Below are 144,179 nucleotides of genomic sequence, written 5' to 3'. Positions count from 1 at the left end.
ATTACACTTATCTGGATAGCTGGAACAAAATATTATATCAAATAAATTATCTAATATTTTTATAACCACAGTTAATTGAACATCCTGTACATCAAAACGTCTATTAAAGTTGAAACAGATTAAAAACGCGGTGTTTTCGGCATAAAATAATTATGAACAGAGGGCCCATTCACATAATAATACCTACTGGAAGAATATTTGCCACAATTCTGATTAAGGAGTAGGTAGAGTTAGTAAAGATAATAATTAATGGCGTGTAGAGTTAGGAGCTTGGCTCTATATGAGATCTGTTTTTTTGACACAGTGCGAGCCACATAGGTCTCGTCTTTTTAAACATACCTATGACATGAAAATGTATTTAGTGTAATTAAAATTTCTTACCCCAGATATTATCTTTAGGATTCTTAATTATACAGAATGAACCTTCTGACTCACAAAAAATTACCTTGATGGCTTTTAATGAATCCACGTGTTACTGAAATATCGCTTGTTTTTTGATCAGCGGGATTAATTAACTTTAACTCGGATCAAATGTTTATCCTGGTTCTGCAATGTTACCGTTTTAAATTTAAATATGGACCCATAGAATAAACAGAGGGTAGTCAGTAAAGGTAAATCGTTTTTGTCGTTATGCATTTGACGAAATTTTTTACAATACAAACTAAGCGTGCTTAAGTAAAGCACAAAATCGAACGCACAGCGTTGAATAAAGCTCTGGTATTGGTTCGTGTGTCACCCTGTGCGTCCACGCGCACTGTGAGACCTCATAATAATGTTTGTGAATACGGGCGTTGAGTTTAATAAAGTACAGTCGACTGCACATCATCATCTACATTTTTATTGCAAAGTCACATTTATAGCAATAATTTAAGATGCCACTGTATTTAATTTGATGTGACGTCGTCTTGCTTTAAAATGTTGATCCGAATCAATCCTGTTTTGTTTTATTATCACTAGCGGCCGCCCGCGACATCTCATGGACCCCGTTTTACCCCCATAGTGGTTGAATTTTGTGAAATCCCGTCTTAGTGAGCACTTCGTTCTAAAAGGAACCCCCAAGCAAAATTTCAGACTCCTAGCATTATGTAGTTACTGAGATTTCGTGATGAGTGAGTCAGTCAGTGACCTTTCGATTTTATAAATGTAGATATCCTCTTTACTCGTCTCTGAACCACCTTCTAAATTTGGCACACATTTTTACACCCTGTATAAGCCACCCATACGAAGCGCCTACACCATTTGGTTCACGGGGAAAAAAGCAATTACTTTTATCTGGATCTACCATTTGAAAGTGACTAATTTAACCTCTAGATATATTGGATTTTCTGACTGACTGATCAATCAACACACAGCTCAAACCATTGAACTGATTGGTCTGAGATTAGGCACGTAGGCATCTGCTAAGAAAGGATTTTCGAATATTCACCCCTGAAGCGTGGAACGGGGACCAAAGTTTAACGCGAGCGAAGCCGTCGGTAAAACTACTTCCACATAAAGTAGCCAAAAACAATGCAGCTGCCGTTGGATACGTTTAAACGCGGAATTATTCAACATTGTGAGTTAAAATATACAAATACATAAATGTATTATTGTTATTGGTCACATAATTATTTCTTTTTGTTCACATTTTGCACATTTAGCTTTCCAGCGAGAATATCGACTATACGTTTACTGCAGTAAATACTAACAAAAAAATGGTTCCGGTACACTTGCGCGAAAGACACTAGCGCGAAAGACATTTAGGCGAAGACACTAGCGCGAAAAGCCGTTTGCGCGCATGGACACTAGCGCGAAAAGACGTTAGCGCGTCTTTCGCGCTCATGACTTTTCGCGCCAACGTCCATTCGCGCTAATCTCTTTTCGCGCTAGTGCCTTCGCGCAAATATCTTTCGCGCTAGTGTCTTTCGTGCAAGTGTCCCGATACGCAAACATAATGGATCAAATCGTCGTAGTAAGTTTCGTAGCAAACTCCGTAGCAAGCTACGATCGAAGCTCTGTAGCAAGGTACCCGCATCTGTCTGTTTGATGTAACGAATCATTTCGCTTCGCAAATACCGTATTTGGTTCTTATGTTTAAGATACTGTTAGAACTTTTCATGCAGTGACAAGCTTTGTATCAGGAATGTTAAGGATATGAGGTTTCGGTTATGGATACGGTTACGGATATTAGAATAATATTATACCGGTTTCGGTTACGGTTACGGATATGAAATCATTTCGGATTATCCGAAAGTTTCGGATAATTTCGGTAACGGATATTAGAATCTTAAAAATGTTAAATTCAAAATGCAAGATGCTGCGCGACCCACATAGCCACTTTATGTCTTATGACGACATCTATGATAAAGGTAAAATTATATTATGGTGCCGGGGAATGCCAGACAAGTAAGAAATATTTAAAAATATTAAGATTTAGACTTCGCTTTATCCGAAATTATCCGAAACTTTTGAATCGGTTTCGGTTACGGATATTTTTCATTTTGGATATCCGATAGTTTCGGATACGGTTACGGATATCCATAACATCCCTGCTTTGTATCAACCTTTAGAAGTAGGAATAGATATTTCTTTGATTTGGTATGTGACACATAACTAGGTAATAGTATTCATCATGACATGTGCCGTACCTACTTTACCTGTCTTTTAATTTTGGTGACATCTTTTATACAGGGTGGAAACGATAAGTGATCTCACTCGATTATTTCTAAACTATACAAGATATCGAAAAACTGGTTACTGATCCTGAAAGTGCTTCACGAGCTCTTTCAAACGGTGTCAGTAATATGTTACATAATAACCTGGATCTATCCGAAAATTCAATGTTTTCAGCCTCCATACTAAATGTATGCCAGCCACACAATATCAGAAGTGTTAATTTTTTTAATTTAATAATAAGCACTTAAAATGAACTCGTAAATTGCATTCTTATTTAAAATTATTCATGGAAAACATTGGTTTTAGGCTTTACTTGCTATAAATTATCAAGACATGAGTGCCATGACTGTGGCAGTACTAAATGTATGGCAGCTGGAAACTTTGAATTTTCGGATAGTTCCAGTTTATTTTGTAACTTATTATTGGTACCGTTGGATAGACCTCGTAAAGCACTTTCAGGATCAGTAACCAGTTTTTGGATATCTTGTATAGTTTTTAATATTATGTGGTTTTACTAAATGTATGGAAGCTGGAAACATTAAATTTTTTGATAGATCCAGTTCATTTTGTAACCTATTATTGGTACCGTTGGATAGAGCTCGTGAAGGACTATCAGGATCAGTAACCAGTTTTTGGATATCTTGTATAGTTTAGAAATAATCGAGTGAGATCACTTATCGTTTCCACCCTGTATGTATCTATAAATGCGAAAGGTCGCTGAATCAAACTCATCACGAAATCTCGGAAACTACAAGTGTTAGGAGTCTCAAATTTTGCATGGAGGTTCCTTTTACAACGTAGGTGCTTACTAAGAGGGGATTTTAAGAAAATTCACCCCTAAGGGGTAAAACAGGATCCACGCGTACGAAGTCGCGGGCGGCCGCTAGTGTATAATAAAACGATTTTTGTGTACGATTGACAATAAAGTTACGTTTTATTGCTTTTCAAGCAGTTTATAAAGTTGTAATAAGCTAATAATTAAACTTTTCTTGGTAGCTCGTTTCATCAACATCTGATAAGCCTATTCCAAAACTCCAATGATTAAACAGCTGGAATGAAATACCTGTAAAAATGGACCCTGTAATAAAACGAAGTATCTTCTTAGCTTACAAATGTGGCTTAAATCTTTTGTCTCAACTTAGAGACCAGTTTAACTCGTCTCTTTAATTTCTTGTACACAGCTCAATAAAATAAGCCAACTAAATTCATAAATTCGTCATAAATAAATAATAAATAAATAAATATCCTTGGACATTTTACACTGCGCCTCTAGTCCCAAACTAAGCAAAGCTTGTACTGTGGGTACTAGACGACGGGATAAACATACTTATATACTTTTTTTTTTTTTTGTAAATACATACATATTATANAAGTTTAATGCGAGCGAAGCCGTCGGAAAAAAGTACTTCCACGTAAAGTAGTCAGAAACAATGCAGCTGCCGTTGGATACGTTTAAACACGGAGTTATTCAACATTGTGAGTTAAAATATACAAATCCTACTAATATTATAAATGCGAAAGTTTGGATGTCATGATGTCTGGATGTTTGGATGTCTGGATGTCTGGATGTTTGTTACTCTTTCACGCAAAAACTACTGAACGGATTTTGTTGAAACTTTACAGTATTACTGTTTATAACCCAGATTAACATATAGGCTATAATTTATGGCGATCTGTGACATACTAAATTTCACGCGGGTGAAACCGCGGGCAAAAGCTAGTAAGTACATAAATGTATTGTTTTTGTTATTGGTCACATAATTCGCGCTCATGACTTTTCACGCAAACGCGACGTCCAATCGTGCTAATGTCTTTTTACGCTAGTGTCCATGCGCGCAAACAGCTTTTCGTGCTAGTGCCTTCACGCAAATATCTTTCGCGCTAGTGTCTTTCGTGCTAGTGTCCCGATACGCAAACAAATGGATCAAATCGTCGTAGTAAGTTTCGTAGCAAACTCCATAGCAAGCTACGATCGAAGCTCTGTAGCAAGATACCCGCATCTGTCTGTTTGATGTAACGAATCATTTCGCTTCGCAAATACCGTATCTAGTTCTTACGTTTAAGATACTGTTAGAACTTTTCATGCAGTGACAAGCTTTGTATCAGGGATGTTAAGGATATGAAGTTTCGGTCATGGATACGGTTACGGATATTAGAATAATATTATACCGGTTTCGGTTACAATTACGGATATGAAATCATTTCGGATTATCCGAAAGTTTCGGATAATTTCGGTTACGGATATTAGAATCTTAAAAATGTTAAATTCAAAATGCAAGATGCTGCGCGACCCACATAGCCACTTTATGTCCTATGACGACATCTATGATATAGGTAAAATTATATTATGGTGCCAGGGATTGCCAGACAAGTAACAAATATTTAAAAATATTAAGATTTAGACTCCGCTTTATCCGAAATTATCCGAAACTTTTGAATCGGTTTCGGTTACGGATATTTTTTTATTTTGGATATCCGATAGTTTCGGATACGGTTACGGATATCCATAACATCCCTGCAACGACCTTTAGAAGTAGGAATAGATATTTTCTTTGATTTGGTATGTGACACATACCTACCTAATAGTTATTTATCATGACATGTGCCGTACCTACTTTACCTGTCTTTTCATTTTGGTGACATCTTTTATATCAAAAGCGCATTGAAGTAGTACGTAGTACATTATAACTCAATGTAAAAGCGAAAGGTCGCTGACTCAAACTCATCACGAAATCTCGGAAACTACAAGTGTTAGGAGTCTCAAATTTTGTATGGGGATTCCTTTTAGAACCCTAGGTGCTCACTAAGACGGGATTTTACGAAACTCCATCCCTAAGGGGGTAAAACGACACGCGTACGAAGTCGCGGGCGGCCGCTAGTGTATAATAAAACGATATTTAGTTACGTTTTATTGCTTTTCAGGCAGTATAGAAAGCTGTAATCAGCAAATAATGAAACTTTCCTTAGCTCATTTTATCAACATCTGATAAACCTATTCCAAAACTCCAATGATTAAACTGCTGGAATGAAATACCTGTAAAAATGGACCCTGTAATAAAACGAAGTATCCAGTTAGCTTACAAATGTGGCTTAAATCTTTTGTCTCAACTTAGAGACCAGTTTAACTCGTCTCTTCTACTTCTTGTACATAGTTCAATAAAATAAGCCAACTAAATTCATAAATTCGTCATAAGCGTTAGTTGGTTGCGATAAAATTTATAAAGTGGGCGACAAAACATGCCTTTCTCTGTGAAAAATTACCTTTCAGTCTCGGATAATGAATTATTATAATCATAATCATTATCATCATTAAAATTTAGGCGCGCTGTGCTGAGGTCCCTTACAGCGGCAGCAAATACCTAATTAGTCACTGTGTTTCTATTTGTTAGTTTTTAAATTTGCAGCTGTCCACATTGCATGCCGTGGCAGCCTTTAATTAAGACAACACTTAGTTCTAAGCACTTTTAGTTATAGTAATTCCATGTATGCGTGTTTGTCTTGTTGGTTGTCCTAATAAATAAAATAAAAATTACTTCAGAATGTAGGCGTAATTTGTTTCTCAAAACAAGCGCAAGCATAGTATTCAAAATATTTTTTAGTTTGAAATAGTATTTTTTATGTTGTTTAATTAAAAAAATTAACACAGCCGTGCTAGTTCTGATTAGAATATAGGTCCACGAGAGTTCGGTAGTAAAATTTATACAGCTTTTATTATTTGTACCGGCCGTTATTTTTTTGCTGTATTCCAGTCAAATGACTATCAAACGTAAACAAAAGGAATTCTCCCGAATGCTTTTAATTAATTAAATATTAGTTGGAACTAAAATCAGAATAACAATTAAGCCAATTTCAAAGTTTTGATTATGGCGGGTCGGTTATAGATGTTTGTTACTCTTTTAATTAAACAGTACTGAACGGATTTTCATAAAACTTTACAGGCTTTATTGACAGCAGTATAACACAGGCCATAATTTACAACGATGCTATAAATCCAGCCGAATGAAGCGGCAAGCAAAAGCTAGTGTTTATAAAAAGTTGTCTTTTACTTTTTCCACCTAAGTTTGCTTTAGCTTTCATTTTGTAGGTACAAATTAAAGCAAAAAAAAACCAACACGTTTTAGTATTCATTACACAAGTTCTCTCAAAGTACCCTCCACACTGGAATAAAACAAAATAAGTCCGTGTTTTCTTCACGTAAACTGATGTTAATACTTTAATTAAGAAACATTGTAGATTAGTGATGTGACATGTTAATGTGTCGATATTTTTGTAGTAAGTACATAAAATATACATACATATTATACCTGCTTTGGTAATATAAATATTTTCCCATCATCAACTCATTTATTCTTCACTATAGGAGCACGACCCACTCTAATTTGATTATCATAATCATTCATCATTTCAGCCACAGGTCATTCACTGTCTTCTCTAATAACAGACTGGCCGATTGGAAGCGGCCTGCATCCAGCGCCTTCCTTCAACCTTCATAAGACCATCTGTCCACCTCGTTCTCTCTATAATTTACCAGAGGCAAAAATTTAGACCTACACTCCTCACACTGATCTAGATTGGGGATTTTTGTATTTCTTGTCACTCAATCATCTTTAACGGCAAAAGTGGAAGTATTCTTAATCTACTCAACAAATATACATTATTTTATTATACAAAAATATCCTTGCCTACGAGTACTACACTGGTTTAAAGCTGCTACTACGAGTAAGCATACAAAGTAAAGAGTTTTTAACCGTGTTTCTACCGCACTTTCAAAGGACTGTGTCGTCTGTTATTTAGTTTTATCGTCAAAGTTAGCATTCATGTAATTTATGTACGTGCTAAAAGTCGAAGACAGAACAATTTAGTAACTTATGATAGTTGTAATAAACACGATTTTGACTTGAGTCAAGCGTCAACCACACCAACGCGTGCAGATTGCCATCGCCGGCGCGATCATAGGACAATGACAGGTCGCGCCAATTGTCATGGGTCATTATACAACCGTTCGCTTCTTCCTCCCCTTGGTGGTGGCCAGCAGGTTGGAGGCGCGGGGGCGTCTCCTCCTGTAGTGCACAGGCTACCACCGCCGTCGGACGGGATTGGCCTCGTGGTCCTGGCTAATTCTGTCGGCCCCCCATTAAGTGGGGGCGTGTTGGGTCCCGCCGTGTAGGGCGGGACGTCCGCGGAAGGTCGTTTCTAGTACCCAAGGCGCCGGCCACTATGCGGCAGAGGGAACACCCCAGGTTTTTAGTGGGTTCGAGTCCCACATAACCTACCGTCCCCCGGCGGTAGGTATGGATAGGCCATTTTCCTGGGTAAAAAAAAATTGTCATGGGTCGCGCGACCTGTCATTATCATATGATTGCGCCGGCGATGGCGATCTGTACGCGTAGACGTAGTTGAAGCATCACGGTCATAAGCTTTCGTTCGTTTTAGGCAAATGACGTCCACTGCTGGACAAAGACCTTCTTCAAGGATTTCCACAACAACCGGTCCTGAATTTCTCGCGTGCAGGTACTTTCGGCGACCTTCGCCAGAATACTTTGAATCTTAGCTAAGTAGAAATACTGTTTATATTTGCAGACCCAAATAAAGCATGGATGTACGATTACCTGGTCCCAGGGCCCAGGGCAAAGGGCACCACGTTCCAAGCTGCTATGAAGCTCACTATCATCATTGGGCAGGTGTTTGGTCTGCTACCTGTTGTAGGAGTGTCTGAGAAAGATTCTTCTAAGATAAGGTCAGTTGATACATCTATAAAAATGTAAATACGAAAGTAACTTTGTCTGTCCTTACTAACTTTCATGACTTACGCCCGTACTCACAAGAATTACTATGAGGTCTCACAATGTGCGTGGACGCACAGGGTCACACACGGACCAATCACAGAGCTCTATTCAACGCTGTGCAGCAAAGCAAGCATCATTTGTGGATACAAGTGTTACAATTATAACCCAACTGTGGACTGACTCGTGATCCGAGAAACGCGAGTTTAGTACTCCATTCCTGCTGGACTTATGGTGAACCCACTCGCAGCAGCAAATCGCACTCACAGTGTTGAATAGAGCTCTGTGATTGGTTCGTGTGTGCCCCTGCGCGTCCACGCGCACTGTGAGACTTCATAGTAATGTTTTTGAATACGGGCGTAATAGTTTAAAACAAATCCCAAGCACGAGTAGGACTATAGGACACACGGATCGACGTACCTAATAACGTTTATTTACTAAACTTTTTTGTATTTCAAGACATAATTTTTAATTAATATAACCAAAAGCAATTCATTGCTCTTACCTGCTGTGTTTAACAATCTTAAATTGATATTACCTAGATCTAAGACGGTCTCATTAAATGGGTATCTTTGAGGTCGTTTATAAATTTGAAGGTCTTGGAGATTATGTTTTGGCTTTAATCTCTTAAAAATTATTTTACTACATATTTTTATAAGAAATCAGTTTGAAATAAATACGAAATTATATTTACCTCTCGTGTTGTGTTGTGACGTAAGAACGGAATCGGCTTCATACATTTACGCCCGTATTCACAAACGATGCTTGCTTAAGTGAAGTAGCAAATCGAACGCACAGCGTTAAATAGAGCTCTGTGATTGGTTCGTGTGTCACCCTGTACGTACGCGCACTGTGAGACCTCATAGTAATGTTTGTGAATACTGGCATTAGTATCAGATTATTCATGTTGAAAAAGAGCACCTATTTCAACTTACATAAGTTTCCACATTCTGCATGATATGCCATCGATCGTACAGTCAGGGTCAATTAGTTCGTGGCATCAAAGTTGCCAAAAAGTTCGCAACGCGTCTTTATTACAATTGGGATAAGTTTTTGTTGTGAACTTTTTAACTTTGGGTGTCACGAACTTTTTGACGCTGACTGTACCGTGTATTTTTTTTTAGATTCACCATCTTCTCATGGCGATGCCTATACAGCTGCCTGACTATTATGGGCCAAAGCACGTTCATGGTGTTCTGTATCTTGAGCTTAGTCAAGAATACCGAAGAATCGTTGTCTTCAAACAGTAAGTTTATCAGCAGTGATTAGTCCATAGAGCTATTTTTATAGACATAATAAAGCTTGACAGACACGGTCACATCTGGACACAAGTAAGAAGGCTCTGGATGCAGGCCGCTACTAACTGGTCAATCTGGAAGTCGTTGGGGGAGACCTACTAACAACGCGGTCGATTAAACCAGAGTAAATACAAATGAGTAGGTCATCTTCATAGAAACGCACGGAGCGCGGTTTGTATGTGAGCGCGTGCCAATACGTATGCGGCTCGCACGCACACACTGACAAAATTCAGCGCACCTCACCGTTAATCCACGCTAAATTAATTTTGTCAGTGTGTGCGTGCGCGCCGCATACGTATTGGCGCGCTCACATACAAACCGCGCTCGGGCGTTTCTATGAAGATGACCTACCTACTCATTTGTATTTACTCTAATTAAACTGCGCACCTGGCGACTGTAACATCACATCGCCGCTCTTGTACGAACGTGGCGAACGCGAGGAGATGTGCAAGTAATTGGGAGGAAGAGTCGCATTTCAGTGAGATGCGCAGTTACCTCGATCGGGTTGTATGTTCTGTAGTGGACATTCTGTGTCCAAAATGATGATGATTCGAGCCCTTACAACGTAACTAGCATGTGAAAATTGTTGGTGTATCTTTTATTAATGAATAAATAAATGTTCTTCCAGCATCAATAGTTTTCTACAGCACCAACTGCTTGATAACGGTACTGTTTTTTCGGATCGCCACAAGATGGCCGCGTCTATGTCGGCAGATAGCAAAGGTAGAGGCTATTGACCCCAACCCTGATAACACGCTTGTAAGGAAGTGCAATGCTGCGTGCATCATCACACTGAGCCTTGCTGCTGGTAAGTATAAGGTTCATTTTCCTAATCAATATAAAGACAATAGGACATCAACCTAATTGGTGTCATTTTGCTTTAAAAAAGTACATTTAAAAGTAGAAACATATTATTATTAATTACTTAATTTATTTAGGACAATGATACCATGTTGATATTGCAGGATTCGATGACTGCCCGCAATGTGCCATGGTTGCAAACCGTTCTTTACACCTTATTTTTCTGAAGTCGGGTAAAATGTTATGAATGTTAGGGATGATGGAAGGATTTTTGTAACTACTTCACACACAAACTACTGGACATCAGAAAAAAGCTAGTTGCCTAATGTAGGTCTAAATAAATGAAAAGAAAAATCTATTAACTTTCAGTGGAACACGTGTTTGCTGACATATCAGGCTTATCAGGAGCACTGGACTGTCCAACAGGAAAGCACCTCTATGAGGCATTCATCACCACCAGCTTTCCGTGGATATACTCCTTCATTACGTACAATGACCTCCTTGGACTGATAACTCAAGTAAGATTTGATTGTTTTTACCGTTTTTTATAGTCAATCATTTATTTTGAGACTAGCCCAAAATAATCATTAACAGCGCCTGAAAAAAAAACGTTGTGTGCGTGGGACCTCTAGTAAGAACTTATCCTTTTAGAGAAACAACATGGCTCCAGTATAAGTTGCACGTAGCTTAGCTACCCCCAGGGTCAGTCTACCTTTGGGAAACTGGGTATAAGTGCTTGTTCTCATCAAGTTTTACATTTGTCTCTGACGGGTTACGAACCTCTAACCGTAGCAGACGTTGTCATCTAGCACGGATCCACAGGATCCACCGACCCTGGCGACGGTAAACGTGACTTTTGAGATATCATCATCATCATCATCATCATCATCATCTCAGCCATAGGACGTCCACTGCTGAACATAGGCCTCCCCCAATGCTTTCCATGTTCCATGTTTCCATGTTGCATGTCGCCTTTGAGATATACCTACTTTCATTTTTCCTTCGCTATACACCGCCACATTATACTTACTGGAATATTTATTACTTTTTTAGATTATCAACCTACAATGCACTTTCAATTGGAACTTCTCAGATGTGTTCGTCATCTGCGTCAGTTTCTTCCTAACTTCAAGGCTAGAGCAAGTCAATAAACGGATTGTAGCTGTCAAAGGAAAGGTGAGGTTTCAAATAGGCCTTTATTTTCACTAAGGAAGTCTTTAAGCCTGCGAGCGAGAAGATACGTTATGACTCTCAAAAACAGCTTATACTCGTAGACATGACTCAGAAGTAAGATTGGTATAATTGTTGTAAAAGTGTTTTATCACCTTTTTTGAAAAAAAATATCAGCACACTTCTGTGCCATGCCGTAGCTTGACCTTATCATCTCGTTAAGATAGAACCATAATTATTATTTTCCACTAAACTTTTAATATTTCGGCAGATTTTCATGTGTCAATAAGCCACCGTTAATTTGTTGCGTCGCATGAAATTAATATCAAAGTGATATTAAACAGTGTCGCTTGATGCCATTAACTGGTAAAATCTCCTTTACGCGCGTTCTAAAGGTCTATTACGTATTTGATGGAGACTGATCGTCATCACTCCACAGTCTCTATAAATGTGAGTGAATCTCTATGAGTTTGATAGCAATTACGACGGGCTAGACTCCATGATAAGTTTTAATAATGGCCAGTAATCGCCCACCTAGTTTTATGATGTAATTAAGGATTAGAAATTCGTAGCGCTTCTTACATAGTGCTATTAACTAGGTAACTATGAAAATATAATGTTTTAGAAGAGTTGGTTGTTGCGAAAATAGTTATTTAATGGGTGGCCTTTTCCAGCAATGGTGTCCTTATGCCCGTTGCCCGTTGCCCGTTTTTACTACACAGATTTCGTTATAAAATAGTTACATTTTATCTTTTCCGATATTTAAAAGAACCAACGACAACATGATAGACCGGTGATCTCATAAAGGTAATTCATTGGGCTACCCCAATGATTCCTATGTTCAGCAGTGGACGTTTTGTTGCTGATGATGATGAATTAACGACAGTTTTACTAAATGTCTCTGATAACAAAACAAATAGTTTTCCTTTTATTTTCCAGTACGTGCCATCAACTTTCTGGCGTTCGATCAGAGAAGACTATTGCAGGGCCGCGTCATTGGTGCGGAAGGTTGATGACGTCATCGGAGGGATCATCTTCATATCCTTCGCAAACAACCTCTTCTTCATTTGCCTGCAGATGCTGCATACTTTCGTGTATTTTTTATGCTGTATTTTTTTATCCACAACGAGGAAGCTCTTACTTACTTTTGCAGATTCTCCATTATTATGTCCTTTTAAAATTATTTAAAAATAATACCCATACGAGAGCTAGTTTGTGATAAGCTGATTGAATCATTGGATTCGCATTATGAATTTAATTGATTATGTACCTCTTCTCTGCTAATCTATTAGAAAAATAATTTTGCAATTACTAAAAAACGTTCAAATATCAGTACATTACATTAAATCAATGGTTTTTACTTCAAGGGAAGGGGTGTCAGCAAAGCCTTCATGTAAATACGATGCTCCTGATGAACGGTAAGATTATGTTTTACAGTAGACATTATAATTAGTGTTTCGACTACAGAAGTAACGACCGTCTTTAATATTTACCAGTGACAAAAGGGCGGATTTGGCCTACATTCGCTCCCATGCTGGTTAGACGGATTGGGGGGGCCTGATCTTTGCATATATCTCTCCCATCTTTTCTTTAGTCGCATCTTATAACACCGACGGGAAAAGTGGAGGGGTTCTATTCTACTCTGCCCGATCGTACGTGGGTGACTCAATTTGATTTAATAATCAAACAATCCCTTCCAGAGTTGGATGTCCACACATAAGGTAGACAGACGACGATAGATTGCAGAAAGGCCTTTACCAACCAGCTAATCTGGAAATTGTTGGAACTTATATTTAGCAGTGGTCGTCCTATGGCTGAAATGATAATGATGAAATAGAGGATTTGTCTCCACGCCGGCCAGACTGGGGAAGCCTTATTTTCGCATAATGTCATAATATCTCTCTCTTAGTCGCCTTTTACGACATCCAAAGAAAAATTAAGGATGGCCATCCTAATTTAATTTAATTTACTAGCAATAAAATTCTTTCCAGACTCTTCCGCGGGTACGAACAAGCAATATACTTCGTGTACTCCTGTGTGTTCCTGGTGGCGAGGTCTCTGGCGGTGTCTCTGATCGCTGCCCAAGTGCACACTGCGAGTACGAAGCCAGCCCAGGCTTTGTACCGGGTGTCCTCGTCTGCTTACTGCGTGGAAGTAAGTCCTCAATAACCAGAGTTCTCCATATGTCAGCCGACAGCACATCAAATCAAAATCAAAATTATCTTTATTTGTGTAGACTATTTAAAATAGTACTTACAAATCGTCAAAATGCTCTTAAGGAGCCTATACATGTCTCATTATTTTTTTGCTTCGAGACAAACATTTGGCTAGTGCTGAGAAGAAGCGCCGCAACAAACTCAGCAACAACATCAAGCTATATAAGAAGCACTGTGACATCTTATATGTAGTTGTAAAAAGGGCGATTTTGCATCAATAATGAGTAGTCTAATGTGCTGTCGTCTGTACTATACCCTGAGATGGATAGATGGATGTTTGTTACTCTTACACGCAAAAACTACTGTATCGATTTAAATAAGATTTGGTTTAAAGATAGAGACCCAGAGAAACACAAAGGTTTTTTTCTGATTTTTGGAAGGGTCACACGGTTTAGTTAATAGATTTTAACCTGATGATTTTTTCAGATACAACGGTTGTTAGATCAAATCCATATGGACACGGTTGCACTAAGTGGGATTCAGTTTTTCAACGTCACACGTGGCTTAGTTTTAACGGTAAGTGAATCATCAACATCATCATCATCATCATCATCATCATCATCATCATCATCATCATCCTCATGATCAGGTTATTAACTCACCACTGCCGTAGAATGACTCTCTCTAATTTACCAGAGGCAAATGAAAGATTTGGTCCATTCCCATCCTCACGCTGCCGTCTGTCCAACTGGTTAGGGAGGCCTAATGTTCGCATAGTGATTCCTTAGTCACCTCTTACGACATCCAAAGGAAGAATAGGCCCTATTATACCCTACTAGAAGCACACGACTACATGGGTAAATAAATACATACATTAAACATCAGAATACAGGCCTCTCTATCTATATTCTTGACGTCCAACGCCAATGTATTTCGCAGGGATAGAAACGTTGTTTTCCTGGTGAAGATTGAAAGGTCCTAAAATGAAAAGGTGTAATGACTATTACTGACTTAATAGTTTTCTGAAATTTCATTTCGTACTTAACTGCTACAAAATGATGGCAAAGGAATTAAAGCGTTGGGCCTTGAAGAGAAGGACGCTAGAGTGAGCAGCGGACCGCTTAATGCAACAATATTAACTCATTAAAGGTTCGGCCAAACCAACGCGATCACTACGCGATCAACTGGCGTGCAGCGATGGCGATCAATGCATTTAGTTCTGGTCGCCATCGCTGCACGCCGGCTGATCGCGTGTGATCGCGTTGGTTTGGCCGAACCTTAAGGCGACAATATTTTCCGCTTAAAATCTTTCTGTATTTAGTTAACAAGCCTTTTGACCCTTTTCGAGATATTTTATTCGATGTCAATCAAATCAAAGTAATTACTTAAATCTACGATTGAGTTCCTTTAGATTTGAAACTAAAACGAGTGTTAACGAAAATCTCTAGATTCTAGAGGCCGAGCTCCAAAATATTAAAATCTTTTTCTACAAAGGTTTAGGTACTCATATTATGTCTTTTAAGCGCCATAGCTTATAAACTATAAGCACTTGCTATATTTTATGTTTGTCTCGAAGCGCTGGTAGGGCCCATAAGATAAGGAGACATGTAAAGTGGTCCATAAGGGCTACCTTTTTTTTATCTATACTAATATTATGAATGCGAAAGTAACTCTGTCTGTCTATCTGTCTCTCTTTCACGCCTAAACCACTGAACCGATTTTGATGAAATTTGGCATAGAGACAGTTTGAGTCCCGGGAAAGGACATAGGATAGTTTTTATCCCGGTTTTTGAAACCGGTTTTAGAAAAAGTTTTTCTTTGACAGACAAAATTCCACGCGGGCGAAACCGCGGGTGGAAAGCTAGTTTACTATAATATTTTGACGTTCATAAGTTCCACTTGTGGTCTAAACTTTATAAAATATTTTTGATTTTGATCTTGATTTTTTTTTACAGGTAGCTGGAACTATAGTCACATACGAATTGGTTCTAATGCAGTTCACTGGAGTCTCACCTACGTCTGCATCACCTACTGTTCCATCGCCGACATAAGTGCTTGTTTCATCTGAAAATGCTTAGCTTTGAAAAAAAAATATGATAATGGAAATGAAAACAATTTTTTGGAACTTTTTGTAAAAAATATTATTCAGGAAGCTTCATAAACAAAATTAGTAATGGAAACGATGTCATGATTTATAAATGATACCAAAAGAAGTTTCAAAGTACCTACTTCAATTAGTATCTATAATATACATTTTAAAGCTTCTTTTAAAGATTTCGGTGTCCTATCGGATAAAAACAATTTATAGTTTGTGAAAATTACTGATACTTAGTAGCAGAAAACAATTTGTTTTATTTCCCTTCATTCCTCCACGTAAAACATAAATGATTTGCCACAGAATGAGTTACATCGTAAATATTGTAAGTACGAAAAGGTGAATGTGATTTCCTTTTGATTCCTAATAAGATGAGTTACCTAGTCAATATTATCATTGTGCTCCCACGAAAAGGAAATCATAGAAAATCATAGGTAATGTAATGTTCTGATCAAAGACCCCATTAAGGTGTGTAGAATAGAAATGCTATATTATGAAAACCTAAGGACTGAGGCAATCATATTAGTAGGTACCCTGAGCCTACCGATTTGTACAGGTATTATTAATAATCTTAGTAGCTTCTTAGAAGTTATCACGACTATAATAATATTATTCTTGTTGTATGATTAAGGATTGGTACTTTTATTTGTACGCGTGAAAATAAGCAGGTTGGGAGTTTGAATATTTCTTCCCGCTTTCGCAACATTTTTCATTGATTTTTTGCTTCCATTGGTAATCCTAGACAGATAGTAGCTTCCACAATAAATGGGATAACTTTTCAACACAAAATAATAGCAAGATTAGACGTCTTGTGTAGTAGGTATAATTTGCAACAATTTTTACAACAATAATTTATAAATAGGAGTAAATAAAAAAGAAAGTGGCAATAAATGCTTTTTAATCATACTTGAAACTTTCTTCATATCAAACATAATTCGCCGAAATAAGATCTGAATTACAAAGTAAATAATGTCATAAAGAAAACCCTTCAAAAATAACTTTTCTGATCATATACAAATAGTATGCCTGTCGTGTTTTATGCTTCTAAAACATACAGGACTCTATATTTTCGTTCTTGAACGACCAAAGATTCTTGAGACAACGTGCAGCGTTTTCAGCCAAATATGTGACATACAACCTTGGAAAAATTGGAAATAAACAATCTAGTTCTTAGCAACGTTTTGTTTTGTCTTTTTGAAACATTTTATTTCTTTCTTTCAACGTAAACTACACAGTAAAATGGCACAGCGATACAAAGTGTGCCTCAAATAATATGAATCTGCACTCCGGTTTATTCTGAGTTACACTAGTTATCGACTTGAAGACAGTCTTTCTTACAACTTATACATTGCTTGCAAATTTTTATCTCGTTACAAAAAAAAACAGTAAAATTACTATAACAAGCAAAAACAATGAAATTACGAACAATATTCATAAATATTTACCTTAAAATTTTGACAAGCATGCGGCTACTCGGACGACTCGTTGTCGAAAGAAAGCTTCTGCTGTTTAGAGTACCATCTGTTCTTACTCTGACATACTACATTGGACAGCGTATTGCTCAGAGAAAGTATTTGTGTCTCTTTTCCACTATTAATAACGTACATATGCTTGTTTATTTTTATTTTAGCCAAGGTGGCCAATAGCTATGTACAGGCCAATTACTATAGCAATCACCCTAGTAGTTAAGTACTTATAGGTTTCGGTGTCTTACTCGATAAAAACAATTTATAAGTTTGTGAGAAATTAATGACAGTTGCAGAAAACAATTTGTTTAATTTACCTCCATTTTGTATTGTATTTTATCTTACTTTCAAAATGAATGGTATGCAAATAAAATTAAAAGCGTTTGAAAATAAAACTATTTATGTCACTGAGTTAGGATACCACAGTTATACCTAAAAAATATTACTATATGTATGTGTATAAAAGAGTATACGAAAAGGTGTACGTGGTTCCCTTTTGATTCCTAATAGGATGAGTTACCTAGTCAATGTTATCATCGTGCTCCCATGAAAAGGAAAGCATAGAAAATCATACATAATGTAATATTCTGATCAAAGACCTTATTAAGGTGAGTAGAAATGTTATATTATGAAAACATAAGGACTGAGCCAATCATATTAGCAGGTACCTTAGTGAGCCTACCGATTTGTACTGGTATTATTAATAATCTTAGTACGAGTAGTACGAGTAGCTTCTTACAAGTTATCGTTATTGTTGTATGATTAAGGATTGATATTCTTATTTGTAACTAGCGGTGCCCGCGACTTTGTGCGCGTGAAAATAAGTAGTTTGAATATTTCTTCCCGCTTTCGCAACATTTTTCATTGATTCTCTGGTTCCATTATTCGTTCCAAGCTAGATAGACAGTAACTTCCTTGATAAATAGGCTATGCTATCTTACACAAAAATAATAGCAAGATTAGACGACGTGTGAAGTATTCAACAATAATAATATAAATAGCAGTAAATAAAAAAGAAAGTGGCAATAAAAGCTTTTTAATCATACTTGAAACTTTCTTCATATCAAACATAATTCGCCGAAATAAGATCTGAATTACAAAGTAAATAATGTCATAAAGAAAACCCTTCAAAAATAACTTTTCTGATCATATACAAATAGTATGCCTGTTGATGCCTGTCGTGTTTTATGCTTCTAAAACATACAGGACTCTATTTCGTTCTTGAACGACCGCAGATTCTTGACAACGTGCAGCGTTTTCAGCCAAATATGAGACATACCTACAACCTTGGAAATAAACAATCTAGTTCTTAGCAACGTTTTGTTTTGTCTTTTTGAAACATTTTATTTTTTTCTTTCAACGTAAACTACATAGTAAAATGGCACAGCGATACAAAGTGTGCCTCAAATAATATGAATCTGCACTCCGGTCTATTCTGAGTGATCTTTCACTAGTTATCGACTTGAAGACAGTCTTTCTTACAACTAAAATAAATAAAATAAACTTAAATACATTGCTTGCAAATTATACATTGTATAATTTTGGTATCAGAAAACGCATCTTATAAAAATACTTCGGCTTATTTAGGAATACATTTGTATTTAGGTACATCAAAAGATATACGAATAACATCCGTAGTAGGTTTTAATAAATCATTCATTTTCTAACGACACGTTTATTAATTTAACATTAAAGATGTGTCCGTTTGGTGCGATTTTATCCACCTATGTTAACATCGTTCGTTGAAATCATTTGTCATACTGAATGAGCACCAGTTCATATTTTATTATGTTGCCAGCCACCTGTAAGAAAATAAACATTTCTATCAGTCGCATGCGATGGATAATAAAATAGATATAGGTGCCAATATAGCCTTAGAAGGATATTTTTCTTTCTAAGAGCAAAGACACAATCTTTTTTTCATTATAATATGTTTGAAAGACATGTTACATAGATCTAAATTTAAGCTGTATGGCACATGTCTTTGCCTTTTCTTGCAAAATGAAAGAAAAGAACAAATAAGCGTGACCTTGTTCACGATTTCTATGTTTTCTGTATTTGAAATTATTGAGACTTAAGTCTGTAATTTAGACTTTATTAACAAACACTAAAGTGTTAATAATGTCTTAATAATATTCAATAAATTGTACATCTAAAGACAAGAAAAAGAAAGAATTTAATTTAAGGACCAAGCACGTACCGCGTTTAGCCCTTAGCAATGTGATTAAAGTACTTTTATAATGATGCTTGACTGTAATAATTTAAAAATCCTGGTCTATACATAATACCTACCTCTAGTAATGTCTGTCTACTCAACCAAAAGAATCCCATCCCACTTAATGCCACAAAGTCGTGACTTAGTTGATTGTTGAGTCTCTTTATCTGTAACAAGATTTCACCTTTAGGTTTGGTTCCCATCAAAGACATTAGCGGAAAATATGCAGACATTTTGTTTCTTTCATCCGCAGTGTTAAAGATGTGAAGTTTCAACCACACCAACGCATGCAGATCGCCATCGGTGTGATCAAAGGTGATCGCGCCAGCGATGGCGATCTACATGCGTTGGTGTGGTTTAAGCATTATACACTCTATAAATATACTTTTGCAAAATAGCACGTACAATTTCGTAACAAACAGGACTATTCTCATCTCTCGTTCCCACCGCCAATAAAAACCCAACTAGTGAACGTCAAGTTTGTCCCGTACAAGTTCCTAAGGGGCCGTCCATAATTATTACGTCATTCTAAATGAGGGGGGGGGGGGTTGGTTTGCGAATGACGATAAATGATAGATAGGGGGGAGGGGGTGTTTCGAAATTGACGTCATTCTTATTTATTTATTTATTGTTCACGTACAATAAGATTATTTCTAAAAAGAAATTTCTTCCAGCACACCTAGTAAGTGAGGCTGCAAATGTGAGAGGCGGCTAAGGCACGTACAATACTAAAATAACTCATAATAAACATACATAATGCAANAAAAACGTAGTCATTTCGTAGTACAAACTTAAGTATCTGTATGGTGTGTAAATATTTCCTTTCTTGAAATAAAAGTGACTCATTTATGTGTGAACAAAATATTCGTATTAGGGTAACCACACATCAGAAAATTAATGAATAACTAGAAAAAGTGTCCCTACACAACTTATACCACGATTAAAAAAATTCAAGATAAAGTTGTACTGTTAAATACACTTGACATCAAATAAATCGCACCTCCCGCGACAAGCACAACCATTTAAAAGCCTAGTTCTAAACTTCGTTTCATTATAGGAAAGGTTTTTACCCCAAAAATGTGTCTTTAGAAGGATCCAGAGTCACTTCTTCAAAAAATAAGTAGTTTCGCTTGAGCCAACTTTTATGGCTATAAAACTGTTAAGTTGGGATTAATCGCTATCGATCTGTTAAAGAGGACACGTGAGATCATTATTTGGTTTTATAACCATAAAAAATGTTCTAAATGATCCCAGAGGTGAGCCCAAAGTGAGGTCTTTTTTCAAGTCACATTTATGGTAGGTATATGTTAATCGTTTATTAAATTAGATTTTCTTTGAGGATTTTTATTGGGCTTTCAAATAACACCAATATTGTTGGGGCACCATGATTGTGTCAGAAGAAAAATTTTTAAAGTTCGTGTCGCCGAAGGTGCGGTTTATTTGATGTTGAGTGTATTTCTATAGATAAAGCATAATAAAAAAAAGTATACTGATAAAAAATCACCATACAGGGCGATTTTCACTCAATCGTCGAATTCAACTCGGCTGGGCAGCGCCCGCCGGGAAGCTTCGCGATATTCTCACGTCCGAAATACCGCAGTGTCTTAAGATTGACCAGTGTGTGTTGCCACTGATGGTATACGGATCTGAAACGTGGTCGTTTACTATGGGCCTCATGAAGGCTCAAGGTCACCCAAAGGGCGATGGAGCGAGCTATGCTCGGAGTTTCCCTACGTGATCAAATCAGAAATGAGGAGATTCGTAGGAGAACCAAAGTGACTGACATAGCCCGCAGAATCGCTAAAATCAAGTGGCAGCTTGGCTGAGGACCATAGCTCGTAGAGCTGATGGCCGCTGGGGCAGGAAAGGTCTTGAGTGGCGACGACGAGCTGGAGGACGTAGCGTGGCCAGGCCTCCCACTGGACAGACGATTTGGTGAAGGTAGCGGGAGGTACCTGGATGCGAGCGGCACAGGACCGGCCATTGTGGAAATCCTTGGGGGAGGCCTTTGACCAGCAGTGGAGGTTTGGCTGAAACGAACGAACGATTCACTGCTATTGATTAATGAACCGCGGCAATAATCGATTTTGTTGTATCACAGCTCTAAATCTATTCCGTATCACACCATGCGTAGGCACTTTAAATAAAATAATTTTTACGTCGTATTTAATTAAAATTAAAATAATCAATAGACTCGGATTTATCTCAAAATACCTCTTAGGCAATCGTACAGAATCTAGGTATTCTCGTACTTATACTTTTGTTTTGAGTTTCCTAAAAAAATCGACAATGTGGTTAACATACACAAAATCATTACGGAGAATTTAAGAAGCAAGATATTTCTTTAAATCTAAATATATAAAAGGAGAAACTGACTGACTGACTGACAGATCAACGCACAGCCTAAACGGCTAAACGTAGGCACTTGAAATTTGGAAGGGACGTAGCTTAGGTACCGTAGAGGTGCACTAAGAAAGGAATTCCCGAAATTCCCACGGGAACGGAAATTAGCGGGAAAAACGGGATTCACGCGTACGAAGTCGCGGGCGGCCGCTAGTACTTTATAAAGCAATAATATTTGAATACAATTTGAAACTGCAAATTTTGTACATATTAATGCTGTAAATTATTTTTATTAAACAATGAGTTGGGCGGGATATTTCTCATGGAATTGTTTTTTAGCGTGTGTTTCGAGGGCTCACTTTACTAGAGCTTTTATTCTGTACTAGTAGAATATATAAACCCTGTACTCTCAGGGTAGCATTGTGGCTACTTCTGCTAAAATTAAAACCTTACCAAAGAAACTTAGTCTTAAGTTCCAATTTGTAGCATTAAAATAAAATTTGTGCACTGAAGAACTGAGGGCCCATCGTTTGATTAGATTTTCTTTATTTGCAGTAACTATCCAGAGCTCTTATTTTCGTATGTAGCCCTACGATTTACCTCCTAAATATTACCATTCATCAAAATCATCTTATTTGGTCAGATTCAGTAATTTCGTATTTGACATAGTTCATCTGAGGGACCACATTCGGCAGGTTGTAGCGTCCAACTTACAACACCTACAAATTTATCATTCTGGCTACATTTGTTTTAGAGGTCCTGCTAAATCTTTATGTATACGAAACCTTCGTTTTCCTCAGTGGCCTCTCGAAGGGAACGCACATTTGCAAATTATACATTGTGTAGTTTTGGTATCAGAAAACGCATCTTATAAAATACTTCGGCTTATTTAAATTCATTTGTATTTACATCAAAAGATATACGAATAACATCCGTAGGAGGTTTTAATAAATCATTCATTTTCTAACGACACGTTTATTTATTTAAAATTAAAGATGCGTCCGTTTGGTGCGATTTTATCCACCTATGTTATCGTCGTTCGTTGAAATCATTTGTCATACTGAATGAGCACCAGTTCATATTTTATTATGTTGCCAGCCACCTGTAAGAAAATAAACATTTCTATCAGTCGCATGCGATAGATAATAAAATAGATATAGGTGCCAATATAGCCTTAGAAGGATATTTTTCTTTCTAAGAGCAAAGACACAATCTTTTTTTTTCATTATAATATGTTTGAAAGACATGTTACATAGATCTAAATTTAAGCTGTATGGCACATGTATTTGCCTTTTCTTGCAAAATGAAAGAAAAGAACAAATAAGCGTGACCTTGTTCACGATTTCTATTTTTTCTTTATTTGAAATTATTGAGACTTAAGTCTGTAATTTAGACTTTATTAACAAACACTAAAGTGTTAATAATGTCTTAATAATATTCAATAAATTGTACATCTAAAGACAAGAAAAAGAAATAATTTAATTTAAGGACCAAGCACGTACCGCGTTTAGCCCTTAGCAATGTGATTAAAGTACTTTTATAATGATGCTTGACTGTAATAATTTAAAAATCCTGGTCTATACATAATACCTACCTCCAGTAATGTCTGTCTACTCAACCAAAAGAATCCCATCCCACTTAATGCCACAAAGTCGTGACTTAGTTGATTGTTGAGTCTCTTTATCTGTAACAAGATTTCACCTTTAGGTTTGGTTTCCATCAAAGACATTAGCGGAAAATATGCAGACATTTTGTTTCTTTCATCCTCACCGGTGTGATCAAAGGTGAGGCACAATTTCCTAACAGATTTTTATGCAAAAAAAAAGGAAATTTTTGACAGCAATCACTCAAATCTAATCTAATAATCTAATCTAGGATGGTCCATATCTGCACAGTTGATGCTCTTCCTTCGTCAAAAAAAACAGCAGCAGCTTCAGCTATATGTTTTTTTTTTACGTAAATCGATTAAGTTACTGATTCTGAGTCGCTCCTAAAAATTTGGACACTGATTGCAAATTCATCCTGTATATGGGACAGATCCTAGATTTCGGAATATTCTTATTACCTCAACATTATATCCTGAGTCCGGACATAGCCTAATGTATTCTAGAGCTGTTCTAGAATAAATATGGACGTCAGCAGCAGCCAGCACCACGCTGCATGCCCTGAAGAGGAGCCAGCCCAGAGATAAGAAGTAGTAGAAGTAGCTCATCAGTGATCCTCCAGTTTTGCTGAAAAGATGATAAGTGATTAGTAAAATACTTATGAATATTAAAAAATGCCGTATGGTTTCGGCAGAGTATAGACACAGAATAATAATAAGTACTACGTACAGAAGTTTTACTTCGCGAAGGTATTTAAAAAAATGTATGCTCAATGTCATTAACAATATGGTGTAATTTAGCCTGTCTCAAGAGTCAAGCACCATTTTGTTGACAAACGTCAGTGATCGGCACTGCGCCGAAGCTATAGGGCCGACTTCGGTAAAATGATGTGACGTGAGGTGCCAAACTGCGGAAAATGGCGGAGGAAATACATGATTTAGCATGAATTATCATGAATAATATTTTTATTTAAAAAAAAAAAAAACAAAAAAAAAAATAAAAAAAATAAATATTAACCACTTATTTACCTCTCTGTGTCTTGAGGCAACTTAAAAAAGTACATTCTGTGTTTTTATTATTATTTAGGCAGTTAAATACTGCACAGTATTTAGTACACCATTTTCTTTATTTTCTTCCATCATACACAAGAATACGCGTGCGTGAGTCAATGTTCGCTCGTATGTGAGGCCTTGTCGAATAGTATCCTGTAGGTGGGCCATCGTGCGTGTTTTGTTTTCGATGTAAACTCGCGGAGATGAACAGGCCTGGTATAGAGTGCGGCAAGCGCAGCGTAGAACGCCCATCCAAGGTGGACCAACGACCTCATAAAGTTAGCAGGAAGGCGCTGGATGCAGGTCGTTACCAACCGGTCAGTATGGAAATCATTAGGGGAGGCCTATCTTCAAAGCTGGACTACATCATGTGGCAGAAATGAGAATGATTGAGAGTAGATTAAGCCCCCTCTTCCTCAAGAGCTATTAAAAGGTTACTAAGGGACAAATCTGCGAACATCAAGCCTCCCCAACACATCGAGCCAGTGTGGGAGTTGTAGGCATAGTTTCACATTTATAATTAGTATGTACTTACTTTAGACCCAAGAATAATTGGAGGCAGATGAAGAAGAAGTTGTTAATATTTGACAGAAGAACCAGCGCGCCAATTTGTGCGTCCACCATACGCACTAGTGTAGCTTGGCGCACGTACGCCTCGCGAACGCGACGCCATTTTTGGTTGCGCACATATTTTGCTGTGCTGATCTGAAAAAAAAGTATCTAAATCTATAAAATAGCTACAGAGGGCAACTGAGTCACTGAACTCCACCGTTGACATGACAAACTACAGTGTAAAAAGACACAGTGGTGGATTATTGTACTTCCCTACCAGATTGTTATTGGGACCACAGTTAGAGAAGGAAAAATATTAAATCAGTCTTAATAGTTGCTAGTCAAAATTGATTTAGGGACAACAGTCTCGTAATTACTTATTGTAGAGACAACGGCACATTAAGCAGAATACTGTGAGATCTTAAGTCACTTGTAATAGAGGCGAATTTGCAGATAAAATGTATAATCTGATGCGCTATTGCTATACTTATATTATGCTACAACTTATGGTTCAAAATTCAATCAAAAAATGCTTCAAGTTTCAAAAACATTACCCTTTTCTCTTTGTCCACGTTTTCCTTTTTTACTAGCGAATTGACGTATAAATTTAATCTGTGGTAGCGTGAAGTGAGTCCCATGCTTATCAAAATTATTATTAGATCTTGAAAATTCCATAATATTGTTGCTATTTTGCTTATAAAAAATATCGGGATTGCAGTCCATAGGCTGTAAGTATCTAAAATTGCATTAATTTGTGATTTATTTTAGATATACAAAATAATCATTTCAAGCATTTTTCCCAAACTATTCTCAACAGTTCAATAAGTATGAAAAGTCTATCTGGTATATTTATCATAATGTCGAACAAAAGTTTTTAAATTAGGTTATAATACTTATTTAAAACTAACTAACTAGTCAACTAACATATTGAATTGAAAAAAATATCATATAAAGTACTTACCAGGTCTTATCAGAAATGCATGGGAATTTAAAATGTACTTATGTAAGTAATCCATTGGCAGAGTGTCAAAGCCTATGGCCATAAACATGCTTAGCAAATGTTCCACTGCAACAAGAATACAGTTTAGAACACAAAGAGGTATACATACTCGTAGATTAGTATTTTACCACCACCTGGCCTGGTGGTTACCTCACGGACCACTCAGCAAGAGATCACGGATTCCACTTGCTTAAATTGTACAGGACACAATTCAATCATTTTTGTCCATGTATAATGTTAAAATAATTGAAATACTCGTATGTTCATCAGTTTTCTGGTGACCACAGTGCATACACATTGCTTATTTTGGGACAAGGTGGCAATACGTAACATTTTTTCATAAAATTTATAATATTATCAAAAGTTGTAGGAAGACTTTGGATGCAGGTCGCTGCCAACCGGCCAATGGTCATCATTGGGGGAAACCTATGCTCAAAATTGAACGCTCTGTAGCTGAAATGATGATGACGAGTGATGCATACAGTAGGCATTATGAGGGAAACCTATGTTCAGCATTGTACGTTCTGTTTGTAGCTAAAAAGATGATGAAGATGGTGATTGGTGCAGACAGGTAGAGTAGGTATTATACATTACCAATAGAGCATATTGAGATGAAGCACGCTACAATAATGACTCTCCTTTGGATGGTAGCGTCGGGTGGACCCAGTGTAGCGTCCAACAACTCGGCTCTCTTCCAGTAGACGGAGAGTCTTCTCCACGAGGATATGAACTTCCAAGATAGAATGAGAGAGAGAAAACCATTGCCATAGAATATACTGCCAGAGAGTCTTGCCGTCAGGCCACCTGAAAAGAAATTAAAACCTCACAGCACAGCTAAAAAAACTATTTTGTACTTAATTACTCGAACAAATAAAGTAAAAAAAGTATTTATTAAAAAAATAAACACAGGTTACCAGGAATACCAGAACCCGTCCGTTGAAACACACAGATCTTGATTGCATCCATTTTTTTATGTCGTAGAATAACAAGGTGAGTCCTCCAGACTATGTAACACACGTTAATCATTCAAATGAATGGACGACGTGTGCACTATTATAACAATGTGGGCTTGTTCAATAAAAAAGTCTGTATATCATCTTGCATAATGTGGACGCACCTTTACAAACATAATAAGTAGGGTGAATACAACAACTTACGTCCATCGTCAACATGCTTAGCAACTCCAGTTAATATTTTTATGAGCGTCCAAATAGCAGCGGCTTCTATAGCTGTCAGCATTGAGAGTACAATGATAGCCCAAACCAAAGACATTTTATTCCCATATGTGGGAATCCCGACCCACTGGGCCACTGTAAATATGTGCGTCAAAGTGGGGAGGAACATCTGGAAACGAATAAATAAATATCGACATGTTTTATTTAAGCCAACGTACAATAGAAAGTTTCCAAGTGTTAATATAATGTTTCAAAGAATATTTAGCCCTAAAGACAAAAATAACATCAATACCTTACTATAGATCGTTTCATCCACGGAGACGCGCCCCACCATTCTTCCTCTAATGTTTGAGTGTTTTCGGTACACGCTAAATTATCCATGAGTGCACACGCACGCTACAATAATGACGCTCGAATTGCTCGGATCAAACTCCCCGTACCGCGCGCTTCCCTCGACCGAAATTGGTGGGGCGCGTTTTCGTGGATGAAACGATCTATAATAAATAGTCAAACCTACCAATATAAAAAAAGATTTAAAAAAAATCTATACTTACGTCTCGCTGTCGAAGTTCAATTTTTCTCGTATTTTTTCCTAAAGTAATTTTTGAGAATATTTTCAGTATTTCAGACTACGATTAGCTTTCATTTGTTTCCTCCGTGGATGAGGATTCCGGGTGAAGCTCGCTTCCACCTTCGTCCTGATCATCACTTACCATCAGGTGAGATACAGGCCAAGAGCTTCCTCGTTGTTGAAAAAAAAAATATCTCTGTAAAACACTAGTACTTATTTTGAAAAATAAAAGTTATATCACTAATTGGGCTCAATCATGCATGCACTGTCACATCTGATCTTGTTTATTCTATAACTGCTCATGGTTTGCGTGAGGGTATATTTGTTTGTGACAAGCTACTATCAAACATTTTGATGAATAACACGTCTTTGTTCACTACGTGTCGATTATATTAATCATAGAGACTACAAATGTTTGGAAGGGTTTTATCCACAAACATAAACACGCTTTATTATTTATGTGCTAAGTATTGTGATTCATAAACGGCATCATTATGTGGCATTTAAAGGTAAACAAGTCAAGTGACAAGTGAGTCAGCATTTCTTTTTACGTAGCTAGCCCTTGCCCACGGCTTTGCTCGCATTTTAGTAATAAATATTCTAAGTTATTCAACAATAATGTGCCATTCTGAGGTGAAATTGTGTAAATCAATCGTAATCGTTTGACAGTTCATATCGTACGATAAAGTCAGTTAAACAAAGCGTTTGACAGAACAATCGTACGATATGAACTGTCAAATTATTACGATTGCTTTACACAATTCCACCTCTGATGTTGAAATATTTTTTGGAATCGATCCAGCAGTTTTTAAGATGGCTCGTTGCAAACATACAAAAATACAAATCTTTCCTAATTAATAATTTTACTATGCTAAGACTATGACTAGCCTATGCCCGCGAATTTACTTGCGTACTTTAACTATTTAACTAGCCCGTATTAACAAACGATGTTTGCTTATATGAAGCAGAAAATCGAATGCACAGCGTTGAATAGAGTTCTGTGATTGGTGTGTATGTCACCCTGTGCGTGTACGCGCACTGTGAGACCTCATAGTAATGTTTACCATACCATACCATAACCATAAACATGTTAACTTAAAAAACTATGTATAATTTGAATTAGGTACCTTTGGAAGCCGATATTATGATTTCCCGAAGTACCGGTAGAGCAAGCTATATTTGGAACGTGTAGTGAACGTGCCTTGAAACTTCAAGGCATATTGAAATAATAAACAATATGTGACACAAACGTGATGTCTGACATAAAGGTTATTAGTACAGTCAGTGTCAAATAATTCCTAACACCCAAAGTGGCCAAAAAGTTGACAACACAACCAGGGATGTTTCCTGGGTAAAAAAGCAAGAGTTTTAATTAGTTCGTCAGTTAGCTTATCAAAAAATACTCGACACGTATTTTTCACTTTTTCAAACTAATGAAAATGTAAAGAGATAAAGCGTGTCAAAGTTCTAAAGAAAAGGCCCGTGACGTCAATGAGTGCTTAAAAGTGCAGCACTTTGTGACGTCGCGCGGAACTTCAACATACTATAACTTTGTAATTATTTGTTTGATTGACAATTAAAAATATACGTGTCCAATTTTTTTTTAGGAAACTAGCCTATTGCAACCAACGTTTTGCGAACTTATTGGCTACTTTGTCACTAGCTATTTGACGCTGACTGTACCAGCACGCCGCTCCAACTAAAACTAAAATGGAAGTAAAGCTAAATACCTGCATGAAATCCATTAGTTTTGTTTACTTAATATGCTAACCACCTATTTGACTGAAGCATTGACATGTACATTAATATTTATTCGTAATGGGGTCGAATTACTATCGTTACAATCAGTAACAAGTTTTGTTAAACTATTCACATTACACAGGGTGTCCCATAAGGGCCTAAATAATACATCGTGATTTTTGTGTGAGTTTTATGAAGGACTAGCGGCCGCCCGCGACTTCGTCCGCGTGGAGCCGTGGATCCCGTTTTACCCCCTTATGGGTGGAGTTTCGTTAAATCCTTTCGTAGCGGATGCCTACGTCATAACATCTACCTGCAACTGCATGCCAAATTTCAGCCCGATCCGTCCAGTAGTTTGGGCTGTGCGTTGATAGATCACTATGTCAGTCAGTCAGTCAGTCAGTCAGTCTTTTTTAAGTTTTATATATATGTCTATATTGTTGACGTTAAAAAAACAAATATGATTTGAGAACCTCCCCTTGTTTGAAGTCGGTTAAAACAAGCAGTATTGTTCTTATTTGACGTGGTACAGTCAGTGACAAATAGTTCGTGACACCCAAAGTAGCTAATAAGTTCGTAACACGAGTTTCTTACAATAAATAGAATAACGCACATATTCACAAACATTACTATGAGGTATCACAGAGCTCTATTCAACACTTTGCGTTCAATTTTCTGCTTCACTTAAGCAAGCATCGTTTGTGAATACGGGCGTAAGGTTGTTTTGTTGTCAACTTTTTGGCCACTTTTGGTGTCATAAAAAATGAAAAACTTCATAAAAAAATAATATTTTCTTCTTATCACAAAAAAAAACATAATAAAGGGTTAACCTAATCATACCAAATCAATGTATCATATTATTATTATTATTTAATGACTATTGTTTTTACTGTAGACCAGTAGAATTGCTTGGGATGTCCGAAGAACCTTTGTCGTCAAACTGGATAAGTACCAGCTCGTACGTGACTACTGCCGCTGCCATCTGCGTACAATGTTATCATGTTATCATCGTCATTTCAGCCATAGGACGTCCACTGCTGACGTGCTGTGTGCCTGTGCTACCTATACAGGGTGTCCCAAAAAGTAGTGTCAAGCCGAAGCCCAGAGTTAAAGCATCTTAGTAATGCTTCCGTAGCCGGTATTCCGGTAGGGCTACCGGAATCACCGCGACTTTTTATAGTTTTCGAAACATACATGGGGGTGATTCGGATAGCCCTAGTGATGCTCTACCTCTGGGCTTCGGCTTGACACTACTTTTTGGGACACCCTGTATAAGGTCGTTAGTACACCTTGTGGGTGGACGCCACACACTGCACTTTCTGGTACGTGACATCCATCCTCTCCAGAAACTCGCTGCCATATCGGCAGTCAGTTCTGCGTACTATGTTCCCTGCCCATTGCCTCTTCTTTTTCTTTTTCCTTCGGCCTGATCATCACTTTTTATCAGGTGAAATGCAGGCCAAGATGTTAAAAAAATCTTACTTTTACTTACCCGCAAAAGTATATTTTTTTCTATGGAAAAAAATCCAACTCCTGTCAAAGCAACATAGTCCTTATTCAGCTGGTTCTGAAGCCTCTCTATCTGTAAGTATCGTAAATAACAACTAATTACAACATTGGATGCAATGTTACAAAATGTATGTCGAATATCTGGCCAAGGCCCACAACCGATCTAAGTACATGGTGTATTGAATACAGGACTATAACTTGGCGCCAATATACCCATTACCCAATGTGTAGCGCCGGCGTTAGGAGAGAATTGGAATTGGCTAGAGTGTTGGACTTTGAACTCCTATGTTCTTCTGATTCATTTCGTTGCGGATCCAATGACAGTTTCTCCTTCCCCGGGACAAACTTGGCCTTCATTGGTTGGCCAAACTGTAGATCCTGGTTACACAGGAGATACAACGGTGGGAACGAGAGGTGGAAATAATCCCATATACTCGTGATGATTGTTGGACAATGGAGCCAGCAACAGATTTAGTACCTCTACATTATAGTGTTTCGAATTGCAGCTATGAAGGTACTGCAGTGCGTGTCTGGAATGGACATGGACGTCGGCCGCAGCCAGGACCATCCATGTGAACCTGATGACCAGCCATAGTGACGAAACTAGGTAATAGACCAGCTTGAGCGTGGATGTGCTTGATAGACCTTCCCTGCGAAAAAAAATCGCGGGGCATCATTAAATTGGTTATTAACTTAGGCTTTTTTCTGACTTGTCGGCGCGGCAGCGGCACGACATGGCTGCACGCTCGGCTTACGCGGTAGCGAAAGCTTACCGAGAGCCTATAAAATTCAATGGAGCCGCGCCCTTAATTTCATAGCAACGAAAAATAGTGTCTTAAAAAGGAGTAGACATGAAACAAAAGGGTTGATTCTACTTATTACTTTTCCTACAAGTCTAATATCAAATTCTCAAAACAACTTCACCAAACTAAGTTACTGATTTGATTGCTGATGAAAAGGATGTGATTTCTTTTTATTTGAACTTCGGTCCCTTAGGGATGGTTGTTTTATTTGAGCAGTAGAATCGATCCTTTTTGATCAAGTATATAAATAGCACACTGCATAATAGGGTGTATTACATTTTTAACTTACGTTATCCCCAGAAACAATTGTAAGCAAATAAAGTAGAAATTTCCAAAAGAAGTGAGTAGTATAATTTCTCCCAAAGCTTCATCCAGCTTTCGAACCAACGCGGCCTGCTTCACGTAAGCTTCTCTGATCTTACGCCAGGAGTATACTCGGACGACTTCTGCTTTCTGAAATGTTTCTTTACTTAGTTTTTACAATAATAGAAGTAACCATCAACTACCAAACAAAACATTTGAAACGGTATTAACCGATCGGGGAAGTTATCAGACTTGTGATCTAACTAAGGAATGATCTGATTCAAGCCCGGTGCCGTTAGTAAACCCACTCGTACTTATTTAGCTTAGTATTAGGTATTAACGGGAATGTATTACTTAAGTACACAAATTACTAATACCTATTATTTTAAAAATATTCATATTTTTATTAGTACGCAAAAGAGAAAAACGACTAAGTTACAGAAAAATAATTAAAACAGTTAAGTACCGATTTACCATGTTTTCTTGCCCAATTTTGTTTTCTGCTACGCAGACGCTGGCTACGTATTTGTTTAGTCTGCTGTATCTCGAGCTGAGCCCCATACATATCAAAATGACCAGTGTATCTTGAAAGTTCCACAGTATTGTCGCTATATTGCTGATGAATAGCAGTGGCACGGCGAACCACACTGAATAGTCATCTAAAAAAAATCATCATCATCATAATTTCAGCCACGGGACGTGTCGTCCACTGCTGAACATAGACCTCCAATGACTTCCAGATGTTGGTAGCAGCCTGCATCTAAAAAAATATTTTGAAGTTATTTAATCATTGCACACTCAACAAATTCTTGGTATGATTTCAATGCAAAAACTACGCACTTATGGTTGTTGCCATTTTATTTCACGAGATATTTTAATCTAACATTATTTAAGTCACATCTGACCCATATAATCGACCTACCAATGCATCCCAGCTGTAGAGGTGGGATGCATCGGTCATGAGCTGGGAGCTGAAACCTTCGTAGAAACATTAGCAAAAAGATTCCTATGTAACAAATACAAACACATTTGAATATTAAACTATGTATTTACTCCACTATAACCTACCTCTTAAAAACAGGAAGCCATGCGATCTCGCAGTATAGCGTCTCAAAATGAGGTGGGACGGGCAATCAAAACCGATCAATGCTATAATACTTATCAGGTGTTCAACTGAAAAGGACAGAAAAGTTGAAACCACGAAACGACAGAAAAAGAGTACTGTACTCACAGGGCTAAAGAATTGGGTATGGATTGCTTTTTCTCTATGAGTCACACTGTTACTGGCTAAAGTGTGACAGGTTGGGAAGATATTTAAACCAATGTCCCAACGAGTAACAGTGTTATTCCTTTGGGCGTGACTTGTTGGGAAAAAACGGTTATATGTATGGAGTTTGACATACTTTTTTTTTATCCACAACGAGGAAGCTCTTGGCCTGTATCTCACCTGATGGTAAGTGTCGATCAAGCCGAAGGTGGAAGCGAGCTTCACCCGGAATCCTCAACCACGGAGGAACTGGTTATCTTACCTCTAACTGCCGGAACACAATAATGCTGTTAACATTGTTGTTATGGCGACAGACTTAGGTAAGATGGTGGTAGCTAGCCAGGCGGACTTAGAACAAGCCCTACCACCAACCAAACCGAACAGAAAAATCTGTCCCCACTGGGAATCGAACCCGGGACCTCTGCGTCTGAAGCAGGTTGCAAGCTGGTCTTACCACTAGACCACAGAGGCACTTTTGACGTTTATTACAGTTAAAGTAAGGTAGAAAAACCCTTGGATCTATTAATTATGTCCTTACAAGTAGATAAAACCGCCATGATACTCATAGCGGTAATCATTCGCGTCCTTATCTTCTGGTCTGGAGCTGTGTTGATAGCCACCGCTCGTTCGATCGACATCCAGTAGCTTGATAAAGTATTCCAATTCAATGATAACCGTGAACATAATATTTGCGAAGCGATTACAGTTGAGTAGAACATTGTTCCGGAAAGTCTGGCTGTAACGCTGCCTGAAAAAGAATAGCTAGTTCAATATTTTTGGATTACTCGTAAATCCATCGAATTATAACTGCAATCGAGGGTGCTATAGTTTATTTTATATTTTGATACCCATTAGATGCTAAGATTTCATTGTGTTTAGTCATAGCGCGCCTTATTAGTGCGTAGGGTACACAAGTTTTGAAGGGGTTCCAGAGATAATATTTCTAATGCATATTTTTGTGAGACGCCGAAGTTAAGTGGTGACCACAGACTGAAAGACGTAATGTGGACAAGGCATCCCCTCGTTAACCCAAAAATCTGGTGAAGATTTGTAAAGTGCCTGGAAGTCCGTGTGGAATCAGTTGTCTAGCAATGGTGATTCAGGTTGAAATGGTAAGGAAGGTCTTTCTTCTCTAAGATCTAGAGTGAATGGGATTGTTCTTTTTTCGAAATACTCACGATGCCCCGCAGTGTCCACGGCCCATCCAGCTAACGCTTTTATTACCTTCCAAATGGCAGCTATCTCTATGATCAATAGAGTTCCAAGCAGAATTATAGCCCACAAATTCCACCACCGAGAGCCTTTACTCATCACCCCGAAAAGCCGAGCCCAGAGGAAGGTTTTAGACATGGTGTTGAGGAAAGTCTGAAAAACAAGAGACAATCATAGATGCTAGTATTATTCCCTTTTTTTATCATGGGAATTTAAGTATGTTTTCCGACACCATCAATCTCAAAATCAAATCAAATAAGTGCAGGCAGATACGAGTACATTGGGGAATGGTTGATGGATTATTAATATTAAGATTTTGCAGGTTTACGTCGTTATTCGTTTGTAAATCAAATCGTAATACTTACTTACATCATGATAAGGTTGATCTGGCAAAATCAATTTATTCTGACTAGTGTTTTTATTTGCCGACATTTCTTGACTTATTTATTATTTTACTAATATTTTAAAGTTTATATTATTTTTTATATTGTCACGAGGATAAGTAGAAATTCGATTTTCGTACGATGGAAAAATATCTTTCAATAACAGAACCAGTTCTGAACACTACAATATACACAAAACACACAGGCACAAAACATTCTCTGTCGAAGAATGAAATTAACGATTGGCTTTCCATGTTATCAATGAATCACTAAACTTTATTTCAATATTCTGCCACCTAAACAACAAAACCGTCGCTTCAATTACCCTGACTATGCTATTATAGTGGGGCTACATATTTGCATGTCCAGTGTAACTAGGACTGAACCGCGATACCTAGGGCCAGAGCACGTGAACGCCAGACCTTCGTTATTTTATAAAAGCTGAAAGTTTATCAGCGCATGCTCCCAACACAGGCAAGAACGATGGACTATCATGAAGTTAGAATTATCGTGGCTTTGGTAGCTACCTAAAAATGCTTGTCAGGCGAGAGGTTGTAACGGTTATACAGGGTGGAAACGATAAGTGATCTCACTCGATTATTTCTAAACTATACAAGATATCAAAAAACTAGTTACTGATCCTGAAAGTGCTTCATGAGCTCTATCAAATGGTATTAATAATAGGTTTCTGAATAAACTGGTTCTATCCGAAAATTCAATGTTTCCAGCTTCCATACATTTGGTAAAGTCACATTATTTTAAAAACTACACATGATATCGTAAAACTAATTACTGATTCTAAAAGTGCTTTACAAGCTCTATCCAATGGTATCAATATTAGGTTACAGAATAAACGGGATCTATCAAAAAATTCAATGTTCCCGTCTTCCATACATTTAGTACTACCACAGTCATGACACTCATCTCTTGACAATATTATAGCAAGTAAAGCCTAAAACTAATGTTTTCCATGAATAATTTTAAAGAAGAATACAATTTACGAGTTTATTTTAAGAGTTTATTATTCAATAAAAAAACACACTTCCAATATTGTGTGTCTGGCATACATTTAGTATGGAAGCTGGAAACATTGAATTTTCAGATAGATCCAGTTTATTCTGTAACCTATTATTGGTACCGTTTGAAAGAGCTCATGAAGCACTTTCAGGATCAGTAACCAGTTTTTCAATATCTTGTATAGTTTAGAAATAATCGAGTGAGATCACTTAACGTTTCCACCCTGTAGATCGTTTCATCCTCGAAGAGGCGCCCCACCATTCTTCCGCTAATGTGTGTAACTCAAAGTGTTATCGGTACACGCTAAATTATACATGAGTACACACGCACACTACAAGAATGACGCTCGAATTGCTCGGATCAAACTCCCCGCACCCCGCGCTTCCCTCGACTAAAAATTGGTGGGGCGCGTCGTGGCACACCTGATATTAAATGAGATGCAGAGAGGATGGTACATACCTGCCCTGTAAGTGCCTATTCACTCTCTCACCTTAGAAAGGCTCGGATTACAGTATTTGGGAAAGACAGCAGCATGCAGCGAATTCCAAATATCTATCAAATATTTTTAAAGGTAGCTGTTGTATAAAAATACAGCTCAATTATACCTGGTCAGTCCTGCTCAGCAAAGATCACGCGATTCAACAATCAATTGCATTCGGTGCAAACAAACAACTTATTGTAAAACGAATCGTGCCCACTTATAAACAAATAGGTGTATTGGAGTAAAAAATATCATGTGGACGTATTTGCCTAAGTACTCGTATTTATAAAACAGATTTTTTGTTGCAACATTCCCTATATCAGGTAAAGTACCTTCTACTTTAAAAAACGCTTTTTCTTTTAATTTTTTTTTTTCAAACGAGGAAGCTCTTGGCCTGTATCTCACCTGATGGTAAGTGATGATCAGGCCGAAGGTGGAAGCGAGCTTCACCCGTGTACTTACCATGAGTTTACGTTAGGTGTGCTCGCTAGCGAGTACGTCAAAAATCTCTATGAAGATTTTGTTTCTTGAAATTAGCCGCTAGGGGCGCTGCACAATATGTCATACATTTAAATATCATTTTTTTACGCAGTCGCTAGCGAGCACACCTAACGTAAACTCATGGTAAGCACACCGGAATCCTCAACCACGGAGGAACTGGCTATCCTACCTCTAACTACCGGAACACAACAATGATGTTAAAATTGTTGTTATGTCGACAGACTTAGGTAAGATGGTGGTAGCTAGCCAGGCGGACTTAGAACAAGCCCTACCACCAACCAAACCGAACAGAAAAATCTGCCCCCACTGGGAATCGAACCCGGGACCTCTGCGTATGAAGCAGGTGGTCTTACCACTAGACCACAGAGGCGGTTAATTTTCTTTTATAAACCTTTTTTTCTTTTCTGAGAAATGGTTTACATGCGATCAAAGAAAACTAAAAAGAGATCGGTAGGTATTTTGTAATTGCTTTTTGTTTAGCGGACTCGACCTCTTTGTGCGCTTAACATTTGCTAACTCAGTCTACTTGACTGATCGGGAAACCACATATCGCTAAATTAAAAAAGTTCTACATTCCTGTGTATGTTTCACTGAAAAAAGGGCATCCAAGTATTTGTAGGGATCCTTTGACTATAAGAATTTGTAAACTTTAAGGCTAAGTTGCACCACCTAACTTTAACAGTGACTTAACGATAACCAGTGTTTTTTGTATGGAGTCTGACAGATTTTTAAAGTTTGTTAAAGTTAGATGGTGTAACCCAGCCTGAGTTAGCTAGGAAAGTTCATACTTCTGTAGTCACCATAAGTGACGAATTCATAAGAAAACCATTAAAGACCACACTTATCATTAAGTAATGCAGTTTCACTACAGAAGCAAGACCATCTCTACCTTACCAGGGGCAAATGGAAGATTTGGTCTGCACTACCTACCCACGCACCACGCAATAACGCTAAATGGGTTGAGGAAGCTTGATGTTTGTATATTTGTTTATAAGTCGACTTTTAAGGACATGAGAAGGGTGATCATCTTCTACACTGTCGGAACTAGATTTAAATGCCTTTTTATTTTTACAAGCTTTTATTTACTATCACGTCATGTCTGGAGTAGGCAAATCTTGCGACTGAAAATTGACCCACTTCCCGGTTTCCAATTGAGCTGAAATTTTGCATGGATATGTAAGTCGGATGACAATGCAATATTATGATGACATGGAGCTGATCTGATGATGGAGCTGGAAGGTAGCCATAGGAGCTCTGCAATAAAATGGCATGTGCCTTTTGAGTTTAAACTCGTTTCATTGTTTTTAGCTCATTAAAATCTTGTTTGGAAAAATATTTTTTTTTCATTATTTTTTCCCTTTACAAAGCTCATTTTCCACCAGCAAAGAGAAACGAACTAGGGTATGACTCGGCTAGACGTAGCGGTTTTCGTGTACATAACATAGGATAATTCCTTTCCACTGAGAAAGAAATCGGGAGTATTACCTACATATTTTTACTCTTTTTGCCCTCTTTGTCATGCTTTATGCACGGTGGAAAACCAGCTTCACAATGGTTTGCATCTTTTTTTCATTTGTGTCACCCACCTATGCGACAAGCATACATTTTAAATTATCTTTCAGTATAGGCAAGACGTGCAAGCCAAGTGCCAAATACAGGCGCATTGCAGTGCTTTCGATTCCACGTTATAAGAATTTGCAACCGGCGTCTAATTTTACGTCCATTTTATGACTCATAAAATTGGTATCAAACACGCTGTCTATAATTTGATATTTTCATAAAAATTACGAAGGGTAATCCACTGGCCAAGTTTAAGCTGCTTAACGCTACTTTTCGAGGACTTCTTATACTTACACCATGCGGAACTGTGCTCGTGATGCCAACTGGATACGAGGTTCGAAGGGTAAATTGCATTCTGTTGACTTCATCATCATCAGACATGAGTCTGATCATCAATTATTCAGCCATAGGACATCCACTGAACATAAGTCTCCCTCAATGATTAAGCTTACATATTGACAAGTGGGTAGCGGCCTGAATCCAGCGCCTTCCTACTACTTTTATGAGGTAGTCGATCCACTTTGCGGGTGGATGTCCTATGCTGCGCTTTTCGGTACGTGTGGCTTCCAGAATCTTGCTGCCCCATTGGCATCTTTAGATGATACTATAAAAATTAAAACAGCACGATTGATGTGCTGAACATAGACCTTATTAGGTAAAAAATGAAAACAATTATTGGAAAATAATGTTTATTCTACCTTAACACATTCATACATACACGAAATCACATTAAAATTAAACATGATTGATCAGCTAGTTCTAACATTTTCAAGGCAAAACATTGCTTTGAATATGTATAAATGACGANAATGACGTGGTTTGGGGTAGGAAGGAACACAGGACTTATAATGCGTGCGCGATGGCGATGGCGATCAGTGGAAATCAGTATTTCCACTGATCGCCATTGCCATCGGGCACGGGAATGTAACACAAGCAGTGTGTGATTGAAACTTTAAAATTATTTTATCTATCGAATAAAAAGGATGGTGTCTCTACCCTACAAGATATGCATACTGATGTATATCAATAACCAAATACGAGTACAATTTGAGATAATTTCGCTTGACATCATTTTCCAAAGTACATCGAACAGAATAAATAATGTCTAAACTCCCTTATTTGAAAATGACACACGGTATTTAATTTGATGTCAAATAAAGGAGTGCTCAACTCATGATAAAGAGTTATTAAGTAAACACTTAAATAACGATGTCATACATGAAACAATGTCTTCAGAAATAGACATTATCTACAGTAAAACTAATTATTGTGCCCTTGAAAAAACTAATCACAAAGTTAAACATAATACTGTACCAAATCCTGATGTATGTATGTCCTTCCACAGTTATAAAACTATTAAGTAGAACACTTTAATATCGAACATTGTAGTCGCCAAGAGCCGTCTCCATCAGGACAGTTTCTGTGGAATCCTGGGTATTAGGAGATGTCGTTGGCATCGCTGAAGGTCTTAAGGATATAGCGAGGGGTAGAGCCGACCTGGCACAGAGTTGAGACGCCCCACGCGTGGAGTTAACTGATCTGTACCTTGTACACCTGCCGCGTCTGAAAAAAATAGAATTATTTAAGTATTTTGTACAGTTACAGAAGGATAGGGAAGTATTTTCTACAGTTGCAGTAAGTTTCTCTGCAGGCACAGATCTAAGGGGTGGGCAAGCCGGGGTGCCTCCCCTGGGCGACCGTCTAAGGGGGACGCCAAATCGAAATAAGGGTATGTTGGTTTTTAGAACACATCCTAGAGAAAAATCAGTCACACATGAAAATCAGTCAGTGAGCGCGTGAAGCTTTTTTAGGCATCTGTAACACATAGCGCCATATTAAAAAACTAGCCCCGGTCAGAAAAAAATATAGATACGTGGCTGCCTTCTCTAATTTACCAAAGGTATATCGACCTACACCCCCATCCTGGCCAGACAGGTTGTGGAGGCCTGATGTTCTATGCCGGAAGCTCATATCCTCAACGGACGGACGTAGGTGCATTGAAAATGAAAATACTGAAATACCTTTGGTTGAAGTTTATACGTGAACTAGTTTATGCTGGAGTTTATTGACCTTTAACTATACCTAAGAGCGTTGCTCCTTTTTCAACAATTTGGAAAAAAATATCCTTTTTACATTCTCGTCTCTATGTAACTTCATCACGTTGATTTATTTAAGTAAGTTTCTAAAGTAGCTAGCTTTTACCTTACTAGGTACAATACTCAAGAAAAGTTTGAAGTGTGTATTTCAAATATTTACTTTTACCATATCAAATCACACAGGTAGAATCTAAAATACTACAAATAATTGCAAATAACTAATTGTTTTATTTTAGTAAAAATGCAAAACGCTATGTCGCCAAAACTTTCATTTTCCATGATAGCAAGAGTCTCAATTGATTCAGTTGGCTTAGTCCCAAAGGTTAAGCTTTGCCCTTGGACCTTGAATTTTAATATTTAACTTAGCCCGTGGTGTGACTTCATAAAACCACAGAATAATAATAAGTTGATAAAACTTAAAAAATATATATTTTTGTACTTTGTAGTGCACAATATAATATTCCCGCTAACCCCTTTTTAGGGTTCCGTAGTCCTGACAAGGAACCCTAATAGTTTCAATATGTCTGTCTGTCTTTTGATTGGAAACCGTTGGCACTAGGGAGCTGTAATTTTGTAGAGGTATATATATTAATCACGTCGACAAAAGGGTAGAATAAAATTTTGAAAAAAAAAATTCTTCTCTTCTTCTCAGTCGGTAAACTCTTGTCAGAGTGGTCGTGGTCATCATTGTGAATCACGGTGAGTGATGTTCCTCGCAATACGGCGACATTCCTCGCGGACTACAGCTTTCCGGGCACTTTCGCTTACCGAACACTTACGTCCGTATTCACAAACGATGCTTGCTTAAGTGAAGCAGCAAATCGAACGCACAGCATTGAATAGAGCTCTGTAATTGGTTCATAAGTCACCCTGTGCGTCCACGCACACTGTGAGACCTGATAGTATTGTTTGTGAATACGGGCGTTAGTTGCTAAGTTAACCCCATCAGCTAAGCTTAATTAGGTAGCTAGCCTTTACTCAGATTTTTAATTAGACGGAATTTTGACATTTCAGAAGTGTTACCAATATTCCCACTAAGAATGGAGAGCATTTTCACAAATTAAAAAATAACCCTTTCTTGAATTTAAGGTTTCACTTGAAAAACTAAGGCTTAAAAATGTACTGATCATTTGAAAATGGTTATTTGAATTTTTATTATCATATTTTTGAAGTTACAAAAAAAAATTGGGAAATTATTTTTCTATTACTGGACTCCCTGGCCAATAATCCATGGGTTACAAACCTTTTTTATGAAAATCATTTTGTTAATAAAATCTTAGCTTCATAAAATAAAAAATTTAACAAGATGCCAATTTTATAATCCAAGTTGATTATAATGATGATTGATGATCAATACATATTTTCGTTTATGATAATTATGTTGTTTTACTGTGTTAAAAACACGTTTTTTTCTATTTAATCTCTAAAATGTACATAATAATTAGTATACATTGAATTCACAAAACAAACAATAGTTCATTCTTGTAAGTTGTACTTGATGAAATTTCATTTCATATTATTTATTAATAATTCAATGCAAAAAAGGCTTATTACATCTGAATTGTCAAAAAATGACAGCTGTCAGAATTCCGTCGAATTAAAAATCGGACTTTAGTTAGGATTGATTCATCACAATAGTCCAAAGATTGACGGAGACCATAACACTGATACTATACGATGCGAATCCGATCCGATAAATAATTTGCGAGTATTTTATTGTACACGACTAACGACCGTATTCACAAACGATGCTTGCTTAAGTGAAGCGGCAAATCGACCGCACAGCGTTGCATAGAGCTCTGTGATTGGTTCGTCCCTGTGCGACCACGCGCACTGTGAGACCTCATAGTAATGTTTGTGAATACAGGCGTTATATGTTGTATCAAATCACTATATCATATAATTTCATAACCGACCTGTATATTCTTCAAGTATGAAACTCATCTGCATAAGAGTTCATTCTAGCAAATAACGCAATCTTCTCCATTCCATACCAAGAATATTTAATTAAGGTGACAATAAACCACAACACTTCGCGTTAATAATAGTTATACAGGGTGTTTGTTCGAAGTTACGTATCTTATTTTAATTAATTACTTTCCACACAGATCATAAAATGTTTATTATTATTAGATTACTCTTAGGCTGAGTTGCACCACCTAACTTTAACGGTAACTAATAACGATAACCGGTGCTTTTTGTATAGAGTTTGACAGATTTTTGACGTTTGTCTAAGTTAACCGAAGATGGTGCAACTCGGCCTAAGAATTGCATTATCTAGTCTAGAAAATGCACACCTAAGTCGCCTAGGTCTAAGAGCAAGCTTTATTTGATTGAAATTTTTTAATGAATCCTAAACCGAGTTAAATCAATATCCTATAGTGAATATTATTGCCATAGCTTCAAATGTAAATTACCACAACTTATAATACTTACAAAATTACATAACCTATTTCTCTCATAATATCTGTGCCATTTTATACACCCTGTATAATGCTAGGAAAATGCACCTGAGTCGTTAATAGCCTTAAGAGCGAGCGAGAATTAACTGTCGCCTCTTCGGCGCGTTTCATCCAATTTTCTTTATCACAGTTCTCAAATTATAGCAATTATCCCATAAGTGATCTAATTTGTAACAGAACGAGTGAGGAACGAAATAAAATTAGAAAGAGCCCGCTTTAAATACAGGGTGTAAGTAAATACGTGCAAGAACTTAATCACATTTAGGTCTCTAGTAAAAAAATAGATGTATCCGGAGCACAAATAAATGTCGTTCTCGTTATGGTTGTATTCGGAATATGATACTCTACTTATACGACACAACTATTAACTTTCTTGCCACAAGTGCGAAACAATACTGACTTATAACAACGAGATACAGCTTGTATGAAGTACAGTCGTCAAAATATCAAGCTAAATGGTTGCAATTGAATAGGTGCGATTTTGCGATAGAAACGTACTAGCTGTGACCGCTATCAAAGCAGTAGTTCCTGAGATTAACAAACTCTTCGGCTTAAACTATAAGTACTTATAGAAGTACAGATTATTGGATGTGCTGTCGATAGTACATAGAAAAAATATTAGATTAATATTAGATCGTTACCTATGACAATGACACCGCAGCAGCCTGAGAAAAGCTCCTCTGAAGGTTCGGTTGAACACAGTATAGATGATGGGGTTGATGGTAGACGACACGTAGCCCAGCCACAGGCAGATATCCACTACGTGTTCTGTTGACAAAGGTATAAAATTTTAGTTACTTATATACAAACCACGCGTGGAGATTATGGCAAAACCCTCCACTAATAGTGGAGGAGGCTCATAGTCCAGCAGTGGACTGTAAAGGGCTGTTGATGATGATGATGATATACAAACGTTATTTTAAACTAGCTTTCCGCCCGCGGTTTCGCCCGCGTGGAATTTTGTCTGTCACAGAAAAACTTTATCGCGCGCGTCCCTGTTTCAAAAACCGGGATAAAAACTATCCTATGTCCTTTCCCGGGATTCAAACTATCTCTATGCCAAATTTCATCAAAATCGGTTCAGTGGTTTAGGCGTGAAAGCGAGACAGACAGACAGACAGACCGACAGACAGACAGTTACTTTCGCATTTATAATATTAGTATAGAGTATAGATAAACGTCAAATAGCCCAATGGCGTTGGAGTTGGACTGGCGGAATCGAGATCCGAGACACGCGGGTCTAAACACCTCCACCGCTGGACTATTGTGGTGAACTACACGTATTACAACCATATTTAGCTTACCACGGGGGTTAATATTTGTACTTAATTCTTTAAGTTATTCAGAACCACTAGATTGTCCTAAATGTAGGACAACTGTCAAACGCTTTGGGTATCCACCCAATGAAAGATTTAAAATTGGTGTGAAACCCAATGAAAACGAAATTCCATATCCCATTTTCGTAGCCATATGTCACGCATTCCCATAGAATAGCGACCTATCACGGCTATGTAAATGACACAGACCATTGATACGATAGACAGAATAGGACAGTTAGACGTAACACATTGAAAAGTTTTTATTTCAATAATGAACACTTGTTTGTAGTGACGTTTAGTATGGAAATGTCACTTTAAAACCATGTTCAACAAAGACTGAAACTTTTTATTAGTAAGGGGATTAAAATCTACATTTAAAAACGATGACTAAAACTTGATAATTTTGTTGGACGTGATTGAATCTGAAATCTCGTAAGATAATAAATTAAGGGTGTGTAGTTCTATTATAGCAGCCTTGGCTTTTTGACGAAAGTAAACGCATACATTTATGTGGCTTCTAATACCCAATTGTTCTGCGATATGAACGAATCATGTTATTATTCATACTGCTATTTTTCTTTGGATTAAATCCGTTTCGGTTTCCAAAACGGATAAATTTCCCAAGAGGTTCCGAGCTCGAGCATGATTGGCTGGCAAAGCAATTTTGAATCGTTCTATGGCAGCCCAATACCTAGCCCAGAACTTAGCATAAGTCTGAAATTAGGTACCTACACTGTTTTACATTCGTTAGTTTTGATTGTAAAATTGTGGCTAAAATTACAACACCTTCTTAATCAACCTAACACTTCATAAGATTAATTGAAAAAAAACTGAACACCACATAAAGATGCATAAATTATAACTACCTGAAAAGTATACCTAAAAATAAAGATTCGTTGTCGACCAAGAAAGAGACCATATTTTCTCAATCTCAAATTGTAAAACTAACTATTTTGACGGGTAAAAAATCTGACAGATGGTTTCAGTAAGTAGGCTGTCAGAGAGTACAAGTCCAGCCTATAAAGGTTCGGCCAAACCAACGCGATCACACGCGATCAGCCGGCGTGCAACGATGGCGATCAATGTATTTTTTTTATCCACAACGAGGAAGCTCTTGGCCTGTATCTCACCTGATGGTAAGTGATGATCAGGTCGAAGGTGGAAGCGAGCTTCACCCGTATTTAAGTCGGGTCGCCATCGCTGCACGCCCGCTAATCGCGTTGGTTTGGCCGAACGTTAACTGAATCTGTACCTGAGATATGGGAGCGGCACGAGAGGTTGTTTTTGTATTATCAAACGTCAGCGAGCCTTCTGATGTGATCAGACTTGTATGCTCTTTCACGAACACCCCTCCCCGTGCCGCTCCCAGTGAGACCAGTATGTATAATCATAATCATAATAATCATAATCATTTATTTGCAATTAAACATCCCAACTAATATTATAAATGCGAAAGTAACTCTGTCTGTCTGTCTGTCTGTCTGTCTGTCTGTTACGCTTTCCCGCTTTAACCTCGCAACCGATTTTGATGAAAGGACAATGACCAAAAATGTATGGAGTGTGGTCCAAATGTCCACCACTAACGAGACCTATGTAGTTAAATAGTCTACCAAATACTGATTCATTATAACCAAACCGCAATCAAAAATATGCTGTCAGCAAAAAGTTATGACTGAATAAAAAGTCTGTTTTTTACCTTTTCATCAGAAAAATGTTCTTGATATCATTCTATCCATTGCACATTTTGGACTATTAAAGGCATGTTATGTCATGTCGCATGTGGCGCGGGTTTATAGATGAATTTTATTTTATTAAATATTATACTAGCTGTGCCTACGACTTTGTACGCGTGAAAATAGTTGTCTTTACTGCTCTGCCCCTATTGGTTGTAGGGTGATGTTATTAATATAACTTGTAGATTGATATAATGGGCTATCCATAACCAAAATATTTTTTCAAATCGGACCAGTAGTTCTTGAGATTAGCGCGTAAACTACTACAATTTTTCAAACAGTCTTAACTTTTTACTGACAGCTTATTGTTTTTTCGTCCCATACTGAAAGTTAATCTCTATTTAATGGACTATAAGCCAATATAGGTCTCATTAGTGGTGGACATTTGGACCACTTTTGGTCATTGTCCTTTGGCATAGATATAGTTTGAGTCCCGGGAAAGAACATAGGATAGTTTTTATCTCGGTTTTTGAAACAGGGACGCGCGCGATAAAGTTTTTCTGTGACAGACAAAATTCCACGCGGGCGAAGCCGCGGGCGGAAAGCTAGTGTTATATAAAGATGTCAAGTACAGACGATACATGTTAAGCTAAAATTATTAGCATGCAAAAGTTAAATTAGAAATACCACAATATTAGCGACGATTCTTAAGAAGAAAAAAACTACAGCAAGTCAAAGAACTCTTTTAAATCGTAAAGTGTCAGTGATAGCAACCATTTACTCAAATGTTTCTTAAAATTACAAATACTTGATGTCCAAAAATTCTTTAGGTAAAATCTTTACCTGGAACTATACAAGCAGGACACGAGGCGAACAGAATGTTGAGCAAGAAGAAAGGCGCCCAGCAAAGCACAAAGGTGAAGAACACCAGGCCCAGGACTTTGGTCGCTTTCTGCTCGTTGGCCACAGCGTTGGCCGACAGCGAGCGCCCCTTCTTGCGATTGGCTAGAAACCTGTCGAAATAACAACCATTGTTACTTCGATAGTGAGTGGAGTGGAAGTTAATAAATGAAAAGAGTGGACTGTATGAAAATAATTGTCTATTCGGTATAAATTTACAAGATTATCGAGACCGTTTAGTGCAAGGTCGTTGAAGAGAGTGCGTCAGGATCGTCTTCTTAGATGTTCGCTCGCGAACCGAACATTGCTCGTTCGTTCGCCGAACGCTCGCCGCTCCCTCCGGTCACGCCGCCCGCGGGCAATGTCCGTGACTAGACAACCATGTTCCTCAAAAAGTTTTTGAAACAGGCTCTAACAGGCTGTTTCAAAAAGTTTCAAAACCGACTACGGAAATAAAATCGTTTCTATTGACTCGTTTGGTAAAGTGTGCGTTCACCTTAAGATGCAAAATCATTCCATTGGGAAATCAAAACTTCGTACATTAGTACATCATTACAACATTAGTCTTATTAAGACATCGATCAATGTAGCAATCGATCAATAATTTTCGTTAAAATTAAACTCGCTTAAAGAGATCGTTGTTTATAGTTTGTCGTTAAATATTTATTATTTTATGGCAATTGAAAAGATTTTAAAAACACCTTTGCAGTTGCGAGGCCTCAACATTGTAGGTTAAAATTCAGAATGCACACAGACAGTTCCACAAGTTCGAAATCAGATACGACAGCTCGCTCNCAACAAAGTCTGAAACTTTTTATTAGTAAGGGGATTAAAATCTACATTTAAAAACGATGACTACAACTTGATAATTTTGTTGGACGTGATTGAATCTGAAATCTCGTAAGATAATAAATTAAGGGTGTGTAGTTCTATCATAGCAGCCTTGGCTTTTTGACGAAAGTAAACGCATACATTTATGTGGCTTCTAATACCCAATTGCTCTGCGATATGAACGAATCATGTTATTATTCATACTATTTTTCTTTGGATTAAATCCGTTTCGATTTCCAAAACGGATAAATTTCCCAAGAGGTTCCGAGCTCGAGCATGATTGGCTGGCAAAGCAATTTTGAATCGTTCTATGGCAGCCTAATACCTAGCCCAGAACTTGGTATAAGTCTGAAATTACATAAACTGCTTTAGATTCGTTAAGTTTTGATTGTAAAATTGTGGTTAAAATTACTGTTACTCATAACAACACCTTTTTTATAAATTTAACATTTCGCAAGATTATGTAATTGAAAAAAAAACTGAATACTTTACAAGAAAATGCATAAGTTTTAAGTACCTAAAAAGTGTAGTAGATTTATTCTTGACCTAGCAAGAGACCAATTTCTCAATGTGTTTATATACTTACTTAGTTACCTGTCAGATAATTTAAGTAGTCTATTAGGAACTCCAAAACATACTGATTACTATGGTATAACTGAGTCAGTGTTTGAGCTCCCCACTAAGCGTGCTGGGTCCCGCCGTGTAGGGCGGGACGACCGCGGAAGGCGCATTGGTCGTTTCTAGTACCCAAGGCGCCAACCACTATGCGGCAGAGAGAACAAACACCAGGTTTTTAATGGGAACCTGCCGACCCCCAAGGTAGGAAAAGTCAGTGTTTGAGGTTTAGGAGCGACGTGGGTCGTCAAAAGTCAGCGAGGCTTCTGATGTGCATCAGACTTGTATGCTCTTTCGCTACATATAACACCCCTCCCCGTGCCGCTCCCATACCTTGACTCAGTAATGCGCTAGAGTCCTCTAGTGAGACTAGTGTGTATAAAACCTTTACCTGGAACTATACAAGCAGGACACGAGGCGAACAGCATGTTGAGCAGGAAGAAAGGCGCCCAGCACAGCACGAAGGTGAAGAACACCAGGCCCAGGACTTTGGTCGCTTTCTGCTCGTTGGCCACAGCGTTGGCCGACAGTGAGCGCCCCTTCTTGCGATTGGCTAGAAACCTGTCGAAATAACAACCATTGTTACTTCGATAGTGAGTGGAGTGGAAGTTAATAAATGAAAAGAGTGGACTGTATGAAAATAATTGTCTATTCGGTATAAATTTACAAGATTATCGAGACCGTTTAGTGCAAGGTCGTTGAAGAGAGTGCGTCAGGATCGTCTTCTTCGATGTTCGCTCGCGAACCGAACATTGCTCGTTCGTTCGTCGAACGCTCGCCGCTCCCTCCGGTCACGCCGCCCGCGGGCAATGTCCGTGAGTAGACAACCATGTTCCTCAAAAAGTTTTCGAAACAGGCTCTAACAGGCTGTTTCAAAAAGTTTCAAAACCGACTACGGAAATAAAATCGTTTCTATTGACTCGTTTGGTAAAGTGTGCGTTCACCTTAAGATGCAAAATCATTCCATTGGGGAATCGAAACTTTCTACTTATAAGGCATCGATCAATGTAGCAATCGATCAATAGTTTTAATAAAAATTAAACCCTCTTAGAGCGATAGTTTTTATCTATGTTTTAATTTTGATGTAAATGCTTATTAATGAGTATCTCAATTGAAAAGATTTTAAAAACACTCTTGCAGTTGCGAGGCCCGAACATTGTAGGTTAAAATTCAGAATGCACACAGACAGTTCCACAAGTTCGAAATCAGATACGACAGCTCGCTTCACAGCTCACATGTTTTTCACGCCCCAATTCACGTTCCACACTCACAACAATTTAATTTTCAGCCATACGTGTTACGTCACTACACTCACAGCAACTCACAAACTAGCGACATACGCCCGTATACACAAACATTACTATGGTGGGGTCTCACAGTGCCTGTGGATGCATAGGGTGACACAAGAACCAATCACAGAGCTCTATTAAATGCTGTTCATTCGATTTGCTGCTTCACTTAAGCAAGCATCATTTGTGAATACGGGCGATAATTTCGCCCACATCAAGGGAAATCTAAGACAAAAAAGTATCTAATTTCTAGTACATCCTTGTCAAGAATTTACATAACCAAGACATCCGAGTTAAATTATTCCCCATGCATATTTTAGCCTCTCTCTAATTCAAACGCGCACGTCACACATTATTGTCTATAGCAGTAATTGCCTCGTTAAAATTCTGAACGTGTGGAGTTCAATTTGACAGCCTGATGAATAACAAAACTGTACAGAATGAATATTGTCATGTCAGCGAATTTTCAAGCTTAGGGCTTGGGCACACGGCGCTGCCACCCCCTGGGTATTTTCATCAAACTGCCTACAAAGCGAAATGCCTACCGGGACAAAATTGACTAGTTAAATACTGATAGTATTTTGTGCTGATAGGTAGGTAGGAGTACGGACATTCCGAGCCTGGGAAATATGATACTACACTAGATTTCTGGTTTTAGGTAGATAGTCCTTAAAACAAAGTGTAAGATAGAATTCCCATATACAAAGTCGTACAGATAAGGGCCCTTTCCCGCGTCAATCCACTTGTGTGTTCACACGGCAGTATCCCGTTTTAGCAGGTACGGTGTTTTGCGGTACGGTTGTTTGCAAATAAATATACAGAAAGTTTATCAGACATATTCCCATTAGCAAATGGGAATACGTCTGATAAACAATGCTTGTAATAAACTCGCGGTTCACAGCTCGCGAAAGTCGATGACAGCTCGCGAAACGCGATGACAGCTAGCGGAAGGCGATGACAGCTCGCGAAAGGCGATACGGTGTTGATCCCTTTACAAGTTGTTGAGTCTGCTATGACCATTACCTTGACCTTCTATCAACATACCTTAGTGTTAAAGCATTCGGTGTGGCCAGGGTCAATTTCAGTGGCCTGAGCCTCGCTCGCCTGGTCTCTGCCGCTATGCTGGGAGGGGTCTGAGTTGCCACATCCTTCCCCCTCCGGGAATTAGACCCCGCACCCCCGCAGCCGTTCATATAGCTCAGCTGAGGGTGGGAGACGCTCACGCCGATTTTGTTTCTTTGTGTCCTGCTGGATAAAAAATGCAACATGTCTTTTAATAATAAGAAACGGGCACAATAACTTGAAATAGTAACGGGACCTATACCTTGTTTCCACTCTTTTAACTTCTGCAAGATATAGATCCTGAATCTGCAGCATGGCCGTCAATAAAAACCCAAGCAATGGGAAATTAGATTCCCCAAATTCAGATTCATCTCATATGCGACGATTTCTTTGGGCACTGCTTTGGTCCTTCATCATCATCATCATTTCAGCCATAGGACGTCCATTGCTGAAAAGCCCAATGATCCTGATTCCAGATAGGCCGGTTGGTAGCGACCTGCATCCCGTGCCTTCCAGCCTGCTTAATGTAGGCATCTGTCCACCTTATAGGTGGACGCTCTACGCTGCGCTTGCCAGCACTTTCTCGGTTTTGGTCTTTAATTCAAGGCAATTAGGTTCAAAAACAGTAGTACCTTGTTGCACTAGTGACCCGCCAGGTCAGCTGTCTCGAGACTGATGTCCCAGGAGACAGATCGGGAGAACTCCTGGCCCCAACCCTTCGGAAGCCTTGCATGGGCATGTTGTCGAACCCTCCGCATTGCCTGAGAACAAAAATATCAGATTAGTAATACGTTTAACTTTATTTTGTACATTCGATCCACAAAGCTGATTACAGCTTGCACACCAACGTATTCATTTATTGTAGGTACTCAACAATTAAAATTATTTGATTTAGCTTTTGCTTTATAATTTTAATGACGAAGTTAACTTACCGCTGCGTACTTATTTAGATTTCTTGTGGTCAAAAAGACAAAACATAATTTTACACAAGTGTAGGTATTTAAAATATTCTTTGCTTCGTTTCAACTACAGGCCACTCAGTCATTTTTTTAAGTGTGATAAATTAGAAAATAAATGCTCATTTATTTCGCTGCTATCCCAATTCCTCTTGAAGGTGACTTTCTATTGAAAAAATAGAGATTTCTTAAAACTTTTTCGTTTACTAGAGCATTGAAAACAGACCATAAATAAAATCGCAGATAAGTATTGTTTATTGAATCTCTTTAGTCTCAGAATTGGCATAGATCCTTGAGGGATTCCCGGGACAATCCATTTTTAAGCCCCTTCGGAAAATGACCCTTTTGCAAAGCTCAGACGTAACACAATTGCGTTGAAGTTAGAAGGCTCGTTGCATTCAGATGACGTCACAGCAAGCTTAACACTGAGGCCTCTTATGAACTTGTAATAAGGATGATTTTTCAACAAAAATGTATAGTCTCATGTGCTATAATTTCTACTCGTACTTCAATATCCTCAAGAAAGCGTCAACGTTTACAGCCGAGTGGGCTACCAACCATTCCTTGGGAGAGGCCTTTGTCCAATAGTAAATGTCTTTCGATTGGAATTTACCAACCAAAATTATCAGCAGTCAAAAGATTGCTGGCTGACCCGATGAACTTCATACCGCCTATATTCATCAGAAATAAATTCTAATTTTCTTATTTTCCAAATCGGTCCAGGGGTTTCGGAGCCTATTCAATACAAACAATCAAATTTCTCTCTTTATAATATTAGTTTAGATGGGTATTTGATACGTACGTACACTTGATAACACCTACCTCGCGCCGGTATCTGCAATAAGTAAAAAAAAATGGCCCACGATTTTGGTTCATTTAAAAAATTCAGTTCCTACCGCCATGCCCCCTATTGTGGTATACCCTTCCAACACATTACATTACAGTACATTGTAAATTGGAATCCTGTACTTATAGCCGATTAGGTTGTGCAATTTGTCCCGTCTTGAAGAAGAAATTGTTTTTAAGATTTACAGGGTAGGGTACGGAAAATGGAAGCCGTAGCTTGCCTGCGGAACGATAAACAAATAAAAATCCTTTAACATTTTTACACTGCGCCTCTAGCCCCGAACTAAGCAAAGCTTTACTATGGATAGCAGACAACGGATTTGAATATACTTAAATGCTTTATTTTTTTGTAAATACAAAGGTACATATAGGTACAGAGTAACGCCTTAGTAACTTGCCAATACAGACAAATGCGTTCATGCATATAAAATGATTTTGTGGGAATCGAACCCACGACTCCTGGCATTGCAGACCGGGTACTTGAACCACTACACCAAACAGTCGTGAATAAAAATAAAGAGTAGCATCTGGAATAACCTAAAATAATTATAATGACTTTGAATATTTTTTGCGCCATCTAGTCAAACTTAGAAAATACGCAAAAATTTCTAATCTAATATTTATGTAGGTACATCTAAATTCATCATCATCATCAATACATAGCATCTAAATTCATCATCATCTCAGCCATAGGATGTCCACCGCTGACCATCGCCTCCCCCAATGCTTTCCATGTTGCCCGGTTGGTAGCGGCCTGTTCCTGCTACCTTTACGATATCTTCGGTTCACCTTGTCGTTAGCCGATGGGGGCAGCAAGTTTCTGGAGGTGGACCAACTGACTAAATAACTAAATTATTTCATACAATCTCTGGAGCTCAATACCAATCCCCCCTTACGTCTATAACCTTGATATTAAATCCTGATACCTCGCACCATAATATCTGCTGACAATAAACCATTATGATATGACAAGATATAAAATACGGGAGATAGCCGATAAACTACACAAACACGTTGAGAACCTAACTGAATTATCTATAACGAGCAGATATAAGATATAGTATAGCAAGAAAAACCAGTACAGAACAAACAACATAATGTAGTGTAGTATACTACTTATTAGAACTTCTCGTTTTAGCCAAGTGACGTCCACTGTTGGACAAAGGTCAAGCGATCGGCCTTGCCCGCATATAGACCTTTAGATTCTCAAAATAATCATATTTATATGTAGGTATGCCTACTTACTACAAAAAAGTTGGTGATAAGTAATACAGTATGATAGAGGCGACAAAAGTTCAACAGAGTCGGTACCGGAGTCTCGATTCAATGATTGCTTCCATCATCCATCAACAGCACTTTACAGTCCACTGCTGGGCTATGAGCCTCCTCCACTATACTGCCGTGCTAGCGGTATCAGCAATAACTCAATTTTTTGGCAAAACTATAATGAGCTCTATTTCAATGAGCTGACGGGAGCTTTTTTAAAAGCAAAATATTGAAGTTACTGCTAATATCACTAGCACGGTAGGATAGGACTACGATTTTGCCATAATCCCCAGCTTCATCCCTCGCTTGGCAGGCGGGTTAGAGATCGCAGTTTAAGAGATTGATGTTTTCAGAGGGCGGCTGCTGCCCGTTCTCTGTTTGATGTGTAGTCGCCTCTTTCGACACCCGGGTAAGAGTAGGGATTGATCACCACACGGCTTATGATTGCTTATGCGGGGACATATTAGCTGGAGGAGATAACAAGAATGTTGGTACTTTGAAATATGGTTTATTAGATTTGTTTTCACATGATATTAACCAGCTTAATTGTACTACATTGAAGTGTACTGTCTGTTCTCTTCTGACTTAACTCTAGTGCCGTATAATCGGCTATAAAACCCTAATGTAATTGTTTGGCTGGAACTAGTGACCAATTTACGATGAGTTTACTATTCGTGGTCTATAAATTAGTAACGGCTTTTGTTTATTAGATTAATTCTCATTGTTATGTGGTTTACAATTTAAAGACTGTATTTGCATTGGTAATTTAACGTGTTCATTACGGTAGAGCACTAAAAACAGTACAACAGTAATTGGGGCACACTGACAACTAGCGTCGTGGCCTTCCTCACCGTGGGCCACGGCATACGCTGAGTGGGATCCCATTACGATGGGCATCGCTGTTGCGACAGTTGCACTACTCAGTTCACTTTTTATTTCCTATTTACTATGTAATGGTCTGGTCTTCCTAATATAAATAAATAATAATAATAATAATATTTATGTGCTATTTCTGCTCAGTTCACTTTTTATTTCCTTGTAATATTTATGTGCTATCTTTCCTTTTTTTCCGTAAACCTTCTTTGTCCTTAACTACGTGATGTTCATCGTAAATGTTTCTTTCTTTCAACTTTCTTATACCGGGTGTCAACAGTAAAACCGAATTAATGGAGAGCTTTTTCAGAAATTAAAACAATATTAGTCACAATGCTCTAATAAATACATTAGTCAGATGATGATGATGATGATGATGATCCATCCGACCGATTTCGGCCATGGCGACCACTCCGACTCCTAGCTGTCTTGGCGGCGATGGTGTGTCCGAAGATGGCTTACGTCAGTCAGAATCAGTCATCAAATTAAATAGAGATAAGGATTTGTTTCATCATCATTTCAGTTATAGGATAATCACTGAAAATAGGTCTCTAGCAATGATTTCCAGATTGGCCTTTTGGAAGTGTCTTGCATCCAGCGGATTTCTATAAGAAGCTTTTGAAGGATAAATCTTTACAGCCAGTAGGGACAAAAGGATTCAAACCAGTTAACGATCAAGTATTGTATACCGAGACGCGAACCACAAGGTATTTTGTGTCCATCCTAAGGGCTGATGAAGCAGTTGCTTCATATTTGACAATGGTTGTCATAATAAAACAACATTGGTATGGATTCCACTTCACAAGCTCATAAGGTAGCTTAAACAAGAACATTAAGGGTATTTTATTACACCACTAACTATCTACTGACCGCGTTCCGATATGCAGTTAATGATTTATGTCGTCTAATGGCTTGGTAGATTAACATTGTGGTTGTTAAATATGATAGTAGACTGCACACCCGGTATTTCAGTTCAAACGGACGCGAGCATATCGAGTTTAACACTGGCATCTTCTTCTTAAAAAGCGCTTAAACACGTCCCAGCTCTATCATCATGACATCATTCTTATAGGTCCTTTTTTGCAAGTAAATGAATTTGATGTGTTGTCTGTCAGAAGAAACAATTTGTAGATGGTTTTACATCTTTAAGCCAACGTAGGACGTCCACCGACAAGGTGGACCGACCTCATAGAGGTAGCTGGAAGGCACTGGATGCGGGCCGCTACCAATCGGTCATTATGGAATTCATTGGGGAAGGCCTATGGACTTCTTATGGCTGAAATGATGTTGCTGATGATGATGAAACCATCATAAAGACTTGTAAACCAGTCTAAGGCCCGGTTTCTACCAAGGCAAGGAGAGAAGATTGTGTTTGGATAACCGAACCGAAGCTGAGCGGAGAGGCGATACGGAAATAACGAAATCGGATTGGTTATAAATCACCTTTGTAGTCTAGTGGTAAGACCACCTGCTTCAGACGCAGAGGTCCCGGGTTCGATTCCTGCCTGTGGGGGCAGATTTTTCTGTGCGGTTTGGTTGGTGGTAGGGCTTGTTCTAAGTCCGCCTGGCTAGCTACCACCATCTTACCTAAGTCTGTCGCCATAACAACAATGTCAACAGCATTATTGTGTTCCGGCAGTTAGAGGTAAGATAGGCAGTTCCTCCGTGGTTGAGGATTCCGGGTGAAGCTCGCTTCCATCAGGTGAGATACAGGCCAAGAGCTTCCTCGTTGCGGAAAAAATATATATTCAAATACATCTGCTCACCGCTTTGGTGGAAACCCCACCTGAAAGTTACTAGTGTGTTATAGTCCTAAATGATAAAATTAGTAGATCTCCAACAAGCTTGTGTAGCCAGTTGTGATAGGCATAAACTTATAATTGGTTCAGTTAACGTTTAATCGTAACACAAAGTTGTTCAATTGTTTAGATAGTGTTTCTGGAGTTATTGTTGAATGGTATTACAGAAGTAGATAGTAATTAGAATTAAATAAATATTTTTTGAAATTGTCTTCTCTTTAGTTTTTGTAATAAAAAAAGGTTGATTTCACACGTATTCTTTAAAGGTAAATACTTACTAATTTTATCCCGAAAATTGATTTAACATTAATTATACGATGTATTTCTATTATACACATTTTTTTATCGTAGTAATCTATCATCATGTTTCTAAAAAAACCAGTAAAAATGATTTTACTGACGGAAAAGTTTAAACATAACAAACGAAACCTCTTACCATATAGAGATGGACAGACAGACTTAATTTTTTTTTCAACAGGCAAAGGAATATTGCTTAGTTTTCTACGTAAAGGATTTTTTCAGAGTTTTTTTTAATCCTATACAAGGTCCAAAATGTGTAAAACATTTCAATTGAATTTCAAACGTATTCCCACAGAAAACAGTTCCAATTTTTATTGCGTCTATTCCATGCCAAACTGCTGCCCTCTGGTGGCAAAATAATTCAAATGTAACATGAAAATGAGTTATCATCATAGATCTTGATCTTGACCCGCCTCGCCGTATATTTTTTCCTAACCATTGAACTCGAATAGGCACTTATCTAAGGCAGGGTTCATTTTTATATTTGGGTACGATATTTATATCATTTCCCTTCAATTAATTTTGGAAAAAAATTGGGAAAGGTTTTATTTGTTCGACGACCTAGGAATATACGTAGGTACTAGGGCATGAATATCGGAATCNCAATCAAATTTCTCTCTTTATAATATTAGTGTAGATGGGTATTTGATACGTACGTACACTTGATAACACCTACCTCGCGCCGGTATCTGCAATATGTAAAAAAAAATGGCCCACGATTTGGGTTCATTTAAAAAATTCAGTTCCTACCGCCATGCCCCCTATTGTGGTATACCCTTCCAACACGTACATTGTAAATTGGAATCCTGTACTTATAGCCGATTAGGTTGTGCAATTTGTCCCGTCTTGAAGAAGAAATTGTTTTTAAGATTTACAGGGTAGGGTAGGTACGGAAAATGGTAGCCGTAGCTTGCCTGCGAGATCGGAATGATAAACAAATAAAAATCCTTTAACATTTTTACACTGCGCCTCTAGCCCCGAACTAAGCAAAGCTTTACTATGGATAGCAGACAACGGATTTGAATATACTTAAATGCTTTATTTTTTTTGTAAATACATAGGTACATAATATACATAAGTACAGAGAAACGCCTTAGTGAGTTGCCAATACAGACAAATGCGTTCATGCATATAAAATGTTTTTGTGGGAATCAAACCCACGACTCCTGGCAGACCGGGTACTTGAACCACTACACCAAACAGTCGTCAATAAAAATAAAGAGTAGCATCTGGAATAACCTACAATAATTATAATGTCTTTGAATATTTTTTGCGCCATCTAGTCAAACTTAGAAAATACGCAAAAATTTCTAATCAAATATGTACATCTAAATTCATCATCATCATCAATACATAGCATCTAAATTCATCATCATCTCAGCCATAGGATGTCCACAGCTGACCATGGCCTCCCCCATTGCTTTCCATGTTGCCCGGTTGGTAGCAGCCTGCGTCCAGCGCCTTCCTGCTACCTTTACGATATCTTCGGTTCACCTTGTCGTTAGCCGATGGGGGCAGCAAGTTTCTGGAGGTAGACCAACGACTAAATAACTAAATTATTTCATACAATCTCTGGCGCTCAATACCTATTCCCTCTTAGATCTATAACCTTGATATTAGATCCTAATACCTCACACCATAATATCTGGTGACAATAAACCATTATGATATGACAAGATATAAAATACGGGAGATAGCCGATAAACTACACAAACACGTTGAGAACCTAACTGAATTATCTATAACGAGCAGATATAAGATATAGTATAGCAAGAAGAGCCAGTACAGAACAAACAACATCATGAAGTGTGTATACTAGGTACTTATCGTTTCAGCCAAATGACGTCCACGGCTGGACAAGCCTTTGTCCAAGTATTTCCACAGCGATCGGCATTGCTCACATTTAGAACTTTTTAGAATTACAAAATAATCATATTTATGTGTAGGTATGCCTACTTACTACAAAAAAAAAATGACTAATAAGTAAAGTAAAACAGTATCATACAAGCGACAACGGGGATACAGAGTCGGTACCGGAGTCTCGATTCAATGATTGCTTCCATCACCATCATCAACAGCCCTTTACAGTCCACTGCTAGACTATGAGCCTCCTCCACTGTTAGTGGAGGGTTTTGCCATGATCCCCACGCTTGGCAGTCGGGTTGGAGATCGCAGTTTAAAAGATTGATGTTTTTCAGAGAGCGCTCTGTTTGATGTGTAGTGTCTAAGTCGCCTCTTTTGACACCCGGGGGAAGAGTAGGGATTGGTGAAAAATGTATTCTACTCTGCCGTCACCACACGGCTTATGATTGCTTATGCGGGGTCATAATAGCTGGAGGAGATAACAAGCATGTTAGTAATGTACTTTGAAATATGGTTTATTAGATTTGTTTTCACAAGATATTAACCAGCGTCTTTGTACTACATCTAAATGTACTGTCTGTTCTCTTCTGGCCTAACTCTAGTGCCGTATAATCGGCTATAAAACCCTAATGTAATTGTTCGGCTGGAACTAGTGACCAATTTACGATGAGTTTACTATTCGTGGTCTATAAATTAGTAACGGCTTTTGTTTATTAGATTAATTCTCATTGTTATGTGGTTTAAAATTTAGAGACTGTATTGGCATTGGTTATTTAACGTGTTCATTACGTTAGAGTAGTAAAAACAGTATACAACAGTAATTGGGGCACACTGACAACTAGCGTCATAGCCTTCCTCGCCTAGGGCCACGGCATATGCTGAGTATCCCATTGCGATGGGCATCGCAGTTGCGACAGTTGCACTACTCAGTTCACTTTTTATTTCCTATTTACTATGTAATATTTATGTGCTATTTCTGTCTTTTTTTTCTTAACTATGTGATGTTCATCGTAAATGTTTCTTTCTTACAACTTTCTTATACCGGGTGTCAAAAGTAAAACCGAATTAATGGAGAGCTTTTTCAGAAATTAAAACAATTTTGGTCACTTATTGCTCTAATAAATACATCAGCCAGAATCAAATCAAACAGAGACAAGGATTAGTTGTCTTTATATTGTGCCAATATTTTCATCATGATTTCAATTACAGGTTAATCACTGAAAATAGGTCTCTAGCAATGATTTCCAGATTGGCCTTTTGGAAACGTCTTGCATCCATTGATTTTTATAGGAAGTTTGGAAGGATATTCTTTACGCCAGTAGGGACTCAAAAGGCTAACCACAAGGTATGTTGTGTCCATCATACGGGCTGATGAGGCAGTTGCTTCATATTTAACAATGGTTGTAATAATAAAACAAATTCCACTTCACGAGCTCATAATATAGCTTAAACAAGAACATTAAGGGTATTTTATTACACAACTAACTATCTACTGACCGCGTTCCGATATGCAGTTAATGATTTATGTCGTCTAATGGGTTGGTAGATTAACATTGTGGTTGCTAAATATGATAGTAGACTGCACACCCGGTAATTCAGTTCAAACGGACGCGAGCATATCGAGTTTAACACTGGCATCTTCTTCTTAAAAAGCGCTTAAACACGTCCCAGCTCTATCATCATGACATCATTCTTATAGGTCCTTTTTTGCAAGTAAATGGAATTTGATGTGTTGTCTGTCAGAAGAAACAATTTGTAGATGGTTTTACATCTTTAAGCCAACGTAGGACGTCCACCGACAAGGTGGACCGACCTCATAGAGGTAGCTGGAAAGCACTGGATGCGGGCCGCTACAAATCGGTCCGAAGCTGAGTGGAGAGGCGATACGGAAATAACGAAATCTGATTGGTTATAAACCACCTTTGTAGTCTAGTGGTAAGACCACCTGCTTCAGACGCAGAGGTCCCGGGTTCGATTCCTGCCTGTGGGGGCAGATTTTTCTGTGCGGTTTGGTTGGTGGTAGGGCTTGTTCTAAGTCCGCCTGGCTAGCTACCACCATCTTACCTAAGTCTGTCGCCATAACAACAATGTCAACAGCATTATTGTGTTCCGGCAGTTAGAGGTAAGATAGGCAGTTCCTCCGTGGTTGAGGATTCCGGGTGAAGCTCGCTTCCATCAGGTGAGATACAGGCCAAGAGCTTCCTCGTTGCGGAAAAAATATATATTCAAATACATCTGCTCACCGCTTTGCTGGAAACCCCACCTGATAGTTACTAGTGTGTTATAGTCCTAAATGATAAAATTAGTAGTTCTCCAACAAAGCTTGGTTAGCCAGTTGTGATAGGCATAAACTTATAATTGGTTCAGTTAACATTTAATCGTAACACAAAGTTGTTCAATTGTTTAGATAGTGTTTCTGGAGTTATTGTTAAATGGTATTACAGAATTAGATAGTAGTAGTCTTCTCTTTAGTTTTTGTAATAAAAAAAAGTTGGTTTCACACGTATTCTTTAAATTATAGGTAACGGCCTGTCTGATTAAAAAAATCCCTTCTAATTTTATCCCGAAAATTGATTTAACATTAATTATACGATGTATTTCTATTATACACATTTTTTTATCGTAGTAATCTATCATCATGTTTCTAAAAAAACGAGTAAAAATGATTTTACTGACGGAAAAGTTTAAACATAACAAACGAAACCTCTTACCATATAGAGATGGACAGACAGACTTAATTTTTTTTTCAACGGGCAAAGGAATATTGCTTTGTTTTCTACGTAAAGGATTTTTTCAGAGTTTTTTTTAATCCTATACAAGGTCCAAAATGTGTAAAACATTTCAATTGAATTTCAAACGTATTCCCACAGAAAACAGTTCCAATTTTTATTGCGTCTATTTCATGCCAAACTGCTGCCCTCTGGTGGCAAAATAATTCAAATGTAACATGAAAATGAGTTATCATCATAGATCTTGATCTTGACCCGCCTCGCCGTATATTTTTTCCTAACCATTGAACTCGAATAGGCACTTATCTAAGGCAGGGTTCATTTTTATATTTGGGTACGATATTTATATCATTTCCCTTCAATTAATTTTGGAAAAAAATTGGGAAAGGTTTTATTTGTTCGACGACCTAGGAATATACGTACTTACTTGTAAATGTAAAAATTACCTATATAGATCTTATACAAAATTACCTACATCTCAAGTAAGTCCATTTAGTACTATTTTTAAACAAACTGACATCATTTCTCAAGTACCTAAGTAGGTACTTATGTAGGTCATATTGATGACCAAACATTTATCTGGCTTTAACACAAAATATACTCGCAGGATATTTTTCAAGCTGAGCATTGAGTAATACTCTACGATAAGATACTGACCGGAGCGTACATTTTTACTAGTGCCACAGTTTTCATGAAGCTTGAAAATAACAGACTGGAAATGACGGGTTATTTTTTAGCTTAAAATACTTGCACATGTTGTGGACCAAAATTGCATCCGCTCAGCATTGTGTCCTGCTCTGAGGTAGACCCCAGAACAGGACGTTGTTATGTAATTTGCAATTCAAATTTCAAACACACAACAGTCCAGTTTTGCGGGATCCTGCAAAACCGTATTGCCGAGAGAACGGGCCCATAGAAGAGTAAATACAAATGAGTAGGTTATCTTCATAGAAACACACCGAGCGCGGTTTGTATGTGAGCGCAGTTGAGCGCACCAACCACGACTGGCTCCCCGCTAATCCACGCTAAAGTTTGTCAGTGTGTGCGTGCGCGCCGCATTCGTATTGGCGCGCTCACATACAAACCGCGCCCGTGCGTTTCTATGAAGATAACCTACTCATTTGTATTTACTCGGCCCATAGAGACGCAAATAAGATAACCTCTAACCTCCGCTGCGTGCCGCCGGGCGCCGGAGCGGCCGCGAGCAGCGCCTGCCGCTTGAGCAGTTGCACTGTTACCGCAAACGACACCACCATCGTCAGCATGGGGATGTAGAACGCGACCAGCGAGCCGAGCACCCAGAACAGACAGTTGTTGATCATGGCATTACTGCATCCTTAGTAACTAGATCCTGCATTACTGGATCATGCATTGCGGGACCTGCATCCCTGGAGCCCCTGACCTCCGCTGCGTGCTACTGGATTCTGCATTTCTGGATTCTGCATTACTGTCTTCTACACTACTGGATACTGCATTACTGGATCCTTAATAACTGGATCCTGCATTACTTGATCCTGCATTACTGTCTCCTGCATTACTGTCTCCTGCCTTACTGTCTCCTGCAATACTGGATTCTTAATAACTGGATCCTGCATTACTGGATCCTGCATTAATAGGTCCTGCATTACTGGTTCCTACTCTAATGTCTCCTGCATTACTGGATCCTGCATTAATGGGTCCTGCATTACTGTCTTCTGCATTACTGTCTCCTGCCTTACTGTCTCCTGCAATACTGGATCCTTAATAACTGGGTCCTGCATTACTGGATCCTGCACCACTGACCTCCGCNTAACCTCCTTTGCGTTCCCCCGGGCGCCGGAGCGGCCGCGAGCCGCGCCTGCCGCTTGAGCAGCTGCACCGTCAGCGCGAACGACACCACCATCGTCAGCATGGGGATGTAGAACGCGACCAGCGAGCCGAACACCCAGAACAGACGGTTGTTGATCACGCACAGCTCTGGGGTTGGCATTATGTTGTTGCGGTTGATCAGACCTGTTGGAGAAAGGTAAAGTACATAATAATGACCTTGAACAAATATCTTTAGAAGCTATTCACCAGCTCAACACAAGAGACTGAACACAGACAACGAAAGACAAAATAATTTTGAATGTCTCGACATGGCATTCAAAACCTAGCAAAAAGATTCGCAGTGAAAGAATAAGAGATGACTCACTGGACTAGTCTCTTACTGAACGCCTCAAGAACCGGATTGGAATCAGACAGATGATTGGATTATTGTTTCACGGAAACAGATTGCCAAGTAGCAGAATAGAAGAGAAAAAAAAATATGTTACTAATTTTGAATTTCACCAACTGGACAAGTGTGTCCAGCCAGTACTCTTGTGTGGAGTTGGTAAATAATACCCATCCTTGGGTTAGACTTCATACACTGCACTATACAGTTCCATACTAAGCATAGCTTGTACTATGTGTACCAGACAACGTATTAATTATCAATATTATGTTACGTTATGTGGGAAGGAGATCCAGATGCGAGCAGCGCAGAACCAGTCGCTGTGGAAATACCGGGGGAGGTCTTTGTCAAGCAGTGGACGGTATTAGGTTGATGAAACGTTATATTCGTTTTATTGTCTAAGTTCAGAAGTAGAAAATCATCATCATCATTTCAACCATAGAACGCCCACTTGCTGTGCTTAGGCCTCCCCCAATGATTTCCAAAATGGTTGGTAGCGGCCTGCATCCAGCGTCTTCCTGCTACCTCTATGAAAATAATATACTCATAATTATTTCGGCGAACGTATTCCAAACGAAAAATATAGATTTGAATATTATTTTACACAGCAACATGTAGACTTCTAGAGTCCTAGATATGTAACCTAAATACTGTCATACTCGTATTACCTAGGTACCGAAGATTATATTAGTAAAGCTTTAATAATTTTATCACGAAAGATTTAAAAAACTACGAATGGTTGCAGGTTTTTCAAAACATGAATTTAGCAGTCTCAAGGATATCCTTACGATTTCTAAACTAAGTTTTCTCAAAAAATTACGCCCCGTTAAAATTCCAGTGCAACAGTTGTGACAAAAGCCATTAATAATAAAGAGAATTAATTAACAGAGACAGCTCAAACCGGCGCCAATTGGAGAGTTTATTAACAATTTCCCGGACAAAGTACAGTCGGACACCGAAATGATGACATTTTAATGTCAATTTAAAATTAAAATTAAATGAGCTGGAAACATTTTGAATTAAGTTGGTGTCTTGTACAGATTTGACACCTTTATAAGCTAGGCATTAAGATTTATATTATTTTGTCTAGCGTGGTGTGTCGTATTATGTCATGTTGTGGTGTTGTGACGCATCAGAACAGAATCGGTTACATGCATTAAGCGACAAGTACATTAGAAGCCACTACACAATACAACAGTCTAGTGTTTCTTAACCTGTGGTCCCTGGACCCCTGGGGGTCCACGAGCATATGTGTGGATATGGACCATTTAACCATCATAAATAAATGCCACCAAAATCGAAATTTATTGCTGCTTTTTTATTACTGCGGTCCTTAAAATTGTGCTTGATTTCCTCACGGACCCCCGTGGACAAAAAAGATTAAGAAACGCTGGTCTAGTGTGTGAAACTGACTCCGTCTCCGTTCTGATGCGTCATGCTATGACACAATCCGTCAGGCAATATAAATCCAGCTTTAAAGTAGCGTTTTGTTTTTTCGTATCTTACGCACGCTGTAGCATTTACAAGTGTTACATTCCGCGCTTCAGTTAACCGCACTCGCGTGCATTCCAGCGTCTTCTCTTGAAGTTTCGGATGAGTCCTTATACTTATTTATACAATAAAGAACACCAAAGGCGTACACTTCATATTATTATGTAGGTTGGGCTAAAAAAAACTAAATATTAAATGTAATTTTCACTTGGCTTTATATTTCTTCCTTTCTTCTGAGATTAGGGTTTCTGTGTAATTAAAAAGATTTTTTTAAATCGCTTCAGAAATGACGTACCTAGTTCCAAAGTTATAAATACACAAACAAAACACAATGAATTGAGCAGTGAACACCTTCTCCTAGTAACTTTCACATACATCATAAAGTTGCTTAAGCGGCAACTAGGTACTTTAAGTAAGCAACCCTTAAAAGTTACTGTCGGCTTAAAATAAATCAAGTCCAATATATGCCTTCTAAATCCTCCCTGAATGTGTTGGGNTTAAATGAGCTGGAAACATTTTGAATTCAGTTGGTGTCTTGTACAGATTTGACACTTTTATAAGCTAGGTATTAAGCGGATTTATATTTGTCTGGCGTGATGTGACGTGTTGTTGTGACGCATCAGAACAGAATCGGTTACATGCAGTATGCGACAATCATGTAGGTACGTCAGAAGCCAATACACGACACAACAGTACAGATGTCCAAAAAAGGATACCACGTTGGACAAACATACAATTATGACATTTACAGAAGAACGCTATTAGCAATACTGGGTTGTTAGTTTTTGACTTTTGCCACTTGACGTTTCAGAATCGTGGGACTTTATTATGAAACTGGATCCGTCCTGATGCGTCATTCATGACACAACGTCAGGCAAATATACTCAAATCAGGCTTTAGAGTAGCGTTTTTTTTAGCGTTTTACGCACGCTATGGTATTCTACGAGCGTTAACCATTTCGCGCTTCAGTTAACCGCACTCGCGTGTATTCCAGCGTGTTCTCTTGAAGTTTCGGATGAGTCGTGCTTATACTTATTTATACAATTTGGGCTAAAAAAAACTACATATAAGTATAAGTATGATATAAAAAAAAACTAAATCTAAAAGGTAACTTTCACTTGACACTTTATTTTTCTTCCTTCCTACTGAGATTAAGGTTTCTGTACCTACATAATAATTAAAAATATTTTTTAAATCGCTTCAGAAATGACGGAGTTCCAAGGTTACAAATACACAAACAAAACAAGGAATTGAGCAGTGAACACCTTCTCCTAGTAACTTTCACATTCATCATAAATGTTAGTTGCTTAAGCGGCAACTAGGTACTTTAAGTAAGCAACCCTTAAAAGTTACTGTCGGCTTAAAATAAATCAAGTCCAATATATGCCTTCTAAATCCTCCCTGAATGTGTTGGGTTCTCAAGGATATGAAGTACTAAATCTGGATTTGAAAGGCTTTACGAATAGAGCTCTTTTGGTGTATAAAGTATCACAAAATAGGACCATCGAGTTTGGATCAATTGACACTTCTTCTCAGCACTTGCCAAATGTTTGTCTAGGGCATATTAAAACATATGATATAAAGTCTCTTATGAGCATTCGATGATTGGTAAGTTATTCGTAATGTTTTGTGCAAATACCTGTCTGGCCAAAGACTAATTATATTGATATTTTTGCTACCCCTAAATTACTAATATTCATTCAACGTGTATTTTACTACCTAAAAGTTATCGTAATTTAGCACAAAAAAAGTTTGACACTTATAAAAAGTTTGAATTAAATAATTTTAAAATCTTGGTTGACGAATATTCAGACTGCATCTGATTCATGAACTTTATCCCATTGACATACGATTCATTTTACCTGACATTCAATTACAATGCACTGCATTTGGCTCTTTTTGAATAACTCCAAATGAAGCTATTGAGCTCAAGGGTTTGTTCTCTTCCGAAGTAGCTGCAGACGTCTCGCTCTTTCCCGTAGTTGGGAGAGCGAGACAGGTAGTGCTATTTCAGCCACTGCTGAAGCCAGGGTTGGCCCAATGAGTGATTTTTAATGAACTGCCCGAGGGTGATTACATTTGCGAATAATTTTCAACGCCACTTTGGTGCAAATTTCCTGGATGCTCTATTTGAGTGCCGCTCTAGGATAAAATAAATTTTGTTGGCAACATACCCTAGGCAAGTTTACTTCCGTGGACTTTAAATTTAACGCGTATATTAAAATTTCATCATTGAATTATTTCATATTTCACCAGGGTGAGAGCGTTTATTGAGTAGTATGGGATAGTGGTTAGAATAATAATTGAGATTGTCAATAATCATTGTGAAAATATTTTTATTTTTGTTATATTAATTTTAGACAGTTTTAGATTTGCGCTCATTAAACATGGTAAAAGTACGAGTTGCTGAAACAACCTTTGAACAATCCTTTTGCCATTTTTAAAAACTTTTAAGCTATCAATTTGGTAAACAATACAATTCATCAGTAAAGGCTAAATAGAACCTAAACGAATATGAAAAGAAGTAGCAAAAGAAACTCAATGTAAACGTGTTCAGTGCCATTATAAAAATTAACTATTGAATTAATAGGGTCTTGTGTCAAAGCGTCAGAAAGTAGCCGTCAAACGAAAATCCTCAGGAGAAAATCAAAGGCATAATGAATACAAATTCCGATCGACTTGCGATCGAACTTGTGAGTGGTTTCAGTACCCCAAGCATGAACAACTCTCGAAGTCCAGCACGAACAACTCTCGAAGTCAAGCACGAACAACTCTCATAGTCGAAGACCTGTAATTGTCATGACAGCGGATTGTTTGCTGTCACGAGATAAAATAAGTTTGTTATTATATTAATTTGCTTAAATAATCGATATAAAGATGTTTTTTGACAAAATATCTAGTAGGTAGCTAACAATCTTTTCATATTGAAAATGAAAAATCTTTATTCAATATAGACCAATATTGGCTCTGATGAACGTGTTTTATTTGTTTTCACTATTTACGCAAATTATTGACACTAATTTGTGTGTCAATAATTTGTGTCGTTGTCATGATAACAGCTCTACGATTACGAGAGTTAAGCTCATAGTAGACTTATCAACTATAGATCAACACCGTCTTGCCTTTAGCTAGCTGTCATCGCCTTTCGCGCAGTCTCAACCACGAGGTGAGGCATTTGCGTTACTGTGCGGATAAGACTAGGCGCAGACCATCGATTTTTAGTTGGCCGATAGTTGGGCCCGATTTTATTTGTATGAAGAATCGGCCAAATCGAATCGGCGTACCTAATGTGCGCACTTCCATACATGCGATATCGGCCGACGAAAATTCCATGGTCTGCGCCTAGGCTAAGTGTGCCTCGAGTTGTTCCCTTTCCTGGTTGATAAATGTGTGACGTCCTTTATTCGTGCTTGGGGTACGGAACAAAGTATTTGGGATCATTCATTCGTTCAGAATATTGGCAACCAATCGCCACAACAAAGGCCTACTAAACTGGGTTCAAACTTTGAGAGTTAACCAATAGGCCCGACGACAGACGTGTAATTGAAATAACGCAAATCCTGGAATTGATTTGTTTAAAATTGAGTATTGGTCAGAATTCACTAAAATATTATGTTATTGATATTACTTTTTTCAAAGTATTTCGGCAGGTTGTGACCTCTGTTATAAGGGTTATAAGAAAGAATCACGAAGTAGGTAATCTTCAGTCAATGTAACTCCATGATTATCACAATTTTTTTTTTTCATTATTACAAGTAATAATAAATGACTAATATATAGGTAAGTACTCCCGTTAACCCGTGAGTCCTTCCATTTTGACTCCACTCCTCCTACCATTCTCAGTGGCATTCTCTCCTCAATGACCGGTCATACTCTGCCTGTATCCAGGTTAACCCATCTAGGTAAAAATATCTGCTCTTATTTGAAGTGGGTAATCCAAATAGTGCAATCTACAGGGATCAAACTAGCATACTATCGTTGCTAGCTATAGATCATAATTTCATCCACGAAGACGCGCCCCACCAATTTTTGGTCGAGGGAAGCGCGGGGTGCGTGGAGTTTAATCCGAGCAATCCGAGCGTCATTATTGTAGTGTGCGTGTGCACTCATGGATAATATAGTGTATATCGTTAATACTCAAACATTAGCGGAAGAATGGTGGGGCGCGTCTTCGTGGATGAAACGATCTGTAAAATTTTGGGCCCATTTATATTTCCATCAAATAACATTCAAAATACAGAGCAATGACTTTAATCTGTAGTTGCAGTACAGGAATTACCTAAATGAACATTATTTGGGCTACCATTTGCTTTCCAAGGCTCTATGCTCTATTCCAACAAGCATCAGTCTCGCAGTCTGGGCCCATTCAAAGCGGCCAATTCCACTGTGATGCGTAACGTGGAACCTAAACTAGCTTGCAGGACGAAACATGGAACCAAATCTAGCTTTCAGACTAATTCAAAATTTGGCTCAGAATAGGCGGACTTAGAGCTCCACCACCAACCAAACCCAACAGAAAAATCTGCACCCACTGGGAATCGAAACCGGACCTCGAAGCACTTAGTCTGACCACTAGACGGTACACACTCAGAGACGGTTATAATGATAATGTTGACGCTGTGTAAAATATCCAAGGATTTTCGTTCATTAGTTCGTTTCAGCCAAATGACGTCCACAGCTGGACAAAAGCTCCCCCAAAAATTTCTATAACGACCGGTCCTGCGCTGTCCAAGGATATTTTATACCTACTATTTATTTATTATACTTACCCAAAACTGTAATGGAACTGGACACAAACATGCTGAGGAGCCACACGAGAGCTATCTTGATGACCACCACCCGCTTGGTGGAGTGGTGCCGGCTTTTCAGAGGGTTCCTGATGCCGAGGTACCTGCAAGAATGTTTATTTTAAGCCATCTCATAAAAAAGATAAATTGTGACTTATACACTAAGAGCTAGTGAACGTCAGACCTGCGTCATTTTATAAAAGCTGAAAGTTTGTCAGCGTATGCTCCCAATATAGGTTAGAATGTTGGTGCATCTATAACAAACTTTAGCTTTTATAATGACGTAGATCTGGCGTTCACAAGCTCTTAGGCTGGATTGCACCATCTTACTTTAACTCTGACAAACGTCAAAAATCTGGCAAACTCCATACAAAGTGCACTGGTTATCGTAATTAATCCGGCATGCCCATACACTTCACGACCGGGTACCCGGCGCGGTTAGGCGGCAACCGGGACGTNGATTCCGATATTACGAGATTCCGAGATTCCGATATTCATGCCCTAGTTGGGTTCTCAAGGATATGAAGTACTAAATCTGGATTTGAAAGGCTTTACGAATAGAGCTCTTTTGGTCTATAAAGTATCACAAAATAGTACTATCGAGTTAGGATCGATTGGCACTTCTTCTCAGCACTTGCCAAATGTTTGTCTCGAAGCACTTTCAGAGCAAAAAAAATATGAGACATAAAAGCTCCTTATTAAGGGCATTTTATGATTTGTAAGTATTCATTATTTGTATAATCTACACAACTAAAAATATATATTTTTTATATAAAGCATGTTTCCTACAAATTTTGAGGATTATGCTCATAAATCAGGGGTAGTAATTAAGGAACATATTTTTTTTATTTTGTTTCAATTGCCATGCTGTGCAAATAAGTAATTTTAATTTACCTTTCTGACAAAGGACTAATTTTATTAATATTATGCTACCTGGAAATGAAGCTGAAACAAAACGCTAATATTCTTTCAACGTGTATTTTACTACCTAAAAGATATCATAATTTAGCACAGAAAAAGTTTGTCACTTATAAAAAGTTTCCATTTAATAATCTTCATTGACGAATATCCAGACTGCTTTTGATTCATGAACCTTATCCCATTGACATACGACTCATTTTATTCGACATTCAATTACAATGCACTGCATTTGGCTCTTTTTGAATAACTCCAAATGAAGCTATTGAGCTCAAGGGTTTGTTCTCTTCCGAAGTAGCTGCAGTCGTCTCGCTCTTTCCCGTAGTTGGAAAAGCGAGACAGGTAGTGCTATTTCAGCCACTGCTGAAGCCAGGGTTGGCCCAATAAGTGATTTTTAATGAACTGCCCGAGGGCGATTACATTTGCGAATAATTTTCAACGCCACTTTGGTGCAAATTTCCTGGATGCTCTATTTGAGTGCTCTAGGATGAAATAAATTTTGTTGGCAACATACCCTAGGCAAGTTTACTTCCGTGGACTTTAAATTTAGCGGGATATTAAAATTTCATCATTGAATTATTTTATATTTCACCAGGGTGAGAGCGTTTATTGAGTAGTATGGGATAGTGGTGAGAATAATAATTGAGGTTATCTATACTTATAATAAATCTGTAGAGAGGTCAATTCTGTACATGAAATATATTTTAAAAATAACTATCAGGGGATGATTAGTGATCGATACTGATGCCAAAAATGCAATCAGTAAAATTTTTGTCTGTCTGTCTGTCTGTCTGTATGTTCCTTATAGAAACAAAAACTACTAGACGGATTTTAACGAAACTTGGTACAATTATTCTTCATACTCCTGGGCAGGTTATAGGATACTTAAGAATGCCCACGGGAACGGGAATTAGCGGGAAAATCCTTTTGTATGAAAAATCTAAACCGCTTAAGTTAGACGCTTAAAATTTGGCATGCAGGTACCTTAGTAAACTCAAAGCTTAGTTACAACAGGATATTGCAAAATTCCCACGGGAACGGGAGTTAGCTGGAAAAAACATTTGTATGAAAAACTCTAAACCGCGTAAGATAGACGCTTGAAATTTGGCATGCAGGTACCTTAGTAAATTTAAAGCTTAGTTACAACAGGATATTGCAAAATTCCCACGGGAACGGGAGTTAGCGGGAAAAAACATTTGTATGAAAAAATCTAAACCGCGTAATATAGACGCTTGAAATTTGGCATGCAGGTACCTTAGTAAACTTAAAGCTTAGTTACAACAGGATATTGCAAAATTCCCACCGGAACGGGAGTGAGCAGGAAAAAAATTGTATGAAAAAATCTAAACCGCGTAAGATACATAGATGAAGGAGGTAAAACGGGATCCACGCGTACGAAGTCGCGGGCGGCCGCTAGTCAATAATAATTGTGAAAATATTTTTATTTTAGTAATATTAATTTTAGATAGTTTTCGATTTACGCTCATTATAATTAAAAGTAAAAGTACCAGTTCCTGAAACAACATTTGAACAATCCTTTTGCCATTTTTAAAAACCTTTAATTTTTGAGCTATCAATTTGGTAAACAATACAACTTTTCAGTAAAGGCTAAATAGAAACTAAAAGAATGAAAAGAAGTAGCAAAAGAAACTCAGTGTAAACGTGTTCAGTGCCATTATAAAAATTAACCATTGAATTAATAGGGTCTTGTGTCAAAGCGTCAGAAAGTAGCCCTCAAACGAAAATCCTCAGGAGAAAATCAAAGGCATAATGAATACAAATTCCGATCGACTTGCGATCGAACTTGTGAGTGGTTTCAGCACCCCAAGCATGAACAACTCTCGAAGTCCAGCACGAACAACTCTCGAAGTCAAGCACGAACAACGCTCGTAGTCGAAGACCTGTAATTATCATGACAGCGGATTGTATGTTATATAAAGATTTGAGACCATGTAGAGGCTCCTTAAGAGCAAAATGACGATTTGTAAGAACTATTTATTAGTCTAAACAAATAAAGAAATTTTGACTTTGACTATATGTATGCAAGTTTTTTAATTTGATTAAATTGCTATAAAAAATGTTTTTTGACAAAATCTAGTGGCCATCACTCTTTTCATATATTGAAAATGAAAATGTAAAATCATTATTTTAGTTTTTGTTTTCACTTTACGCAAATTATTAACAGCACTATTTTTTTCTTCTGAGACTCCGTTGTCATGATAACAGCTCTACGATTACGACAGTTAAGCTCATAGCAGACTTATCAACTCGGAAAGGGATCAACACCGTCTCGCTTTTCGCGAGCTGTCATCACCTTTTGCGCGCTGTCAATCGCGAGGCGGGGCGTTTACGTATCTGTGCGGATATAGACCAAATATAATGAACTGTGTGCTTACCATGAGTTTACGTTAGGTTTGCTCGCTAGCGACTGCGTAAAAAACTGACATTAAATGTATGACATATTGTTTAGCGCCCCTAGTGGCTACTTTCAAGAATTATAAATAACTTGAAAAATTCAACGTGGGTTCAATTCCCGCCTTAGGCAGTTCGATTTTTTCAAGTTATTTATAATTTTCAAATTAGTTTGAGAAGCGACTCTTAACGCTAAAAATTAAATAACTATACTTTCAAGAAATCAAATCTTCATAGATTTTTTTGACGTACTCGCTAGCGAGCACACCTAACGTAAACTCATGGTAAGCACACTGTCCTACCAGTGACATTACAGCGGGGCGCCACCGTCAATACCGGATCGCTGGTTCCGATTTTTGCCATGTTGGAAACTATGTAGTTGAACGATGGTCAATGAGTTTGGTGGGACAGTTCAGTATAAGAGTGCGTTGCAGTATGTACTATGTAGTGTCATACAAAGAATATTGACCGCCTCGAGTTGATACGGTTACGATCCCTTGCCGGGTTGATATGTGCGACGTCCGCGTCCTTTATTCGTGCTTAGGGTATTTATAGTATACAAAGTCTTTGGGATCATTCATTCGTTCAGAATATTGGCAACCAATCGCCACAACAAAGGCCTACTAAACTGGGTTCAAACTTTGAGAGTTAACCAATAGGCCCGACGACCGACGTGTAATTGAAATAACGCAAATCCTGGAATTGATTTGTTTAAAATTGAGTATTGGTCAGAATTCACTAAAATATTATGTTATTGATATTACTTTTTTCAAAGTATTTCGGCAGGTTGTGACCTCTGTTATAAGGGTTATAAGAAAGAATCACGAAGTAGGTAATCTTCAGTCAATGTAACTCCATGATTATCACAATTTTTTTTTCATGATTACAAGTAATAATAAATGACTAATATGTAGGTAAGTACTCCCGTTAACCCGAGAGTCCTTCCATTTTGACTCCACTCCTTCCATTCTCAATGATATTCTCTCCTCAATGACCGGCCATACTCTGCCTCTATCAAGGTTAACCCATAACCCATCCAGGTAAAATATCTGCTCTTATTTGAAATGGGTAGGTAACCCAAATAGTCTAGTCCAGTGGTTCTTAACCGGTGGTCCGTGGACCACTGGTGGTCCTTGGAGGCATTCCAAGTGGTCCACGAAGACATCGTAATAAACAAGTGACGTGACGTGATGAGTCAAGTCAACACAATGCAAACGGCGTACAGTGGGCGAGAAATCGATCTCCCCTTACATAGGATTTTGAACAATAATAATAATAATAAGTGGTCCCTGACAAGACAGAAATTTGGTATAACGGTCCCTCGTCCTTAAAGGTAAGAACCTAAGAACCACTGGCCTAGTCGACAGGGATCAAACTAGCATCCTATCGTTGCTAGCTATAGATCATTTTATCCACGAAGACGCGCCCCACCAATTTTTGGTCGAGTGAAGCGCGGGGTGCGGGGAGTTTGATCCGAACAATCCGAGCGTCATTATTGTAGTGTGCGTGTGCACTCATGGATAATATAGTGTGTATCGTTAACACTCAAACATTAGCGGAAGAATGGTGGGGCGCGTCTTCGTGGATGAAACGATCTGTAATTGAGCTAATTTATATTTCCATCAGATAAAATTCAAAATACAGAGCAATGACTTTAATCTACAGTTGCAGTACAGGAATTACCTAAATGAACATTATTTGGGCTACCATTTGCTTTCAAAGGCTCTATGCTCTATTCCAACAAGCATCAGTCTCGCGGTCTGGGCCCATTTAAAGCGGCCAATTACTGTGATGCGTAATGTGGAACGTAAACTAGCTCTCAGGCTGAAAACATGGGACCAAATCTAGCTTTCAGTCTAATTCAAAATTTGGCTCAGAATTATTAAGCTTTATTTATTTCACAAAACACTGCTCTAATGGCTCTTTCAAATTAGACATTAGACGTGCATTTGCGAGGCCGCACACACTGTTGGTAATTGAATGTGATTTTTATTTTATCGCATTTGTTACAATTTTCAGTGTGAGGTCCTGCAAACGGATGACAAAGTCCGTCTCAAAACCACTAATTTGAAAGCTCTAACTCCTATTAAAAACATGAAGTTTATTTATTTACTTTTTAAGAAACTAATAGCGTTTTTATAAAATCCTCTACTATAGAGGAACAGGCTATTTTACTTCCAACAGAAAAATCTGCACTCACTGGGAATCGAAACCGGGACCTCGAAGCACTTAGTCTGACCACTAGACGGTACACACTCAGAGGCGGTTTAGTGATGTGATTGACGCTGTGTAAAATATCCAAGGATTTTCGTTCATTAGTTCGTTTCAGCCAAATGACGTCCACTGCTGGACACAAGCTCCCCCAAGAATTTCTTTAACGACCGGTCCTGCGCTGTCCAAGGATATTTTATACTTACTATTTATTTATTATACTTACCCAAAACTGTAATGGAACTGGACACAAACATGCTGAGGAGCCACACGAGAGCTATCTTGATGACCACCACCCGCTTGGTGGAGTGGTGCCGGCTTTTCAGAGGGTTCCTGATGCCGAGGTACCTGCAAGAATATTTATTTTTAGCCATCTCATAAAAAAGATAAATTGTCACTTAAAGACTAAGAGCTAGTGAACGTCAGACCAACGTGATTTTATAAAAGCTGAAAGGACAGTGCCAATCCATGTATGGAAGTTGGACCAAGTGCTGCCCAGAATGAAACTATAGTGCATTTTGTTCCTCAGGCCAATACTAATTTGTAAACTGGAGCGCACTGAAATCTATCTCTGGAGTTAAGAGAAAAAAAGAGTTTTGTTTTGAATTATTTACATACAAAATATCATCGATGTATACCTACTACGTATAAGATTTCGCGATTTTGGCATTAAATAACACTCGCTATGTTGAACTTAACCATACTGCATCCGTACACCTTAATTTAGTACGACTTCGACATTATTTATAAGCGATCAAGCGCTTCGGTTTATACACATTAGTATTGGCCTGAGGAACAAAATGCACTATGGGTTGATTCTGGGCAGCACTTGGTCCAGACCCTGGCACTATCCTTTGTCAGCGTATGCTCCCAATATAGGTTAGAATCTTGGTGCATCATAACAAACTTTCAGCTTTTATAATGACGTAGGTCTGGCGTTCACAAGCTCTTAGTCTATTAGGAATAGTAGACAGACAACACCGCAATGGATTTTTGGAATGCTTTGTATGCTCCGTCACGTCATAATATGTCGATGCGGGTGCGGGTCTCATGCCGCTCCCATACCTCACACACTGAGTGAGTTAAGCACTAGAGCTATATTATAATTTCAAGCGGGCGAAGCCGCGGGCAAAGCTAGTATTTCAATAATTTCAAATCAAATTTCAATTTTTGTAGGCTAAGTGTCGTCATCGAATAATGATACCCCTTGGAACTTATCCAAACGTGTTTGCCAAGTTTTCTTCTAGATTAGTGATAACGACGTTCATTGAAGCAAAAAAAGCTAAGTTCTTAATAAAAATGTAAGTTGAATGCTTATGTTTCGGTAGGTAAATTGATAATAGAGTGGAAATCAGCGATGGTTTAATTTTTTACCTACTACGTAGAAGCTGGCCTGCATCTCACCTGATGGAAAATGATTTAGTTATCAATTTTATTAAAGAAGGTATGACAATATCGTCATAGTACTTCAACATTACCAAAATTTTTTTTTAATTTGGGCATTTTGAATTTCAGAGAGAGCGCGGCGCTATTGGTTTACGCGTTGCACTCGCTTACGTGATTTAGAATAATTTTAATTTTTGAAAGATTTTAGGTTGCCTATGCCATGTTTTCAATGTGGGTGGTAAATGTTGTTATGGAATCTTGCTTGGTTACATTATCAACATTGTGTAATAATGGGCTTTTTTGCAATAAAATGTAGACTGGTCAGTAACATTATTTTGTACAGAAGAAGTTAACTTTAGGGTTCGTTTAATATCTTTACTAAGAGAGTGTATTAAACTAAGTACTGTGTACAAAGAGTGGTGGTAGAAATCACTAACCCCAGTGAAATATCGGTCTTAGACACTGAATAGCCTACGTTGCACCCTCAGAAAGCTCCCTATATCTGCTCAGTTGAAAATTCACGTTAGTTAATTTCTGACCGAACTGCTAGGAATAATATCTATCTTATGTTAAGTTAAAATGGTAAATATTATATTTCCTACCAACTAAAATTTGAAAATGGAAATAAATTTTCCCACCAACTAAAAAAAATTACACCCTGTACTTTTATTGCATCGACTGTTAGGGTTTCGCTTCAGCTGGTATTACAAAATTCCAACCTGTATAGGCTCAGGGCGCTTATAAATAGTCCTAAATATAGCTTGCCTTACCACCTAGATGAAGCTTTGGCTGAAGCTTTCGTTCAGCCAGCGTTACGAATTTTTTTATGCATAACAAGGCAGGTATTTGACCACAATCGCACCAGTAGGCCTAGGATTAGGGAATGCAAAACCGGTTAATCGGAAACCGAAAAATCGGAAAAACCGCCCTTTTTCGACGAATTCTAAAACCGGTTTTAAAAATCGAAACCCGGATTTAAATCGGTTTTTCTATCTGTACAAATAAGCAATATTATTTTATTATAATATAACCTAGGTATTTTGATATTTGACGAATATTTGGTTATTTTACAATTTATAACTTGGCAACATTGTCACTTGGTTACTCCGTCGTTTACCTTTGAACGGGGAATCCCCGATAATATAATTATTTAAGACTCGTACCGCCTGCGCCCGCCACCTAACATGACCCACCCCGCGATTCAGATAGTTGGTGATTATTGCAGTGAATAATTAACCTATGTGTGAGTGAATTGAACAGTTTTTATTTCTGAATTGTTTTGAACATTGAATCTCATTTATTTGCTATATCTGCAGAAGCTCATTTATTACTGTAATACTTAGTGTATTAAAATTTGACAGAAATAGGTACCACCTAACGTTCACAAATAAAGCTTTTTACATTTTATTCTACTTTTTAATTTAAGATAATATCTATTGCTTAAAATATCAATCGTACCTAATCACCTAACGTTCACAAATAAAGCTTTTTAGATTTTATTATACTTTTTAATTCAAGATATTGCTTATATCAATCGTATTGTAAACAAATACGTTTTTGAAGTACATTACGGACATGGTGGTAATTAACAAAATACTAAACCTGCAGAGTAATGAATTTTAAAAACGTATTCGTTGACAATTATTACGTACAATGGAGATAAACTACCATCCCTTGAGTTAAATTTAGCTTATTCATTATATTAATTATGTGCCTATAATGCCTAATGAATAAGCTAAATTTATCAAAATTGTTAGAACCCTCTCTTAAATAATGTAATCTAACACAAAACGGACAGGACGTAACAAATCGCTGTATGTAACTACTAGTTGACTGAAAAAAAATATAGAACGATAATAACCGATTAAAAACCGAAAACCGGTTTTTTTTCTTGGAAACCGAAAAAAAAATCGGTTTTTGATAAACTTTCGGTTTTGCATACCCTACCTAGGATGCGCGCCGCGATAAACGTTTATTACGCCATTTTATCGATTTTATGCGATAAGCCCATACATTTGTCGTCTAAAATCATCGATAAGATTTTATCACGGCGCGCATCTTAGTCCAGCTGGTGTTAAGTGGGATGCAGTCTAGAATGCTTTTCTCGTCAAACTAAAGTCCAGTATGTTTCCATTGAGTAAGTATTCAACACACGGAGCCTCTACTAATGGCCTGAAGCCTTGCTCCACTCAATTTACACTTTCAAATAAAAGTTTAACCTCACTTTTATTCCCTCGAGGTTGAAGCCGATTTTGAAATATCGGTTCAAGGTTATCTTCTATCCAAACATCACATAGCTTATGCCAGTCAGAGATATGAGTAAATGTGTTATGTTTAGCGAATATACACACTCACGTGCTGTACTCTACTGTGAATACTGAAAACTGTTTGTGTAGTAAACGCGGTAATCTCATTTTTGGTTCGAATTGAAAAATCATTTTTGTTTTGGATAGTGCAGTTATCGTGGAAGGCTATATTACTATACATCACAATACGACCCATAGGAGTGACGCACCAATGAAAAATATTTCAAAACCGGCAAACATTATACAAACTAAGTATTTTTAAGCCACAAAGTCGATTCGTCACCCTTTAGTAAATTACATTATTATTGAAAGTGAATTCGTCATAAACAGACTCGTATGGCAATCCTCCAAAATAATAAATTGCTACATGTTAATACAAGTGTGACGAATTTACACGCATTTTTCGTGACGAATAAACTTCGTGGAAAATCGACAATAACCCTTATGTGCGAGTCGCGGGCTAGCTGTGCCCCCGAAACAATATAATATACGTTTACCCCCGGTTCGTCACGGATACGGGATAAAGTTGATGTGCCAGGCGTGAGGCGTCGTCAACGTGGCACTAACCAGGCAGCGGCCATATTAAACAGGCTCATTTCGGCGCAAAACGGCTTTACTGTTATATTCGCATAGCCTACACGAGAACAGACAGCTCATTTACCACATGAAACTGTAAAGCTGGGTTGCACCATCTTACTTTAACTTTGATAAACGTCAAAAATCTGCCAAACTTCATACAAAGAGCACCGGCTATCATTATAGTTATGGCCAAAGTTAGGTGGTGCAACTCAGCCTTAGTGGTTGCATTAGACCGCGGTAACAATTGATTTCTATTGTGTCTCGATTCACTGGTACTGGAAGGGTTAGAAAAAATGATAAAATTCTACTAGCTCGTTTCGGCCGTATGATCGATTGTGAAAAAAAAATCAACTTACAAAGGTTTTCAAATTGCTTTTTTAAATTTTTTAATGCCAAAAATTATAGCCACGGAGAAATGAACAGATAAAATAGAACCATTTTTCAAACCTTTATATTAATAAGTTAGGCAAAAATCAAATCTTTACAATTAATAAAGATTTAAATTAAGTGCTCAAACCCGCTCAAAATAGATCCCAAAAACTTTTACCTGATTTGGGTAAATTAGTTGCCAAGAAGAAAAATCTAATAAAAAAGTCTTAGCTGTTCAATTTTGGCTTCAACTTAGGGTGCAAATAGCCGTGGAAACGCTTATTTCACGAGATACCATAGCTACATAGGGTTAACAAGCCTCACGATGGTTACGGTCGATGTGACCCCAGACGTTTGGTCTTATGTCATTTAACCCTAAACGACTCTAACATTTCCTACTTGACACACCTACGAAGGTACACAGGCACATTAATCTACTGGAAAATTATGATGGCGAATCTTGTCGACGGATATTGGGGTCTGTTTTTGGTGTACCTAAGGTTCAAAATAAGTTAGTAGAATTTCTTTTTTTTTCTACACTAATACTTTGAAGAGGTAAATAATTTCGTTATGTTTCAGAAAGAATTTTTTTTTTGTTAATATACCCTTCAAGATATTTCAAAATTTTTTTATCTAAGAATTTTCAAAATCGTTTCAATAAATCTAGAAATTCAGTAGACGCTCTAAAACCTCACCAATTTTACCTCTATAAATATTAGTAGAGATTATTGAACACCCTGTTTAATCACTGGTACGTCAAATTAAATACGGCATGTGCTGTCCCCTATCACTGTTGATTATGAACATCAAATAATATGAGGGTTGCTTCATCTTTCCCGGTACAAACATAATGCACTCATTTGCCGTATTTGGATGAAAATACTCCACGCGTAATGTACAGTGTACACGCAGCCAAAACACGAATTCTAATTTTGCATTTAAATCAAAAGGGTTAAGAACTAAATTTCCGTGCGTATCTGAATGTACAGTCGACGACATATCGGACTACATAAATTTTTGTCGCAAAATCGCACGTATTCCAAGCACAAAAGCCACATTGTTGTGTTGATGACTGTACAAGTGTACATGAATGAGGTGCTTATTCCAAAGAGCGTTGTCAGTTGGAGAGGTCTCTTTAAAACGAACAAAGCGGATTCGAGTAATGGCCCCACTCTGCTATCGCGATCGCTTGTTTAGTGGCCCCGCACGATGCGGTTGATGGGACGTATAGACCGCGCCAGTGGAATACGGCATTACGAAAGTAAAATTCATAAAATTCATAAAATTCATTTATTTTTGCAAATAGGCTTTAAAAAAGCGCTTTTACACGTCCCAATATTAACCCTACCACTGCTTCGGGACAATAAATGGAAACTCNGGTGAAAACGGGCATTAGTCTATTAGGAATAGTAGACAATACCGCAATGGATTTTTGGAATGATTTGTATGCTCTGTCACGTCATAATAATATGTCGATGCGGGTGCGGGTCTCATGCCGCTCCCATACCTCAGACACTGACTGAGTTAAGTAAGTACCTATAATATAATTACAAGCGGGCGAAGCCGCGGCCAAGTTAGTATTTCAATAATTTCAAATCAAATTTCAATTTTTGTAGGCTAAGTGTCGTCATCGAATAATGATACCCTTTGGAACTCATCCAAAAACTTGTTTGCCAAGTTTTCTTCTAGATTAGTTATAACGACGTTCATTTAAGCAAAAATGCTAAGTTCTTAATAAAATATGTAAGTTGTGAATGCTTAAGTTTCGGTAGGTAAATTGAAAATAGAGTGGAAATCAGTGATGGTTTAATTTTTTACCTACTACGTAGAAGCTGGCCTGCATCTCACCTGTGTGCCTACCATGAGTTTACGTTAGGTGAGCTCGCTAGCGAATACGTCAAAAAATTCTATGAAGATTTTATTTCTTTAAAGTAGCCGCTAGGGGCGCTGCACAATATGTCATACATTTAAATGTCAATGAGTTTACATGGTAGGCACACTGATGGAAAATGATTTAGTTATCAATTTTATTAAAGAACTAGCGGCCGCCCGCGACTTCGTACGCGTGGACCTCGTTTTACTCCATTAGGGGTGGAGTTTCGTGAAATCCGCTCTTAGCATCTATAGCGCATACATTTTAAATTTCAACTCTCTTACTTTATCTCCTTAGCCCCCGTGGTTGATTTCTAATGATACATTTTCAGTATATGTACCACCACCACCACCACCATTTCAGCCATAGGACGCCCACTGCTGAACATAGGCCTCCCCCAATGCTTTCCATGTTGATCGATTGGAAGCGGCCTGCGTCCAGCGCTTCCCTGCTACCTTTACGATGTCGTCGGTCCACCTTGTAGGTGGAAGTCCCACGCTACGTTTTCCGGTACGCGGCCTCCATTCCAGAACCATTCTGTCCCATCGGCCATCAGTTCTGCGTACTATGTGCCCTGCCCATTGCCACTTCAGCTTGCTAATCCGTTGGGCTATGTCAGCGACTTTGGTTCGTTTACGGATCTCCTCATTTCTGATTCGATCTCGCAAAGAAACACCAAGTATAGCCCTCTCCATAGCACGCTGTGCAACTGAGCTTCTGTATACGGCCTATAGTGAGAGGCCACGTTTCTGAGCCATAAGTTATCTCTGGTAACACACATTGGTTATACACTCTAGTCGTCAGGCATTGAGGTATTTTAGACGAAAAGATGTTGCGTAGTTTCCCGAACGCTGCCCAGCCGAGTTGGATTCGACGATTGACCTCCTTCTCGAAATTGGACCTACATAGCTGGATCGTTTGTCCGAGGTGGACATACCTACTTGTCGACAATCTCGAGAATTGAGCTCCCAACTGAAACTGGGTAGGGCGCAACATGGACATTCGACATAAGCTTCGTTTTGTCCATGTTCGCCCTCAGGCCTACCTGTTGGGAAAATCGATTAAGGTCTTCGAGCATTGTTCCAAGATCTTCCAACGATTCTGCCATGACCACAATATCGTCAGCAAACCGATGTGTACACAGTACCACAGTGTACCGAACAGTATATTATGTACACCTCCACAATATCTAGAGATCATAGTGAGCGTACATTTTAACTTTCAAGTCTCTTACTTTAAAAACCGAGGACTGCAATACAGACTTCCAACCCCCTTTTTAACTCCCATAAAGATTGAATTTTGCAAAATTTCGTCTTAGTGACTACCTACGTTCTAAAAGGAGGTGTATTCCACTTTGATCACCTGGCTTTGATCAGCCAGTGAGACTTGTAGTTTCTGAGACTTCGTGATGAGTGAGTGAGTCACTTAGTCATTCAATGACCATTCTTTCTACTAAAATTATACGTACCTATAGTAATTATCATTAAAATCAAATAAGTAAGTACCTACCAACCTAAGTAATTAAAATAAAGACCCTACCAAAAAACTAACAAATTACATACAGAAAATAAAAACGAAGTAATTCTTATCCTATTTAACTACAATCGCCCACGCGCCCATCCCATTTGTCCGCCGCTGAACCGTACCCTAATATTCATCTCGGTAGATGGCGGCACATAGTAAGAATTTGCAAGGAAGTTTGTAAAAAGTCACTAATTAACACTTTGACTTGCTCGTTTAAACACAGTGAATAATTCAAATAGGTACATACAGTGAATGGTTCAATTACATAAAATATCTTTATTTATTAAATTTTCAATATTATTTACGAACAGCGCTATTCATAGTACCTACATGTAATATTTAGTTACTAATTTACTAATGATGTCGATAGATGGCGTGTGACAGCTTTGCCTTCATGAATATTTACGTACCTCAAAAATTTTTGTCAGGCGCAAGAAGATTTTAAGCAATGACGATAGATGGCGCTTTTCCACGTCTTATGAAAATCCCAAATATTTTACGGGACCCTATTGTTTTCCAAAATAAAATTTAGCCTATGTTACTCGTGAGTTATGTAGCTTTCGAATGGTGAAGGAATTTTTAAAATCGGTCCAGTAGTTTTTGAGCCTATCCATTACAACTAAACAAACAAACAAACAAACAAACAAACAAACAAAGTTTTCCTCTTTATAATATTAGTGTAGATGTATGACATTTTCGTCATAGTACTTCAACATTACCAACAGTTTTTTTTTAGTTTGGGCATTTTGAATTTCAGAAAGAACGCGGCGCTATTGGTTTACGCGTTGCACTCGCCTACGTGATTTAGAAAATTTTAATTTTTGAAAGATTTTAGGTTGCCTATGCCATGTTTTCAATGTGGGTGGTAAATGTTGTTATGGAATCTTGCTTGGTTACATTATCAACATTGTGTAATAATGGGCTTTTTTGCAATAAAATGTAGACTGGTCAGCAACATTATTTTGTACAGAAGAAGTTAACTTTAGGGTTCGTTTAATATCTTTACTAAGAGAGTGTATTCAACTAAGTACTGTGTACAAAGTGTGGTAAAAGAAATCACTAACCCCAGTGAATATCGGTCTTAGACACTGAATAGCCTACGTTGCACCCTCCGAAAGCTCCCTATATCTGCTCAGTTGAAAATTCACGTTAGTTACTTTCTGACCGAACTGCTAGGAATAATATCTATCTTATCTTAAGTTAAAATGGAAATTAATTTTCCTACCAACTAAAAAAAATACAGCATGTACTTTTATAGATTAGGGTTTCCCTTCAGCTGGCATTACAAAATTCCAACCTGTATAAGCTCAAGGCGCTTATAAATAGTCCTAAATATAGCTTGCCTTACCACCTAGCTGAAGCTTTAGCTGAAGCTTTCGTTCAGCCAGCGTTTCGAATTTTTTTATGCATAACAAGGCAGGTATTTGACCACAATCGCACCAGTAGGCCTAGGATGCGCGCTGCGATAAACGTTTATCACGTTCATTAATTTTATCGATTTTATGCGATAAGCCCATACATTTGTCGTCTAAAATCATCGATGAGATTTTATCACGGCGCGCATCTTAGCCAGGCTGGTGTTCAGTGTCTATAATGCTTTTCTCGTCAAACTAAAGTCCAGTGTACCTACCACGAGTTTACGTTAGGTGTGCTCGCTGGCGAGTACGTCAAAAATCTCTATGAAGATTTTGTTTATTGAAAGTAGCCGCTAGGGGCGCTGCACAATATGTCATACAATTAAATGTCATTTTTTTACGCAGTCGCTAGCGAGCACACCTAACGTAAACTCATGGTAAGCACACTGTATGTTTCCATTGAGTAAGTATTCAACACACGGAGCCTCTACTAATGGCCTGAAGGCTTGCTCCACTCAATTTACACTTTCAAATAAAAGTTTAACCTCGCTTTTATCCCCTCGAGGTTGAAGCCGATTTTGAAATATCGGTTCAATGTTACTATCCAAACATCACATAGCTTATGCCAGTCAGAGATATGAGTAACTGTATTACTATACATCACAATACGACCCATAGGAGTGACGCACCAATTAAAAATATTTCAAAACCGGCAAACATTATACAAACTAAGTATTTTTAAGCCACAAAGTCGATTCGTCACCATTTAGTAAATTACATCATTATTGAAAGTGAATTCGTCATAAACAGACTCGTATGGCAATCCTCCAAAATAATAAATTGCTACATGTTAATACAAGTGTGACGAATTTACACGCATTTTTCGTGACAAATAAACTTTGTGGAAAATCGACAATAACCCTTATGTGCGAGTCGCAGGCTAGCTGTGCCCCCGAAACAATATAATATACGTTTACCCCTGCTTCGTCACGGATACGGGATAAAGTTGATGTGCCAGGCGTGAGGCGTCGTCAACGTGGCACTAACCAGGCAGCGGCCATATTAAGCAGGCTCATTTCGGCGCAAAACGGCTTTACTGTTATATTCGCACAGCCTACACGAGAACAGACAGCTCATTAATTTACCCTATGGAACTTTAAGGGCCCTCGCCCACGGCGACTTTTGTAGTGATGCTGTAGTGCGTTAGTAGCCCGTCGGCATCACTTTTGTAGTGCGTTGCAAATGCGACAAACGCGCGTTAGTAGCGATGCATCGCGTGTTTCGTTAAAAGTCGCCGTAGGCGAGGGCCTTAGCTAAGGTTGGATTGCAGCATCTTACTTTGACTGTAACAAACGTCAAAAATCAGTCAAACTCCATACAAAATACGCCAGTTACTTATCGTTATAGTTACGGCCAAAGTTAGTTGGTGCAAATCAGCCTTAGTGGTCGCATGAGACCGCGGTAAAAATTTATTTCTATTGTGTCTCGATTCACTGATACTTGAAGGCTTGGAAAAAAATGCTAAAACTTCTACAAGCTCGCTTCGGCCTTATGATCGATTGTGACTAAAATCAACGTTTTTAATGGTTTTCATAAAGTCTTTTTGTAATTTTTTTATTACTAAAATGGATAGGTACAGCCAGGAGTAAATAAACAGATAAAATAGAACTAATTTTGGCTAACTACGGTTGGAATACTCATCAAACTTTTATATCAATAAGTAAGCCAAAAATCAAATCTTTACTATGAATAAAGATTTAAATTAAGTGCTCAAACCCGCTCAAAATAGATCCCAAAAACTTTTAACTGATTTGGGTAAATTAGTTTACAAGAAGAAAATTTTAATAAAAAAATCTAAGCTGTTCAATTTTGACTTCAACTTAGGGTGGAAACGCTTATTTCACGAGATACCATAGCTACATAGGGTTAACAAGCCTCACGATGGTTACGGTCGATGCAACCCCAGACGTTTGGTCTTATGTCATTTAACCCTAAATGACTCTAACATTTCCTACTTGACACACCTACGAAGGTACACAGGCACATTAATCTACTGGAAAATTATGACGGCGAATTTTCTTGACTGATATTGGGGTCTGTTTTTAGTGTAGGTACCTAAGGTTCAAAATCAGTTAGTAGAAGTTCTTTTTTTCTACACTAATACTTTAAAGAGGTAAATAATTTCGTTATGTTTCAGAAATATATTTTTTTCCCGTTATTATAATAAAGGGTATACCCTATGACACTTACAAAATAATGTGGCTATCAATTTCTTTTTAATATTTTTTTTAAATCGTTTCAGTAAATCCAAAGATTCAGTAGACCCTCTACAACCTCACCAATTTTACCTCTTTATAGTATTAAAGATTCCTTGTTCCTGAACACCCTGTTTAATCACTGGCACGTCAAATTAAATACTGTGCTATGACATCACAATAGGGTTTATTTGCGACATTTTTTTTTAAAACCCATGTGCTATCGCCTACATTCACTGTTGATTATGAACATCAAATAACATGAGGGTTGCTTCATCTTTCCCGGTACAAACATAATGCACTCATTTGCCGTATTTGAATGAAAATACTCCACGCGTAATGTACACGCAGCCAAAACACGTATTCTAATTTTGCATTTAAATCAAAAGGGTTAAGAACTAAATTTCCGTGCGTATCTGAATGTACAGTCGACGACATATCGGACTACATAAATTTTTGTTTCAAAATCGCACGTATTCCCAGCACAAAAGCCACATTGTTGTGTTGATGACTGTGCATGAATGAGGTGCTTATTCCAAAGAGCGTTGTCAGTTGGAGAGGTCTCTTTAAAACGAACAAAGCGGATTCGAGTAATGGCCCCACTCTGCTATCGCGATCGCTTATTTAGTGGCCCCGCACGATGCGGTTGATAGGACGTATCTGACCGCGTCAGTAGAATACGGCATTACGAAAGTAATGTATTTATTATATTTTATTATTTGACAGGACAATTAACAAGACATACACTAAAACAATATTTACAACGTATTAGGACTTAATTTTAATTTAGTTCGTTAAAACCAAAAATGTCCCCTGTTGGACAAAGGCGTCCCGCAAGGATTTATAGCTGGTAACTAGTACGGATAACTGCTGGAGTAAACAAGTTCTTAACCGGAACCGCGACTCTACAAGCATAGCCGTCATATTGTCAAGTGGTTACTTCTGAAAAATCTCTGGCAGAAGAACAGCTAGATGCGAAAAATTGACACCAGGGTAATGTGTAGAGTTGCCGCGAATAGTGGTTATAGCGAATAGTCAAATACCGATTAATCGCCATTCACTTTGGCGAATAGTCGAATAACTCGACATTACTATTCGACATAAAAACATTAAATTTATTTCTAATTTCTTCTAAGGTTGTGAGAAAAGAAATTAATAAAGTTAAAGAAATCTGTTTCATGTTATACATACCTACATATATGTAGTAAATTTTGGGCATGTTTTGAAGAATCATTTATCGAGCAACCTACTGAAGAGCACCCCAAGAATGCCACTGCTGAAGAAATCGCCCACTACATCGCATTAGCAAAGGCTGACAGAAAATAAACCCATGTGAATGGTGGACTTTGAGTACCAATAAGAATAGATTTCCTATATTAAGTAAGCTTGCTAAATGATACTTAATCACACCAGCAAGCTCTGTTTATTCAGAAAGACTATTTTCCGAGGCAGGTTTAATTTACGAGGAAAAACGAAACAGACTTGCTCCCGAACGTGCAGAAAAAAATGATTTTTTGCACCACAATCTGCCTCCGTTGGATTTTAAATATTAATTAAAAAGCCTAACTAATTTAATTTCATGAATATGATAGGCACAGGTACATTTACAAATAATAATTGATGTTGTGTATTGTTTTATTAGGGAAAATAATAAAAATATGATTATTTTTAACTCATTAGTTTTTTTGGTCACTAAAAGTTTATTTTAGACGACTATTCGCCGAATGCCGAATAATACTAGCTATTATTCGGTATTCGACGAATATCAAAAAAATGTCGAGTAATGCCGAATACCGAATAATAGCGAGTATTCGCGGCAACTGTAGTAATGTGGAAGAAATGGACTTGGATGTTGATTTTAATTATGGTTGTTAATGATTACCTTACCTACTGTGATGTTTTGGAAAATTTATTGGTTTGCAAGGTTGTCGATTTCTATTAGCGCGGACTGAATAGGTAGGTGGAAATGGATAAATGAATGTGAATTGATTTGAATTATTATGAAGTTAGGAATAACAGAGAACGCTTGCTAATTTATCTACGCTTGAATTTGAAAAAGTTTAGGGACCGTAATTTTGTTGCATAAGAAAAAAAATTGTATTAAAAAGTAACAATCAATAATAAATCTACACAGACGAGACCGCGGGCAAAGACTAGTTATGTCAATAATTTCTTAGGTCTTACTTAAGCCCAACCTTTTACTCTCGTATTTTTTCCTTTTACAAAAGATTTCTAAGGAAACGTTGGTATACCCTCGAATGGAACGGAACACGCATTTCAGGAAGCGGCCCAAATAATTCAGATTCAACCACATCAAACGGCAGATGATTTATATTTGATTCGGTCTCCTCTGTCGACATTTTGTCTGCCGCCAAAAAATCGTCCGTCTGTGAACTCTATCTTTATATAAGAATCTGCTGACCGCAACTTCGTTCAACGTGACTTTTGGTTGGTTATAAAGTCTTTGGCTCATATTTAAACCCTTCTCAACTATGAATATGCTTTCTCAAGACTGAAGTCTGTGACTGTAGACTGTAAACCCTTGATAAAGAGGCTGACAATTATTGTCAGCCTCTTTATCAACTAAGTTACTTGGCTGCTTCTTCTCAGCACTGGCCCATTTATTGTCCCGAAGCAGTGGTAGGGTTAGTACTGGGACGTGTAAAAGTACTTTTTAAAGCCTACTTGCAAAAATTAAATTAGTTTTGTTTGTTTCTTTTTACTGCTAACCGAACGATATCAGTCATAAAATCATCTTTTGAGTTTTGATAGAGCCTACTTCTTCTTGCTCACAATCGGCTATTTAATGTTTTAAGAAATTATCATTCAGTAATTGCGGTAACAAAAACTTAACCGAACAAATTACTCTGTATTGTGGGCACATTTTTTTTTAAATCCAGAAACCAGTAGCCATATTGTCAACTATTAATTTTACTTTACCTTTACGTATGCAATTCCTCATAAATATGAGAACCACTTAGTACAGAACCTTGGCATAAGAATACTATTGTCTTTATTAGCTTATGCAAATTACATTGATTCTGTACCTTAATGATACTTAGTAGCAACTCTTGGATTATATTTTACAGAGATAGGAATCTTGGATTATACTAATACGAAGATATGACATCTGTCCATTTTGAACCATAAGACTGCGCAGTTGTATGGTCGTTATACCACAGCACAGATTTCCAATAAATTACTGCTGTACCTTAGCTAGGGCATGGTGCAGGTGCGCCAAGAACTTTACACCAAATTATTTTCCCCTGCTATGTCAGTTTGCCCAAATTTACAGTTTTCTAGACTTTCTAGAAAGGTGATTGTAAGCAGGCGCGGATCCACCGTTGTGGGCACTGTGGGCATGCCCACAACCCTAATTTGCTTGTTTTAAATTATGATCTATTGATAAGATCGATAGGCATGTATGTATGTCCGGGCATGTAGTGATCCAACTCTCACTTTGCTCATTTTTGGTGGCTGTGCCCACAACCTTTTTTGAGGGCTGGATCCGCGCCTGATTGTAAGTTGGGTCTAAATGTACAGACAGCTGCACATGAAGCTTTATGGCATTGCAATAGGAGCTACTTTGGTGCAAAAATGTATATTCTGAATATGACTGTACCTACATTCACAAAATCACGTAGCGTATGACCGGTGAGAGGCGCACGCTACGCGCCATATACATGCCACGTAGTAATAATGTGAAGCATACCCTAATCATGTTTTTCTCCTGCATTATTCGTGATTAAAACACCTCCCATGAATGTCAAACATCAAGTGTGCCGTCCGAAAAAATATCACGTTTCAGAGTTATCGTCGCAAATTCAAGTTTATCGTGCACCCAACAAAAATACTAGCCCCATTTAGTCGCAGCAGCCCGATAACGAAGTCATGCTGCCCCATAACAAGGGTCGCTAGGGACAGCCTCGTGAATATCGGGGATATTTTCTGTTAAATAACTAACTTTGGATAGTGAACAATAGGCCTTATTGAAGAGAAGTCTTTCGGAAAATTGATATTGAGGTATAATGTTTCTGAAAGCTGAAGCTACATAAGTTTTTGATTTCAGCATTGACAAACGGTGCTTTATTTTTAAACACTTTGTTAGTTACCACAATGCAACAGGGAAGTTACCTAAAGTAATAGTGAACGTTTTTATGCGACAGGATAAAGACTAAAATGATAAAAAGGATTGGACAATTCGATTTTTTCTAAAAAGGATTTTTTCAAGATCAAAAAGGACAACAAGGGACAAGTTTATAATTTAGAGCACTCAATCATAAGTTTTCTAGACTCTTTTAATAATTATATTATATGGGTTTCTTTTATTTTATAACTTTAAAGTTGGTAAAGTATGTATCAAGATCTACTAACCTGCCGATGCTGATGAAGCACATGTGCATGATGCTGGCGGAACATGCGAGCACATCGCACGTGACGTACACGTTGCACCACACCACACCCAAGGGCCAGTAACCTGGAGTATAAAGAATTATTTTAACGCATTCATATTACGGGCTAACAGCCCGCTTCATTGGAAATGTTGCAAAAAAATAGAATGGAGACAGTACGTTTGTTACAAAAAAAACCGGTGAAAATAAATTAGCACTATAGGTATTATTTCGTTTATGGCGTGGCACCCTGTCACAACTGATGCTGAGTTAAGAAATTGTAGGCACGCTTTCATAAAGACATAGAGACCCAGTTTTTGGCCACTTATGGTTGAAAGTGTCAAAAATACGGGGAATTCAAAAATAATTACATAAATAAATAAACATGAAGATAAAAAAGAAAGAACATAAAAATTATTTTTGAATTTCACAATATTTGACATGTTCTATTAATTTAGAGTGGTCAAAAACGATGTATAGCCCAAACCAGTACTTGTACCCTGCCTACGTTTTTAACAGACTTCAACAAAAGGATGACGTTCTCAATTCGGTTGGTATATTTTTATACAAATTGCTAGTCTAGTACCAAACAAACTATTTCTGTTCTAGTCTAGCTTAAAACACTCACATTCATACACCAACTACAAATTGAAAGCTTTTTATCTGCCGTTTGAAAGCGGGGTCAAAAGTCGAACGCACTTTTGCAGGTACCGTGCGTAGCTAACCCGGTATTTCGGATTCAGAGCCATATTTTAGTTGTTTAGAACATCTGCAATCAGGTCAGCAGGTCGATGTGAAAAAAAATCCACCCACCCAGGTCTTTTTTGTCCAGTAAAAGTGTGAATAACGATGCATTGTCGTGTTACACAGGTATTTCAAACATTACCGAAATATTGAAGTTTAAACCTAGGCGCAGACCACCGATTTTTAGTCGGCCGATAGTTGGGTCCCATTCTAATTTGTATGAATAATCAATCGGTGTAATGTGCCCATACTGATTAACTGCCCGACTAAATTATCGTCGACGAAAAATGGGTGATGTGCGCCTAGGCTTACTGGTACAATTTCACGTGCACGTACCATTAACTGTCATATATAAATCAAACTGAATCTGTCATGCGAGTAGAATGCACATTTGTTTTTTTTTAGTTGGAAATACAGCGCATGCAACTTAGTGTGAATTGCAAGGACGCAAATAACATGCAAATGTTACGCTTCTCACTCTTCGGTTTAACAGGCATGTGTATCGCCGCCTTAACAGACTCTATAAAAAGCGTTAAAACAACCCATTACCCTTGAACAGTGTTTTTCAACCTTTTTCATGACGCGACCCCCCTTTGGGCTTTTTGAGTAATTTACAAAAATGCACGTTATTTAACTAAAACGATTAAAATAAAATTATTATTGAATAAACAAAAAACCCAACTGCGTAAAAATGAACTAAAAAAACAAAAACAAGACTACTTTAGTGATCACAAATGCAGTCGGAGGCATCAAATACATCACCAACAAAAGAATTAGTCATTGATGCCTCCGACTGCATTTGTGACCACTAAGTTGTCTTGTTTTTATCTTTTTTGATCATTTTTACGCAGTTGGCAAGCTTATTTGTTTTCATGCCTTTTACGAAGATGATGTAGGGATCGAATTCTTCAATCTATACAACATTTATGAATTTGCATAATTAGATTCGGATAATTTAAATTAAACTTTACTGTTTTTTTTTTACTGAGGTAGTTTTTACGACCTCTCGCGACCCCCCTATAGAGGCTTCGCGACCCCCCAGGGGGTCGCGACCCACAGGTTGAAAAACACTGCCCTTGAAAAACAAAATCTGCGATACAACCGTGACAACATTATTCCAGTCCTAAGTCATATTACGCAGCAAAAAACGGAACTGAGGGATCCTACATTTACAACTGCCTACTCATGGAGCGTATGTCATCACCTCAGATGATTGAGTGTATTTGCTTACAAGATGTTTGCTTGAGAACATTATTTCCCTGCCAGGATATTTGCTTGTTAAATTAAAGTACTTACAATGGTATTTATTGGCCTGTGAGCTATGACTATAGTCAACTGAGGAATTTATTTCAATGCGATAAAATACCTACTAACAGTGTTGTGCAGACCGCTGATTTGAGATTCGATGAACGTTAGTAATACCATAAGTTTTCTTCTTCAAAATGATCAGCTACCGCAAGCTGCATAGATGGTGCATGATATCTTGTAATAAAATATCATTAACCTACTAATAGTTTGTGAGAATGTTTGTCACTCTCCCAATCGCATTGTTTTTGTACATACATACAGAATAACTTACAGAATAACTTACAGAATAACTTTATAGGCTAATAAAGATCTGTAACAAAATGAATTTCTGAATCACTCATAATATAGTATTATGAAAACAAATCCATATTTTTTCTAGAAAAATATCCCACCTGCTCATTCTTCACTGATGCGATGAAATGAGGTGAAATGCAGTCTTTTAAATCGTATCATTTATTTCCCCATTCGGAGGGGAAAACAGGATAGCTGTGCGATCTTTCAAAGTTGGGGAAGAAATCATTAATTCATTATGCTATTACAGTGACGGATCAACACAATTATTACTAGTTTAGTGTTTCATAAATAATTTATAGTTTGTGTATGAAATACCAATGACATTATCATAAGAAATTGATAATGATCGAATCAATGATACGCAACTTTCTTAAAATATGGATGTTTATTTTTATCAACCTTATTTCTTTCGATCCAAAAACAACAACTATAAGGCGGTTATCACACTGCGCCGCGCTTCGCCGCGGAGCGCGTGATTTTCATATAAAAAATCACGCGCGCGGATGCGTTGTCAGTGTGAAGTGCCGCGCGTGTTTTCTATAGAAACTGAGGTATTTGCATACAATGATTAAATCTGTCGGAGCGCGGTGCAGTGTGATAACCGCCTTAGGCTAGGTTGCCCCATTTTACTTTATCTTTAACAAAACGTCAAACATCTGTCAAACTCCATACAAAAAACTCAGGCTAAAAATTGTTTTACCCCTAAATTTTATAGGGCACTGGTTACATAATAGATAGGTACTATTATAACCACCTAAAGAACCTTATTCAATTAACTTAAGGTCGAAAATGATATTTTCAATATGCTATGCACTATGAAGGGTTAAAGAGTATTTTTCTTACATCGCATTCACGAATAGGTACCTTTACAAATCTTATAACATTAATGGCGCCCTTTTGTAAGGAATAAAGCAAAATTCAGAAACATAAAGCCAGGTTACAGTAACAAACGATAAAAGAAAATTTACGGGCCGTTTCTGCCGTGAAAGGGGTGCCGTGGAAACGTAACGCAAACTTGTCGCTATCGGAACTAAGGGTTACGCCATATAGTTTTTATCTTTTTCTTTTATGGAATAAGTATTTGTGTTGCACAAATTACTAAGGCCCAGTTTTTTGATTCATAGTTAAAATAACAAATTGTTAAATTTTGCTACTAATGGTTAAATATTAACAAAATGTTAACTAATAGTTAAAAAATGTACTAAAAGTCAAGCTAACCATTGTTCGAAAAACATTTTCTTCTAATATTTAACTACTTGTCATTTGACATCTGTCAAATTTGACCATTGGTTATTTTAACTACGAATCAAAAAACCGGGCCTAAGGCTGGGTTGCACCATCTTTAATTTAACTTTACTTTAACAAACGTCAAAAATCTATCAAACTCCATACAAAAGACAACGGTTATCGTTAAAGTTATTGTTAAAGTTAGGTGGTGCAACTCAGCCTAATAGTCCTGTTACTTTCTCCAGCTAATATATAGGATGTCCCAGAATTAGTACGTCACACTGTCACTAAAGGTAGCTGGGCTTAAGATGCATCGAACAATTTAAGCCTAATATGTCCATTGTCCACTGTCCATAGGAGAAAAGTTTCACAAATTTTTAGATATTTTATGACCAATTTCAGTTATCAATGTCCATAGAAAAGTTTGATGACTTTTTAAATTTGACAGATATTAGTTATTTTAAAAATGGACTTAACAGACTTGTTCGATATGTCATAGGCTCAACCACTTTTGGTGTCAATGTGACGTGTTTTTGGGAAACCCTGTATGGCTGACACCCTGTATGGCTGACACCCTGTATGGCTTTGTTAGGATGGTAGTATTGTGGTTCACCACAATAGTGCAGCGGACAACGTCGGACGACGGGGTTCGAACCACCGGCCAGATAGGAAGCTAAAATATTCAACATCTGCCACTCTATCTCGTGCATTAAAGGTTAAGAATTCGTGCTCTTTTCGATTGTGTTTTATAATATTAATTAGCGGTGTCAACTGCCCAACTGTTTCACATTCTTTAAAGCCACATGCAAAAAATATACACATGTTAATTGGAAATTAAACCTTATCTGAGCGGAATAAATTATAAAGTGCACGTGTACATTTTTATGCTCGTAAGTGTACGTTTGCAGAGGGAGCGATAGCGTTACACGTGGCTTCAATGGGTGCCATTGCCAGGAATTTCTCATGACCTTCGTCAAGACGGATTTACATTTTTCATGTAGATAGTATCCGACATCTTCTACCTACACTGAAAAATATGTTTTTAATGAACGTCTACACCTCGTATATGAAAACAGAGTAAGGTAGAAGTACCGCTGTGGCCATTTATGCGCCATTTTTGTCCACTCAAAATTAGTTATTAAAAATGTTTAGCATTTAAGAGCTGTAGAGGTCAGAGCAGTCACCTGGCAAGCAAAAAGTCGTGGGTTCGATTCCCACCTTAGGCAATATGATTTTTGTAGTTACTAAAAATTATCAAGTAGGTTGATTTAATGTATTTTTTATTGTTATAATAAACCTGTGTAATTAAATTAAAAATAACAAAATAATATAATCTTTAGTCTGGTTTATGAACATTATTTTTAATAATACAGTGTTTTTGAAACCTTCAGTGTGCAAAAAAGGTAAGTACAGTGACCACATACGGTACTTCTACCCCACTCCTTAAAACTGCGTATATAACATTTAACATGCTATAAACACCGTATTTTACAATCGGAGCTACATAATTGCATTTTATAGAACACTCTGTATTGTTATTTACCCCAAACACATGTGACAAAGCCTTTTAAACCTTTTTAAGCTTTTAAAGAAAGCTCCAAACACGTTTGGCCCATATAAATTAGCAATGCGAAAAAATATAGGGTTGCCTTCGAAAACCTTTTACGATACTCAATGTATAGGATTTTCGTTAATTCAATTGTCCTTCTTTCGTATTTCAATTTCAATGTCTAATTTAATATATCAATGTAAAATTACATTTAATTTTGTTCATCGAAGTGCCTTTCTATTACTTTGAAAATTGTGTTGTGAAGATTTTATCTTTACTATTAACTTTTAAAATACTAAAATTTTACTAAGTGAAAAATTTCAGTTCATAGACTACTAATTTAGGTAAGTGATGGATTAGTAATTTATTATTGAAATTATTTAGAGTGCTGTAGGGAGCGGCATAAGGGTTGTTATCTATTCAATATTTATTCAATACCAGGTAAAATGATAGATTTAGGAAGAAATAGCCAAGGGATAGCAAACATTTTCATTTATCTAGCTGTAGCGGAAAAAACATAGACATAGTTCATACCTATCACCTATCACGCAGTTAATTTGTTTATTTCTCTCTGTTTTAATCTATGTATGTCTTGCCTGCTTGTATACCTTTCTTGCAAATAAAAAGTTTTCTACTATTCTATTATATTCTATTCTATTCTATTCTATTCGTAGTTCATACCTATAAAGGAAATGTAACCTCCCACGTTCTAAGTAGGCGGTCCATCTAAATGTAGGTAGGTACCTAAGTACACTATCATAAAAATCCTTTTACCACATAACACTTGCGAATCTCATTCAAAATTTACTTCCTCTAGATTTATGATTCATGAAACTAAGCTTGCTATGAAGTACACGTACATTGTGAAAAAAGTACGCTTACATTGTGAAAAAAGATTTCGGCTACACGCAACTCATGCTGCGTCGTAAATTCCACGCCATAAAACACCGAGCTCTGCCTATCTAAATTCTACATACAGTAAACATTCGCAATACAAAGTCAGAAATAGCTCAATCTTACCAAGGAATCCGGGTATCGCCCCCATTGGCATTACAAACAAACTGACTAGCAAATCAGCTATCGCCAACGACAGCAGGAAATAGTTCGTCACGTTCTGCAGTCTCTTGTCCAAGCACACCGCCAAACACACAAGTATATTCCCCACCCCACCCGCTATTATAAATAATATCACAAATAAAAAACTCCAGTCGTAATTCTTGGGTCCTATGACGTCACTTGACCCGTTCCTAAAGTTCCACGTGCACTGATATCCTTCTATACTGTTCACTGAACCGTCTTTGACGTATAACGTTCGATTGAAGCCTTTACTGTAGCAGAAAAGGGAGTCCCACTCGCAGAAATCAGTGTTAGGGAGTTTCATCCAGAGAGTTTTGAACGCACTTTCGAAGATGGCGGTGACGAGGTTCAACTGAAATCCAGTGTTGCATAGAGAACCGTTAGTAAAGCCCACTGTATCATTGATGCAAGAATGGCAGCTGTAGACCGTCTCATTCTGAATATCGAGGTTTAAATCGCAGGTGAAGTCGAAGGACCTGTCTTCGGAGCAGTCAAGGCCTAAGGAAGTGGCGTTGGTGCAGGATGCTCCCGGTTCTAACTGGCAGTGTAAGTCCTGGATGCTCGGGTACAGGTAAGTGAAATTCATATCCAGGTCCTGGAGAGTCATTCCATGGAAGCGGTGCTACGTCACCTCTGGTGGCATGGTGGGGTGACATCACTGAGGTTGCATTGCTGTTATCTGAAACAATAAAAAATAAACGTTAAAAAAATAACAACACTTGTTAAAAATGGCAAACGGGTGGTCTCTACACACAAGGATAGTTTTTTAAAAACTTAAAAACTTTTGATTCACTGGGTATTTGTTTTATTATTAAAACTATTTTAACTTGGTTTATTATCTAAACGAGACTATAAACTAACTTTGTTAAAATGCGAGACTCATATCACAGCCATTGATAAAGTCGAAACATTTCGATAGACATGTGCAATATTATATTGGAATACTCAAGTATTCTACAAATATTATTATTTTATGAAGAAATTCTTTGTTTTTCTGACTGATGCCAATACGAGTAAGAAAGGCAACTGAAAGTCGAACTTGTACCGACGAAATTAATCAAAACAAAATAGGATGACTTCGAAACTAAATAAAGGTCGATTTTCCTCAATGCAACGCAGACGACAGACTAACAAACGCAAACTTTATTAATAATGTACGTGCTGTATTGTCGATTAAAGCCTCAGGAATAAAGACTTTTATAAAATATTATTTGTACTGAGATATGAATGCACATCATTACAGACTGCAATCTTCTATAGTGCCATCTCGTATGTGATACGTCAATGTACAGTATAATTACCCGATGATTGCATAATTATGCCTGCACGTAGTAATCTTGTACTATAGTGACTGGTTGAATACGATATTGATTGAATAACACGAATTAGCTGGCCAATGTCATTCAATGTACAATCGAGAGCACATAGACTCTACATTTTTATTACAAAATAGCTTCTATTACAACGAAATAAAATGCCACGGCATATAGCTTGATGTGCTGTCGTCTGTTCAAGACTCATAGTAATCAAAGAGTAATAAATAACTGGCCACTAAGACCACTTTTCCTGTAGATGTCGTAAATGTTAGGGACAAATAATACGCGAACATCAGAGAGCCTAGTGTGAGTTTACATCAAATGCGTGCGTAAAAAAATTACATTAAATGTATGACGGATTGTACAGCGCCCCTAGCGGAAACGTTCAAGGACTAAAATTTTCATACATTTTTTAACACACTCACTAGTTAGGATGTTTTATGTAAACTCACACTCAGCCCACAGGGCCAGAGGCCTCTCCGGCTAGCGTTGGGACTTGGGGAGTGTAGGCTAAATCCTTAATCTGCTGTAGGTAAATTAGAGTGTTGGGAACCCAACAACGCACGGGAGGAGACGTGCGGGCGGCGTACTATGACTAACGTCACCTCGGGCCGACAGCGTCATCATCGGCTGCGCTCGGGTGACACACTCGCCTTTGGACACCACCGTCGACGCACGATTACCGCGTAGTCTTAGATAATTTTCTGTAATTAGGCTGGCGAGAATTACAGCACCTATTTTTTATACAGTCCACTATTTTATTTATACTAATATTCGTTAGGACCCTAACAAGAGGCTCATGCTCAAGTAGTAGAGATACAGCAAGTTACTGAATTGAGATTCGAAGCTTGAGAATGCTCTCTAAGTACTAAAAAATGCATTTAAGTCTATTTTTGCTTCCGAATTCAGGACACCGTATTAATTTGAGATTACTCAAGCCTTACTCTACATACTTAGTATAAGTCGAAAATAAGCACACTTGAGCTAAAAATCTCATGTCTTTTGAAATCGTCGTAAAAAATTCTCTATCCCTTTCTCTGTACCTACACATTATTCATAATTAATTTTGGTAAGAAGGTGACGAAAAATGTTATTAGTTGAAACCACACAAACGAAGCTGCTAGCAGAAGCTAGCTACATATAAACCTTTTAGCCCTAACCCATGCTGTTTCAATTGAATGGCTTTGTATTTCGTTGATTGAAAAATGAAGCAAATGTACCGAAAATCGTTTTATGCTTTTCCACGAAGGTTCGTGGAAACGGTCAGGATTGTGTTCGATTTTACGTTGGCGCAGTTAGCAACAATGTTTTAAATTCATTTGGATTACTCTTCAAAGTACTCGTATTGATTACAATACAATTTGTCGGACACGGTAATCCGGATTGTCGTGTCCAATCATTTTTGAGTTACTAGGTATTTTTAACTTTCAGTTACGGTGTGCTTTTGGGGAAATAATTACTAATTACCTACTTATTTATTAGGACGAATTATTAATATTTATGTAGGTATACCATGATTGATACTTCTGGAGTCGGTGCCAAGATTATGAAACATGTAAAGTTTGCCTGCACCGACTCCAAAAGTATCAATCGTGGTATACCTAAGTACATAAATATTAATAATCCGTCCTAATAAATAAGTAGGTAATTAGTAATTATTTTTCTACGTTTTAGTGTAGGTTTTTTGGAGTCGGTTTTATTTTTTTTAATAAAATTTTACTTATTTCTTGCTTTTTAGTTAACTAATTATTACCTTGATGTTACCACTGAAGGTAGGCAGTATACTGAGACCAAAAAAAATTGGTTCATAATCGGCGGAGATATTGCGTATAAAAAAGTTTATCCCCAATTTTCCACCCTTGGGGGTTGTTTTTTTATTATTAAATTTAAATGGGACCACCCTTGAGGTATTACCTATACGCCGAAAAAAGATTTGTTCAAATCGGTTCATAATTGGCGGAGTTATCGCGTAACAAACATAGAAAAAAAAACATGCGGGTCGAATTGAGAACCTCCTCCTTTTTTGAAGTCGGTTGAAAATTATACTGGACTGGAGCGGATTCGGCATAAATATCAACAACGAGTATATCACCCACCTTCGATTCGCGGACGATATCGTAATCATGGCTGAGACCGTGGAGGATCTAAGTACAATGCTCGATGGCCTTAGAAGAGCCTCTCAACAAGTGGGTCTTAAAATGAACATGGACAAGACAAACCCACTCCTCTGAAGGTTGGAGACACTACACTCGAAGTTGTCGACAATTAAGGGAGAGTCCGCTAATTTGGACCAGTTTTTTTCAATCCCATTTTACACATAGTTTTCTTTTGTTTTTGCTAATGTCCATGGTATATAATAAAAGATACATTATTCAACTTACTATTTCATAAGTATTAATTAACATGATTGTTGTAAATTTAGCACAAATCNTACAGTCTGGGCTTTTGAGGTCAATTAGAAACAATTAAGCTTATTAAACAAGCCTATGTTCAGCAGTGGACGTCGTGAAACAATCCCAAATTTTTAAATTTGGTGTTTTTAATTTAAAAAACTGGTGCTGACCGCCGAAACGTAAACATCTATCGGTGAACCGCTCCTCATTTTTATCCTAAATGAAGCGGAATCTTTAGTTATTTCGGGATAAAACCTATCAAATCTTGTGCAGTATCGATCAGTGAATAGAGTGATATACAGTTATCGTAATTAAATAATGGCATGTATTTAAATGATCTTTTTAAATTAGCAAAAACGGCAAATAAAAAAATCTAAATGGTCATCTATTTTAATGATTGATCCTCTTTCTTTGAGACACAAAATAAATGAAATCGATCGATATTTTAATCTCTTTTGAACTACGCAAAAAATATTGAGATGTAAAAATTATATCTGATCGTTACTTGTTGGTCCTCAAAAATAAAAGAAATGAGCACCAAATATTCAATATTGTGATACTTTTTTAAATAATTCGATTTGTATAAATTATTTTTTGTCTATATCAAATTATCTTCAATATAATTATGTTATGGTACTTATTTTTATTAAGTTGTAGTCAAAGGATGGAAACTATTTAAAGGCACTTGATTATCAAAGATTTATTTTTTATTAAAAAAGCATAGGTACTTAACACGTTCACACTGCGTTATCGGGTCGAATTGACCCTAGGTGCTGGATGCGTTGGTGCGGGATGGATATATTCGGTCTTTTCAGTAGTACGAAAGATACATATTGTTTTGCAATTGTTTCGTCAAACACAGTAAATATTTGAAAAAAAAAAACTTATCAGGTCCTTACGACCCGATGTCGCACTAAAATTAAACAAATATCGTTTAGTGCTTTTATCGTGTCCAATCGACCCGTTGCCAGATGACTTTATGGTCACTGATCACGGTCGAGATCGGTATACTAAGAAAAAATCAACCTTGCGATTTGAAAAAAAATAAAGAGATAAAAATTATGATGTCGGGATCAGGGATGACAGAAGTAAGAAATTATTTTACATAGCGCCTCTAGTCCCAAACTAAGCAAAGCTTGTAATTTAAACAAACATGGCAATGTATTGTGCTTGCTTATTGGCCGCTAAGCCCTTGGCCAACTCAGTAACCAATGACGGACGATTGTCACTCAACCACAAAGTACCGCGTAAATTAAGATTTTTTTTAATTAAAAATATTAACCAATAATAGTTTTAGTTAGATCAAATATATTTTAAAGTTTAGTTATACATAGATCGAAATGTATTTATTAGGTGATCAATATTAAAAGGCAAACTTGGTATAAAAATCATCAAATTAACAAAATTAAAGATCAATTATTAAAAAAGAGGATCAAATATTATTTTTGTTTACCAAATATTAAAAGAGTATTTTAAACATAAATATTATGTTACCTTAAATGAAGATCATTCATAATTTATCCGTAGATCAACTAATATAGACCCAATAATTAATATAAAGATAAAATATAATAAAATACATCATTTATTTTTAAAAGTGCACATCAAAAAAAGATCAATTAGTTTTTAGAGGATCAAATAATATTGTCCCTTAAATAATGAGTGAATATGGATAATTTCAAAATAAAAAACCATTATAGAAAGTGTAACGTGCAAAAACTCTGCCGTTGAAGATAACGCGTAAGCGCCGCGGTTTGCACGGCGCTTAGGACCTTTTGGCCGCGAACATTATAAAACATCACTGGGTTACCATCAAGCGAGTACAGCGCTTAATATTTGCGTCTTGAAACCAAAGTGACGTTGGTTCAGCGCTTTAACGCTGAGTTGTAAACGCGACGAACTGCTCCTTACTGTGAATTTAAGAACTATTTTAACTACCTTCTTACCGCAATGGCGAGTGTAGCTAAGGACTCGAAGAAAGTAAACAATGTTTGCGGCGGCTGTCGTGCTGCAATATTGAGCCGTCAATTTCTAAAATGCAGATTATGCTCACAATGCTATTGCCTACGATGCGCTAATGTATCCGAAAAGCGTTTTTATAATACTCTCACGGAGGAACATAGGGTAAATTGGAAATGCCCGGCCTGGCTCACTCCGCGCGGTACATCCGATAATTACCTACAGCGAAGCGCCCCGCCGGCGGGTATTATATCAGTCGAGTGTCACGCGCGCGCCCGTCAGGACGCTGGCGTGCGTTGTAGTATGATTATAATTATACTTCGTCGCTGCATCCTCGAGATTTTCATATTTACTAGGTAGTCCACTTCNAGTGTGACATCTTGGTGAAACCAAGTGCTCCGGTCATAGCCTTGCGAATCTTTCAGCTTTAAAAATGAAAAAGCTTTTCAGCCTAGGGGCCGTCCATATAATATTAGAAACACCCTGTGATTAAATTTAACAAAATTACAAACTAAACATTATATTGTCAAAAGTTACTTGAAAACAATGAAAAAATACTTTTCAAAATAAAACACACGTGTTTGTTGTCACGGCAAAAACCACATGGCCGATATTAATTGATTTTAGTTGTGTATCGCTGAGTGTTGCAATTACAGACATTCAATAAATACTTTACGAAATATGAGGGTGGTACAATTTACCCGGCGGTACAATATACCGAACTCTCCCCTATGTAGACCCAATCTCAATCTACTATAAATACATTTAAAAATAAGTCATGGATTTTTAAAATAAATATGACGGCAATTTTAACAGTTTAGTGTAAATAGTAGTACAAGTAATTTCCAATTAGTAAAAAATTTTAAAACAAGTAGGACAAAGCCACAAAAATGATTCAAGACTTGAGCCTTTGACGTATACAGGGTTTCAATTCAATAGGCAATCCACACATTTTTTGCTGAAAAAAATCCATTATAACCTCATAATATTATGCACACATAACCTTGCTTAATTTGGGATTAAAGGCAATCTAAAATATCCAAGGGTACTAATTAGGAAGGGTACTATTACTGAAAAACGCAAGCAAAGCCGCGAGCCATCGCTAGCCCATTCCCCTTATGAACCGAGTCATTATACGCTCTCAACTGTCACTCTAGCAACATTAATATCCAGATGTAAGTGCAGTAAGAAGCTGTCGTCTCTACAATCCGTGTATAATATCTACAGATAATATTTGTAACGGAGAAAACGCAAGCAAAGCCGCGAGCCATCGCTGGCCCATTCCCCTTATGAAACGAGTCATTATGCGCTCTCAACTGTCACTCTAGCCACATTAATATTCAAATGTAAGTGCAGTAAGTGTTCCCTGAACCTTGGCCTTTGATGCAGTGCTTCCTCAGATGCGATGCATTTCCTCCCGCCTTTAAAATGGCTACCTGTGCGCTTAGCGAGTATTATTGAGTTTTTACTTGATTGAATAGATGTTGAAGAATAATGGAACGCTTGAATATTGCTTGATTCAAGGAATAAAGTATAGCGTGGCAATGAAATAACTTATATCCTGATATTGAGGGTACTTAATGTATGTGATGAGTACCAGTGTGACTGGATGGGAATTTTTTCAGTATTTTTCCCAATGAGTAACAGTGTTACTAGTTTGGGTATGACTCGTTGGGAACAAGCAATATCAAAGAATGGCAGTTAAGGGCCCTCGCCCACGGCGACTTTTTGTAGCGATGCAGTAGCGCGTTAGCATCACTTTTGTAGTGCGTTGCAAATGCGACTAACGCGCGTTACTAGCGATGCGACAAAAACTCGCCGTGGGCGAGGGCCCTAAGGTTTGTCTTCAAAGTTTAAAACTCTACTTGCAATATTTAGTTTAGATAATATAGCCTGACCAGGAANGGAAAAAACATTTGTATGAAAAAATCTGAACCGCGTAAGATAGATGAAGGGGGGGTAAAACGAGATCCACGCGCACGAAGTCGCGGGCGGCCGCTAGTAAGATAATAATTTTGTACTGAGATATTGATGCACATCACTACAGACTGCAATCTTCTATAGTGCCATCGCGTATGTGATACGTCAAAGCATAGTATAATTACCCGATGATTGCATAATTATGCCTGCACATAGTAATCTTGTACTATAGTGACTGGTTGAATACGATATTGATTGAATAACACGAATTAGCTGGCCAATGTCATTCAATGTACAATCGAGAGCACATAGACTCTACATTTTTATTACAAAATAGCTTCTATTACAACGAAATAAAATGCCACGGCATGTAGCTTGATGTGCTGTCGTCTGTTCAAGACTCATAGTAATCAAAGAGTAATAAATAACTGGCCACTAAAGCGGTTATCACACTGCGCCGCGCTCCGCCGCGGAGCGCGTGATTTTCATATAAAAAATCACGCGCGCGGACGCATTGTCAGTGTGAAGTGCCGCGCGTGTTTTCTATACAAACTGAGGTACTTGCATACAATGATTAAATTAATCTGTCGCCCCGCGCTCCACGGCGGAGGGCGGCGCAGTGTGATAACCGCCTAAGACCACTTTGCCTGTAGATGTCGTAAATGTTAGGGACAAATAACACGCGAACATCAGAGGGCCTAGTGTGAGTTTACATCAAACGCGTGCGTAAAAAAATGACATTAAATGTATGACGGATTGTACAGCGCCCCTAGCGGAAACGTTCAAGGACTAAAATTTTCATACATTTTTAACGCACTCACTAGTGAGCTGAGGACGTTTGAAGTAAACTCACACTCAGCCCACAGGGCCAGAGGCCTATCCGGCTAGCGTTGGGACTTGGGGAGTGTAGGCCAAATCCTTAATCTGCGGTAGGTAAATTAGAGTGTTGGGAACCCAACAACGCACGGGAGGAGACGTGCGGGCGGCGTACTATGACTAACGTCACCTCGGGCCGACAGCGTCATCATCGGCTGCGCTCGGGTGACACACTCGCCTTTGGACACCACCGTCGACGCACGATTACCGCGTAGTCTTAGATAATTTTCTGTAATTAGGCTGGCGAGAATTACAGCACCTATTTTTTATACAGTCCTCTATTTTATTTATACTAATATTCGTTAGGACCCTAACAAGAGGCTCATGCTCAAGTAGTAGAGATACAGCAAGTTACTGAATTGAGATTTGAAGCTTGAGAATGCTCTCTAAGTACTAAAAAATGCATTTAAGTCTATTTTTGCTTCCGAAATCAGGACACCGTATTAATTTGAGATTACTCAAGCCTTACTCTACATACTTAGTATAAGTCGAAAATAAGCACACTTGAGCTAAAAATCAAATCGTCGTAGAACATTCTCTATCCCTTTCTCTGTACCTACACATTATTCATAATTAATTTTGGTAAGAAGGTGACGAAAAATGTTATTAGTTGAAACCACACAAACGAAGCCGCTAGTAGAAGCTAGCTACATATAAACCTTTTAGCCCTAACCCATGCTGTTTCAATTGAATGGCTTTGTATTTCGTTGATTGAAAAATGAAGCAAATGTACCGAAAATCGTTTCATGCTTTTCCACGAAGGTTCGTGGAAACGGTCAGGATTTTGTTCGATTTTACGTTGGCGCAGTTAGCAACAATGTTTTAAATTCATTTGGATTACTCTTCAAAGTACTCGTATTGATTACAATACAATTTGTCGGACACGGTAATCCGGATTGTCGTGTCCAATCATTTTTGAGTTACTAGGTATTTTTAACTTTCAGTTACGGTGTGCTTTTGGGGAAAAATTTATACTGGACTGGAGCGGATTCGGCATAAATATCAACAACGAGTATATCACCCACCTTCGATTCGCGGACGATATCGTAATCATGGCTGAGACCATGGAGGATCTAAGTACAATGCTCGATGGCCTTAGAAGAGCCTCTCAACAAGTGGGTCTTAAAATGAACATGGACAAGACAAACCCACTCCTCTGAAGGTTGGAGACACTACACTCGAAGTTGTCGACTTTAAAATCCAGATGTAAGTGCAGTAAGAAGCTGTCGTCTCTACAATCCGTGTATAATATCTACAGATAATATTTGTAACGGAGAAAACGCAAGCAAAGCCGCGAGCCATCGCTGGCCCATTCCCCTTATGAACCGAGTCATTAAGCGCTCTCAACTGTCACTCTAGCCACATTAATATGCAGATGTAAGTGCAGTAAGTGTTCCCTGAACCTTGGCCTTTGATGCAGTGCTTCCCCTCAACAGATGCGATGCATTTCCTCCTGCCTCTAAAATGGCTACCTGTGCGCGAGTATTATTGAGTTTTTACTTGATTGAATAGATGTTGAAGAATAATGGAACCCTCGAATTTTGCTTGATTCAATTAATAAAGTATAGCGCGGCAATGAAATCACTTATGTCCTGATATTGAGGGTACTTAATGTATGTGATGAGTACCAGTGTGACTGGATGGGAATATTTTTCAGTATTTTTCCCAAGGAGTAACAGTGTTACTAGTTTGGGTGTGACTCGTTGGGAACAAGCAATATAAAAGAATAATGGCAGTTAAGGGCCCTCGCCCACGGCGACTTTTTGTAGCGATGCAGTCGTGCTGCTGTAGCGCGTTAGTAGCGCGTTGGCATCACTTCTGTAGTGCGTTGCAAATGCGACTAACGCGCGTTAGTAGCGCGTTGGCATCACTTTTGTAGTGCGTTGCAAATGCGACTAACGCGCGTTAGTAGCGCGTTGGCATCACTTTTGTAGTGCGTTGCAAATGCGACTAACGCGCGTTTGTAGCGATGCGACAAAAAGTCGCCGTGGGCGAGGGCCCTAAGGTTTGTCTTCAAAGTTTAAACTCTACTTGCAATATTTAGTTTAGGTACTAACTATACTTCTTTTATTATTTTGTAATGGTATTGAGGCTTAAGCTCAAGGATATTTTTTATTATGCCAGGCATCAGACAACAAAGTGGTGTTAATTTTAATATAAATAAATAAATCGGGAAAAACAACTTTCATGCACCTGCTTTTGTAAACTAAACAAGCATGTTATTTTACGAAACACACCGAATTTAAGAAAAAAATAAGGATGTCACATAGTCCTGTCGTTTGATAGTTTTACCTGGAAAGTTTTCCGGAGAAATACTAACTTTCATAACTCCCGGAAAAGATTCCAGGTAACCACGTTAATATATACTTAATTTGTACCAAATGAAATCATTATCAAGCAACTTAATCAAAACTAAATGAAATCTGAACAAAAGAATATTTATCTCAAAATGTATCCAGCGAAAGCTTCGCCATTGTTTCCTGAAGTCAATTCCACAATAAAGCAAAAGAACAATTTATCATACAGTCGAAACTTTGAACTTGCTGCTGGCATGAGTTTTATAATATGTTAAGGTGAGGCCACACGAAAAATGCATTTGCGATCACTAAGGCCCAGAACAGACGGTGAAACGCAACTGCAACGAAACTGCAATTTTCTGATGATTCTGATGAATGAAACTGAAACTGAAAGTTTCAAACTGGTCGCGCATTGTGTGGTCTCTCAACGGATGCTATGGCAATGTAACTTAGATGCAACTCAAAAGTAACTAGCAGTTGCAGTTTCGTTGCAGTTGCGTTTCACCGTCTTGTCTGGTTCTAACTGTAATCTGCTACGGTCTTCCCGTGTGTCTGTTTTTCTTCAAGGTTACAAAGAGCGACTGAAATTCAAATTCTTTATTAGCGTTTAATCCCTTTTTAAGGCACGTGTATAGTGCCAAATATAGCTTGCCCTTGAGCTATCGTCTGGTATCGAGAGGAAAACTGAATTAGAGGATCAATCTTATTACGGACGCTTTGGACATGAAAATCAACAAAGTTATTTTTTAATTTGGTTACAACATTAGCGTTCACAGTCCCTACGGCTGAGCTCTATTTTAGTTAAAATAACAGCTAAATTTATCCTTAGCCTTATTTTAACCTTCTACTAGGTAGGTACTAGGTAATTAAATTAGGTATCTACGCAAATAAACGGATACATTTTTATTATTAAACTAGCGGCCGTCCGCCACATCATACGCGTGGATTCCGTTTTAAAAAATTCAATCCATGAATTTTGCAAAATCCCGTCTTAGTGAGCACCTACGTTCTAAAAGAAACCCCCATGCAAAATTTGAGACTCCTAGCTCTTGTAGTTCTGAGATTTCGTGATGAGTGTGTGAGTCAGTCAATCAGTGACCTTTCGCTTTTATAGTATAGATTTAAAATCGGTCAACCTGTACTTGGCAAATCAGAACCGTATACTTCATCCTAAGTCCCTTTTTTTCTTCCCACTCAATGCAATATTGTGACTTTAGCCTTACAAGCTATGGCGTTTGGAACCGAAGGCCAAACTTCCCGCAAGATGTGACATTTGTTTTAAAGAATTCATCCAACTTTACTGTCCCGATAGAATTCCAGAATATCTGAATTTTGCCATTTATCTTGAGATTTTAGACATCAAGAATTAGTCTACAATGGCAAACTATTAATTGAAATTACATTGACCCAAAATAATTCAACGTACGAATTATTGTCTAATGCCTAAAAGTGCCCAATCCTCGATCGATATTAGGAGGAGGACGTCCCCCTCTATTCACCAGAGGCAAATGAAGGATAATCCTTGATACCAGTTCATTCATAAAATGTCATATTATGAAGAACGAAAATGATGATCTGGCAAAGGTCGCGGGAAGCAGGACGCCAGCAGCGGTACGGTCGTTGTGAAAATCTTTGGGGGAGGTTTTTTTCAGCAGAGTGGACATCATAACGAGTGAACAAACGGAATTGATCAAATTCATTATAAATATCTAACTACATTGACAATAATTACGGGACAATACTACGTCGCTTGCCGCTCTAACTGACGTAACTGACATTTGGCAAAATTTTCAGGCGATTAGACAGATCGATTCGTCTTGCAAAATTGATTAAGATGGTGTAGATAACTCAGTTTCGAAAAAAATGTCAGATACGTCAGTTAGAGAGGCAAGCGACGACTATACGGCAACTCCTGTGTAGCCAGGATCTAGAGCTTGACCGCCAATAAAAACCCAACACTGAAGGTCAAGTTTGTCCCGGGGGAAAGTTAGTGTCATTGGACCCGCAATGAATTTAATCAGAAGAACAGACAATAATTGCATCTCAAGAAAATCCCATAAACACCAGACTACATACAAATATAAAAATGATTGGATGAGGGAAGCTCTTATGAGACTCCGTTTCCCGCCCTGTAGATTACTTCCATGTCAATCGCTCGGCATCCGCCCTCCAAGGCCGCCCGCCCTTCATGAGCAAGCTAACAAAAGACGTTCGCTTCATATGGGGTATTTTTTTAATGTCACAAGCATATTTTTCATTTGCAATTCAATTTCTGATGTTATGGTATGGTAATTATATCAATTCCAAGACCGTTTCATAATGAGGTTCTTGTTTCAGACTTACTGAGAGTTTTTTTATAAAGCTTGTTTTAAAATTTCTAATGTAAAGAAAGTGAATGAATGAAAAGGAAGCAGAAAATGAATGAAAAGAAAGAACTGCTTATATTAACGTTTGTTTTGTATTAAACAGTAAAGAAATCAAAACAAAAGTTGAAACTAAGTTGTCGTCATTAGACTTTGTAGTTTGGCATTAAATGGACCAAGTAAGTAACTGTCTTTCCCGAACACTATAATCCCTTTTATGGGCCTTTTCAAGGCGAGAGTGAATAGGCACTTACAACGCGGATAGGAATGTACCATCCTAGACTGCATCTCACTTAACATCAGGTGCGATTGCGGTTTAATACCTGCCTTGTTCTGCATAAAAAATGGAACCTAGTTTTACTCGTAGGCCCTCAATTTTTTATAAAAATAAACTAAAGTTAGTTGTTTCATTAATTTTTGTTCTTTTCTTATATCTTTGTTGAGCTACTATCAAAGTCACAGAAATGTTTTAAATCAACTGTTTTGTTTACCCCTTCTGTTCATTCAACTTAATTTATGATGGCGTCTTAACAATTTAGTTTGTCAGGCTTAATTACCAGCTACAATTTGTGGCTTTGTCTCTGGTTTCAGTTGTAAGTATAATTTAAAATGAGTAAAATTAACAAAGGTTTTTAAAACATGCTTCTTACAAAGCGAGCTCAGGAAACATTATACAGGATGTTAGGTAAATGGGTATATGAGCCGACACAAGCCCATGTTAACATGGTCATATAAATGGTATGGTGAAGTCAGAAAATTGATATCTTAATTTTAATTATTTTAATTTTCATACAAATCGGATTTTATAAAATTTATTTTGTATGAAAATTAAAAAACATAAAATGATGATATCAAATTTCTGACTTCACCATACCATTTATATGCCCATGTTAACATGGGCTAGTGTCGGCTCATATACCCATTTACCTAACACCCTGTAGAGAAAGATAAAGCAAACGATACCAACAACATTAAGCACCTACCTATGAGATCTTATCTCACCCATCTCAGACTAAGGCTGAGTTGCACCACCTACTTTGACCGTAACTTTAACGATAACCGGTGCTTTTTGTATGGAGTTCAGATTTTTGACGTTTGGCAAAGTTAAAGTTAGATGTTGCAACCATGAGATGATTGATATTTATTTCAAAATGTATTTTGATATTTATTTAAAAATCAATTCAGTAAGTACAGGCTTATTCAATCAAGAAAGCAGTATAACATTCAATAACTTAATAAACTTAAAATGTACCTACATACAAAAGAAGTTCTGAAAAAATAGGCTAGGCAAAGATGCGAGCATGCTCGAAGCATACTCGGCGAAAAAACTGAAGAAAATGGCCACGTGCTGGCTATATTTTCGATGTATTGTGGCCTCATGTTTTTGGCAATAAAACAACGACTTTTTAATCGGAATTCGAGAACGCTAGTTCAAATCCCTTTAATCGCTGGATAGTTTTGAATCCACTAACACAATCACATTAGCTTGAGGGGATAAATGCAATATTTAGGACACAAGTTACAAAACTGCACCACTTAGTTTTTATTTGCATACCCTTAACGACGGTTCTTCCTTTTCATATAAAGTGTGCTAAGTTGGCTCCCAAAATTACTTGGGGAGAGACAAAGTTACCTAAAGTTACTTCGACAATTTCGCTCACAATGATCACTTTATAAATCATTCCTTTGAAGAAAGTTCAGTAATATTGCCCAAGTTACAACAGTCACATGAGATAAAGAAAAGAATTGTTTCTTTTTGTCGATATGCTTACGAGTTGCAGGTTTGCGCCTTAAATGTGTTAGAAAACCATAACGAAATGCTACAGAAAGAAGAAAGAAAGAAAGATTTTTTTTTATTCCAAAATCGTACATCGTACAACGTTGCAACTAGATACCCAAAATATTTATTGAGATTGTATAGTTTTGAGCATCATTTCGTAGAATTAAAACCGATGCTGAGTTGCAACACCTTCCTTTAACCATACATACAAACAATAACCGATGTTTTTGTATGGAGTTTGACAGACTTGACGTTTGTTAAAATTAAAGTAAGATGCTAGGTGCAACCTAGCCGGAAAGTATATTAGTATTCTGTAGTTATACAGAGGTTGAAACTGTAGAATACACGTGATATAGGTAGGTAGGTTCGTTTCGTTTTTATTTCGTTTTTCTGACTCGAACGAAATGAGCGGTTCACCACGAGCCTACGAGTGCAAGTTGGGAATTTTTGCAGCAAACCAGAAGGCCCCTACATTACGTTTTTAGGTAAACACTGTATCAATAATTATGTAGTTCAGAACTCCGTCTTTATAAGCCTTTAAAAAAAAAGTATAATCATAGGACTGCCAGTTAGGTCGCATTTAATAAAATTGAATTCTGCAAATGCAACCTCAGTTTCTTCAACTAGGCACCGACTAGTAATAAATTATCCTCATTGACCTTATAAATAAATAACGCAATTATTTTTCTATTTTTTACCTTTTTATGTCGGTAAAAAATTTCACATGTTTAGTCTTCGTCAGTTCATACATGGTTCATACAATCTTAAACGTTTCTTGCGCTGCTTCTTCTCAGCACTGGCCCATTTATTGTCCTGAAGCAGTGGTAGGGTTAATACTGGGACGTGTAAAAGTGCTTTTTTTAAGCCTATTTACAGAAATAAATGAGTTTTAATAAGTTTTAGTTTTTAGTTTTTAATATCTAGCGGTTGCAGTTACAGTTACACGTCGTACTAGGCTACAGGTAATCAGCATTTGCGTACAAATCAGCAAAACAAGCAAGGCGGGAAAACTGGGAAAAGACACGTTGCTAGGCAACCGAAATTGCCCGACCGCGACTCTGGATTTGGACATTCGATTTCCGACTATCAGCCGCTTCTCTAATAAACGCGTTTGAGCTAAAACCTCAACAAAATACTATTTGTGAAACTTCAAACCACACTTCAAACTGATAAGAAAACTAAACGAGTACTCTAAGATGATTTTTCACAACGCTCCATTCTTGTAGGGAAATTCGTAAATAGATATATATGTACCTAATAAGATTTCTGGCCGTAAATATTTTGAGCAATATGGTGCTATTAGTTCACTTTATCCAGCACTTCTGCTACTGACGCTGATACTTCATTATTAATCTAATACAAATCAATCCATTCTAACAATTTTCAATTGAAGTTTAAGAAACCTTTTGATGTGATTTTATAAATTTTATGCTAATTTTTGTTTATTTGAAACACAAAAAAACTTAATTAGGTAGGTATTTTGCTGCGATTTTGTATACCAAAAATGTCTAATATTACATGCTGTTGACTGTACATCCAGTATTTTGTATGTCACTACCAACGAAAGTGGAAGCCACGGAAAAATCTAGTAGCAAGTCAAAATTTGAACAAAAGGAAATAGGAAGAATTCGATTCAAGGCGAAATTGCATTACTTTACGATCGCTTTTATGGGCGACCAAAAGATATAACCTAGTGAAGAGTTGTCAAATTAAAGACCGAAGAATAAAGGAATTTCACAATTTTATCACGCAGTAATCATGTCAAATGGATCCTTGTTTATGAACCAGAAAACAATTTTTGCTCAATTTATTTCTTCTCAGTGGTTACACTCTTGGCAGAGTTCTCGTGGTGGTTATTTAATGAAATTATGATTTATTTGCTTTTTAAGAAAGATACAGTCTGCGTCAATTAGCTCGTAACACCTCAAGAAGCCAAAAAGTTCGCAACACGTCTTTGTTTCAATTGGAATAAGGTAAGGTAAGGTATTTGACTGCAATCGCACCTGATGTTAAGTGAAAGTCTGCCCTGTAAGTGCCTATTCACTCTTTGACTGTACTTTTAGTGATGGACTGTCAAAGTATGCAAAAAANCGAAAAAACTACTTTTTGCTTGGGTTCTGTGTAGCCAAAATCCTTCATATCGACCGCCAGTAATAACCCAACCAGTGAAGGCCAAGTAGGTACCTATCTAACGAAGTCAGAGGAATGCTAGTTTTCTAATAACAATCCTTTCTTAATAAGGAGTTCATTATGCACCCTTTAGTGCGTCCGTCTGCTATAAACTAGATATTCTGCATAGATATGCAGGAGCATATACACGCTTTTGAAACCGTTAAGCTGTATTACAAGTGGTTAAGGTTCAAAATTCAACAATACATTTATGTGCTGCAGTACACCCAGTGGGAAAGGCAAGGTCGTTATTACTATTAAACCATATGAATGTTGTGGTTGTAAAGATGACGATACCTTCAGATATTATTAAAGGAAGACCCGTTAAAATAGGACAGTAGATTATTGTTTATTGAATAAAACTTCAGGGCAGTAGATGAAGCAAATATTTTTTATTTTTTCCTAGAAATGATAGAATGTAATGAAGGATACGAAATTAAACAATAATAAAAATTGTCCAACAGCCAACTCCTCCATTTCTCTGGTACCTACAGTAGAAACAGCCGTGCTCCTACAGTGTGAAGTAAGTGACCTATGATATTATGACTATATTTCTTGCGCTGATTCTTCTCAGCACTGGCCCACTGCACTGTCCTGAAGTAATAGGTTTTAAATCGGACGGGTAAAAAAGGGCTTTTTAAAGGCTTAAATGCTAAAAAAAATATTGCCCACTGACACACAGCAGAATAGAGAACATTTCTCAATATGTCCTTCCATTTGCATTCCTAGGAATTGAATGCTTGTCTTTCANGCAAAAAACTACACTTTTTACTTGGGCTTTTACAGCTGTGTAATTAAAGATAGCGAGAAAAGGGTAATACAGAATACTTTGCATACTTTAGCTCCGATAACTCGATTTGCCACTACAATCAAATTGGCGCCAACTAAGAGATAAAAACAACTCGAACGAAGTTACGGGACTGTTCCCACCTCTCGTTCCCACAGCTGCAACTCCTGTGTAGCCAGGATCTACAGCTTGACCGCCAATAAAAACCCAACCAGTGTAGGTCAAGTTTCAAACGAAGTCAGAGGAATGCTAGTTTTCTAATAACAATCCTTTCTTAATAAGGAGTTCATTATGCACCCTTTAGTGCGTCCGTCTGCTATAAACTAGATATTCTGCATAGATATGCGTTGAGCGTACCTACACGCTTTTGAAAACGTTAAGCTGTATTACAAGTGGTTAAGGTTCAAAATTCAACAATACATTTATGTGCTGCGTTCATCACTGGGTTATTACTATTAAACCATATGAATGTTGTGGTAAAGATTCCTTCAGATATTTTATTACTAAAGGAAGACCCTTTACAATAAGACTAGATGAAGCAAACATTTTTTATTTTTTCCTAGAAATGATAGAATGTAATGAAGGAAACGAAATTAAACAATAATAAGAATTGTACAACAGCCAACTCCTCCATTTGTCTGGGCTTTTAGTCCGAAGTAAATGACCTATGATGGTTATGACTGAATTTCTTGCGCTGATTCTTCTCAGCACTGGCCCACTGTCCTGAAGTAAGTAATAGGTTTTAAATCGGACGGGTAAAAAAGGGCTTTTTAAAGGCTTAAATGCTAAAAAAAATATTGCCCACTGACACACAGCAGAATAGAGAACATTTCTCAATATGTCCTTCCATTTGCATTCCTAGGAATTGAATGCTTGTCTTTCATTAACACAGTAAATAGATTTGCCCGCTAACAATGACACCATACACAGAATAGACTCCATAATGTGGCGAGCCCTATGCAAATGAGGAAGACGTAAATGCCACGGAATTCAAACAATTTTCTTTCCACAAAGGGACGCGCTTCGAATGAATTTCACCTTCTTCAATCTTACTTAATTACAACGCATTGAGAAATTGAGAGATTCGAACCAACAGAATGATTGAAGTGACATACCCACGGCTTACGCCCGTATTCACAAACATTACTATGAGGTCTCACAGTGCGCGTAGACGCACAGTGTCACACACGAACCAATTACAGAGCTCTATTCGACGCTGTGCGTTCGATTTGCTGCTTTACTTAAGCAAGCATTGTCTGTGAATACTAGCGTTAGATAGGTTGACAGCACTCCAGACTTCAGACCTTCCATCCTTAACAAACGTCAAAAATCTATCAAACTCTATACAAAATACACCGGTTTTCGTTATAGTTACCGTTAAAGTTAGGCGGTGTAACTCAGCCTAAGAAAGTGTTAGCTGACTTTACAATGTTTTAGTTTTAATTAAACGTTAAAAGCTTACAAAAGTACTATTTAGTACCTTTACTACCCCATCTTTAAAAACTTTTTCATCAACAAATTCCCCTATAAGCAGCTTAATAACGATCTGTATTTCCAAAGCAGTTTCTTATCCTTATTAAAAATCTAGATCTAGTGAGAACCATTTTCGTCTAGTTTCCAACACCAGCGGTGATTGATGAAGCAGCCAGATATACGCTCGTTTGTGCTAGAAAAAGACAACTATGGTAACCAGACTGAATGGGTAGATTTTCCAGAGCTATAAGCTGGAATAGAAATATGGGGATTCCGAGAAATGATACGGTAGCTGGAGGTTTTTTTAGGAAAAGACTTTGTAACGTAGTCAGATTTAGGTTTAGATTGGGTTTGTTTTATAGTATTAAGATTTAGTAATATTATTATCTCAACTAAGTAAGGTTCATCGTATAAGTTTTCAAATTACATGTAGGTAATTTGAAAACTGTTAAGCCATATCATTCTCCATACAATTTTCTATCAACCCTCAAAAAATAGCCTTAAGCGTACTAAAACACTCATTTTTGGAATTTGTTCAAGGTGTTTCTCATAACTCTTTTATTTATTTTGTTCCTTTAACTTTAATATCATTTGGGAGTACATTTTTGGTAATTGAAACATTTTTCTATGTGAAAAAGAAAATAAAGCAAAACCTTAAGGCTTTACTTGGAAGAAGGGAATAATCCTTCTCCTAAGTATCCAAAACTACTACGGACCCTATAGTATTAAATACACATTTTCCTTGTAGCATAATAGAAATACTACTTAAGAAACATAATATTAACACTAAATCATAATAGCTATTAGCACTACGAACAATTTACAAAGGTCTTGGGTATCTCTATCATTAGCAAAATAATCATAAAAAAGTGATGTGTACCTACCACTTATACATTTTTAAAATATCGATATTCTATATTTTGTATGCACGTCACTCATTTTCGCTAAATGACTCTTCACTTTAATGCCTGATATGCCATCACCGCTGTCCGAGTAAATTGAATTCAGCAAGCAAATGTCCACATAGTGATGTAAGCATCGATGATAATGTTTACATGTCGAGTATCGATGAAAGATGTCGGATCGAAAATGTTTTTTACGTATTAATTTTGTCGGACGATTATTTAAATAGATAACTTTACTCGTATTTGTAGATATCAAGAGAAGAAATAATTAATAACTTATTTTTAAAAACGATGCTACTTAGATGATGTAAAATGTTATAATCTCAATACATAAAATTCAACATCCAAGATACTCTATATTACTGTCTTGTGGAAATGAGAATTCTTAGGATACTTAAACGTAAAATACCACTTATAACTTCTGACATCAATTCCTATCGATACCACAATGTCATGGCAAACATAGCTGGCATAATACGAGCATACATGCATATTGGATTTTGATGGCATGAATGTGTGCCAGCAGGGACTTCAAGTTCCGAAAGTAATTTTTATCGATATCGACATCGTAAACAAAATCAAATCGCATCACTAAAGCACTCAAGAGTGAAGCTGTCGTCACGGCCCTCGGTGAGTGCAATACGACTTGACGGTGTGCACACCACTGAACTGACAAGCGTGGCATAATTATGTGCCATAATATATGTGCATAGGATATTGATGATGTTGTATGTACCAGCAGGAGTTCAAGTTCGGAAGAACATAGTAGAGTAATTACCGCCGTAATAACCGCCTCTGTGGTCTAGTGGTAAGACCACCTGCTTCAGACTCAGAGGTCCCGGGTTCGATTCCCAGTGGGGGTAGATTTTTCTGTTCGGTTTGGTTGGTGGTAGGGCTTGTTCTAAGTCCGCCTGGCGAGCTAACACCATCTTACATACACGACATAACAACAATGTTAACAGCATTGTTGTGATCCGGTAGTTAGAGGTGGTATAGCCAGTTCCTCCGTGGTTGAGGATTCCGGGTGAAGCTCGCTTCCACCTTCGGCCTGATCATCACTTACCCACTTCAGCCATAGGACGACCACTGCTGAACAAAGACCTCCCCAAGGATTTCCACAACAACCAGTCCTGCGCCGCCCGCATCCAGGCATCTCTTGCGACCTTTACCAGATCGTCGGTCCATAGTGGAGGGCCTGCCCATACTACGTCTTCCGGCCCGTGGTTGCCACTCGAGAACTTTTCTGACCCATCGGCCGCATGTTTTTTTCGAATAATTGAAATTCTTATATTTTTATTTTTTATTATAAGAATTCAATACAAGGTGGACCGACGACATCATAAAGGTAACAGGAAAGCGCTGGACGCAGGCCGCTACCAACCGGGTAACATGGAAAGCATTGGGGGAGGCCTATGTTCAGCAGTGGACATCCTATTTTTATTAAAAGCTCTNAAAGCTCATTTGCTGGGCAGACGTCCCAAAAATAGCATGCCCTTACAAAACGAAATAAAAAGTATCTAACAATATCTTACACTGTCTGATAGTCTACGTAACTTTTATTTTCTTCAATTACTTTAGAATATTTTCCGCTAAATTTCGTATTTGACCCAAGTAATACTCGAGACAAAATTGCTACTTTGATTGAAGACACTCATTTTTTAATTTAAAATCTTACTTAACTTGAATCCCGAAAAGGGAAATTTCATTGTTGGGGACGACTCGCCGAGAAGGAGGAAATCGGCGAAATAGTGGCGCGAACGAATGCGTACACCGNAAACATAGAAATGTATAATTTGATAGCCCTTTGTTTTATGTATATCGATTAAACCTATAGTTTCGTCTAGTTATGAATGTCGAGTCATATTTATATTATGTAAATTAGATAGATAATTATGTGTAGATCTTTATAGTTATTTACTTTTAATTGGTGATAATCTTAATTAGCCATAAAGGCAATTAATGTGAAATAGTGTGGCCAAATGAGCCCTAATTTTTGTACAAATGATTTATTTGTAATTAACCCTGTACCTGTGTACCTTTATTTACCTATCGAATAGTAAGAAGTAATTTGTCTGAAAATAAATAACATAGATTCCAAAGAATAGTGGAAGAGCTAATTAGAATCCGATAAGAAATAGGTCAAGGCCATAGTTAAAAAATAGGTCACCGAATAGATAAAAAACAGGCTCTCTATACGGTATTGCCGCCCAGGGGGGGTCTAAATTAGAGTGAGAGGCAAATAGGTTTTCTCGCTCTAATAAAAGTAAATAAATATCGGGGTGCCATCCGGACCCAGTCAGTTCCGCGTTTTCTCCTCAACAAGCTACAACACCAAGCTCTCGCCACTGCTCCGAGGAACCGGTCTCAACCACCACAACCAGCGTTATTATTTCTGCGCTCCCCGCCCCTCTTCGTCTCGCTCCCCCGCTCGCGCTGCACCCCGCATCGCGCCGTGTCGGCGTACGGTATTCAGGGTCCGCACAGGGTTGCTACCCCATACCGTCCGGCACACACTCATTTTTTAATTTAAATTCTTACTTAACTTGAATCCCGAAAAGGGAAATTTCATGAAATTTATTAAACTACACTCGAGTAGATATGTAACTTAAAGATAGATATAGCCTAGGCTATCTAAATCTTCAGATCTAGACCTGTGACTGCAAAATCTCAACAAAAGGCAGTCTAGTCAGCGTCAAATAGTTCGTGATACACAAAGTGACCAAAAAGTTGACAGTTAAAAAGTTCGAAACACGTCTTTGTTGCAATGAGGGCTATCGTTTTTATACTTAACAGTTGGCACCTCTGGCGATTGACAGGACCTTACTCTACAGTGGCGCCATCTTGATGAGTGCAAATGCGATAGTCCTCCTACCACTTTAGCGCTCACAAGTTGGCGCCACTGTCTTCGCTACTAGCAAGTGACAGGACCTTACTCTACAGTGGCGCTAACTGGTGAGCGCTAAAACGATAGCCCTCATTGGAATAAGGTGTTGTCAACTTTTTGGTCACTTTGGGTATCACGAACTACCTATTTGACGCTGCATGCAACACTATTATTTGTTCGGTTTAGGTTGAGTTGCACCACCTTACTTTGACCGTAACTATAATGATAACCGGCGTTTTTTGTATGGAGTTTGACAGATTTTTGACGTTAACGTAAGATGCTGCAACCCAGCCTTAGATTTTATACCGTATCGCCTTCTCTTTCGTGAGCGTAAAGCATTTTGCAACGCAAAATAGATCGTTAATGCAATAGCAAACATGTTGACGAATACTGGCCGAAGTCAGGAGACCTCGCAAAATTTATGGCTGGGGAAAATAGGTATTATAAATCGCACTTTACGACCGCACCTAAAGCGGTTTTATAGCAAAACTTCTTTATTTCACCTGTAGTACCTTTTAGAGCTGGACTAGAATTCGCTGCCTGCTGCTGTCTTTCCTGAACACTTTATAATCTGGGCCTTTTCAAGGCGAGAGTGAATAGGCCCTTACAGGGCAGATGTACCATCCTAGATTGCATCTCACTTAACACGAGGTGCCATTGCGGTCAAATACCTGCCTTGTCTTGCATAAAAAAACAATTAGTGGACCAAAAATAGCGCCATTAAAAAAATGCTTTTTAAAAACCTATTTTCAAAGATTAATTACTTTAGTGACCGGCAAACGCTGCGTAGGACGTCCACCCACAAGGTGGACAGAAGACCTTATAACTGCGTGCGGTACCTACAGCTAGCTTTCTTCATCCGCGATTTTGGTCTGTCACTGAAAATTTTCATTGCACCCATAATAATAAGTATCACCCTTTTAAAAACAGGGAAAAAGCTATTATTATTAAGTTTTTCCTTGGGTCTCAAACTATATCGAAATCGGTTCAGTGTTTTTAGCGTGAAATACAAACATCCTTTCATCCATCATCACAAACTCACATTTATAATATTAGTAGGATAGATACTTCTTAATTTTATATCCTATCCTACTGGAAAGTAAATAATATTAACCCTTCAAGCCCTACAAATCGAGACACAATAGAAATAAACTGTTATAGCCGTTGCAATTCACGAAGGCTACGCGCGCTACTTTTCTTCAAAAGTTTTGATAAATAGTCATTACACTATCGTTATGTGCATGTACACGTACACACACAAGTAAAGCTCACTCGCCTTCGTGAGTTGCAAGTTTGTAGGGAGGTTTGATGGTTTTTAACTTAGAGTGAATAAGTATAATACTGAAAAGGCTAATTTTATCTTGCGGGGGTGTACTGTCGGCGCCTATTATAGCGTTACTTACGCAATCTACACCTACCTAATAAACATCATTGGCAAGTCAATGTTTGTTGGTCAGTTTATTACTCAGCTCAAAGCTTAATTAGCCTAATGAGCAATAATTACATTATCTCGATTAATTATGGAGATTCGCATTCAATTGTATGTGTTAATATAGCACGTTATTAGACGCGCAGTGCAAACAAACTAACACCCGTATTCACAAACATTACTATGAATTCTCACAGTGCGCGTGAACGCACAGGGTCACACGCGAACCAATCACAGAGCTCTAATAATTCAACGCTGTGCGCTCGATTTGCTGCGTCACTTATGCAAGCATCGTTTGTGAATACGGGTATAAAATAAATACATTAACATTCCTTGAGTATTTCTTGTTTACATGCATTTTGCATAGTTTTGTTTGATGCGTATTTATTTATTTGCAATGGGTATTTATACAGGGTGTTAGGTAAATGGGTATATGAGCCGACACTAGCCCATGTTAACATGGTCATATAAATGGTATGGTGAAGTCAGAAATTTGATATCATAATTTTAATTTTTTAATTTTCATACAAAATAAATTTTATAAAATCCGATTTGTATTAAAATTAAAATAATTAAAATGCAGATATCAATTTTCTGACTTCACCATACCATTTATAATTATGACCATGTTAACATGGGCTAGTGTCGGCTCATATACCCATTTACCTAACACCCTGTAGAGTTTACAGTCTAGACTTGACCATAAATATTCATACTCGTAGTACCTATCATCTAATCATTTATTTACTTTCCCCCAACATATACTTACATCTTTTGCATGTAAACTTTTCGCATATCAATGAAAAAAGTTTATTTAGGTACATATAAAATCACCAAGTGGAATACCTACATATTAATTTAGAGTATTTTTGTTTATAGATCGAAAATCCAAGACTTTCTTCCATTACTTCATCATCATCCGATCATTGAGTCACCAATTGGGAATTTTTTTTAACTATTCTATATCCTTTCCCGGGACTCAAAAACATTATCTATAACATCTAAATCGGTCATACTTTCGCATTTATAATAGTAGAATATTGCTTCTGCTAACCACGGAATGTCGAGTAGAAATTCATGAAATAGCGATGCAAAATCGATGCTAAATAAAGGCATTTCTGGGCATTAATTCCCAAACATTCAAATGCACTACATTGTCTCTCCATTCCAACTTAGGTGCAAAGTACGAACGAACTTCGCAAACACTTTAGTTCACTAACCNCACTAACTAGGCTCCGAGTGGTTAGTTAACTTGAGTTTGGTGTTGGTCCCAAATAACGAAGTTGACTGCCGATCGAATAAATCTTGTTTAACGTCTTTTACCTGATTTGTGCTTGTTCGACGTTTGGTGAAACCTGCCCTGGGTGCTTACCATGTTTACGTTATGTGTGCTCGCTAGCGAGTAGGTACGTCAAAAAATCTATGAAGATTTTATTACTTGAAAGTAGCTGCTAGGGGCGCTGCACAATTGATATGTCATACATTTAGGCTGAGTTGCACCACCTAACTTTGACCGTAACTATGACGATGACCGGTGCTTTATGCATGAATTTGACAGATTTTTGACGTTTGTCAGATAAGTAAGATGGTGCAACCCACCCTTAATGTATTTTTTTACGCAGTCGCTAGCGAGCACACCTAACGTAAACTGATGAAAGCATACGAAGGCACTTTGTTAGCTCACCACACCATACAACACGCGTATTTTCTATCGGTATAATGTGCACAATTCCATACATGTCCGTAGAATGTTCTTCTGATTAATTTCGTTGCGCGTCCAATGACAGTTAACTTTCCCCCAGGACAAACTTGACCTCTACTGGTTGGGATTTTATTGGCGGTCAAGCTGTAGACCCTGGCTACACAGGAGTTGTAGCGGTGTGGGAACGAGAGGTGGAAATAGTCCCACTGATTAACTGCCCGACTAAATTATCGGCCGACAAAAATCTTGTAGTCGGCCCGGATTATTAAACCAAGATTAAATCTCAAATCCAACTCAAGCAAAAATTCTAGTTTAGGATCAGTTGAATTAACATAATCCGATCGGATAAAGGGTGACTCTGGTGCTCTAATACAACAACTTTATAGGACAAACATCGCATTAAAAATCACTTCTCCTCTCTTCTCCGCTCGATTCACTTCCATTGCAGCTAAGCGGAGAAGAATAAAGGTATGTGGAAATAACGAAACTTCGCTTTGGTAGAAATCGGGCCTTCACTCTCTGTAGTGTGACTTCATACAAACACCCTGTATATCGTGATAGTGTCTGTTAGTTTATTGCCGCAATTTTGTGTTCCCGGCTTAACTAAGAAGTTCCTAAGTCGGGAGAGCCCAAGTAAATATTTAGGGCGCACTTATAACTAAGAGCCGAACTAGTGGCAGAAGTTGATTGTGTTTGTTTGTGTTTTATTGGTGTTAATTTATTAAGTAACCATGTAGTTAAGCTCGCTACTTTGTGGTTAGTAGGATTAACGTTTTTTTGTCGACTCAAGATAAACAAGAACACTCACTAAGTGCAGTAGTGATGTCAATTGAGTATTTGCTGTGAGACTACGAAGTTTATTATTATAATCGATAAAGTTATTCCTTGAACTTTTAAGAAGAACTGTAATATTAAGATGTGATATTAATAAAGTAGAAGTAGTAACTAGAGTTATACAGGGTGTTTGGTGGAAGATTAGACAAACTTCGAGAGTGTATAGATAAGGTAATTTTGAGAATACAAGTTGGCCAATTGGACCCCAAATAGGCCCCAAGAGCTACTTTAAAAAAAAATCCTCTTATATAAATTATCAAAAGATTTGTAAAATGTAAAAAACACATCTCATTTGTTTAGCTAGATTGTGTCTATGACAAGGCCAGAATCGTAAATGGCACAAGGGACAAAAACTTTTTTTGAAATATTCTACTGTTTTAATATTATGTATATAGGTGAAGAAGATAGATCTATATCGTTAGTCTATATCACGATAATCAAAGGTCTAGTGACCCAGAATATCTCAGGCTTAACCACGAACTTGACACATGAGTCTCCACGGGGCAATAATGTACGCAGTTTACTTGCGAAGATATTTATGATGGCTTTGGACGGACTGGTATATTATACTGGTAGACAGAAACAACCTCTTTTATCACTCTTACAATACACTTAATATTCAATGTATCTTAATGGTAGGTTTAGAACTAGGCGATGTACATATTATTTGATCAATAAGAACGGATTATCAAAAAGATCGGCACTTTCTTCTTGACTATGTATAGGGAGAAACCTTTCTTAAAGGTTACTTTTAAAGCTTTGCTTGTCGCTAGCTGTCATATACTTTGCAAGGTAAAGAAGTCGATTCTGTTCAATGACAGTTTAACTTTCCCCCAACTTTTAACCAACTTAGCCTACACTGGTTGGGTTTTTATTGGCGGTCAAGCTGTAGATCCTGGATACAAAGGAGTTGCAGCGATGGAAACTAGAAGAGGTGAATGAAGCCGCGCTACTAGCAAACAATCATTAAATTACTTCTTTAATAATAAAGGTAGCCGGTGTACTAACAAGCTACCCCTTTATTTAGTACTAAATTAGTAGGTACTTTCATTTACGAAATTGCGTTGTCCAGAACGCATTACAATTTGTAATACAATTCGCAATCGCCGTTTAATACTCGAGCCCTTAGAAATTATTGCCTTAATCAAAGGCGTATACTCGCGCACAACAAGGGTTAGTATCGATACTAAAGGGGCAGTTTTAGTCCGCAATAAATAAGGCTAATGCCCTTGCGGCTCGCCGTTTGAGATTAGTGAATCGCTATGTTTTGAACTGAAGCTATGTTTAATAGTTGCTTAGAAAACTTTTATTGATTTTTGTTTGGTTTATACAGTATTTTATCAGTTTCAAATAAAAAAAATAGGGTAGCTTTAAGAATATTAAGGCCGTTAGTATTGTTTTAATTTAATGAGGGTTTTCGCGATTGAAAAATCCGCCAGATGGAAATATAGTTCCAAAATACTGGACTGTCCTGTCGATGACATTGACAGTGGGGCGCCACCGTCTATACCGGATCGCTGGTTCAGATTTTTGCCATGTTGGAAACCATATAGTTGAACGATGGTAGCGCCCCCCTGTCATTGAGTTTGGTGGGACAGTTCAGCGTGGGTCATCTATACGTAGACGCGAGGTCCAAATGCTGCGTGATTGGTGGATTTTGACATATCTGCCAATGTCATGTTGATTTTTCAATCGCGAAAACCCTCATTACATTTTAATTATTTAAAAAAAATATTTTTACAGTACCTATTTATGTTTAGGTAGTTGTTTTTTCTTAGATATTTTATACAATGAATATTTTTCTCTACTCGGCTAAGATCAAAGTGCAAAAAGGCACAAAAATATACAATGATTTGGACTTTCAATCGAATTCTAATATCTAACTCAGACTCTTTCCCATCTAATTTACCTATATAAAAATGTACCTATTTTCAATAACATAAAGCAAGTTCGAACTCAAAGAGTTGAAATTTTAACCCTTAAAACGACCAATCAAAAGAAAGTGCTAGTCCGGATTTTCCAATAATGCTGTTGTGGACAAAATCTCACATTTTTCTTTAGAAATACATGAAATTCTAGTTACTATAGTACATTCGTGGTCCGTTCCGCTTATTTGTGTCAGTCACAAGCGCCCTCTACACGAGTGCAATTGAGGCAAAAATAACTGCTCTAACAACATGTAAAATGAAATGTGTTACATATTTTTTTACTCACAACGAAAGCTCTTGGACTGCATTTCACCTGATGGAAAGTAATAATCAAGCCGAAGGTGTCATCAACCACAGAGGAACTGGCTACCTCCAATTGCCGGAACACAACAATGCTGTTAACATTGTTGTTATGGCGACAGACTTAGGTAAGATGGTGGTAGCTAGCCAGGCAGACTTAGAACAAGCCCTACCAACAACCAAACCGAATAAAAAAATCTGCCCCCACTGGGAATCGAACCCGAGATCTCTGCGTCTGAAGCAGGTACCACTAGACTACAGAGGCGGAGAATAATATCTAAGACTAGCTTTCCGCCCGCGGCTTCGCCCGCGTGGAATTTTGTCTGTCACAGAAAAACAATATCGCGCGCGTATTTGCTCACCGTTTAGACCTACCCTGGACTACGACAAACATTTTTAAACCAAAATCAGCTCAATCGGCCCAGCCGTTCTCGAGTTTTAATCGGACTAACGAACATCAATTCATTTTTATTTATATAGATATAGATAGATAGATTATGCTTGCAAATCGTTGGTTAGTAACTATAATTAATAAGCCTTCATATTTTAAGATCTAGTGATTCTACTGACCACGATTCTATAATAAGTTTACGTTTAAACGCTTTAATTCTAAGAATGTGTAGTATTGCGGATATCATTCATCGGATCGCGAGACTAAAGACATTCACCATTGCAAAACACATCCAATCCCGTCGACATAAAGTCCAGCATTTCCCATTTGATGTACAGGATGATTTGTTTACTCTTCTGTGGATTTCGTGTGTATTTTCGGCCATGTTTCAATGGATAGTAATGTGATTTATGTGTGGGTTTATTGCCCGATGAAATAACATCGTATTGTCGAATAAATCTGGAGCTTGGAAAAGTCTGAGCTGAGTATTGAGGATGATACTTAAGTATTTGAACGGTTTTGAAGGTAAACCGAACGTAAAAGTTATCTGTAGTTGCGGATTTGACTCTCACGCAGGGCACATGTTAATATTAAAAGGAAACGTATTTAAAAGTTTTATTTACGCCCGTACACACAAACGACTTTACTTAAGCAAGCATGCTTAAGTGAAGCAGCAAATCGAACGCACAGCGTTGAATAGAGCTCTGTGATTAGTTCGTGTGTCACCCTGTACGTCCACGCGCACTTTGAGACCTTATAGTATTGTTTTTAAATACGAGCGTTAGTGTCTGAAAAATTGTAACAAAAAGTGTCAAAAGAAAAAGATCCTTAACATTATAATCTTACATAATTATGTACACAAAGACATAGAGAAAATGTTTAAACATACATACAACGAATCTACACTTATGACAATGTTTGCCTCTCCAATATTCAAGAATACCAAAGTGCTAGTACTTATTCTGTGATGACCTATAATAATATGACGTATTTTCCAATCTCGCACATCATACGACGTCGTCGTTTCAATATTGATATTATCCTCGATTGGCTGTCTGGAAGTCTACCAACGAGAACGCCAAAGCTGTGACCATATCTTCATTCGTTCGTTGGTTCGTTTCAGACGAAAGACATCCACAGCTGGACCAAGGCCTCCCCCAAGGATTTCCACTAAGACCGGTCCTGCGCCGCTCGCATTCAGGCACCTCCCGCGACCTTCACCAGATCGTCGGTCCATCTAGTGGGAGGCCTGCCCACGCTACGTCTTTCGGCTCGTGGTCGCCACTCAAGATCTTTCCTGCCCCAGCGGCCATCAGCTCTACGAGCTACGTGCCCCGCCCACTACCACTTGATTTTAGCGATTCTGCGGGCTATGTCAGTCACTTTGGTTCTCCTACGGATCTCCTCATTTCTGATTCAATCACGCAGGGAAACTCCAAGCATATAGTGACCATATCTAGTAGTAGATATTTGCTATTTCGATTTCATAATGCTGTTAATAACATAAGCAAAAATGTATAGGTTAATGAATTAATTACTTAATTTAACTTCGCCTTTATGTTACCTAGTAGACTGTGCTAATTAGATTACCTACGAACATTCGGTACCTTAATAAATTTCACACTTGATAGCATTTGTAAGGGCGCTACCACACAATGTATTTAATTTTTGTATGAAACAACTTGAAAGATATTTTGTAGACCCTGGCTAAAAAAGAGTTGCAGAGGTGGCAATGGTAGGCGGTAAATAGTACTTCTTAGTACTGTTATTAATTACTGACTTAAAAATGAAACATGGGAATAATTGCCGGGAAATGACTCGAACCGGTGCACCGGTAAAACGCGGCAAACCCCAGCTGACAGCTCCGAACTGTCAACTTGACAGCCGGAATAGGTTTTATTTGAACGTCAAGTCACAGTCTCACGGAAAAGGAGACGCCAGCTTACAGTAGAGACCTTTTTCTAAATCGTAGTACTTTTTTTTAAAGTAGCGCCTATTACAACTGCATAGAAGCTACAGTGTTTACCTTGATGTTCCATCGTCTATACAAAGCCATCAGTATGATTCAAACAGGTTATTACAACAAACTTTGTTTTGTGTGAGTTTTGCTAATGGCGCAAATAGCTATTGGAAATAAACTATTTTTATATCAATATACAAAGATGTAGACAATACATTAATGCAGGTGAAGGTGCAATTGACAGATGGTTTTTATCAGAGATTATGAAAGAGCAGTTATTTCATACACGTTAAGACCGAACCGATTGAAAAAAGGAGAGCCGGTACCCGATGGGGTTTTCGATGTCATTTCCGAGGATAGCTCTCCTGGCGATGTGCTTCCATTCTGACGGTTAGAGGGGTCACTAGTGGACCATGGTGGAGTCAGTAGCCTTTGTGATGGCGTCTATCCAGCGGATTGGCGATCGACCCCGTGCTCTCCTGCCTTCCACCTGGCCCTGAACTACCAGTCTCTCCATCGAGTTCTCATATCTAGAGACGTGACCAAAGAACTACAGTATTCGTAGTTGCACAGTTGACAACAGTCTGTCTTTAACACGAAGCTCTTGAAAGAAATTACTCTCCACATTATCATTGACTAGCTTTTATCCGCGGCTTCACCCACGTGAAATTTAGTTTGTCACAGATCGTCATAAATGATAGCCTATGTATATGTTATTCTGGGTTATAAACAATAATACTGTAAAGTTTAATCAAAATTCGTTTAGTAGATTTTGAGTGAAAGAGTAACAAACATCCAGACATCCACACAAACTTTCGCATTTATAATATTAAATAGGAATATGATAATAGGATAATATTAATAGGATTGTCCTAACCTTCCGGAGTTGAAGGGAGAGGATTAAAAAGTATCATAATGAGGCTGTAAAATTGATGACGTATCTTCGCCAATCGATCCCCGGCTCTGGTTATCAATCAACGGTAATCTCGAAGGTTGGTCCGGTATTTTTGGATATTGATTAAAATTCTTGTTTATGAGTCTGAAAAATATAATATCGCACGCACCTAGGTACCTAAAAGTTGCAAGCGCTGTGTCAAGGTTTAAAGGGATTAGGGAATTATGGTTTTTACAACCGAAATTAACGGGACAGGATTGAACAATCTTTCCGTTCAGAGTTTCGTCATCATTAATTCGGTAAATGTAGGTATTCGTGTCCCACATAACCTACCGTCCCCCGGCGGTAGGTATGGATAGGCCATTTTCCTGGGAAAAAAAAAAAAAGTTATTAGAAGTCGCCTAGCTGCTCAACTTCAGCCACAAAGCATAATCTTCACTTTTTCACCCACAGCGACTGCTGGACAGAAACTTACAAGAAACAATTTCATGAAAATTTACTCATTATGAAGAAGATGTGCTGTGCTTATTTAAATAAAAGATAGAAGATGTGTAATGCTGAAATTGTCTAACTGGCATCAATATAAAAATTGTCAATCGTTAGTTGATTGTGCATCTTCTTCCTATCATTATTGCCCTATATCAAAAGTATGGTAAACATACAAGTAAACCGCTTAAGTTAGACGCTTGAAATTTGGCATGCAGGTATTTTAGTAAACTTAAAGCTTAGTTACAACCGGATATTGCAAAATTCCCACGGGAACGGGAGTTAGCGGGAAAAAACATTTGTATGAAAAAATCTAAACCGCGTAAGATAGATGAAGGGGGTAAAACGGGATCCACGCGTACGAAGTCGCGGGCGGCCGCTAGTGAGAAATAAAGTTCTTAAACCTTATTTGAAACTGCAAAAAACTTCTGAGTCTAGTCTTTTAATGTCCATGGTCACCCTACACCTGCATGCACATGTCCTCGGATGCGTTAGAGCATGCGTAGTCAAGACCAGTCGGCCTGTTAGTAGTGCGCGACGGCTACGACTCAGGTTTCATGGCATACCTTGAGTTTAACTGCTTTAACTAACTTGATCTATCTTGCAGAATGTAGCGCACAACTACATTGGTTTTATGTAGAGATACTGTTAAGATTCTTAAACCGGAAGACGTAGGTAGGTATAGGCAGGCCTCGGTGGACCGACGATCTGGTGAAGGTCGCGGGAAACACCAGGACTGGTCGCTGTGGAAATCTTTGGGGAAGGCCTTTATCCAGCTGTGATCAACATAAGCTTGAAACAAACGAACGAAAGATATAATTCATAAAATTCTACCTACTTATTTATAACATACCCATTTTAAACATGTGGCTGATATCTACAGCCACTTGGAAGAGTATGTGCAACACATAAGAATTCTAGCAACTAGCCCCGCTACTTTATAGGGTTGTCAAAATAGTTCACAAAAATAAAATAGGTATAATGAAATTGAGGTTTTTTTTAAATTCGCGAGGCAATTCAATTCATTTATTAAGAACATAAATATTCTTGGAGATTATAGGACACAGTCCCAATCAAACTACTGCGTGTACTATGGCTACTTCTTGGCAACGTATATAATCGTACTTACACATGGAAAACATCCAGAACAATACAAACATCTACAGGAAAAGTGGTCCTATTTTTCTCTGCCTGAAACACACTGATAACGAATTTCGCGACAGCCCTGACATAGCCTATATCATCAGCATAACTCGAGCGCACCTGCACCGCGAGCTGTATCGTTCCTCAAATGAAAGACCGCAATATGCGGTAAATATCGTTGTTAGCAAAGTGATTGTATATTGTATGTACCTGTCCTTTACGTCGTTTAGGCACTTTATGTTTGCGCTGAAAAATTCTTGCTGAAGTCACACTGAACGATCTAGAGTTGAGAAAACGTAAGAGTAAAATACTTTTTCTTGTATTTATTTTAGTTCATTTTTTTATGATTGCCTTTGAAGGATGTAAAAAACTTTATTTTTAATGTATTTTACTTGAAACCTCGATTGTCTTAGATAGGAAAGGAACCCAAAACCTTTCTGGGCGACTGTTCTGAACACTGTGAATTCCCTTGCAAAATATCTTTACTGGATATCTATATCTTTTTAAATTAAAACAATGCTTATTGGACTGTCGCATGGTTAGAATATTTTCTCTAAGAACCTAGTATCAAAGTTAATAAGCCACCATATGCAGCTGGCATTTCTATATCAGTGTAACTGTAGGTAACAATATCCTACAGCTTGATACCAATGATCACCTATCTCTTCCACAGTATGAAAACAAAATCATAAACATCGATTAAGAAAATTAAAGAGCTCCATTTCCTTTTCTCACCTGGCAACCTTGAACCATAAATGGCATCGAGCCAACCGCCATTGTTAGCTTGTCAACGAACAAAATGAATTTTTAAACTGTTTGTGAAAAGAACTAAATTGAAGAACAGTTGGCAGCAATTCCCTACTAAAATATTATAAATGCGAAAGTAAATCTGTCTGTCTGTTACGCTTTCTCACCTAAAACACTGAACCTATTTTGATGTAGGTAATTTGGTATAGATATACATAGTTTAGGTTCTGGAAAAGGACATAATAATATGATTTAATATGATTTTTTTCGGTGCAGTCCTGTTGTCCCCCCTGCTTGGCCCCCCTGGGGGAGCCAACAGGATTTCGAAATCCTGTTGTCCCCCCTGGCTATGGCTTTTAAATATTTTTTGCCAGGGGGGACAACAGTCCTCAAATCATTGATTAAAAATCTAATCCTGTTGTCTCCCCTAGCCAGGGGGGACAACAGGACTGCACCTTTTTTTCCGGTACGTGGGCGATATAGTTTTTCTGTGACAGACAAAATTTCACTCGGGCGAAGTCGCAGGCAGAAAAGCAACTCAGAATATAAGTTTTAAAATCGCCCCAATTACAACTAATAGTTTGTAGCTTGGTATGCTGTGATCATAGAGGCCGTGATACATTTAGAATCCTCAACCTTAAGCCTTGGATACACTAGGGAGCAAAATGTCCCTAACCATGCGCAAAATACCCTTAATTTGTCTAACCACCGGACTAAATCGCCAGCACGGTTGCGGGTTCGAATCTCCTGGGGGTCAAGAANGTCACCCGTTTACGTAATGAACAGCAGCATTTATATTCAGACTACCTGAAAAGGTATAAATAAATATACAATTTATGTATTTAAAACTTAGGAAATCACTATCAAAGCGCTCTATTAAGACTTATTTGCGAGGTATTCCTCTAAGCGCACCCATTTTGAGGCGCACCTAATGAAGCGCACCTAAACTATTTCTCGAAGCGCACCTATGTTTAATAATATAACGATTAAGAACTTTATATTTACTAAGATGAATAAAAAGTACCAGGGCAACATAACATAGCAACAAGCAAGCAAGCTTCTGGCTTTTGTTGCTAATGTATAAGCAGACTTATTCGGAAACACTTACCTATACTTAAGTTTGATTAATGTTCTAGATATTCAGACTATAACCAGGACTTTGTATGAAAAACAGCAGAATCATCTCCTTTCCAATACAAAAGAACAATCTAGAAGAAAATCTAGCTACATTTTGAATTTCCCTTGCCAACCTTGGTTGTAAAAAATAATCTACCTACATTTTGGAATTTCTTGCCAACCTTAGTTTATGGCCTAAAGTGAGAGAGTTTGATGCCACAAGGTAACCCTGACCTTCGCGACATAACTGTCACAGTGTAAATGAGTACAGTAAACTTACTCGAGAATCAACTATAAAGAAAACTCTACATTAATGATGTTGCAATAGGAGCAGAAGGTGGGAATCTATAGTCCTGTTAAAAATACCGGGTGATATTATATGCGCTGGACTGACTGATCAGATCATGTATTGTCAACTATACTGATCAATGGTCCACGCCACGAGTGTACTTACAAGAAAGGCTACAATGCGGGAGGAATGGCGACAGATTGTAATGCTTGCCAACAAACCAGGTTTGACTCCTCTGCCAAGAGTGTAGCGACGAAGAAGAAGATTATATGGACTACTGAACCTATGTCCACTGTGGTAAGATCTCGTGGCTTCGCGCCAGAACCGTCACTGTACCATTGTCCGCATGTCAACGGCAAATGAGATATTTTCTATTTGTTCCCAGCTTTCTTGATGCTTTACGTGTGGAAGTCCACGTTCTAACAGTTATAGCTTAACTTTATTTAATTTCAGAAAAGAGATTAATAATTAAGGCTATTATAAAACCATTTTATAGATAAACAGTTCAGAAAAATAAACTATCAAAATTAAAACTACAACATTGTACTGGTGTTTAAAAAATGTGCAAATGTATTTTTCAAAGGTTTCAAAGTAAAAAAAAAGGTTTTATATATGCGAATTACGCGATTATAACATTACAAATACAACAGGTATTATCCCTTATAATAATATACCGAATCTTAAGGAATAACAAACCTTTTCTTTAATTCATAACACAGCTAACAAAATAGAAACTCTTACTGAAAAAAGCCCACCCTAAAACTAAACAATTTGGGGATCCGTAGGTAACATTTTTACATCAATTCGAGGCGGGTCCATTGATTTGGATACAAACCTTGTTAGCAATAGTTTTCCGGACGAACTCCGGAATGAAGCATAAAAGGCAAGTTACGAATCTCATACAGGGTGTACAATAGAACTGGACAGACTTTGAAAGTAAGTGTAGTTGTTGCAATTCACGAAGGCGAGTGAGCTTTACATGTGTGGTGACTCGTTACTGTTTGTTTTTCAAAAGTTTTGATAGATATTATTATGTAATGATATGTATCATTATGTGCATGTACATGTACACACACAAGTAAAGCTCACTCGCCTTCGTGAGTTGCAAGAAATATAAACGATATGTGATTATGCAGGTCCATTGTACATACAAACCTATCTTATTACTATCTACAACTACAGTATGAAACCTGAAAATTGGATTAAGCAAATTTAATGATTTTTGGACCTTGATTTATTAGAGTATTTACCTACTTGTAAAGGCTAATTACAACTGTATTATAATTTGATTTTATTGTTAAAGGTATGAAAATTACTCGATATGAAAATCAATACCTAAGTGTTATCAGTTTAAAGTTTCCCATTGTTAAGTTTATTGTACTAGACTTTCATGTTTGATGAAGCAGTGCTTGATGCTTTACTTTACTACACCCTATATTACAGTCTGTAAGGGACACGGTGACAAAAACTAAATCTGTAAACTTACCTACATCGCTTTACCCAAATCGGTATCATTAGTCTGTATAGATTTTTCTAGTTTTTCTCAAAGAAAGTTTCCCTGAAAAAAGTAGCGTATCTTTTATTCACTTATTTTCACTCTACTAGACGCTTTTTGTACAGTAGAAACGATGCTTGCTTAAGTGAAGCAGCAAATCGAACGCGCAGCGTTGAATAGAGCTCTGTGATTGGTTCGTGTGTCACCCTGTACATCCACGAGCACTGTGAGACCTCATAGTAATGTTTGTGAATACTGGCGTTAGATTATCAGGTCAGTATTTTCATTTTCATAACACTAGAGAGAGTAAGTACTATTCAGTTGAACTTTATACAATTGTAATAGAGTGCTATTTTGAAGTAGAAATGTGTATATTCCAGTGCGCGGTCATCTATATTTACTTCTATTTTACTTTACTTTATCTTCTTGCCATTGCTGTTTTAAAAAATAGATCGACTCCGAGTTTTCCTTCATTTCGAAACGGAAAATCTGTGAAACACAAACTAATTAACTCTTGAAATTAGCACCAGATCCAAAACACGGTTTATTTTTTCAACGAGATAGAATAACAAATACCACAGTGAAGATAAAGAAAGAAGCATCATTCCGCACCTTGTCTGTAATTAAAATTTCACGGAGGAAAAAAGATTTTCATCATTTTAACCAGAAAACGTCCAATGCTGGACAAAGGAAACTCTTATAGGCCCAGAACACACGGTGAAACGCAATTGCAACGAAATTAGATGCAACTCAAAAGTAATTAGAAGTTGCAGTTTCGTTGCAATTGCGTTTCACCGTATGTTCTGGGCCTTAAAAAACTCATAACTCATTTATTTTTGCAAATATGCTTTTAAAAAACACTTTTACGCGTCCCAGTATTAACCCTACCACTGCTTCGAAATCACAGCGGCCGGTCTATAGTACATACTTGTAACTATCGGTAAGCTTACTTTGTAGGTGCATGTTCGTAGCCGACTCCAAACTGCAGTAGCAGACGACGTGTACTATAATGATTTTTATGAAATGGCATCCTACTAGCGATACGTGTGAAAGTACCTATTTCATAGAAAAAATATTTTAATCTCCGGCTGCATTACTGGAGTAGGGTTTTTAAAAGATAAATTGTATAGAATAATTAGACAATAATCCAGTTGTAACTAAGCTTTAAGTTTACTAATGTACCTGCATGCCAAATTTTAAGCGTCCAACTTAAGCGGTTTAGATTTTACATACAAAAGGATTTTCACGCTAATTCCCATTGCCGTAAGAATTTCGGGAATTCCTTGTTGTAACTAAGCTTTAAGTTTACTAAGGTACCTACATGCCAAATTTCAAGCGTCTATCTTAAGCGGTTTAGATTTTTCATACAAAAGGATTTTCCCGCTAATTCCTGTTCCCGTGGGAATTCCTAAGTATACTATAACCTGCCCAGGAGCATGAAGAATAATTGTACCAAGTTTCGTTAAAATCGGTGGAGGAGAGGAGGAACATACAGACGGACAGACAGACGGTCAGACAGACAGACAAAAATTTTACTGATTGCATTTTTGGCATCAGTATCGATCACTAATCACCCCCTGATAGTTATTTTTAAAATATATTTCATGTACAGAATTGACCTCTCTACAGATTTATTATAAGTATGATGAGTACATAGTATAAAAAGAGCCCTACTATAATGTTCGCCTATTATCGAATACATGATTCAGGTCAATGCACCAGTTTACGACCGCTTCAATGGTAGCCCAACCAAGGACGGAGGTCGCCTTTCCTGCCCTTCGTGTTTACAGCTTCCTTACAATTTATGGGGTAACAACAATAAATACGTACCTTGTATTTATCGAGGTAAAAATATTTTCGATCACATACAGCGCAGTTTGATGTTCGGTGAAAAACAAGGTTAGACTGTTAGTTTATGTTTGTTTGTAAATGCATGTTACAACAGTTCAGTTTTTGAAATAACTTTATTACGAGTAAATGCCGATTAACAGGAGTTTTATAATGTGAAAAACAAAATGCAAAACATTACAAAGTCAAATTTCAGGTTAAATAATATTACAGACTTTCTAAATCGATTCCCCTATTGGTCACCTGTTCATGTTCCTCACTCTAATCGTGTCCAAAAGATGAATCACACTGAAAAATCAATAAAAAATTATCATCCGACACACTACAAAATTTAAAGCTCCCTTTAAATGCCCTAATGACAGATGTCACTTCAAGTATTTTCCACTATTTAACAAAAACCCCTAAAAACAAACGCGCAGAAAGGTCGGTTAAACGCTAAGAAGTAACATGACCCTACCTAGACATTTATTTTTTATTGAATATTAAAAAAATATTAAAATATTGTCTTTCATTCCTTGGCGATTCCCAAAAATCACATCACGTCTGACATTTAGTGAACTGTTTGTTTTCCTAACATTAAAATAAAATAAATTAGTCATGACAGACAACTCAGTGTCAGTCTGTAAAACAACAGTCTACGAATATTGCCAGCCCAAAAAAACTGCCTATTTTTATTTGTTGCCGCCATAACCTCATATTTCACATTCCTGAAACACGCACTACATTATTCACTTGTCAACGTATTCTATTTTGGCACTTGGCGCTTGGCAGTGATAGAAACCGGTTTGATTACAAGAGGAAGCATAAATTAATATGCTTATAATAATAAAGCTTGTTGCAGTAAATTCACGCTCACACCTCCGGAGGAATATACATCCTTTATAGCAAAGGTCTAAATGGGTTAAACTTAACAAACAAAAATAAACTCTGCTACACCAGCTTTTAAAGCGCAATCTTCGTTTGTTTTATTAACGTAGCAACAAACACTTGTAATTGAAATAAAGGAAACTAGAATAGAAGTAGGTACCGATTTTGGCCATCATTATATCGTTTTTGACCACTCTACATTTTAATTAATATTACACTAGCGGCCGCCCGCGACTTCGTACCTACGCGTGGATCCCGTTTTACCACCTTATCGGTTGCATTTTTCAAAATCCCGTCTTAGTGAGCACCTACGTTCTAAAAGAAACCCCCATGTAAAATTTGAGACTCTTATCACCTATAGTTTCTGAAATTTCGTGATGAGTGAGTCAGTCAATCGGTGGACCTTTCGCTTTTATAAATATAGATTATTTAAAATGTAGAATGACCACAAACGGGGACTCTACCCTATCTGAATTAGTGTCAGTATAAGAGTTCTAATAAATTGACTATTTAGAATGAACTACGGGTAACACTTCAAATTGCTATTAGCACAATACTCGTACTTTGGACAGGCGCCATATTAACACACTTTACTGCTTGGAATTTAAGTAGAACTACCATAGAACCGCCTCTGTGGTCTAGTGGTAAGACCACCTGCTTCAGACGCAAAGGTCCCGGGTTCGATTCCCGGTGGGGGCAGATTTTTCTGTTCGGTTTGGTTGGTAGTAGGGCTTGTTCTAAGTCCGCCTGGCTAGCTATCACCATCTTACCTAAGTCTGTCGCCATAACAACAATATTAACAGCGTTGTTGTGCTCCGGCAGTTAGAGGTAAAATAGCCAGTTCCTCTGTGGTTGAGGATTCCGGGTGAAGCTCGCTTCCACCTTCGACCTGATCATCACTTACCATCAGGTGAGATACAAGTCAAGAGCATTCACGTTGTGGATAAAATAAAACTATTCAAAACATACTACGTAGTTTTTGTGTTCAATGGGTCTAGTTCATGGGATTTTTTTTTAACCTTTCCATTTGGAACCTCGCGGTAGATAAGCGGACCCGGTACTGACATACTGACAGTGTGGGATTTGGAAATTGGAATGAAATAATGACCGACGAAATGTGTCGACATTATATACAACTTTGTATTTTGTATAATTCACTGCAGTAAATGAAAGAATAAAGTAAGAGCAATAAAGAATTTGAATTTGAACAATTTGTGAAGCGAAAGATCTATTTTTCTGCAGAACTATAAGTACTTATTTAACGTTAAATTCGTGTAGATTCGGATCGCATTGGCGGCGATAAATAAATTGTTCAACATAAATAAATTAAATACCATTAAGCCATGAATAAAATAAATATAAAAGAGATACGTTCGAAAACATTCACAATCCATCATATATTGTTTGAATTCCCATGAGTCATGAATTTACATCATCTCAGAACATAATGTGATTTATAGCCTGACCAGGAACATAAAAACCCTGGCATAGAGGCGCTTCAATTGCATTTGATAGTGCAACACTGGGTACAGTCGTACCTGTATTAAATTAATAGGCTAACTTTATGTATCAGGATTCAATATTATAGGCTTAAAATATTAAATTTTCATAAATTAACAAAAACGTATTATATTATAGATAAACTGGTTTAAATAAATTAAATGAAACCATCAATCGAGCAAGTAGGATTTTATTATTATTCATCAATAATCAAATTCTGAACTTGAATATTAAACTACAATGTCTGCTCATGAACGCTTCAAACTCGGTACTTCTTTCCCAATTCCATAAAATTCAATACTTACAAAGTGACAAAAAACTTTAAAATAGGTAGCTAGTTGAAACAAACCACAGCTAATTTTCATAGTTGACTGTACTATACGGTAAACATGTCAGTCAATTTGACAACTTTTGTCGGAAACATAAGAACAATTTGGTAGAAAATCTAGCTACATTTTGAATTTCCCTTGCCAAACTTGGTTGTAAAAAATATCTACCTACATTTTGGAATTTCTTGCCAACCTTTAACCTAAGTTTATGGCCTAAAGTGAGAGAGTTTGATGCTACAAGGTAACCCTGACCTTCGCGACATAACTGTCACAGTGTAAATGAGTATAGTAAGCTTACTGTTATAATTATGAGAATCAACATAGAATAGCACCAGAAACCATACATAACATCCACACCGACCATTCAGTTTTAACGTAAGGTCTTGTTCGCACTGCAATCCAGTTTAGAGGGATCCTGCATTACGGGATCCCTAGACTGTAGTATAAACTCACATAAAGTCCAAAAGATAAGGAGACATGTAAAGTGTCCCATAAGGGCTACCTTTTTTTATTTACTGTATTTTGACATTCATAAGTTCCACTAGTGGTCTAAATTGAATAAAATATTTTTGATTTGATTTGATTTGAATGGATTAGTTTTTGCGGGACACTGCAAACAGTATGTTTGAGTAAACGTTAATATTAACTATACTAAACAGGATCCCTGGACAAATAAGCCCTTACCTGCCCTTACTGCTCCTGGACATTGAAATAGGAGTGGGTAGTGGGAATTATATTCCCCTTAAAATACCGGGTGATACCGACTAGGTACTGGACCTATCTCCACTGTGGCACGATCTCGTGGCTTCGCGCCAGAACTGTCACAGTACCATTGTCCGCATGTCAACGGCAAATGAGATATTTTCTATTTGTTCCCAGCTTTCTTGAAGTTTTACGTGTAGATATCAGTGTAGATATTTATTTAATTTAAGATTGCGGAAAAATAAATTGAGGCTACTATAAAAACGTTAAAAATGTGCAATATCTACCTTACAGCATGATGACACAATGCTGAACTGTTGCCATTTTGATTCTTATTAGAACATAATTATATACTACATACATACTCATAAATTTTATACGTCGTATTTTCAAATTGTGTTATTTTACATTATGAACCGAATAAACTTCTTTATTTCTTTCTTTCAAACATAGTGCCTCTGTTTCAAAAGTTTACTATAAATAATGAATAGGTATAATGCGAATTAATTGATCAAATTAATTGTTAATGAGTTTTTTAAGTAATGAATACCTATTCTTCCATTGCTAACAAAGCTAGCAAAATAAACATTTTTACAGACATTTACCAACCCTGAAACTAAACAAATTGGGGATACGTACTAGTAGGTTTTTTATATCAATTCGAGGCGGGTCCATTGATTTGGATACAAACCTTGTTAGCAATAGTTTTCCGGACGAACTCCAGAATGAGGCATAAAAGGCAAGTTACGAATCTCATACAGGGTGTACAATAGAACTGGTCAGACCTTGAAAGTAAGTCAAACGAATAATATGTGATTATGCAGGTACATTGTACGTACATATAACTCCATATCTGCACTATGGAGCCTTTTTACCAAAATAAAATTTGAATTTACATTTTATGTAAACATGAAAACTGAAAACTGGATTTACCAAAATATTTAATGATTTTAAGGACTATGATTTATTGAAAATATTTACTTGTAAAGATAAAACTAGCTATATAACAATATTTATTTTTAAACGTATGAAAATTGTTCGATATGAAAATCAATAGCTACGCGTTATCAGTTTAAAGTTTCCCATTATTAAGGCTGAGTTGCACCATCTTACTTTAACTTTGACAAACGTCAAAAATCTGCCAAACTTCATACAAAAAACACTGGTTATCGTCATAATCATAGTTACGGACGAAGTTAGGTGGTGCAACTCAGCCTAATTTTATTGTACTGGATTTCATGTTTCAAGCACTGCTTTTCTTAACTACAGCCTGTATTACAGTCTGTAAGGGACACGATGAAAAAACTAAATCTGTAAACTTACCTACATCGCTTTACCCAAATCGATATCATTAGTCTTTAGATATTTCCAGTTTTTCCCACTGAAAGTTTCCAAGAAAAAAGTAGCGAATCTTTTATTCACTTATTTTCACTCTACTAGACGCTTTTTGTACAGTAGAAACGATGCTTGCTTAAGTGAAGCAGCAAATCGAACGCGCAGGGTTGAATAGAGCTCTGTGATTGGTTCGTGTGTCACCCTGTACATCCACGAGCACTGTGAGACCTCATAGTAATGTTTGTGAATACTGGCGTTAGATTATCAGGTCAGTATTTTCATTTTCATAACACTAGAGAGAGTAAGTACTATTCAGTTGAACTTTATACAATTGTAATAGAGTGCTATTTTGAAGTAGAAATGTGTATATTCCAGTGCGCGGTCATCTGTATTTACTTCTATTTTACTTTACTTAATCTTCTTGCCATCGCTGTTTTCAAAAATAGATCAACTACGAGTTTACCTTCATTTCGAACCGGAAAATCTGTGAAACACAAACTAATTAACTCTTGAAATTAGCACCAGATCCAAAACACAGTTTATTTTTTCAACGAGATAGAATAACAAATACCACAGTGAAGATAAACAAAGAAGCATCACTCCGCACCTTGTCTGTAATTAAAATTTCACAGAGGAAAAAAGATTTTCATCATTTTAACCAGAGAACGTCCAATGCTGGACAAAGGAAACTCTTAAAAACTCAAAACTCATTTATTTTTGCAAATAGGCTTTTAAAAAGCACTTTTACACGTCCCAGTATTAACCCTACCACTGCTTCGAAATCACAACGACCGGTCTTAGAGTACTTATAACTATCAGCACACTATGCTATGGGTGGAGGGTTGGTAACCTGAGACACAGGAATCTTCCTAGTTCAGGTGTCAACCCACCAACATTCTTACTTTTTGTTTTTCCTGATTGTTTGTTATCATAATATTATCTGTTATGTTGTGAGAAATAAACATTACTTTACTTTACTATCTATCGGTAAGCTTACGTTTGTAGGGGCATGTTCGTAGCCGACTCCATACTGCAGTAGCAGACAACATGTCGACGCGATTGGCGATACTAATGATTTCTATGAAATGACATCCTACTAGCGACACGTGTAAAGTATTTCAGATATATTTTTTAAAATCTCCGACTGCATTACCGGAGTAGGGTTTTCAAAAGATAAATTGTATAGAATAATCAGTTAATAATGTGCATTTTAAGAAAATACTGATAGCTTCTCGCTAACTTATGCGAGCAAACTTGAAGAACTCGTTCTTTTACACGACCCAACATAACTTTTTAACATTAATTTTACAACTTTGGAGGTAAAACTTTGGTCTTTAGAGGTACTCTAAGTGAGTATATATTAAAGAGGTATAAAAAGAGCCCTACTATAATGATCGCCTATTATCGAATACATGATTCAGGTCAATGCACCAGTTTACGACCGCTTCAATGGTAGCCCAACCAAGGACGGAGGTCGCCTTTCCTGCCCTTCGTGTTTACAGCTTCCTTACAATTACAATAAATACCTACCTTGTATTTACCGAGGTAAAAATATTTTCGATTACATACAGCGCAGTTTGATGTTCGGTGAAAAACAAGGTTAGACTGTTAGTTTATGTTTGTTTGTAAATGCATGTTACAACAGATCAGTTTTTGAAATAACTTTATTACGAGTGAATGCCGATAAACAGGAATTTTATAATGTGAAAAACAAAAAGAAAAACATTACAAAGCCAAATTTCAGGTTAAATAATATTACAGACTTTCTAAATCGATTCCCCTATTGGTCACCTGTTCATGTTCCTCACTCTAATCGTGTCCAAAAAATGAATCACACTGAAAAATCAATAAAAAATTATCATCCGACACACTACAAAATTTAAAGCTCCCTATAAATGCCTTAGATATGACAGATGTCAC

The 144,179-nt window shown here is 37.6% G+C and overlaps 4 protein-coding genes and 1 non-coding gene across 5 annotated transcripts; 2 read left to right on the top strand and 3 right to left on the bottom strand.

The window, feature by feature from the left end:
• The first annotated feature begins 8,252 nt into the window (after window positions 1–8,252).
• LOC114366396 (gustatory receptor for sugar taste 64e) lies at window positions 8,253–15,914 on the top strand. The gene is made up of 10 exons (XM_028323259.1): window positions 8,253–8,392; window positions 9,563–9,684; window positions 10,365–10,544; window positions 10,907–11,055; window positions 11,591–11,713; window positions 12,647–12,801; window positions 13,075–13,125; window positions 13,699–13,861; window positions 14,350–14,439; window positions 15,819–15,914. Exons 1-10 carry the CDS (start codon window positions 8,253–8,255, stop codon window positions 15,912–15,914), a joined length of 1,269 nt encoding a protein of 422 aa, XP_028179060.1.
• Window positions 15,915–22,971: 7,057 nt separating this feature from the next.
• Window positions 22,972–28,002, bottom strand: LOC114366410 (gustatory receptor for sugar taste 64a). The gene is made up of 9 exons (XM_028323279.1): window positions 27,920–28,002; window positions 27,348–27,534; window positions 26,785–26,994; window positions 26,152–26,256; window positions 25,745–25,926; window positions 25,174–25,343; window positions 24,048–24,213; window positions 23,577–23,666; window positions 22,972–23,084 (listed from the first exon to the last, which is right to left on the bottom strand). Exons 2-9 carry the CDS (start codon window positions 27,532–27,534, stop codon window positions 23,031–23,033), a joined length of 1,164 nt encoding a protein of 387 aa, XP_028179080.1. The 5' UTR covers window positions 27,920–28,002; the 3' UTR covers window positions 22,972–23,030.
• A 2,560-nt stretch (window positions 28,003–30,562) lies between these two features.
• LOC114366394 (gustatory receptor 5a for trehalose-like) lies at window positions 30,563–35,273 on the bottom strand. The gene is made up of 9 exons (XM_028323258.1): window positions 35,140–35,273; window positions 34,737–34,923; window positions 34,097–34,306; window positions 33,360–33,464; window positions 32,766–32,950; window positions 32,278–32,441; window positions 31,664–31,835; window positions 31,169–31,258; window positions 30,563–30,658 (listed from the first exon to the last, which is right to left on the bottom strand). The coding sequence occupies exons 1-9, from the start codon at window positions 35,200–35,202 to the stop codon at window positions 30,563–30,565; spliced, it is 1,272 nt and encodes a 423-aa protein (XP_028179059.1). The 5' UTR covers window positions 35,203–35,273.
• Window positions 35,274–39,902: 4,629 nt separating this feature from the next.
• 5-HT2A (5-hydroxytryptamine receptor 2A) lies at window positions 39,903–98,515 on the bottom strand. The gene is made up of 9 exons (XM_028323274.1): window positions 97,785–98,515; window positions 91,626–91,728; window positions 75,831–75,952; window positions 63,385–63,583; window positions 51,592–51,720; window positions 50,942–51,145; window positions 49,000–49,169; window positions 43,912–44,038; window positions 39,903–40,275 (listed from the first exon to the last, which is right to left on the bottom strand). Exons 1-9 carry the CDS (start codon window positions 98,446–98,448, stop codon window positions 40,083–40,085), a joined length of 1,911 nt encoding a protein of 636 aa, XP_028179075.1. The 5' UTR covers window positions 98,449–98,515; the 3' UTR covers window positions 39,903–40,082.
• A 40,505-nt stretch (window positions 98,516–139,020) lies between these two features.
• Window positions 139,021–139,092, top strand: TRNASTOP-UCA (transfer RNA opal suppressor (anticodon UCA)). Its single transcript has one exon. It is a non-coding gene; the product is annotated as a tRNA-Sec (tRNA).
• Window positions 139,093–144,179: the final 5,087 nt, after the last annotated feature.

The sequence above is a fragment of the Ostrinia furnacalis genome, unplaced genomic scaffold (genome assembly GCF_004193835.3).
Source record: "Ostrinia furnacalis isolate ACB-3 unplaced genomic scaffold, ASM419383v2 OfSCF0631, whole genome shotgun sequence".
Lineage (NCBI taxonomy): Eukaryota > Metazoa > Arthropoda > Insecta > Lepidoptera > Crambidae > Ostrinia > Ostrinia furnacalis.
The sequence above is the reverse complement of the archived record's forward strand: the minus strand, read 5'-3'. Positions and strand labels throughout refer to the sequence as shown.

Coding starts and splice junctions, on each gene's coding strand:
- LOC114366396 (XM_028323259.1), top strand. CDS start 8,253: ATGTACGATTACCTGGTCCCAGGGCCCAGGGCAAAGGGCACCACGTTC. Junction 8,393..9,562: donor AAAGATTCTTCTAAGATAAG/GTCAGTTGATAC, acceptor ATTTTTTTTTAG/ATTCACCATCTTCTCATGGC. Junction 13,862..14,349: donor CGTCTGCTTACTGCGTGGAA/GTAAGTCCTCAA, acceptor TGATTTTTTCAG/ATACAACGGTTGTTAGATCA.
- LOC114366410 (XM_028323279.1), bottom strand. CDS start 27,534: ATGTTCCTCCCCACTTTGACGCACATATTTACAGTGGCCCAGTGGGTC. Junction 26,257..26,784: donor CATCTCAATATGCTCTATTG/GTAATGTATAAT, acceptor TTCTTGTTGCAG/TGGAACATTTGCTAAGCATG. Junction 23,667..24,047: donor ACTCAGGATATAATGTTGAG/GTAATAAGAATA, acceptor ATCTTGTTACAG/ATAAAGAGACTCAACAATCA.
- LOC114366394 (XM_028323258.1), bottom strand. CDS start 35,202: ATGTCGGCAAATAAAAACACTAGTCAGAATAAATTGATTTTGCCAGAT. Junction 32,442..32,765: donor AAATTGGGCAAGAAAACATG/GTAAATCGGTAC, acceptor GAAACATTTCAG/AAAGCAGAAGTCGTCCGAGT. Junction 31,836..32,277: donor CAATTGTTTCTGGGGATAAC/GTAAGTTAAAAA, acceptor TTTTTTTCGCAG/GGAAGGTCTATCAAGCACAT.
- 5-HT2A (XM_028323274.1), bottom strand. CDS start 98,448: ATGACTCTCCAGGACCTGGATATGAATTTCACTTACCTGTACCCGAGC. Junction 91,729..97,784: donor GGCGATACCCGGATTCCTTG/GTAAGATTGAGC, acceptor TTTATACTCCAG/GTTACTGGCCCTTGGGTGTG. Junction 49,170..50,941: donor CCGAATGCTTTAACACTAAG/GTATGTTGATAG, acceptor TTATTTCGACAG/GTTTCTAGCCAATCGCAAGA.